This window comes from Silurus aristotelis (assembly GCF_946808225.1).
Source record: "Silurus aristotelis genome assembly, chromosome: 4".
Taxonomy (NCBI): Eukaryota; Metazoa; Chordata; class Actinopteri; order Siluriformes; family Siluridae; genus Silurus; species Silurus aristotelis.
This window is the reverse complement of record NC_139577.1, coordinates 24,389,361-24,511,605: the sequence shown is the minus strand read 5'-3', so window position 1 is coordinate 24,511,605 and position 122,245 is coordinate 24,389,361. Positions and strand designations below refer to the sequence as shown.

Here is a 122,245-nt window from a genome sequence, read left to right as displayed (position 1 = left end):
TCTGCATGCTTTTACCTGAGGTCATTTGAAACCTAGCATTTTTACTTGACAAATTTTGCACTGATAAGGTATTGCATCTGGAATATACAGTAACTCTCTACCAAAGTTTGGATTTTGTCATAAATGGTTAGTAACTCTGATATCTGGTTACTTAAATCTGTATCATCCCAGTATTTGTAGTTTTTGACTTTTTCACTCAAGATTTTATATCAACAAACATACAACAGAATACTATAATAATATTAGGTTTACTTACAAGCCTAGTCTCTCAGGTTTTCATTTAAAGAAAACACGCAGATGCTAATTTATGCTCTGTAGAAGTATGTAAGGATATTGATAAGTGGTGAGCAAGCAAAATCTATTGGTGTGAAAAAGCTCAAGGGACAATGAATGGCCCTTCATGAACTCTGACCTCTTTGGCTCCTGTTTGTTCAAATGTCTTAAAGCCAGTGGCCTGTAAACAGACACTTTTTTCTGGAGGTTTTGTTTCTTTCCTCCGTCTCTCGGACCAAGTATTATAAATCATTCCGCCATAGTATTTATTTCAAGCTTCGTTAAAGAAGCTTGACCAAGCATTTTCACACAGACTTGGGCCTCACCTATTCAAGTGCACACAAGTGAAACAAACAGAAGTTGTCTTGTGTTTCCTCTTTTGTTCAGAGTGAGTCTCTATACCTAGGTATTTCAGTTCCTTCTTCATCCTTTAGCCATGATCTAGCATACAGGGATTGCTTGATCGTTTCCGGACCTTGAGATTTTTAATTATTGTTAGTTATGGATTGTAATAGTAAACTATATGGGCATAGCTTACAGTAAATTGTTACCTATTAGAGCCAACAAATATGGCACTAATTAAAAACAACCTGAATTCGCAACCCTGTTTGGATCCAATTTATAAGTTATTTGCAACTCCAGTTATAATTACCAGTGCAAAAACATTTTAAACACTCTTCCACTGTTAGATTAGCAATAACTTTTCATTATCACCTTTCGTCTCTGATTTGCTTAGTTAGATTTAACTCTTAAGCTTTAGCTTAAGCTAGTCACTCAGAACTGTTAGAAGGCACCACAGTTCTTATTTAATGGATCACATATATCGCATACACACAGCAGGCACAGGGACTAAAAGACGACCTCATAGCTTTGTAAGTCGACACTCTTAAGTGTGTAACACACTAACCAAACAATATACACAAACCTGTCCCTTCAAAAACCCAAGAATACAATAGTCCTCTGTAATTTGTGTAGTTAGGTTTAATGATATAGTATTTAGTCAAAAGCATAAGCAGCAGTTGTGTATGAGCCAAAGGTTAACAGTGCATTGACTACAGTACCACAGTAAGGTAAGTGACTGACACACAGGATGACACTTGTGGTATGTTAGCTCAGACTAATCAATGCTTGACAACAGCAAAAGGATACTATGTTAAATAAAACCTTTAAATAATTATTTGGCTTTATTAAGTCAATGCAGTTGACAAAACTTATTTTACAGCGACTATGTGAGAAAATCAAGTCAAAAACATAAAATCCTCATGTCGTCAAAGTGACGAATTACCATGCAGGAAAAAAAAGAATAAATGAACTAGGGGACAAATATTGCACATGAAAAATGTATATGGAAAATATCACATTCGAAAAAAATGAAATTAACAAGCATGTGAAAATTCTGAGAACGTGTGAATGTCTGAAAACCACATGTAAAGTTCATTTGACTTTTCTGCAAGGAAGTTCACTGACCAGACTGACTGGAGTACAGTTTAATAACATCCTGGATTTCATTAGCAAGATCTTCACTAAAGTCTTTGTTGTTTTTATAGCCTTTATTCCTTTCAACTAGCACCACATAATACATCTTCTAATAAAGCTCTCTAGAGTGTTAAATATTCACTTTTTAGGCCTAATTATAACACAAATTCAGTTTCCATGACAGGGACACTGCTGAGGGACAGGGATTCCCAGGGAGATGGTTGATGAATATTTAATGAAAGAGGTTTTTTTAGTCTGCATAGGAATAGTGAATGGCTGCTTTAGTCTGCATACGAAGCAGAAACTCCCTTCTTCTCTCTCTCTCTCTCTCTCTCTCTCTCTCTCTCTCTCTCTCTCTCTCTCTCTCTCTCTCTCTCTCGCTCTCTCTCTCTCTCTCCTCTCATTGTTCTGCTGCCTGCTGACTCCAAATGTCAACTGCAGGAAGAAATCCCAGAAGGATTAGTTTACAGACAACACGCGCGCGCACACACACACACACACACACACACACACACACACACACACACACACACACACACACACACACACACGTGCACACACATTTAGGATAAATGTTATAGTGCTTGATATATTTTATATATTACACCTGAACCACTGATTTGACTGTGGAAAGCACATGCTGAAATATGTCACATAATGTGGCATACATTTTAAGAATATTTAAATAATCTTTATTTAAAGATTTTAATGTATTATTTTACAGTATTTATTGCCATCTATGTCCATTGATAAACAGTTTTTGTTTATTTATGATTAATTAAATTTTATCTTAGAAATAAAGACCATATCTAAATTAATATAAAACTAATTTAACTCTGAACTATTAATTTTATTGAGAGATTAGATTAAGCAACTCGATAACGAACAAAACTATGAAAAAAATCACAATATTTTAGAAATGCACTCTTAACTTGGAATGTCTCCTTTTTCATACTTCACTGTCATGAAAATCATAACAGTGCTCATGCTGTGTGATCATTAGAAAGCAGATTAGGGTTTTTTGTGTCTCTAATATCCCACTGTCACAATAAATTGGTGTCATCGGATAATGTCAAAGTTTAAAAAAGAAAGAAAATCATGTGTTTGCCCCGAGGAAACAAAACAATATGGGGAATAAAGCTGGAAAGAAGGAGAGAAGGTCGTAAGGGGCCGTCCAAGCCTAAGGACTGCTGTCTGGAATTGTGAATTGATTAATGCAGGCTGAATCCATTAGCTAATGAATTCTGTCTGGACAAAAGTGCATTTCATGGTGAAATTGCCTTACCTCTTTGTCCCATATCATTTGATGACGGTCCTTCAGAGAACTGCATGGCTTTTCTGCATGGTGTTTCCTAGGATCTGTCAGTAATATGTTTTTCTATTTACGGTATGTCTCTTTGGTTGCAGAGAGGCAAAATTTCTTAGAAGAGCCACATCTAGTGTTCTTCCTAATAATAAACTAATTGACTCATTTCCATGTCAACAGATATTCCCATGGCACACAGAATCCTGCAAAGAAATGGTTCACCTGAGCCTAAGAGAGCTCAACATAAGGTTGTGACAACGGCTCACTCTTTGTCCTTCCCACATAATTGAATAGTTTTAACTGCATTTTCCAAGAATGAATTCTGCTCACTAAGTGAGTTACTTGGTACCCTGAGTGTTTGGTGTCATGTTAAGACATTAAGACAAACGGTAAAAAGCTTCCTCTGTCCTTTTGATACCAAAGTTTAATGCTTTTTAAAATTATTTTAAAAGATTCAAAGATTAATTGTTGCAGAGACTAAATGTACGAGTTCTAATGAATTTATGAAAGTAGACATGCTCAGATACTATTAATGAGTAGGACAATTGAAAAAGAAACCCAGAGAGAACTGATGGATTCAGATTTTTGTAATTACAGGAAACGCTAATGCATTAATCTGCTGCATGTCTGTGTGGCTGTATTTAGTAGAAATGCCTCTGCAAAATGGACTAAAGGATCAGTAGAGGTTAAATTATTTTCTTATTACAATCTTTGTCTAGCGTAGTGGTGTTTGAAAGAAGGTCTAAGATTGATGTTAAAGCACCCCCCCTTACACACACACACACACACACACACACACACACACACACACACACACACACACACACACACACACACACACACACAGCATACAAGAGCATGTTGCTTTGATACTGATTGTACATGCTACTGAATATAGACAGAATTTTGTTGACCATATGATTTTTATAAGATTTCACACTCCACATTTAGTTCCCATTTGCTGTTATAATAATTTTCACTCTCTCGGGAAGATGTCCTACTAAATTTTGGATTGCGCTTGTGGAGATTTGTGCTCATTCAGCCTCAAGGGCGTTAGTAAAGTAAGATATTGATGTAGGGTGAGGACGCCTGTGGTGAAGTCAACTTTAGGTCAGAGCTCTATAGCAGGCCACTAAAGGTCATCCATTTCAACCCAAATAAAGCACGTTTTAATGGAGCTGGCTTTGTGCACAGGGGCTTGCCATGCTGGACCAGGTTTGGGTCTTCTAGTTTAAGTGAAGGGAAAATATAATGCTACCACATCAAAAGACATCCTATACAATTGTGTGCATAAAATTTTTTTTTAAGTTTTTTCTTACTGGGGTGGAGATTTATATATTATTAGCAATCATGATATGTATTTGGCAGATGCTAAAGCAAACATAAAATACAGTAGTATACAGTAATAAATATTTTTGGTTTGAAAGTAATGGGAGACCCCGGAAGAAGAAGACAGTAATAAAGATTTTCTGGTCATTTTTGCAGATTTTTAAAAATGTCCAGAGTTTGACAGTGTTGTCAGTTTCGTAAAAGCAAAAAATAATGTCACACTGCCACCTGCTGATCTGCTTGTGCTTTAGTCCCCCCCCTCAAACTCTTCAGCTGAATTACTGAACTCTTGTCTATGTCTATGTTTACCTCTGTTCCTTAATTTTTTTTTTACATCGTGACTATGGGGTACGGTGACTAGATGTAATCCTTCCTTCCTTCCCGCTTAGAAAAATAAAATCCCAAACCAAACCAAACATCCAAATAAACAGCTTGCCTTTTAAATTAAAAAAAAAAAAATCAATAAAGAATGTATCTGCCACCTACTGGACGATTAGTTCCGAGGCCCAACATAAAGCCAACATGGATGCCAGAGCATTTTCCTTGTAATAATTGCAATGGATTCAGATAATTTGTTCTTTGACTGCTTTCTGTTATGAAAAAACAAATTCATCAGTGCATGTAAAAGTATAATAACCGATCTAAGAGATTATAATACAGCGTAGTGTGTTTGCTATGTTAAAATATGCATTATTTAAGATTCATATATTTTTTCCCCCAATATTTGGCCACTAGTTTGCACCCTGCTATTGCTGCTAAATTTACACTACGCACCACCCCCACAAACTAGAGAAGAAAGCCCATCTGAACACAAACAACCATTTCTGTGTTCTGAAGTCGCTTAGCCTCTTATTACCACTGAGGTCATGGCCCAAATATTATTGTTTGAAAAATTGTTCTACATATCTTTTTAGGTTTGTGCAAGTTAGAAATATTAAATAAAACATTTCACCTTAAAAAATAAGGTAAAATGGTAATATAATGTTTAAATTAGGCGCCATTTATATTAACAAAATTGAAGAAATATTTTTGTGGTGGCTCCAGCGGTTGAGGCGCTGGGTTGCCGATCGGAAGGTCTGGGGTTCAAGCCCCGGTATCGCCAGGCTGCCACTCTTGGGCCCTTGAGCAAGGCCCTTAACCCTCTATGCTCCGGGGGTCCCTTACGAGGGAAAATATCAAGGTCCGTGACGTGGGGCCGCCTTCCCGTGGGCTCACCACCTGCAGGAGGGCCCGTAAGGGACGGTGCTGTGAGGATTGGGCAGCAGTCGAAGGCGGGGGCCTGCTTAGACTGCTGCCCCCGCGACCCGAATTACGGATAAGCGGGAGAAAATGAATGAATGAAAAATGAATGAATGAATGAAGAAATGTTTTACCATAATTGTTTTTTTTATTGCTAATTTAACACCCACACAAAGATGTAGGAAGAGGACCACTGACTTTCGACATTTATTTATTTGTTTATATACAGCTGCAATTGGAGTAAGATGCAAAAGATAATAATATAGAGGTATAATACCAGTATGCCCAATTTAATATTAAATAATGACATTACTCTATATTTGTCTGGATTTCCTTTACGCAACACATGTGCAATAACAATAATTAAAAACAATATTATATATTATAATTATGTCTAATTATATATTATATAATATAATATTATAATAAAACAATATTACAAAACAATATTGCAATATGTTTTATAGTGTAACCACTTACTCGTGGTCTCTTTTTTCTTCTTTTTTAATTATACATTGTGTTGTGTATATACTATATACTGTATTATGTTTCTATTCTTTTTTACATGTTTGCACACTGTACTGTAACTCAGTTTCAGGGTGTTATAGATCTTCTTATAGACTCTGCATCTTTGTGGAGAGCAACACTTCTAATTCTCAAATCCTCAGAGAGTTCTTTGCCATGAGGTTCCATGTTGAACATCCAGTGGTCAGTATGAGAGAATTCTACTTAAAGCACCACATTTTACCTGCTCTAATACAAGATACACAAATTTGTAGTAGGGTGTACTCACTTTTGTTGGCAGCTATTTTGACAATAATGGCTGTATGTTGAGTTTTTTCAGAGGACAGTAAACCTGTACTGTTATACAAGCTGCACATTGACGACTTTAAAATATATCCAAGTTTCGTTTCTATATTATTGTCCCTTCAGAAGATACTAAAATGGTTGCTGAAATGTGGGGGTGTACTCACTTTTGTGAGATACTGTCCATCCAGGGAAGTGGTAGTTCAGTAGTTGAGTCTCTGAGTTACTGATTGCAAGGTTGGGGGTTCAGCCCCAGTATCGCCACTCTTGGGACCTTGAGCAAGTCCATTAACCCTCTGTGGTCCAGGGGTGCTGTATTATAGCTGATCGCAGCTTCCTAACCTGCTGGGATCTGTGAAAAAAGAATTTATCTGTGCTGTAATAAACATGTAAAAAGCACTAGCACTAGCACTAGCAATTCAGCTACATCACAATATATTCATTATATTCATTGTTAGAATATAAAATGGTCCTGGAAAAATTGTTAGCAAAACCAAAATAGCACATTTCCCCCCTTTTTTATGATAATAAAAACTTTGTTAAGAAAACATAAATACATTTTACAAGAAGAAACGTCTTTTGCAGTCAAGGCAAGTGTAGAAATCAGTCTGATTTTATTTTATTTTTTTAAGTTTTTCAATTATTAAGAACATTTTCTCCATTTTTCTTTTTTAGTTTTTTATACGTTATAATGTTATATTATAAGTCAGCCTTACAATGTACCCTCTACTGATTTTTACAATTCTAAGACAATTAAGAGTTTTCTCTGGGATGCATTAACTGTGTTAACCTTGCAGGTGCTTTAACTGTGTTTCGTTTTTTGCAAGAGAGAAACTACGCAGGAAAATGAATAATGATGAGGATCACTGCCAAGAGTGTAAAGGCTGGGGTCTCAGATCCAGCGTCACCCGCAGGCTAATTGTCAGCTGATGAGCTTTGGGCAGCTTTAGGATTTAGAGCGTATCATGAGCACGAGAGGGTGGGAGAGCCTGTCTTCGAATGAGAGAACAAGAGTGGAGGGGGAGGGATTGCACAGGGTGAAGAGAGAGAGAGAGAGAGAGAGAGAGAGAGAGAGAGAGAGAGAGAGAGAGAGAGTGTGTGTGTATGCAGACGATGAACACTGAATAAAAAATGCTATAAAAGCATGGAAAGGGGGAGAGATGTAGGCAAAGAGTGTGCGATATGACGTAAGAATGCGCATTTATTTATTAATGGAATGGACCAGTGAGGATGTCCAGACCCAGGTGCTGACTCAAGACGTTCTCAAGGCTGGAGTCTGCTGTCCTGCCTGAAGGAGGGGTACCTCTGTCGTCACACACACACACACACACACACACACACACACACACACACACACACACACACACACACACACACACACACACACACACACACACAATCCACACAGAGCTGCGGCTAGAGGATAGAGACAGGGAGATACTGAGGAACACCCTGACTACCATAAACAATGGCAGATATTGGTAAGTACCGAAAACTCCTCAGTTGTATAATGTTTCATTCATCTGCTCTGACATGATATAGAGCTTATGTGCCTCAAGATGTTGCTATAATTCTTGTGTTTTAAGAAAGGAGAGCTGCATCTCAGTGATGCTTGTGTTTATTTTCTGCCTCACCTGACCATATTTAAACCTGGACTCTGAGAGGTGATGAGCTCCACAAGTGGACGTGATGAAGTCCTAAGCACCACACCCCAGAGTGAATTAGGACCTCTGTGTGACTGTTTAAGGTGTTTCACTCTGCCATGCAAGCTGCCTAAGCTAATGAGAACCCCAGGGCATCTCTATCACTCAGAGATTTACTCAATGTTTTTAAGGTTCTCCTAGTTTACAGATACATGTTTGTGTCCAACCAAGGCGTATTAATATATATTTATACTAAGAACCCACAGCTATTTTCATGGTATCCAAATAGCCTAGCACTCTGTATTTCTATTTTCACTCTTCTTACCAGGGATTATAAGGGTGATTACTCTCCCTGTTGCAGATCTCTCTCTCTCCCTTTCTCTCTCTCTCTCTCTCTCTCTCTCTCTCTCTCTCTCTCTCTCTCTCTCTCTCTCTCTCTCTCTCTCTCTCTTTCTCTTTTTTTTTCTCTCTCTCTTTCTCTCTCTCTCTCTCTCTCTCTCTCTCTCTCTCTCTCTCTCTCTCTCTCTCTCTCTCTCTCTGTCCTCTCCTCTCCTCTCTCTCTGAATTATATGCTAGGTTTGCCTTGAGGAGAGATGTGAGCAAAAAAGGCTTTAGTGTTTAGAAATTCAACCATTTTCTCCCTTCCCCTTTCTTGCATTTAATTTGAGTTTTATTTTTAGTGATTTTTGGAAACACAAAAGGTGCATTGATTGGTATTTTAGGGAAAAAAAAATTGAAGGCAGATAACTGAAAATGCACTGTATTCTATACAAGGGAACAGAGAAATTGGCTTATTAATTTATATCAATTCAATGTTCTTGCTTGAATAAACCATGTAAGTAAAATTCACATAAATCCTGCCAAATAGATAGTCTTATGTTTTGCATAACTAAAGGTCCAACATAAAAAAGGACTTAAGTGGGCCATATTTTATGTAAAGTTTGACTGTTACTCATTGCCTGTGATGAAATAAAAATAGATTATGGATATGTCGCAGTTTGATAGTACTACTAAACGTATCAGAAATTATATATACACACTCACTCTCTCTCTCTCTTTCTCTCTCTCTCTCTCTCTCTCTCTCTCTCTCTCTCTCTCTCTCTCTCTCTCTCTCTCTCTCTTTGTAAATGTCTCAGTATAGAATAATTAAAATAATTATGTTATGTCACAACAATAACCTTCAATAATAATGTAAAGACTATTCCTTACCCAAATATAACTGAATAGGTTTTCTTTTCTGATGAAACACGTGTTCATGTTTCAGATGATCTGGCTGGGGCTCTGAATGCCATGAGTGTGAGCACTGAACTTGTAGAAGAAGAACTAAAGCCTCACATAGACACCATGCTGAATGTTTTATTGAAGAGGAGTAAGTCAGTATATTCATATCTATCTGTCCATTCTACCATAAATCCATCCAAATATCCATATACTGTACCATCCATCCTAAAGCCTGCTGTTCATATATATTTATAGGTCTGCATTCATGCATCAACCATTATTACTCAAACATGTTTATTTTAATCCATAAATCATTTCATTATCTATATCTCCTTGAATACATCCACTTATCATAAACTCTGTTGACCATTTAGTCACCAATCAGTCTATCAATCAATCCTATCTATCAAATGTAAACTGCTGTTAATATTTCCATTCTTTCAATTAACAATCCATCCAATGATCCATCTATTCTTACATTTATCTATTTATCATCCATTCTAAATGGCTAGCCATCCATCAACCATCCATCCACAATGACACCATAAATCCAGCTTCTTCTTATAATACTGAGTAGTTCTGATTATATGTTGCTATTTAGCACCACACCTGCTGTATTATAATATTCTTATTATGTTTGAAAGGTTGCAGTTAATGCAACCCACCACTGCTATTTAGAGTAGATGCAATACTATTGTAGGTAGTAAAAGGCCAGCTATAATGTTCTAAACAAATAATCCACTTGTCCATGTGTGTGTTTGTGTGTGTGTGAAAGAGAAAGTGAAAAACAATGATGAAATACTCAATATGTACAGAAATCATTCGAAATATAAATATGAAAATGATAGGAAAGAAATTGGAGAAAATAATGCCTAATCTCACCTGTAAACGCTCTTGTTTGCTCTCACCACTTCTCCTTTTACTCTCCTTTGGTGAAAATTAATTTGTTGTTACTGGCTGTCAGATTCTTAGTAATTTAAGTTGGCAACTGCATCTAAAAATGGAAAATAACAGACTCCTCCAAAGAACACAATGCAGATGTTGCTATGGCAGCACAGTCTGATCTGACAGCGTGACCTGCCTCCTCGGCTGGATAGAGTTTTTCACTTGGGATGCCCACTCTAATGAAATATTCCCTTCATCTTGAAGCTTGAAGTTGAAGAAATTTCTTTCATCATTAGAAAATCAGGCCATAGCCTGCTGAGAAACTACTAACAGAGTCAGGGGAGTCTTGTGGAGCAAGGATTAGTGCAGATAAAAGAAATAGTATAAGCACAGGACATTTTAAGGAAAGGAAAGTTATCAATTTAATTAGGGAGGAGAAGACATGCAGAACCCCCTAAGGCCACTTACAAGGCTTTTTTTTTAGCCTCAGCGAATACACATTTAAAACACACAGCCATTCAGAAGACCATGTATCAAATAATTGATGTCAACCTTTACTCACACACAGCATACACATGTATCGAAACAAACAATATATTCAACTCTCTTCTTAGAAACAGGTGCTGCAGAGCAGATAGCCTCCAGTGGAATACTACCCACGCTGGCCCAGACTCTGAGACAGAAAGGCTCCCTCACATCACAGGTGACGCTGTTGGTGGGTGAAATGGCCAGAGAAGGTAACAGGAACAACTAGCAACATTAACTGTTAATAATTAAATAATACATTTCCCTCTTTGGCTTGTTGCAGACTGAATTTTTCCTGTCCTGCTGCAATATTAAGTTAAAAAAAACTGCTTATACATCTGTAAAATGTCAATAAAAGAAACATTGAAGCTGCATCACAGTAAGTAGGAAATTCAAGAATTTCCGAAAAGCTCATTTTCCTTGCTTGCACAGCAAAAGAGACAAAAGCTCCAAACATCTTTAAATTTGTGATATCTAGAGATCAGTCCTTGAAATGTCTAAATAAATTATATTGCATTAGGTGGAGCTGGAGGTAGCAAAGCTGAAGATGTTGAGGTTGTTGTTGGGAGTGACGAGGATGGACAGGATTAGAAATTAGTTTATTAGAGGGACTGCGCATGTAGGACTTTTTGGAGACAAGGTGAGGGAGGCCTGATTGAGATGGTTTGGACATGTGCATAGGAGGGACATTGGGTACATCGGTAGAAGAATACTGAGGATGAAGCTGCCAGGAAAGTGGAAAAGAGGAAGACCAAGGATGAGGTGTAAGGATGTGTTGAGGGAAGACATGTAGTTGGTTTGAAAGAGGCAGATGTAGAGGAGAGGGTAGTGTGGAGTTGGATGATCCACTGTGGAGACCCCTAATGGGGGAAGCCGAAAAAAAGAAGTAGAAACTTTAGATTAGATTAGATTAGATTAGATTAGATTTAACTTTATTGCTATTGTGCAAGGTATATGTACAGAGCCAATGGAATGCAGTTAGAATCTAACCAGAAGTGCATACATGGCCTATTTACAATAAATAGCAGTATTATAAATATGGGTCCATATATAAAGAGGTGAGAGTGATTCGTGTACAGAAGGTAAATATATGAATAAGGATATATATATATATGCAGTATAACTGTGCAAAATAATGACATGATCTGGATATGTACAAGTATGAATTTATGCATGATACAGAATATACTGAATAAATATGAGTGAAATATACAGTAGTGCAATGATAAACATAGTTAAGGATGGTGCAAAAATGCGTGGTGGGCAAGCAGTGCAAGATACACAGAAAGTATTTTGACATTATATGATGAAAAATCAGCTGTTCACTGCAGTAACAGACACAGGAAAAAGCTATTATTCAGTCTGTTTGTGTGGGCTTTGAGGCACCTGTAGCGTCTGCTCGATAAGAGAAGTGTGAATAGTCCATGGTTTGGGTCGGGGATCTTTAATAATGCCCTTCACCCTTTGCAGACAGCATTTGTTGTGAATGTCCTCCAAGGTGGGAGGCTTATTCCCGATCGCTTTTATGGTCCAAAGCAGCGCAGCTGCTGTACCACACTGAGATACATATTGTGAGAGAACTCTTAATGGAACAGTGGTAAAAGTTCTCCAATATCCTGTAGCACAGACAGGATTTTTAAGTCTCCTCAGAAAATACAGGCGCTGTTGTGCCATTTTGATCAGCATAGAAGAGTTCAGAAACCAGGTGAGATCCTTGGAGATGTGGACTTCAAGGAACTTCAAGTTGGGTACACCCTCAACAGCAGCTCTGTTGAGGTGAATGGGAGCATGATTGAGATTGCTTGTCTAAAATCCATAATGACCTATTTCGTTTTCTTGGTGTTGAATTCCAGGTTATTGTCCTCACACCATGCTACTAGGTGCTGGATCTCCTCCCTGTAAGCCGTCTCATTGTTACCTCTGATTAGGCCTACCACCGTGGTGTCATCTGCGAACTTAACAGTGCTGTTTGAGGCGTAGGCAGGTATACAGACATGGGTGAAAAAGGAGTATAGGAGAGGGGACAATACGAATCCCTGAGGAACCCCAGTGCTGAAAAATTATAATAAAGGAGGTGATGGTGTTCCATGGAAATGGCATCCTCGGTTGACCTATTTGGGCGATAGATTTTTAGATATTTGGGCGTCCAGAGTGGGTGGCAGACAGGCTTTAAGGTGGGTAAGGATCATTATAACGTGACTCCATTTGAACCTTCTTTAATAGCTGATGTATGTTTTGGCATTATAGCTGCGGTCAGAGAGAGCTGTATCCAGGCAGGCCTGGTCACTGCTCTGTTGCCTTTACTGAACAGCCAAGATCAGGAGTTGCTGCTACACACCGGCCGTGCCATCGGACGCATCTGCTTTGACAACAGTGAGCACAGCTGTTCCTGAGCCAACAGCCTTTTGTTTAAGCGTAGACAAAGACAAGCATTCACTGTAAACAAACGAATACCCAACATATTTTACATTGCTAATGTCATTGGTTCAATCCTGTCATTACTGTACTTGACTTTCTTGTTTTTTTTATTTTTGCCCCACATTTTCTTCCATTCTGTTTCCTCAAATATTTTGTTTTATTTCTGTCTCTGTATCCCACACTCAGCTGGGCAGCAGACTCAGTTGGTGAAGAGTGGTGTTATCCCCAGACTGGTGGCCATTATGCACCAGTACCCAGAAAACGATCCACTTGTCAACGTTTGCCTTCTGGCCCTGTGTAACCTTGCTGATATGGGTGAGAAAGAGAGCACAGGCCCTGCTCTCAGTTAACCAACATGGTTTTGCCTTTCTCTGTACTACTCTTTTGGTTCACAAGATGGGCTATAAATGGAATGTGATGTGAAGCTAATTAAGGCTGATTCTCTGCTCATATTCAGATGCAGCAAGAGAAGCTTTGGCAGAAGTTGTTCTGGCAGATGTTCTGACTTCCCAGCTGAAGCGTGCGCCAGATGCAGAGCGCCGCCATCTTATTCTGGAGGTGCTGGGATCACTCGGAGAGAGTGGTGAGCGAGATCTGCAGTTCAGCAAATGTGAAAACAGATGTGCCTTTATTTATGGTGTTAACGGGTTCTTAACACCACAAAAAAGGTGAGATTAAAATAATGCATGCAACATTTTATTTTTGGATGAACTGCAGGAGAACAAACTAGAAAGAAGTGAGGAAATAAAATGAATTCTAAATGAATACAAATAATCATTATCTTCATCATTGTCATCGTCATCATTATCCAAACTATTGCTCAGAAACCACTGTAAATATGTTCATATGTTCATGCCTTAGATGCCCTGAAGCTCCAATTTGTAGAGGGTGGTGTGCCTGAAGCTCTTTCTCAAATGATTCGAGCATTGCAGGGTGACTCCGACCCTCATGACCTGTGTAGTATAAAAATAGCATCTAACCTCATAGTGACACTGCTACTGGGGGGTAAGTCGCACCTGAAAGGTCTGTTGTTTTCACATTATTTTATTACAAAACCTATTTGAGTTGAACCAGTATTACATTGGGCCTGATACTTTACATTTAAAAGTAAACATCTCATACATATTGCTATGTTCTTTAATTTGAGCATCAATATCCATATCTTTAGGTTACAGTTTCATAGTTTATGCTTGTTACAATAATTGTAATATGTCATGTTCACCTGTAGGCATTAAAGCATGATATACAGTATATTACCTTGTGATTTGCATAATCACATGGTAATAATAAAACAAATACTGTAGTATTTAATTAATATTTTAAAAACCTTCTTCTAGATGAATCCATGCAGAAATGTTTTGGAGAAGGAACAGGGGTTGTGTATCAGGATGTTTTGTCCTGGCTACAGTCGTCTAACATCCAACTTCAACTATCTGGAGCTCTGGCAATTGCCAACTTTGCCAGAAATGGTGAGTACTTCCTGTGCTATAAAAAAACCTACTTGTATGTACTTTGTCCACAATATTTGAACTTTTGCATGATAAGAATTATGTACCATATGTAGATTCACATTCATATTGCAGGCCATTTTTATACTTATTCACAAAAAGGTCCATTTATTTATTGCATGCGAGCTAAATGTCATACAGCTATAATTTCGGGGTGGAAGTTGTAAAAATATGCCATTGCCTAACATTGCATAGATTCCAATCTCGTATAATGCTTGTAGTGTACTCATCTCTATTACAGTTGCAAAATGCCTCCTTTCAGTCTCTGCACCTCTTGACAGTGTGCCTTTCGTTATGTCCTTATTGCTGCTTTATACTTTACAGACAGTAATTGTGTAAAGATGATGGAACTGGGGGTTGTTCCATATATCCTGGATCTGCTGGAGCATCATGTAGATGAGGGCGATGTGTCAGTGCAGCATGCAGGCCTTAGTGCTCTCAGAAATCTTGCTATACCAGGTATTAAACTATTTACTATCTAGACACATTTTTCTCAGTCCACTTGTCCAGGACTGAAAGGGCAGTGAGTTTATACAGTTAACTAATAACTTTTACAGCATTTTGCTACATAGACTCACCTTTATTGTACCTCTCATAAAACTGTTTCCCTGCTGTCAATATTCATAATAATAAAACAGTATTTTCCTCTAGCCACACTATGCAAGCACCACATCTTCTTTAATTTGAGAACACTTTAATTACTGGAAAGACTGATTAGCTGATTTTCAAACTGCACTCTTCTCAACCTAATCAATCTAATCTCACTCACCCTGAGATCTGACCACAGACTAAAATACTCACTCTTCACTCTAATGCTGTTGTAGCATCTAATAAAGTGCGCATGCTGGAGGATGGAGTGATTCAGAGGATCAGGACTCTGCTGCGCTCAGACATGCCTCCCGTCCAGTTCAAGCTGCTTGGGACTCTGCGGATGATGGTGGATGGCCAAGGTTAGGACACCAAATGAATACAAATTGCAGTGTACACTAAATCTAAAACATGACTGCATTTTTCCTAATGTCTATAAGCTATTGGGATGAAACATATAAAAAATGGGTATAAATACATATTAAAGGTATGACATGGGCTCACAACATGAACAGTGATGCTGTACTAATACTGTAGATCAATCAACATACAATGAAATCAAGTGGTAAATTCTGACTTATCACTTGCCTAGAACAAAGGTCAATACTGTAATCCAATTTTTTCAAACACTGAATTTTTTTTTAGTAAAATGTAAAAGTAAATGAAAAAGGAATAATACAGTATAATAATGTAGAGCACAAAAAAAAAGAAAATCCGAAAACTAATTTTGACCTTTAGCAGACTTACTTTTGTTATTATATTTCTGTATTTATTGTTAAGACTAATATAAATGTATGTTGTTGACATTTAAGCCACATAAATGTATATATAAAAAAACATAGTTAATAATGTATTTACAAAAGCACATTAAAGCTTGTAAATGATCTTTTCTCATCCTAGAGACAGGCTTTGTGGTAAAAGTGTTATTTTACAGGCTATAATTAGGTTCTTTTCAAAGTCTATCATTACCTTCAGAAGCGTGAAACAGCCTCCAGAGGCACAATAACAGACAATGGAATGCATTCCGTACACACAGACTCCATGTCTTGCAAATGACTAATTACATTCAAATAACCAATGCACTTTGCAAAGGTCATAAATACAGAGGGAGAAGAAAACCCCTTTCAAGTACAACACTTAATCATATGTACTTTTTCTCAATCTTTTTCTATGCGTGTGCATTTGTGCGTGAGTGTGTGTGTGTGTGTGTGTGTGTGTGTGTGTGTGTGTGTGTGTGTGTTTGTGTGTAAGATGAAGCAGCCACAGTTTTGGGCAAAGATGAGATATTATTGGCACGGGTTATGGAGTGGTGTGAAGCAAAAGACCATGCGGGTGTCAGAGGAGAGGCCAATCGACTTTTAGCAGCATTTATCAGACACAGTCGATCTTCAGTGAGTTACTCATAAACACTCTCACAAACACACATGCACAGTCATTACAAATTAATTACTATACATTTCAAATTACTATGCCACCAAGAACAGCAGAAGTCCACACAATGGTATATCCAAATGCTTCATGCATAGGATTCTTAGACACCCAATATAATGTAACTTTTACAATATTGAGTTGGTGCTCATCTTGTCCTGACAGGAAGTCATTCATGCTGTCATCAAGGCAGATGGGGTCCAACACCTCATCTCTATGGCAACCAGTGAACACGTCATTATGCAGAATGAGGCACTGGTTGCCCTAGCCATTGCCTCTGCAATAGACATTGGTATGATCCAACAATTATGAAACATTTGATCATAGTAATACTGCATGTACTGGTTTAAAATTGAACGAATGATTATTAATAAGAAATATTATATGTATTTTATTGTACTAAATTATATGTTTTTTTATACATGCATTTCTTTGTTTAGTTCAGTGTGTCCTGTTTGTTTCAAGCGTGTCAAAATGAGTTGTCATCTTCCCATAGCCCATACTTGCTCTCATTTTGTGTGTGTGTGTGTGTGTGTGTGTGTGTGTGTGTGTTTACCCAGAGGTGGTGGAAGAGTCGTTCAGTCATGCTGATCTGCTCTCCACCCTAAAGAAGATGTTGGATGACCCTGTAGGCGCAGTGGAAGTCAAATTTAGCACATTAGGGCTTATTTGCAGTCTAGCCAACTCCGGTGAGTCCTTCTACTATAAATAACGTACAAAATTGTGCATTAGATCAGGCTGAGGGGGATTTTGAGATTTAAAGATTCAGGGAGTAAGCTGTTTGCTTAGGGCTAGTTAACATTGTCAGATGAAATGAAGTTCTATTAAAGGTTTTCAGGACTTGATGTACTGACATTTGTGTGCCCTGTTGCTATAAATTCCTAAATACTTTTGCTAAATGTATGTTAAGACATATCTTTTAATGTAAAACATAAATGTGAAGCATTTGCTGGCTTCGTAGAAATTCAGTTTTAAAGTCATCATCTTTTAAGCTGTTAAAGGTTAAATGTTTATTTAAAGAAAATGTCTTTCAGTGGTTCTAAAACAATATCTCAAGACCCATTCAAATCCCAGCTCTCATTTACATCTCACTTAGCCTGAAAATGCTATTTGTCTTTTTCTTAGGCAAGCTGAAGGAGCAGATGGATGCTCTGAACCTGAAGGACAGCCTGTCCAAGCTCTCCAATCACACCAGCACCAAGCTGGCCTCACAAGCAGTCACTGTAATGGGCATACTCTCTGAGACTATCTAGACCACCTGTCCAAACTCTCTGATTGATGGGACTACTGACTCGAAACACACAGAGTGTCTACTTTATACATTTCTCATCAACCCAGTCTTTTAATCTGCAAGACTAAAGCAATCTAAAGCAATCTGTCTGTGAGCTCAGTAGGAAGCAGGGTGATGACATTCTGGCAGAGGAGGTTAATTGGCTCATAAATAATGTATCATTACATGGTTCATTTCCTATTAACCAACCTGCGATAACCTTGAGGACATATTAAAAGTAAGAAGTTGTGTCAATGTGCTTACTGTCTTCTGAATAAAAGCACAATTTGCTCTAAAACCCATTTCATTATCTGAACACCCTGAAGTGGAAATAGCTATAAAAAAAAATTACAGATGCTGTAATATAACTACATATAGAATCATACTGTACTGCCCAATTATACGCTCCTTAGATTTGGTACAGGCTATTTTTTTCTGACTGGTAATTAGTCTTACCCAGGGTGTGGAATACATTGTTTTTTGTTTGAGCAGGTGCTAAATTTGTGTAAATATGACACTCTATCACTACACATCATTAACCAAACTCTTCATCAAGAAAAGCACATGGACTTACTGATTCCTACATTTACATACTGTGAAATGTGATTACAGCTCTTGCTTTAGAAAAGGATTTCATTCTGCAATAATTATTTAGTCATTATACTTTATTATAATTATGACAGATGGTTGTACTAGTACTTAATAAAATTGTTTTTAAATGCAAATACTTTGATCATGTTGATCATTCTATTAGCTAACCATGAATACAAGGAACGTCTATGTGTGTATTTGTAATTCCAAGAAATATATCGAGAGCTGTGTTTGAGATTCTAATATAAAAATAGCAAATATTCAGTTTTTGATGTGTTTTCAAGTGTGACTGTGCTGTGGGTTATTACAAATCTCGAAACTGCATATGTGTCTTTTCTGTGTCACTAATGAATTCTTCATTCTTTACAAGAAAAATCACAGCTGGAAAGATTTACAAGGTTTGCTATTCCAGGGAGATGATATGTGAAGTAGAACTATCTGATAAAACAAGATCAACTGAAGGAGATGAATCTCAGGGACTGGGATTAGGAATGCCTTTGTGTAACCACTGCATCACCTGCTTAACAGCAATTCAGTACAGGCAATTGATCAAAATCTTCACCTTTAGATAACTTTGACTGCACAATCCCTGTACATTATTGATACTGCCACTGTAGCATTTCAAGTAGACTTATAAGTGGACTGTTTTTGGTCTTGACAAGTGCAGCAGATCATCATCGTTCTGACAATAAAAGTAAAACAGATAAACTGGCATGCTGCTCTAGTGTAGTAAAATAAAGCCATAATAAGTGAAATAAAAAATTGAAGGTTTAAACAGTGGTTATTAGAAATGGTGACGCAGCAGATAATGAGTTAAACTCCTTGTTTTTGTGTTTGTGCTTTCTGGTATCAGTACTTTACTTCACTATTTACTTTTCAACAAACTTTTTACTTTCACTCATTACATTTTTAAAACAAATATCTGTACTTTCTACTTTTTACATTTTCAAACCAGGCTTGTTACGTTAAGTTTTAACCTATTCAACCTACCACTGACATAGGCTAGCTTACAAAGCTAACAACAAGCGAGGACGAAAGCAACAAGAAGTATGGGGCTAATGTGGATGAGACAGAGGGAGTCTGTCTGTGAGCTCAGTAGGAAGCAGGGTGATGCCATTCTTGCAGAGGAGGTTAATTGGCTCATAAATAACGCATTATTATATGGTTAATTTCTTATTCATCAACCTGCGATTACCTTAAGGACATACTAATAATTTTAAGTTGCATCAATGTGCTTACTGTCTTCTGAATAAAAGCACTTTTCATTATCTGTACAACCTGAAGTGGAAATAGCTATAAAAAAAAAAAAAAAACAGATGCTGTAATATAACTTCATATAGAATCATATCATCTAATCAAAATCAGATCACCATTTGTTTTGCCCAATTATAAACTCCTTAAATTTGGTACAGGCAATTTTTTTTTTGACTGGTAATTAGTCTTACCCAGGGTGTGAAATACATTGTTTTTGTTTGAAATGTACAGAGATATGATATGAGGTGAGGTCCAGTTACAAACGTGACACTAAAACAGGTAATAACTACTTTTTACTGAAGTACATGTCAGAGTTCAAACCTCTTTACTTCAACTTAAATGAAAAAGTGTAGTCGGTACTTCAGCTTCTACCAGTGTATTTTAAAACATGAGTATCTGCACTTCTTCTTAAGTAAAGGATGTGTGTACTTTTGCTATCTCTGATTACATTATTATAGAAATCACTGGTTGTTTCTATACAACACTTCAGTAATCAATTACTTTACATTTCACATTCAAGCTTGCCACTAGATGGAGACAGCAGAGACATTTGATGTCCAACATTGTCTCCATGCACAACAACAAAACAATATTGTGCATTTTATATTGCCGTTCTAGTGTAAATGTGTAAAAGTGTGCTTTAAGGTTTCATGACATACATTAAATCAATTATGATTTGGACTACATGCATGTGTACAGGCAAAATAAACATACAAAAATACAAAAGGATTGTACCACCCCATCAGCAGAGAAAGGAGAAGTGTCAAGTGCTATTTTTTTCTGAGCATGTATTGCATTAACTAGTTACAGTTTTAAAGATGGCTTTAATTGGAAGCTGTTTAGATCTAAATAGGCTGCACACTCTTCTTACATAATCCCTGTATTTCCATGGATGAGCAATTGGACAGATTGCTGTTCAACTTTTTTTCTTTCATAGCATCACTGAACAACATGTGAAGGCTCGTGGCTGAGCTATATTTAATTCAATTTAACATACTATATTATAGAGCATATTGTGTGCACTCATTATCTCACAATGTACAGGACAAATTAGGTAGCATAGCAGGTACAGGAAACATATATGCTCTGGTTTCTAGGAACCTTTGCAGACACAGAATTATTCAAGGACAAGCTGGAGCTATTATTGCTATTGTGTAGACTTTATTCCAGGACACAAAGTCATAAAATCTACAATCTACAACACTTCAGTAATCAAAGACTTTACATTTCACATTCAAGCTTGTCACTAGAAGTATGTTTTTGGGCTTTCTGGTATCAGTACTTAAAGAAACCCAAGAAAAAAAATTAACAGAGGTCACATTTAATGTGGTTCTTACTTGAAAAGTTATACTTAATCACAACAAAGTATAAATATGTTCACAATTATTGTCTGACACAATATGCATTATCACATTCATACAATGTAATGGGTTTATTTTTAGTCACATTGTGATATAAACCTTCACAAAGCTTTAATGCAGCATGTGATATATATGAAGATGATTTACAAGTGGAACTTTCCCAAATAACTATATACTCAAGACAAATAATAGAGAAATGTTCATACTGGTGACTGTGCACTGTGTGTATTATGTGGCTATGGAGCATGATTCTGTTGACAGTGGGCCGAATGTAACATATGGACACTCTCTGTGGGATGAAGAGAAAATTGGCCACAGGCCCAGAGTGCTTTTATTATACACAAACCTGTAAAGCACAACCTGTACCAGATTTAAAACATAATTTGCTATTAGTTATTATTAGTAAAGGTGTGAGAATTTACAGTAAAGAGTGCAATGCTACTGTTTGTGTAAGGGATGTATTAGGTGTTGTCATTTCTCACTTTCTTAAGGCAGCTGAACTGGTTATTCCCTGCCATCTAATAAAGTTTTATTGATTAAACAAATAAAATCATATAGTCCCCAAATAATTATCACATGCACAAATTCACTAACATGCTATAGTGTAATTGATAAAATGAATGATCCGGATTTTGCCTGCATATAATTGCATAAGCTCAGGAGTCTAAAGATTTAAAATTCAAACCAAAAAATAATAATAATAATAAAATGTAATAAAAAAAATCATTATACTTTTACTTTAAGTAAAATATAAATTGTATTTTATTTATTGTAAATTGCATATGTATTAGAAACTACAGCTAAAAAGAGACAGTAAATTAAAATGTTCCCATTATCAGCAAAGCCTCATTAAACCCTTGTTACAAAAACGATAGAAAAGCCGCCTGTACAGGTAAGATTGTGAACACACTCACATGGCTCTGTGGGTGTGGCTGCAATATGTCATGTGAAAAAGGCCCTGAAAAAATTCTTGCTGGAGGTGAAAGAGAGAGAAAGGAACATTACCCTTTGGAACGGCCGAGACTCACCTGTTGGAAGGAGTGCCCTTTACACTCAAAGCTGCAGTAATTTTAAAATAGGCAACACACTACAGAAAGACTGGGAACCTCTTTCAACAAAGGGTAAGGACATTTTTTTTTGCCTATTTAATATAGAAACTCAATGACATTGCTCTAAGTACACACTTAACAGCATGCTGATATTGCTTTCTAGATATAAAAAATGGCACAGGGACTGTAAATGGTTAGTATGCTACATGCTTGTTCTGTCCGGACTGAATTATGTCAGTGAAAGTGTGAAATACTTTTTAAGACGGGGCATTTGTTTGCCATAAGTGTGAACGAATCTAATGAGCATTTCAAGTGTACAAGATTGTATAATATTCTGTTTGGAATTCATTTCTATATTTTTCAAATACCTCTGCTCTGCAGTTATTTACAGTTTTAAAACACAAATAACCTATATACATTGGTATATTACAGTACAAATAAAGTATTGTCTCATACAGCAGATCATAAATTGCTTTAAGTAGATATAGTGTGAGGCAATAATTGATAACACAGTTTATTATATTTATCGTATCATTTAGTTTATAGGTGAACAGTACCAAGGGCATTTGTTTTGGACTGTATATGTACTGACAATACAACTAGAAATTCCAGAAAGAATTGTAAGCTCAAACACTGTTGTTTGTAAAACAGTAGGAAGTGGTGAGAATACGGTCCTCTTCAAATATATAAACCTACTGACACAGAAGAGCCTGAGGGCACACCTACATTTGCATTTGTTCCAAATAAGTCACTTTAAACTCTGTTTAAGCAATTAGTTTTACATATCTTGCTTATTTATGTCCGTAGCGTTCTAGGGACTCACTCTTAAGCAGATGTAAGAATCACAGAGTAGGTTCCTGACCTCAAGAACAATGTTATAGGTTTTATGCTTTTTTCTTGCAACACAATGTTGTATATGTTTGCCATTTATTATCTTTTTACACATAACATTTAGCTGCATTCAAATACATACATGAAGTTTAGTGATAGTGATTTTGCCACAGGCTGACATATTTCTGTGATGACAAACACAGCAAGTCAGATTAAACTCCCTAATTCAAAGAAGGAACAGATACTAAACAGATGCTTGTTGTCTTGCTATATGAGATTAGATGCACTTCCTCTTTACTATGCAAAATCTAAAATCACATGTCAACTTTTGCCTTTAGATTTCAAACTCTGGTCATAAAATTCAAGAAGTCATTGGAAAAGAAAAATTAAAGCCTGCTCATTTTAGCCATAAATGAAACATTTTAAAACATTGCATGGTTCTATCATATTTTACATTAAAACATAATTTATATTATGTGATGCAATCAATTACATTTTAAAATAGAAGTGTTTGTATTATAATTACTCTAATTTTCTTCTTACTATTATATAAAAAAATTTAATAATACATTTAAAATGATTTGTATTAATCTCTTTTTTATTATTATTAATTATTCACTCATGACTCCAATAATATACCAAAGCTATACAGTCTTTGTTCATTTGGTATGTGCGTATAATAACAAACATTGTGTTTTGCCACAGTCACCTTCTCATTCAGGACTCCTCTGTTACTAATGCTTTAAAATATCTGTGATTACATGTGAGTGTGAGTGGATACTCATGTATTTTTTTTCAGCTGTGTCTTGCAGAGTGGCAAAAAAAAGACAAAACAGGAATCATCAGTCCCATTGAGCCCAAAATGTTGCCATAGCAACAGCTAGAGAGTGATGGTGAAAAGCTTAGTGAACAGCTAGAGGTTGCGAGAGGAGATACAGTAGGTGTAAGAATCCTGCAGTGTCTTTGTTTTCTAGCACGTAATGTGTATGCAAAGAGGGCAAAGCGATAACAAAGTGGATGCAAAATAAAACACTGCATTCACTTTATCCCTCACCTCTTTTTCAGGTGGATACAGGCACACTGACTGCCTGAGCATTCTGTCATTATATCACTGTATGTCCTCTTCATCTCAATGTCCAGCCCCACCCTCACCCCCATATAAACACCACTCCCTCACTCTCCTCCCTCTACCTCTCCCTCACTCGATTTTTCTCTCACATAGAAACACACCATTTTAAACCCCCATGTAGGCTGGGGATTTAAAGATCTCAACTGAGGCAGGCTTGTAATCAGATGAAAGACGATATTATCCCAACGATCCCTTCATCTTTTCCACTGCTGGAAAGGAGCTAAAGAGAAGGAGAAGGAGGAGACTCTGGGCCAGGAGGGGTGGGGTCTGACAGAGTGACTGAGTGAAAGAGGAAAGGAGGGGTTCACCTGTGGATGTGTATGGGGGAAAAGAGGCAAGACTGTAGCTGCCTGCCCCTTTTCAAGGTCCCACATAGACACTGAGATGTCTGCACACCGACATTAGGGGAAGGAAGAAAAGACAGGAGGACAAGAGAAGCCTGGGAGGAACTGGGGAATTGGCATTGCAGACAGAAAGATCAAGAAGAGAACATAAAAAACACTTGCAATTCCCATCAAAGGGTAAGGTTTATTTATTATATGTGTGATTTGAAATAAAAATCTGAAAAGGGCTTACTGGTAAACTGGCGGGTACCTCTGTGTTTGTTGTTTGTCTGTGTGTGTGTGTGTGTGTGTGTGTGTGTGTGGGGGGGGTCTATTTTTATATCATTCAGATGAATAATGTGAGCACAGGTCCTGAGTGAATATATTCTACAGACCTTGACCTGCCCTTTAGAAATTAATTATACAATTATTGTCAGCAGGTGTTGTTTGTATATTGTGTGCAAAAGAGGATTTGTAGGAACAGTTAAGGCAATCAAACTGGCAGGCATGTAAAAATCAACTACAAAATCAATCTAAAACACTTTGCTACTTTTGTCAGTTGATTTTCATTGAGTAACCGTTCTACTTGGGCCACCCAGGCAGTTAATCACAGAGAGCATGACAGTGAATTGTTGTTAGCTGTGTATTGTTGTTGACATTTACATTTACATTACATTACATTTATTGCATTTAGCAGACGCCCTCATATAGGGCGATGTACAAAAGTGCATTGTGTCTCTATCAAATAATAAATCGACACTGGATTGCTAGATTACAAACTATATGACTATATGATGACTATTGCGATTAATGATGTAAAATGAATGAATGAAATGAACAAGTAAATAACCTCTTTATAATAATAGTTTTTTTAGTTTCTTTTGTTTTATTTTTTACTATGCTTATTCAGCTTAGACAATAGAACCTTTTAAATTTGCCATATGCATTACAACTTTAATGTTTGGTTTTTGATTGTTTCTTGATATAGTATTGAAATAGATGTAATGCTTTCCACTTTGGGGAACATTCTTAAAGGTTCTATACAGCACCCTACAACCATTCTGTTTAGAAATGGGGCCAAGTACAACCCCTATAGAAAGCTAAATATATTACATGTCAAAAGTGATTTTGCACTGCCTGGTTGTACATTGGTCAATTTCTTCAAGCATATGGTATGAGCTTTGCATGAGAAAGTTTAAGATAATATCTGAAATATATGAATAACTTGTAACATATACTATTATTTTAACTTGTTTCAGTATTTAATGGCAAAGACTGGGTGCCCTGTGTCCGACCTGTTTCCACTGGGGTGCACCATCTCACCAAACCCTACTGTCACTAATAGCATTATTAATCCACTTTCTGCTGAACTGAAGGACATCAAGCCAGATGAGCTCCAGAGGAGTTCTAGTCAAAAACATGAAAATATATTAAAAGATGGAGGGCATACAAAAGAAAAAGACAACAGTCCTCCCAATGCCGCTCTTCCGCAGAGTATTTCCGAGGTTCACATATCTGATCAAGCGGATGCCCAGATGGCATTGGGTGTGATTTATCCAAATGAACAGGTATCAGTGGCTCTTACACTTTCCTCATCACACAAAGACCTAGTAGAAGAAAACCTTCCCCCAAACAAGAATTATTTTCATTGGAGTCACTCAGATATCAATCAAGTACAGCAAAAAGACCATCTTGATACTTTTCAAGGTGAAACAATTGAGCCTACATCGTTAAATAAGAACCAGGAAGCACCCACTCTGTCCTTAGTTTGTAAGGAGTCCATGCATACACAGCAAAGCAATAGTGTCACCACTTTCTGTAGAACAGCAAGCAGCCCAATCAGGCCAAACTTTGTTCAGGTTTGCTCCTCTGGCTGTGCTCATGTATCAGGACAGTTTGCCAGGGACATAACACCAGCTAGGTTTGAAGCAGCTCCTTGCTGCAGCCCATACAAACATGGAGCTGTTGAGGACACATTTGCTGCCTACTGCCATCCCCAGCCCATACCTGCTCCTGCCCAACTTGTACCACGACTAATGAACTTGGAAGGAGATTGCAAGGGGCAGAAAACAGGACCAACCTTGTTATCTCTTCCCCCACTTGTTTCCTCAATCAGTGAAACAAGACTGGATTCCAAAAGACTGGCCCACTGCTGCAGCCTGGACTGTAAGTGGCCTAGTCCTTTGTGCCAACCTGGGAGTCAACAGCAATCGGTAAAACAAGTTAGAATCACGAGAGATGCAGGGACCATGACCACCTACAGGGAGCTAAGGGACATAGGGGTGCAGGTTGGTCAGGACTCCAGGGAAGACAGGTCTCCTCAACATGTCTTCCCAAAAGTGTGTCTGGTGGAAGAGAATGAGAATGGACACAACAAGGCTGCAGAGCAGCAGAAAACTCCAGTAAAGGATGTAAAGTGGGACTCGGAAGGAATGACATGGGAGGTCTATGGTGCCTCAGTTGATCCTGAGGAACTGGGCTTGGCTATTCAGAAGCACTTGGAGTTGCAGATCAAGGAGACAGCAGGAAAAGCAGCAAGAATCTCACAGTGGAACACAACCACCTCACAACTGCCACATGAGAAAAGAGAGAGTAAGAGGAGGAGAGGAATAATGGCAGCTCTTCGTCCTTCAGTTTGCTGTAGCCGCACCTCTACTGCAGTGGACTAACCTGAGTTTTGTATTATTTTTCAAGCATCATGGATTTCTCAGATATTGTAAATGATGTATGAAGAAGGTTATATTTGAAGTACAACACTGGACAAGTGAGAACATGTGCCTAAGTCTTCCTTTTAGTTTCATAACCTCATGCATTGATTTAAAAAAAATTTTGATTGAAAATTTGAAAATGATTGACCTTAAGTGCTAATTGTTTTGTATATAATTCCACATGTTTGCCAGTCCATCAGTGGAGCACCTTATTTCTTATTGCAGTGCATATTTGGTCTTTTACCCTTAAACAGCCGGGGTATAGATTTTGAGGGTATTATGTAGTAAGCTTACAACAGATAAACTAATAATACTCAAGTAAGATCACAAGGCCAAGTTAACTAATAAGTCCCAGAACCGGCAGAGATTAGCCTTTTAATTGGGGGTAACAATTCTACAAACCTGTCAAAACATGGGTACTCCCAAATATTTTTTTCTTAATTCATTTTAGTTCAAGAGGTACAAAAAAACTGATACTGACTTACAATTTGCCAAGGAGCAAATTACAAAAAAAAAAAAATCTATATAGCAATAAAGTGGACAATAAAGAATCTTTGCTATTTAAGAGTGTTCTAAAAATGTTTAAAGCTTTAAACAGTAAATATTAAAAACATCATGTTCATGAGAATCCAGAGATCAAAACAAGAGCTATGTATCTCTGTAGCACCCTCTGGGTTGAGTGAAACAGCACTGAAACCTATCAAAACCATTTTTATGACCACTCTTTCTTTTTTTTTTTACATTGCATCAGTTCTCGTAGATATTCTGTCATGCTGGAAATATGTTGCTTGGTTTTTCTAAGCATTTTGTGCTTGGAGAACCTGCTTTATCTTTAAATTATGTTTTTAAAAAACTCAGAAATGCAGAATATACATAATAGAAAGGTTATACCTAAATCATAGCATACAATACAATAGATGCTAGGTTTGGGGAAACCCTCAGTGGAATGAATAATTCTTTAATATTTTTTATTAAGTGAGATAATACTAATATACAGGGAAAACATCTCAAGGCAGAGTATTTTGTCATTTAAATAGAGAAATCCTAATCTACAATATATGAACTCTCTGTCAATACATAACAGACCATTTTTACTTTTGCATGTTGCTCATTAAGGTTGCATCATTTACAGTGACCTCAGTCTGGTTAATTGCTTTTGTCAGGCAATTACAGTTTAAGCATATCAAACGTGCATATAAAACTTAAAATATTCCATCTCATCAGAGGAAGATGAACATATGAACCACATTCTCATCCATGTGTCAAAAATATTAGCAAACTGTACTAATATTTACAGCAAGCATTTGATTGTGTAACTTGCAGATTGTGAGACTGGTATTAAAAAAAAGAAAAAATTCCTTAAAACTTCTTTCATAACAAATGGGAGAAGTTAATGTGTTGTATTTTGCAGCACTGTGAAGAGAGGCAAAACTATTAAGAGCTGAATTGTTGCACCATCTGTTGGTTTAAACATTTCTCTGCCTTTAATTTTGCCTGTGATTATTATAACGATAGTACAAGAAAGAAGTATCAGGATAACCTTAACATTCAATCCTTGATTTGTGGGAAAAGAGGAAGCATAAATTTGTGTTTATATTTTGGATGTGTGTATATTATATATATATATATATATATATATATATATATATATATATATATATATATATATATATATATATATATATATATATATATATAACATATAATATAATATGAATAAAAATGCAAATAAAATAGAAATAGTAAAAAACTAACACAACTAATACATTACAAATGTAATTCATGGACATCATTTCAACACATATGATGAACATTTTTAATGGTAATATTCATGGTGAAAAAAAATGTGAAAATTAATTCTACATAATATATATTCAATTGATATAAATTGGTAATTATTTCAGCAGCAAAAACACTAAGTGTAAGAGTGAGACAGTGTATTTTGTTGCCAAGAAGTGTTTCTACCATTTATTACTAGAGCTGAACTAATACTGAACACTGATCCATAGAGTCACACCATAATCTTGATAGGATGTCCTAATCTTAATGTCTATGACTTCACATTTTGAGATGCACAGATATAGTTGTGATGCTTTGTAATTGTGTAATGATTGTGTTTAGAAAAAATAAATACTCTTTATTGATTTTGTAGTGAAAAATAGAAGGCTGCAATCCACTTTTTATATATGCTACCAGTCAGAACTTTAAACACACACTCATTTTTTTTAATATGTATTAGACAAAATTTACTTTGGCATGTAAATTTTCTTGTTGATTATGGTTGCATCTTTTACAGTGACCACAGACAGGTTAATTGCTTTTGTAAATCAAATACACTATGCACATATGTGTATATCAAATGTAGAATATTAAATCTAATCAGAAGCAGTTCTACCTATGGCGTTAACCACATCTTTGACATTAACACACACACACACACACACACACACACACACACACACACACACACACACACACACACACACACACATACATATACAAAAAAAGTCCAGTTCTTCTGGTTGTTGATTGCAGTCATTTCTGCGCATGTTGTGTTTTATTCTACTTCCCTACTCTAGTTTATTGTAACATGTTATAGCTATAACACTCCATCTCTTCACCTGAACACCGTTAAATACACTAATGACACTGACGTCAATAACCAAAATGAAAAATGTGGCTCTGTGCACTGAAACACCTTGTTTATAACAGATCAGGGGAACGAGACCAGACAAAGAATGACAAGCAGACAAGTGAAGACTGGAAAAAAGAGCAGGTGATTTTTTCCCCCTAATAATTTTCAGTTGTCCAGTTCAGGTGAGTCTCTGCCCATGATAGCCTTAGATCCCTGTACCACCAAAAAAAAAAAAAAAAAAGGGACAGATTTTTTTTTTTTTTTTTTACAAGCTGCAGTTGTCCTCATGAGGACCAGCCCATCAGTTCTAAAGTATCAGATACTGTATTCAAATCCTTGTGAACACACACACACACACACACACACACACACACACACACACACACACACACACACACACACACACGACATTCAGTTTTCCTCTAGCCCTTTACTGTATGATCACGAGCACCGAAGCTCTGCTTCTCCTTTTCATAAACCGCCATCATTTCCACCGGTTACTGTCATGTATTAACATCCTTACATAACACCTGCATCGGATTTCAGCTGCCATATGAGAACAGAGGAGGGAAATTGCAGAGATTTGGGATTGCACCCGAAGCAAAAATCTGAGGTAAGTCCGAATAACGTTCTGATTACGAGCTTTTATTTAATGATGCTGCGGATGAGGGAAGAGCAGAATGAATGGGGCGGAATGGCGACTCTGTAAATCCGAGTCATGCATGGAAGATGTTTCAAAACTCGCATATTTAACGACATGTTTCAGCATATGAATGAATGTCATTCAGGAAGGACTGTCTAAATGACTTCTGGAGACATCAGTGTCCATAAAGGAGACCACATCCGCATATTAGTGTAATGTTACTAAACTGGCTCTTATAATAACAACACCTGTGACATAGACTTCCATTCAGTTAGATAGTGTGTATCAGCAGTAAAAGCATCACCATGGTTTAAACAGTTAATCCAAGGTAGGATACGGATTTGGGTGTAATCCGAGAATTTTATATATATATATATATATATATATATATATATATATATATATATATATATATATATATATATATATATATATATAATTTTTTTATTTTTTTTTTAAAGCTGTTATTCCCACCCCTATCTCGGTTCATATTAACTCAGAAAGATTTTGGTGAACCTATAATGTGTGCTTAAGCCAATATAGAAGCTGTAACTGCAAAAAGCCCACAGCCTATTAAATAGCTACTTATACATATATAAATACCTGTGTTTTTTGCAAACTTGATCTATTACTCATATGAATTCTGGTGGGATAAATTGGATTAAACAATGCAAAAACTGCTATTTTATGCCACGTTATTTAGTATTTGGGTCTTCACGTTATTGGTTTATACGTTATTAGCTATAAAAGAAACCACAGTGTTTTTGTATTATACATTCTGGCTGCCATTTCGTTTGACCTATTTTCAGGACAACAGCCTAGATCTTAAACAAACAAAAGGCTATGCAGTCCACTGCAGAATTATTGACACCCTTAGAATCTGTGTATGTGACCAGTAATTTATAGAATTTTATAAAGACTAGTTACTATCTTTTTTTTTCCATCAATTATTATACAAATATTTTAAGTCATGTATATATGATAGAATAAACACAGGTTTTCACAATACCACTAGTATTTTTATTTTTTTTATATCTATTTTTATATTTAGTTTGAGTCCAGCTTGATTTGTGGTTTTTGTTACCCAGTTTCTTTTTTTCCCACAGTATCACTGAAAAACTCATTATGCATTATTGAATTGGATAAACTGCACCGACAATACAAGACTAACCAGAGGAACATACATGCAAAAACATTATGCAAATTTATGTTTTTTTTTGTGAAACCATACTCAAGATAGAGCATGAAACTAGACATGTTTTAAAAGAAATTTTGCTATGTTTCCACAAGGAAGGTTTTAATTGAAGGATGTGTGCATCATGGTGGATTGTGTCGCCTGAATTAATTAAACATTTTTAAGGTGGAGTTTTTAAAAAAACATATATCTAAGTAAAGAAAGGATGTTGTGAATAAAAGTGTGTTGTGTTGAAGGTTTTAATTTAGCCTCTTTTATATTTATTTATGTATATATTTTTATAAAAATGCTCAAACGCTATAATAATTGCACATTAATAAAATTAGGGCAGTTAAAATTTGCGTTAACACGTTTTTACATGTTCATTTTGACATCCCTTATACAGTATACACACACACACACACACACACACACACACACACACACACACACACACACATATATATATACACACACACACTTATATATATATATATATATATGTGTGTGTGTGTGTATATATATATATGTGTGTGTGTGTGTGTGTGTGTGTGTGTATATATATATACACACATATCGTGATATATATACGCACACACACACACATATGTGTGTGTGTGTGTGCGTATATATATATATATATATATATATATATATATATATATATATATACATACACACACACACACACACACACACACACACACACACACACACACACACACACACATGACATTATTTAAACAAGCTTAATCAGTATTGAGTCAGTATTGCTATTCTTAAAAAGTACCTGGCTGTACAATCCAACCAGACATTAAATATTTAAAGCCATTCTGTATAACATTACACTGTCACTTTACACTCACCATTCATGCAGTTTTCTGATCAGCCAATCATGTAACAGCAGAGCAATGCAAGGGGAAAAAAATGATTTATAGAATATTTGTTGCTGTCAGAGGGGCTGGTTTGAATATTTCAGAAAGTGCTAATTGTCTGGGATTTTTAAATATTATTGTCTAAAATGTACATAGAATGGAGTGGAAAAACAAAAAACATCCTGTGAGAAGATTGTCTGTTTGTTAAAAAGTTTTGTTACGTAAAGAAATCAGAGGAAAATGACCAGGCAAAGAATGATGCCAAAACCAGACAACTGAAGATTGGAAGAGAAGCTGCAGGGTTGGACAGAGATGTATCAAAATGTATTTTAAAATAAATTACCAAATACCTTAACTTTAAGTGTTTTAAAATAAACTACAAAATACAGCAGCAACACTATGTATGAAATAAATTACTGGCTGATTCGTGTAATAAATCTCACATGCATCCAGTTAATAGATTAAATATTCACATAAATTTGCCTGTGCTCTCCCAGATGAAGATTAGTTTTAATGTAACCAACAGTGTAATGTTTAACAGTTTGCGAAAGACTCAGAATTGTAACCTAATTTAGTTACTTTGTGTTTGGTATTGAAGAGCTTTTTTGCATCACCAACAGACACAATAACAAATAACACAATAAAAAGACAACGCACGTACGCTTTCTTTAAATCCACAAACACACAATGCAACTCCTTCTGACCTTCTCTTTACTTTTCCAGCAACATTCTCAAAGCAAATAATGCATCTGTGGTGCTCTTCCTCGGCATAAAACCATACTGTTGCTCTCAGATGGTCACCTCTTCTCTCAGCCTGGCTTCCACTACTCTTTCCCATAACTTCATGGTGTGACTGATCAACTTAATTCCCCTGTAGTTACTGCAGGTCTGCACATCTCCCTTGTTCTTAAAGATCGGTACCAGCACACTCCTTCTCCATTCCTCAGGCATCCTCTCACCTTCCAAAATCCTGTTCAACAATCTTGTTAAAAACTCCACTGCCATCTCTCCTAAACATCTCCACGCTTCTACCGGTATGTCATCTGGTCCAACTGACTTTCCACTCTGCATCCTCTTAATCGCTGCTCTCACTTCCTCCTTACTAATCCTATTTACTTCCACAATATGCACAATCCAATCTTCTCTCGCTCTCATTTTCCTTATTCATCAGCTGCTCAAAATACTCCCTCCACCTTCTCAACACACTCTCCTCACTAGTCAACACATTTCCATCTCCATCCTTTATTGCTCTAACTTTCAGCACATCCTTCCCAGCTCGGTCCCTCTGCCTGGCCAATCGGTACAAATCCTTTTATCTTTTAATTGTTAATCATGAATATAATAATATATTATATGCCGGGAGTGAAAGGTGTAGTATTGTATTGATCTTGAACAAACACACGAGAATCAAAAGCTAGATTGCAGGAAAAAACAAGAGAAGCGTAGCGAGAAGAACAGGAAACTCAGGAGAACGCAGGCGCAGTAGGTAGTCCAAATGATCTAAGGTAGATTTATGGTAGATCGGACGATGAGTGAAGGGGGAGAGGGATTTTTTTTAAAGAGGATGGATTAAGGGGAAACAGGTGCAGGTGATTAATAGGAGGGAGAGGCTGCGCGAGAGGCATGACTGGTGGTTCTCTGACAATTATGTGCCATTCATGCAATGGTATGCAAAATCATGATCCTGCTAAACAGCTACTTCAATTACCTCAAATATGGATCAGTTTTCTGTTCTGATCTCAAACAGTCTGGGTAAACTACTGAGTATGCATCAATCAGAGGCTGTATTTTTATGGTATTTTACAGTATTTAAAAACTACAGAAATACAAAACACAAAAGTGTTTTGATACAAAATATGAATCCATTTTTATTAACCCTATCAAATGCAAATTACAAAATCCTAATTTATTTGAAATACGTTTTTGAAATACATGTTTCATAAATATTGCCCATCCCTTGACCAAGTGAATGTGGTTTTCTGCAGTTGTAGCTCATCCACCTCAAGGTCTGATGTTTTGTGCATGCAAGGATGCTTTTCTGCTCACCGCAGTTGTGATCATTTCAGTTAATAAAGCAGTTTAAACCAAGCTGGCCATTTTTTTCTGACCTTTCTTATTAACAAGCTTTTTCCACTCACAGAACTATTTCTCTGTCAATGTTTTTTGTTTTCCACAACCACAGTCACCACATTGTTGTGTTTAGAAGATAATTTTATGAAACACTCAAACTAGCTAATGCACTACCAGAAACCAACAATTAACAATACTGAAATCACTTTTGTCTAATAAAGTGGACAATGAAAGTTAGCTTGTGAAGTTTACTATTGCAATTTTAAACAACAAACCTGCTACAACAAAAAGATCCAATGTTATATTCAGTATTTTAAAGAAGTAAAAAATAAAAATAAAGAAAGTTAGATAGATCTGAAATTCAAATGCATTTTTCTTAAGAACAGCAAATGTATTTCTTCTCTGTATCAGTAACTGAACAGCAACAAACAATCCTGTTTATTCATAAAACATCTGCTCCCTTTTATTTCAGGTTGCAGAATGAACCGAACTATAGCCACCTGCTGCATATTCCTGCTTCTCTCTGCGTTCCTGTGTGACCAGGTGATGTCCAAAGGTGGAAGAGGAGGTGCCAGGGGTTCGGCTCGTGGTTCTGCCAGAGGTTCGGCTCGTGGTTCTTTCCGAAGCACTGCACATGGTGGACGCTCATCCCGTATCGGTGGCTCATCCGCTGTAAGGGTAGCAAGTGCGGCTGCAGCTGGTGCTGCAGTGGCCTTGGGGGCTGGAGGATGGTATGCTTCAGCTCAACGCAAACCAGATGACAGCTCAGAGCATAGGGATGATTATTACAGCAACAGGACAGACTGGGAACTTTACCTTGCCCAAACATCTAGTGCAGTAACTCATAATTTTAAATATAGTGGACTGTTCTCATTACTACTGCCAGTAAACATTTTGCTTACTTGAGGGTGAAATCAGAGGCATTGATAAATTCAAAAAATGAAGTTTACTGTGCTGTATAAATTCCTAGAATTTTTTTATACAATGCAGCAGTGTTTCAATTCATAACGAAAATTCCTTTTAGAAATCAAGCCACAACACCTAAACAAGCATTTAAAATGATTTATATATAATATTTATATATATGTTTCAGCAGGAACAGTAGAAAATAAACATAAGAATCTAAAAAAAAAATATATGAGCAAATAATATACAAATCTATAAATACTGTGGATAATTTCACATTGTTGTTATGAGTTTAACATGCACAATACCTTTTTTTCTGCAAGCAACCAAAAGAGGCTCATATTTGAATGTTGAGAAGCCATTTAATTATTACTAATGAAATTTGGTACATGTGAAATGTAAAAGGAACTGATGAACCACGTAATCCATCAGTGGCTTCATCAAACTTTCTGGCTTTAGTCTTTAGTCTTCACACTGCCCTGTAGTAAACTGTAGTTTAAATCACATCAGTTGTGCACATTTCTCCAGAGTAGAGGTTTCTTTAAAAAAGACAATAAAATTCACTTTTACTTTTAGGTTAGAATGGTTAGATTGGAAAAATTGTGCAGATTATGGCCTTGTTCATATTTTTGCCATTGTTCCGTAGTGGGCGAAGTACACAAACCATTAAAAGTAGAGATACACTAGGTAAAATATTAAACGAGTAAAAGTGCTCCTTTTAAACTTTCACTTGAGCTAAAGTGCAAAAGTATTGCCTTCAAATGTACTTAAGAATCTAAAGAACTCTGATTTATTATAGCTTCTATAATGTTAATGTTCCTATTATCATTTTTGTCACAAGACTCTCAACTTAATCAACTCGGTTTATGTGAAAAGACTCTAATGTTACTCCTAGCACACCAATTTATTCTAAAATATTAATGATTCAAAAAGTGATTGATATCTATTTAAATTATTATGAGCCCCAAATCATCTCTTCAACTACTTAAAAAAAAATCCATAATTTATTTCTTTAAAAATATTTTGCGTGCTGTTGAACTGAGGCTGAACTGTATGTAGATACCACCAAGTGGTAAACAAGTTCAGAACAGAGCACACGCTCTACCCTGATTGGTGGATTGCTTCGTGATTGACCACTTAAGTTTTCATCCAGTTATTAGTTAAAAAAAAAAAAAAAAAAAAAAAAAAAAAAAAAAAAAAAAAAAAAAAAAAAAAAAAGCACTTGACACAACTGATTTTGTAAAATTTGGTTGAGTATAAAAGATATTTGACTTTGAAATGTAGTGAAGTTGAAGTAAAAGTCTCCCCGAATGGAAATAATTCAGTGAAGTACAGATGAAAAACCTACTTTAGTACAGTAACGAATTATATTTTCTTCATTACTGTCCACCACTGGTTTTGCAAGATTTTGATTTATGTGTACTTCGTAACAATAAAAAGCAGTTTTCATTATTTTCCGCTTTCATTATTTTGAATCAAAAATCGAACGCAGGCATTGCTGTCATTTGTATTTATTTTATTTTTTTTATTGCAAAACCCCAAAATAAATAAGAATGCAACATACATGAACCCAAACAAATTCAGTTTTTGCATATTTAACAAATTAAAGTTCACTTAGTAAAAATACATGTTACAAATTGGGGTTACCCAGAGATGAGCAAAGACAATAGATTTTTGGTATGACTTGAAACAACAGGATATCCTGTCAGTCAGAACTTTGGCCTCTTATTCCATGATGTATTTATTTTTTTATCAGAATTTTTTAACACCTACAACCTATTTGAATATAGATGAACTGATACAGATGTGCAGCTTTTAAGTGAATTAAAGTAATTCGTAATACAAAAATTGTAATGGCTTTCAACATTCAAATCAATGTCTCTATTTTGTTTCCATACTCTAGGCTTTAGGTTTTTCTTTTTAAGAGACATGTACCAATATAAAATATTACTGTATTAAACATTTACCACATTATTAGAACCGAAATGTTAACTTGCAAAAATTCACTCAATTCTCAGCCAAATACACAACTAAGTCTTCATTTTTGGGTTGCTCCTGAAATTTGAAGAGCAAGATAAATAAGAAACTCTAGCTAGCATATTACATACACTACCTCTCAAGGTACAATATAATAGCAAGACTAATTTATAAGTGCATATAAGGCAGTTAACAAACAAGCTACTGTTTTTTTTTTTTTTGTGTGTTTTTTTTAATTATTAAATATTTGCTGTAACGGATTTTGTCTCCCTTGTTTGCCAGACAAATTATTGCAAATCATGTAGTGTATTGTATAACCAATTAACAAAACAGGTTTAGTTTATACACTCTCTAAATTTATACTAGTTTGCAATTGTTTACATCTGTAAGAGTTTATTATTGTATTTATATGTAAGATTTTTAGGGGCTGATGATACAAAAAATACTAAAATTCTGTATCATTTTATGTAACTTTAATAGTCATGCAATTACAGATTAAACAATGTGACAAGTCGAACTTGTCTTTAACTGTTAGATTAGAATGTTACAATTACATATAAATAGTTGTGTTCTATATTGTCCAAGCAGTGTTACAGTTTATCTGCCATCACCTGTCACTAAGACTGTGAAATGATTATATTCCCAGAGTTGAAAATATCATTGTGTGTTTATACATGTAGACTGGACTGGGGAAATTAGCTTTTTTGTAAATGATGTTTAAATGAAAGTATCCACTGTATAACTTATTTATAGGTGCTGTTTTAATATTATATAGGAAAATCAGTTTTTTATATCAGTATATAATTTATTGTTTGCACAGCTTTCCATTTGTATTGCATCAAAGAACTGTAAGAAAGAGCACTAACGCATCATTGTGCAATAGAATTTAGTCACAATATTAAAACAAGATTATCACAGTTGCCATTACCAGGAATATCATGAATTGCTCATCAGCATAAGCAAAAGGTTTCAGTTTAAATAGTCAAGTGTGACTTTGCCCAGCTCTCCTTTACGGAAAGCTCTGATGAAGTCATAGGCTGCAGCGGTGTAGTTAGGCACTCTGACAGTAATGTCGCCTATGGAATTAAAAGGAAAATAAATTTCTTGCAGACTATGACTTGAATTCTCATTTCTGTGTTGAAAAGTATTTTCGAATTATATAGTATGCTGGGTGATGCAGTGATATCAGTCACTCACCGACTCCTGTGATGGCTTTCACTCGCTGAGTCTTGCCTAACTTTACAGCGATACACTTCAGCACATGTTGAATATCATCTGATGGTGCTTCTAGGTCATACCTCTCTACATAGCTGAAAAGACAATGTTAAAAACAATTGTTTTTAATAAATAACAAGTAGTTATTAAACTGAATGTCTGATGTCTCCTCTGTGATAAAATAAAATTTTTAACTGTATTTGTATGGTCCATGTTAAAAAAGTTTACAGAGGTGTGTTGCCAAGAAGCCATCTGTCAAGCATGTATATTTTGTACCTACCCAAACCTTTGGAGTCGGTTAAGTGAAAAAAGCAGATAATCAGCTATGATATCTTCACCAACCAAGTGGTCCAGTATAGTACCTTTTGGAAAACAAAACAATAATGTCCTTAAAGCTTACATCCAATGAATAGCAATGTTATGCTTACAAGTCAGTCACAACTGGTGTATACAGTGGTCCCCTGGAACCTGGGAGGACCACTGAACTACATAATCTTACCACATAAAGCGAGTTTCATCCCAGTCTCTACATTGTCGATCTTAGGAGGCAGCACGCCCGGTGTGTCAAGCAAATGTATGATGGGTCTTTCACACACCTGATAAAACAAACAGTTTTTCATTTTCTGAGAAAGGCAGAGATTTCCAGGCAATTTCACACACACACAAACAAGAAAGCGTGTGATAGAGCAACACATTCTAGGAATCTTCTTGTAATTCATAGAAGATAAACAAACAGGCACATTTTTTAACTGAACTCGTAAAAAATCTGGAAAAAGCTGGTCTCATTTAAGCACTGGTCTGCTAGGCCCCTCTGACAACTGTCAATCAAAATACCTGTATTTTGGTCAGGACAGCTTTAGTAATTCCAGGTTCACCTCCAACTCTTGAGGCTTTTCCTAAATTCAAAAAGAGTATGCCCATTTAATATTATTTTAAAGAGATAATTTTCACAGACCAAATAGACAGTTGCAAATGTCTTAGAAGTATGTTACCTTTTTTCATGTTTGTTCTTCGTAAAGCGTTAATCATTGAGGATTTACCAACATTTGGCACTCCAATCACCATTATGCAATAACTTCTATTCTGTGCAATGAAGGAAATGTAGTTAATTAATTAGCAACCTCCATATAAGTTCCCCTTGGATAACTGGAAATAACCAAATATAGGCAAATAATTGTAAGTGATTAAACTTGAAAATTAATGCTTCTGGTGAGTAATATTAACTGATGGAAAAAATAAGGCAAATTGTACCTGAAAGTAATTTGGCAAGCTATTTCAACACATCCAGCAATGTTTTATTCCTCCTATACCACAGCAACTTGCTATGAATTATTAAGTTATTAAAGTTAATTATTGTTATTTTTGGTAACTGACTACATATCAAATATAGAAACAATATTAAAGAATATAAGTAACTGCACATCTAAATCTGTCCCTGTGTAAGAGAATGTCTGGGACACACACATTAATATTAACCTTGCCGTTGGAACTATTCAATAACTTTATTCAACACCTTCTGACAAATCTCTATTAAGAACAGTGTTGTGGAATAAATAATTGTAATTAATCTACAAAAAAAAAGAAAAAATGATGAGGAAAAAAAAAAAATTGTACTGCTCACCTCCTCCCTATGGAAACGTGGTGTTGTCTCTGTCAGAATTGGAGCTATCTACAAAAAACAAGCAAAGTTAATAAAGTAAAATATACCAAATTCTACAGATACCTGCTGTTCTGCTCACCTTTGTAATGCTCACATCACTTTGCTTTAGACAGTTAGTAAACAAAACATTCTTAACTCCATCTCTCTCAAGCTGTTTCAGGATACTCTGAAGAAATAAAGATGATTGTATTTATCTGGTCTAAATGATATAAGAATAAGTTAATTTGTTTTATGCAGGTTGCAATACCAATTTGTTTGATGTGTCTGCCAGGTCCATCTTATTTAATATAAGTAAATGTGGACGGACATCGAGGCTCTCTTGAAACAAAGGATTTCTTCCAGAAAATGGTATGTTTGCCAGTTAAGGAAACATTCAGTGTTGTGCGCATTGTAAACATCACACTTTGCCAATGTTAAAATATTATTTCAAATCAGAACAATTAACTGAAAACAATTTTTAGTGAAAAAAAAAAAACACCATCAAAGGCATGGACGAGTTACTGGCTGGAAGATTTGAACCCTTGAAAAGGATATTCTAGCATCATGGATTTCAATGATGCAGTCAATGTTCCTCAGGCTAGCTCTCATCTGCTTGAGTCCTAACAGAGGGAACAGAAACTGATTAGAGAAGAAAAAGACAAACTTCAAGAATTAAAATGTATCAAAAGTTACAGTAGTTGTAGAAATAATACAGGGGTGACTGAAGGGTGTGCAATGAGAAAAATATCATATTACAATACTTTCCTGCATTTCTACAATACATAATGTCCATCATGACATATGTATTATATACATATACAACAATTATACAATATATAATATAATATTACATATTATACTATTGTATTCTATAATATTAATATTGGATTATATGCACACTATATGAACAAAAGTATCGTAACACCTGACTTTCCAAGCGATATGTGTTTCTTTCTCAAACTGTTATCGCAAAGCTGAAGGCTCACATTTGTATAGGATGTTTTTGGATGCAGCAGCATGAAATTTCCCCTTCACTTAAAATAGGAGACCCAAACCTGTTCCAGCATGACAAAGAATATATGCTTCGCATGGGTCGAAGTGGAAGTTCCCCTGTTATAGAGCTCTGACTTTAACCCCACTTCATGGTATAATGAGGGAATAACACACACCTGGCCATGGAACAGCTGAGAAGCCAATTGGCCCATTACTTTTGGTCCCTTAACAAGTGGGAGGCACATATGCAAACTGTTGTAATTCCTACACCGGTTACCTGATTTGGATGTAACTGCCCTCACAATAACGCTGACAGTCTGCAGTTAAAGGACACCTTGTTCGTTTCATTTCAAATCCATTGTGGTGATGTATAGAGCCAAAAATGTTAGAATTGTGTCGATGTCCCAATATTTATGGACCTGACGACTGTAAGTACCTGAATTTACTAACACCCTTGTGTCTGGATGAGCACAAATCTCAACAAGCACACTCCAAAATCTAGTGAAACATCTTCCCAGAAGAGTGGAGGGATTATAAAAGCAAATTAGGACTAAATGTGGAATGGGATGCTGAAAAAGCACATAACATACTTATGACCAGGTGTCCAAACTTTTGCCAATATAGTGTATGTTACATATACAATAACAACAAGTGATATATATATTATTATATTATAATATATAGAATAATCATAGAATATAGAATAATCATGATTGCCAACTTAATCTTCAATTTAAAACTTTTGACAACATATTGCTATTACATATTAACATTTTGCCAAGGCCATGAGATTGGATACAGATACAAAAGATACAATAATGTCTATAGATACAACAATGTCTATAATGTCCCCCCCACCCCAGTGATGGATGAGGGTGATCTTTAGTCAAGAAGCCACGGAGGGTATGGTGATGACCTGTGTATAGTAACAGGCGAGGAAAATCAGTCCTTGAAAAGGATAATATACTTATACCTGAACTTTCAACACAAACCTTTAGCCATATGTCCAGGAAACCAGTGTGCGACCTGTCTCTCTCCGAAATCAAACACAGTCCTGAACTTGGCAGCATTGAGTACAGTAGAAGAGATCCTCATCTTCAAAAGTCAAAAAACTGCTCATACCTCAGTTAGTTATCCTGGGTTAATGAAGCTTACATGCACTGAATAAATGATCCAGTCATAAAACTTAACATTTATTCGTTATAATATGTGCTAAAATACTGCACAGTAAACTAATACTCTGACATTTAAACAGACTGAGCAGAACTGAACATAAACATGCGCTCGGGTGATTTTTGTTCTTCTGTTGTTCTCTCAGGTTATCTGACTGTAATGTGCGCTACCGCCACCTACAGTTTATAGAAAAAACAGGAGTACTTTAATGACAAGAAATTAGACAATGAACCACTACGTTGGACTGTATTTACATTTTACATGAACATTTACGGTATTTAGTGGACGCCCTAATCCAGAGTGACGTCCAAAACATAAATTCATAAAACAAACAGACAATAAGTGCTAGAAAAGTCCGCTCTATAACATTTACAATACTCTAATTTAAAGGAGTGCAATATAACTCATGTATGTACAATATTACCTCTGTGCAATATGTTTAAAAGCGTATCTACTTATTGAAAGTTTTAAAATAGCATTTATGTAAATTATATATATATATATATATATATATATATATATATATATATATATATATATATATATATATATATGTATATATATATATATATATATATATATATATATATATATATATATATATATATATATATAGTGAGGAAAATAAGTATTTGAACACACTGCTATTTTGCAAGTTCTCCCACTTAGAAATCATGGAGGGGTCTGAAATTGTCATCGTAGATGCATTTTTCACTGTGAGAGACATAATCTAAAAAAAAAAAATCCAGAAATCACAATATATGATTTTTTAACTATTTATTTGTATGATACAGCTGCAAATAAGTATTTGAACACCTGTCTATCAGCTAGAATTCTGAGCCTCAAAGACCTGTTAGTCTGCCTTTAAAATGTCCACCTCCACTACATTTATTATCCTAAATTAGATGCACCTGTTTGAGGTCGTTAGCTGCATAAAGACACCTGTCCACCCCATACAATCAGTAAGAATCCAACTACTAACATGGCCAAGACCAAAGAGCTGTCCAAAGACACTAAAGACAAAATTGTACACCTCCACAAGGCTGGAAAGGGCTACGGGGAAATTGCCAAGCAGCTTGGTGACAAAAGGTCCACTGTTGGAGCAATCATTAGAAAATGAAAGAAGCTAAACATGACTGTCAATCTCCCTCGGACTGGGGCTCCATGCAAGATCTCACCTCGTGGGGTCTCAATGATCCTAAGGAAGGTGAGAAATCAATCCAGAACTACACAGGATGACCTGAAAAGAGCTGGGACCACCGTTTCCAAGGTTACTGTTGGTAATACACTAAGACGTCATGGTTTTAAATCATGCATGGCACGGAAGGTTCCCCTGCTTAAACCAGCACATGTCCAGGCACGTCTTAAGTTTGCCAATGACCATTTGGATGATCCAGAGGAGTCATGGAGAAAAGTCATGTGGTCAGATGAGACCAAAATAGAACTTTTGGGTCATAATTCCACTAAACGTGTTTGGAGGAAGAAGAATGATGAGTACCATCCCAAGAACACCATCCCTACTGTGAAGCTTGGGGGTGGTAGCATCATGCTTTGGGGGTGTTTTTCTGCACATGGGACAGGGCGACTGCACTGTATTAAGGAGAGGATGACCGGGGCCATGTATTGCGAGATTTTGGGGAACAACCTCCTTCCTTCAGTTAGAGCATTGAAGATGGGTCGAGGCTGAGTCTTCCAACATGACAATGACCCGAAGCACACAGCCAGGATAACCAAGGAGTGGCTCTGTAAGAAGCATATCAAGGTTCTGGCGTGGCCTAGCCAGTCTCCAGACCTAAACCCAATAGAGAATCTTTGGAGGAAGCTCAAACTCCGTGTTTCTCAGCAACAGGCCAGAAACCTGACTGATCTAGAGAAGATCTGTGTGGAGGAGTGGGCCAAAATCCCTCCTGCAGTGTGTGCAAACCTGGTGAAAAACTACAAGAAACGTTTGACCTCTGTAATTGCAAACAAAGGCTCCTGTACCAAATATTAACATTGACTTTCTCAGGTGTTTAAATACTTATTTGCAGCTGTATCATACAAATAAATAGTTTAAAAATCATACATTGTGATTTCTGGATTTTTTTTTTAGATTATGTCTCTCACAGTGGACATGCACCTACGATGACAATTTCAGACCCCTCCATGATTTCTAAGTGGGAGAACTTGCAAAATAGCAGGGTGTTCAAATACTTATTTTCCTCAGTGTGTGTGTGTGTGTATATATATATATATATATATATATATATATATATATATATATATATATATATATATATATATATATATATATTGTAAGGAAGTGTTTTATCCTCTGTCCCCTTGACAGAATACCCTGAATTCAGCCTTTCCTCTCGATCTCTGCTCTCCTACGTATACGGGGAAGTCTCAATGAAACACACGAGTCAGCTTTCAGAGAGATAAAGATGGTTTTGGCTTGGCTTCGATTCTGGGCAGACACTTAAGTTCCCTTTTTAAGTTCGATATAGAGTGATATTCATCCCAGATTGGTTTCATTTCCACCTATTTTTGATAACTATCACCCATGTAAGAATAACCCCAGCTAGGATCGCCAAAACCTTCATAAATTTGGGAATGTGTAGATTTCAGGTATTCGGACTTAAAGATACCACCACGAGGATAAGTCAGAAATTGAGGTTGTGATTTAGTCCACCCTAAATTGTCTAGCCAGGGGGTAGTATAAAAGGTGAGACCACAACGATTCATCCAGTCCCAAGGGCTTCCTCAGGATCTGGATTAGGATATTTTGTTCCAGAATTACCCATGATCCATTATGGTTACAACTGTCTGACAATGTTAGATACAAAGGTTGGAGGCCAGAGATCGAGACAGATAAGACGGTTTAATAAAATTTATGATGTTTTAAGTTACTGTGACTGCAGAGACGGTTCAGCGCGCGCTACACGACGGTACAACGTCGACAACAAGTTCGCTTACAAATACAAGGTGCGTGCCTACCCATTGAACGGTATGACAAGATACCAAATCAGCACTTACCCGAACGCTGACATCCCGGACGAGCGCCCAAGAAACTGTAAGGAAGTGTTTTATCCTCTGCCGCTTGGGCAGGATTGCCTTTTGTCCCCTGGACAGGATACCCCTTAACTCAGCCTTCCCTTTCGATCTCTGCTCTCGTATGTATTCGGGAAAGTCTCAATGAAACACACAAGTCAGCTTTCAAAGAGAAGTTCCGAAGTTTATTGTCTATTGAGAAAAAGGGAGGGCATGCCATGTGTGTGTGTGTGTGTGTGTGTGTGTGTGTGTGTGTGTGTGTGTGTGTGAACAGAAGAGAAAGTTAGGAGAGACAACTCCACAAGGTTATGTTGAGCCTGCAAAAAAATAGCCTAAAACAGAAATACAGGCACCACTGTGTGTGAACGAGCAAAGTAACACATGCCACAATAAAGAATAGTGGCATTTGGTCATGTTATTCGTTTAGCAGAAGCAACAAAGCGTGGATTAGCCATACCAAAAGGCAACAGTTTGACTTTTCTCACAGCATAAGCGTATAAAGAGAGAATATAGACAAGAACTGAGTGTTCTGGGACTAATCTAGGACTAGTGATCAAGGATATCTTACATATACAGTGAGGAAAATAAGTATTTGAACACCCTGCTATTCTGCAAGTTCTCCCACTTAGAAATCATGGAGGGGTCTGAAATTGTCATCGTAGGTGCATGTCCACTGTGAGAGACATAATCTAAAAAAAAAATCCAGAAATCACAATGTATTATTTTTTAACTATTTATTTGTATGATACAGCTGCAAATAGGTATTTGAACACCTGAGAAAGTCAATGTTAATATTTGGTACAGTAGCCTTTGTTTGCAATTACAGAGGTCAAACGTTTCCTGTAGTTTTTCACCAGGTTTGCACACACTGCAGGAGGGATTTTGGCCCACTCCTCCACACAGATCTTCTCTAGATCAGTCAGGTTTCTGGCCTGTCGCTGAGAAACACGGAGTTTGAGCTCCCTCCAAAGATTCTCTATTGGGTTTAGATCTGGAGACTGGCTAGGCCACGCCAGAACCTTGATATGCTTCTTACAGAGCCACTCCTTGGTTATCCTGGCTGTGTGCTTCGGGTCATTGTCATGTTGGAAGACCCAGCCTCGACCCATCTTCAATGCTCTAACTGAAGGAAGGAGGTTGTTCCCCAAAATCTCGCAATACATGGCCCCGGTCATCCTCTCCTTAATACAGTGCAGTCGCCCTGTCCCATGTGCAGAAAAACACCCCCAAAGCATGATGCTACCACCCCCATGCTTCACAGTAGGGTTGGTGTTTTTGGGATGGTACTCATCATTCTTCTTCCTCCAAACACGTTTAGTGGAATTATGACCCAAAAGTTCTATTTTGGTCTCATCTGACCACATGACTTTCTCCCATGACTCCTCTGGATCATCCAAATGGTCATTAGCAAACTTAAGACGTGCCTGGACATGTGCTGGTTTAAGCAGGGGAACCTTTCGTGCCATGCATGATTTCAAACCATGACGTCTTAGTGTATTACCAACAGTAACCTTGGAAACGGTGGTCCCAGCTCTTTTCAGGTCATTGACCAGCTCCTCCCGTGTAGTTCTGGGCTGATTTCTCACCTTCCTTAGGATCATTGAGACCCCACGAGGTGAGATCTTGCATGGAGCCCCAGACCGAGGGAGATTGACAGTCATGTTTAGCTTCTTCCATTTTCTAATGAATGCTCCAACAGTGGACCTTTTTTCACCAAGCTGCTTGGCAATTTCCCCGTAGCCCTTTCCAGCCTTGTGGAGGTGTACAATTTTGTCTCTAGTGTCTTTGGACAGCTCTTTGGTCTTGGCCATGTTAGTAGTTGGATTCTTACTGATTGTATGGGGTGGACAGGTGTCTTTATGCAGCTAACGACCTCAAACAGGTGCATCTAATTTAGGATAATAAATGTAATGGAGGTGGACATTTTAAAGGCAGACTAACAGGTCTTTGAGGGTCAGATTTCTAGCTGATAGACAGGTGTTCAAATACTTATTTGCAACTGTATCAAACAAATAAATAGTTAAAAAAATCATATATTGTGATTTCTGGATTTTTGTTTTTAGATTATGTCTCTCACAGTGGACATGCACCTACGATGACAATTTCAGACCCCTTCATGATTTCTAAGTGGGAGAACTTGCAAAATAGCAGGGTGTTCAAATACTTATTTTTTTCACTGTATATATATTTGCAGATGCCCTTTTCCAGAGCAACTTACATTAATCTCATTTATAAAAGGGGTGCACGAGAAACCCTTGTGTCTCGGTTTTTATAATTACAAAACACTTCGATATAATAGCACCCTTCACTGTCTCTCTCTAGCTTCTCTTTCTGCTTTTCCAACAGCACGTTCATTTCGGAAGCCACGCCTCTCCCATATCGCTGATATGGTGCATATCGCTGATTGGTGCATCAATTTTATGAAACACCTATGAAAAATCACCTGTTACGGAGTGGGTCTTGTACGTGTTGCTGAGGTGTCCAGACATTTTTTTGGTAAGTAAAAAAACCCCCTAAAAAATCCAGGTGAATTGATGTGCAAATACAGCATGTTACGGAAGCGCATTGCATTCACAAAGAGAGAAAAAATCACAGAAAAGATCTCATAATTATGACTTAATATCTCATAATAATGTGCTCCTGATCTCATAATTATGACTTAGTATCTCATAATTATGACTTAGAATCTCAAAATTTATTCACAAATCAGGATCTCAAACTTATGAGATCCTGAATAAAAAAAAAAAAAACCTTAAAAGAGTTGTAGGCTGATTTATCTTAAGTTTGTAATCTAGCGTACCAGTGTAAATGTATTCATTGCTAGAGACTCAAAGCACTTTTGTATGTCGCTCTGGACAAGGACGTCTGCTAAATGGCGTAAATGTAAATGTAAGGTGGGTCCCCCCACATACATTTGTCAGATACTACCGGCTTGATGTTATCCAGACCCCAGTAACTGAGGCATTTTAGTCCTGATTGGCCAACCCAGTTTATTCATGTTATTAAGCATGTTAGTTTGTACCCTCACTATTCACCAAAATTACTTCAATAAATAAACATCAATATGTATACTTCTACATGCTGCCTGCATGTTGTGGGTTATCAGGGTTCTAGCAAGCATGTTAACACATGTCCTGCTTTCATGGCTAGATTTTCTTTCTCACTTTGTATGGGGTCTGCTACTGTGTGATGTGCCAAGCATCACCTTTTTGGGTCCTCTGTCTTGCAGGGCCTCGCTGTGAGTGTATTGGTCAACCGGATAGCTGTCCATATCTCCCAAAGTTGGATCTCGAACACAAGATGATGAAAGAGAACGATACGCTACTGTTCGTAACCCTGGTTCTCTGAAAAATCGAGTGGAGAGATCCACTAAGTTTGCCCTGCTTGCTGCACGAGAAACGAATATGCTCACCGAGGAAAGGTAGTGCGTGCCATTGGATGCTTCTGCAGAGGTCAGGTACGGATGCTCTTCCCATAGTTGGATTTTCCACTCTATGTTTTAGAGAACCGGGGTAATAAAACAGTAATCTATTGTTTCGTGACAACACATATTACTAGTGTACAAAAGGCACTATTTCGTTCTCTTATTTTTTTCTTTTAATTTACAGTATTTATAGGAATGCATTACTTAGAATAAATGATAAGTAAATGACTTAGAATAATAATCTATCTATCTATCTATCTATCTATCTATCTATCTATCTATCTATCTATCTATCTATCTATCTATCTATCTATCGATCTATCTATCGATCTATCTATCTATCTATCTATCTATCTATCTATCTATCTATCTATCTATCTATCTATCTATCTATCATCATTTTACTACACTATAAATTGTAGCAACTCAAAGCTGCAGCAGGCTCCCTGTAATTTGCAAGTTATATCCCAGTTTAATGTACTTAAATATGATGTTCTAGTACAATGAAAAGATAACTAATAATAATAACAATAATAATAATAATAATAAAAATATAACAATAATAATAATAATAATTAATAACAACAATAACATCAACAGCAACAATAATTTAAATCATACAACCATATCACATCTATTTTTTAACAAATAAATAAAAGGTGCTGTACAAATAAATTAATAAATAAAAAAATAAAAAAATAAAATAAAATAAAACACAATTGCAATTCTATATTTTACCAGCCCATACATCAAATTAACACATCCTTTAGTTTGTATTATGTCTTTATGGCTTACATATTTTGCCGAAAGAACATGCAATTTCTTATTACAATGTTAAATGCAGGATGGAGAATAAGAATTGTGTCATTTTCATAGCAGTATTTTTTGGCAACATTATTAATATTAAATGATTGGTTGGATGGATGATTTAATAATGAAAATGATAATTCCTGCCAGCACTGCTTCTACTTCTGGCTGGTGTCCACTCAAAATGCAAGAATATGCCATTAACAGTTTAATTGTATAGATCTCATTCCTTATCCACCTCTGTTCAATTACGCATGTTAGAATTAAATTATGTTAAATTTATACAAATTAAATTAATACTACAAACACATCTTACATGTATTGATGTCTGCAAGCTTTTATACTTATATGACTTTTATGACCTCCTTCATGCCTTTTCTGTTTAATAAGATGAGAGCTTGTGCATTTTGTTTGTTCAAACAAAGGCAAGGGTTAAATAAAGGTCTTACGGGAGACAGATATTCTATTGCAAACAAATGGAGCAATTTCATTGTGTCTGCATCATAAAAAGATACTGTTCCTTTCTCAATTTCCACATTGACTCCAACTTTCTGAATCTCCTTTTCCACTTCTAACATAATGTCTTTATTGCCATTACATACAAGATATCTTCCATTACCATTATAGATGTAGCAGATCTTGTTCAAAATGTTTCTCTCAGGAGTTGCATTCTTTTTTCCTGTTTGTGTACCTGACCCATATGATAGACCAATTAGCCAGTACGGTTTCTCCCAGACTGCCGTCTCCCAGTAATGAGAGCCAGTGAGAAATGATTCCTTGGCAAGAATACTATAGTCAGTGCTGAAATGTTCTTTGTCTTTGCTTTCCTGTGTGTTTAGTTTGCTCCATTGAACCTCCAGCAGGTCTGAGGAAACTTTCAAATTAGGGTGTGCTGTATCTACATCTAAATGTATGGCCCTCATGTCTGGAAAAAAGAAATCATAGTATGCTCATATATCATCATTAAAGAGGTTAGGAATGTTTTTTTAATATGTAATAGCACATACTTGCCCATAGTCGCTTAGTTATTTGGAACACAGTTTCATAAAAGGTTTCAACCAGCTGTTGTACTGTTTCCATCTTGCATGTGTGTATATTCACTAATGGCAGTGGTGTTGGTTTCAAATTTGCACTGCTACATGAATTAAAAAAAAAGAATTGTCTTTGTATTTATGATTTTTTTTAACAATATGCAAAGATTTTACTTTAAATAACAAAATAAGGTTTAGCCAATATATTTTACTCACCTGAATGTGTGCCTTTTAAAATGCTGCAAAAGGAAAATATTTGCATCATCTCCAAATAATAATAATTTAAAAAATCAAATTATTCATATAAAAAGCATATTCAGTAGAAAGTTTGTCATAGTACCTTCAGGAATTTTAGCTGATCATTTTCTTGCAGAAGTGCTTTGCTTTCACTTAATATTGAATTCAGGTCTTTTATTTGCTGCTCTAAAAACTCTCTTTTAGACAACAACCACTTCTGAGTGTAATCTTTTTCCATTTCTATAATATCAATCATCAGCTGTTGATCCTTTACAATCAAGGCTTTCATTTGGCTGTATATTTCTGCTATCTTGACTCTGCATTCTTTAGCAGATGACTGGAAAACACAGAAAAAAAATCTTATGTATCAGGAAAAAGAAAGATATGGTTGAAAGCTTATTGTGATTGAATTAAACAGCATGGAGACACAAGACTCAAAGTTACATTGATATAAAAAATAGTGACTTAAAACAAATAGAAAGAAATTCTACAGCATCTTTATATGTTAGATGAACATTTACAGATGTCTCTGAAACTAGACGCTGCAGGTCCTCTAAAGCACACTCAGTCAGGTGTCTGGTATGCAGCAGCTCTGCATCTCTTTCCTCCAGCGCTTTCTAAAGAGACTCTCAGAGAGCCAGAAAAGATAAGAATACATAATTAGGCTCCTGATTATGATCTGTAAATCTTTTTTCATTTTTTTATTTTAGGGTAAAAGAGGAAGTGCTGATACAAATCAGTGTGTACAAACACAGTTCAATGTGTGTCCTCCATACAAAAAATAAATATTTTTTCTGGAACTTTTAAAATTGATAAATAAAACTGTTGAAAGATGAAACCTAATAGAAACCGACAATTTAATGTTGTAATGTTGTAGTTTATAGTTATAGTACAGTATACCCATAGTAACACATTGTCTTCTACCTTGAAACCCAAGCATGCATCTTTCAGCTGTAAGATCCTGTGGCCCTTATGTGTCCCGAACAACACACAGAGAGAGCATACAGCAGTCTGGTCATCCTGGCAAAACAGCCTCTTCTCCTCTTTATGCTCCTGACACTTATAAGTAAGCAGATCTTCGGTCAGATCAATAAGTGTGTGTCCTCTCAGCGGCTCCCTGTTCTGATGACAGAGAGTATGAGCTGAACACAGCAAAGCATCACAGTTCAGACAGTTTTTCACAGCCACTGAAGATCTCTCAATGCACTGATCACACATGATGTTTGATGCAGATGCGGTATGTTCTTCCACATGTCCATAAGTGCTAGTGGGCTGTACTTGTTGCTCCACTTTTGTGTTAAAGTTGAGCTTCAGATCAGATGGAAGGAAGATCTGGCATTCAGGACAGAATCGTGGTCCTGCCTCTGTGTCATCGTCCAAGTCCCAAACGATAAGGATGCAGGACCGACAGAAGTTGTGTCCACAGGGAAGACATATGGGTTTTGTAAAAACATCCACACAGATTGGACATTTTAGTGCTCGTTCTGTAACCTCCATGTCCACTCTTGCTGAAGACCCTCTACTGAATGAACTGTGCCGAATTTCCATAAATGTTTTAGAGCTGATGCTCAGGTTTCAGTACTATTGTGTGATGCATGGATCAGTTTCCCACCTGCATTTTTGTAAGATAATTTCAAATACAGTTATTTTTGCAATCACTTTGGTATTAATTTCAGAAACCTTTATGCCATTTTTCAAAACTCTGAACACAAACTAAAAAGCTAAATCTTTTTTAATACAATGTACATAAACCAAAGATCATTTGTTCATTGAGCTGAAGTCATCTTTTCAAAATGACACAATTTTGTATAAAACTTTTGTCCATTAAAAATGCAGTTCACACATTACCTTTAAAATGACTTTCTATACTGTACATTTCATTTTAATAATAAAATTATAAATTGATTCAACTACTCACAATGGTACAATTGGGTGCTGTGTAACGTGAATTTAAAAGAGAATGCAATGATTTGCAAATCTTATAAACCCATATCTTATTCACAGTAGAACATAAAAAACACAGTTTAAACTGAAGAAATGTACAATTTTAAAGAATAAATAGGATCATATTACATTTACTGCATCTGACAGATGCCCTTATCCAGAGTGACTTACACTTATCTTATTTATATAACTGAGCAGTTAAGGGTTAAGGGTCTTGCTCAAGGGTCCAGCAGTGGCAGATTGCTGGTGGTTACATTTTAAGTCACAACCTTTCGGAAAGAAAAAAAATCATTTGATGGTAAAAATATGTCCCAGAAAAAGTTGGGATGGGGCAACAAAAGGCTGGAAAAGTAAATGTTGCTGAAAAGAAACAGGAACATTTTCCAACTAATTAGATTAATTGGCAACAGGTAGGTAATAAGATTAGGTATGAAAAGAGTATTCAATATAAACACTGGAAAAAGTCTTTTGGAACAGATGAAACTGTGGGACATTTTCAGAATACTGGACCTCAACATAATATTCAGAAATAATTGTCTGTGTACACAGTTTACCTTCCATCCACAAAGGCAGGTTAAAGTTCTATCATGCAAATAAACCATTTGTGAAAATGATCCATAAACACTTCCAAAGTCTGTTTAAAATGGACTGAGGCTGAATAGAAAATTGGTCAGACGGATGGAAATTATTTTTGGATGCTGCATCTTCTGGGCTATAGTGCTTGTTGAACACTGAGTTCAAAATCTTGCATCTCTGATGGTATGGATGCAAATGAATGCCTCCAAAAAATTCCACTAACTGGTTTCCTCAGTTCTCGGATGTATACAGGTTGTTTCCAGACGTATAGGGGATTCTACATGGTAAACATGGCCCTGTGCCGACTTTTTTGAGAAGTGTTGCAGCCATTAAATTCCTAATTAACTTACTTTCTCCTTAAAATGGTACATTTTAAACATTTTAAATATCTTCTATGATCTATTGTAAATAAAATATGGTCTAAGGAGATTTGCAAATTGTTGCATTCTGTTTTTATTAACATTTTACCCAGCGTCTCAACTTTTTTGGAACTGGAGTTGTAAATAACTGTTGCATTAATCTTAATGCATAGTTTATGGAAACAATGGGAACGAACAATATTTAATGCTTAAATCATGAAGGTTTCAGGAGAACTAATTAGACTGCAACGTTAATGGATGTAATATTTTATCATCATTCTTTATTAGACACTATTTCCATTGTTTATGTCGAGCTTATCACAGGGCCTTGTAATTGCTTTTCCAAAAGCGGCAAAGCTTTACTTATGATTGATTTCACATAGTGGTATGAGTACAGGTGCATCTCAATAAATTAGAATATCATTAAAAAGTTGATTAATTGTAGTAATTTTAGTAAAAAGAATTTTTTTAATTTCTTTTCTCATTCTGTAATACTTCTTCTTCTTCTTTCAGCTGCTCCCATTAGGGGTCGCCACAGCGGATCATCCGTCTCCATACCACCCTGTCCTCTACATCTGCCTCTTTCACACCAACTACCTGCATGTCTTCCCTCACCACATCCATGAACCTCCTCCTTGGCCTTCCCTTTTTTTCCTTCTACCTGGTGGCTCCATCTTCAGCATTTTTCTACCAATATAATTCATGTCCCTTCTCTGCACATGTCCAAACCATCTCAATCTCGCCTCCCTCACCTTGTCACCAAAACATCCTACATGTGCTGTCCCTCTAATAAACTAATTTCTAATCTTGTCCATCCTCGTCACTCCCAACGAAAACCTTAACATCTTCAGCTCTGCTACCTCCAGCTCCACCTCCTGTCTTTTACTCAATGCCACTGTCTCTAATCCATACAACATCGCAGGTCTCACCACAGTCCTATAAACTTTCCCTTTCATTCTTGCAGATACCCTACTATCACAAATCACTTCTGTCACTCTTCTCCACCCACTCCACCCTGCTTGCACTCTTTTCTTTACTTCTCTAACACACTCTCCATTACTTTGCACTGTTGACCCCAGGTACCTGAACTCCTCCACCTTCTCCACCTCTTCTCCCTGCAACCGCATCACTCCACTGCCCTCCCTCTCATTCACACACATGTACTCTGTCTTGCTCCTACTGACTTTCATTCCCCTTCTCTCCAGCGCATATCTCCACCTCTCCAGGCTCTTCTCAACCTGCTCTCTACTCTCACCACAAATCACAATATCATCTGCAAACATCATAGTCCAGGGAGACTCCTGTCTGACCTCGTCCGTCAACCTGTCCATCACCACTGCAAACAGGAAAGGGCTCAGGGCCGATCCTTGATGCAGTCCAACCTTCACCCTGAACCAGTCTGTCGTACCTACTGCACACTTCACTGCCGTCACACTGTCCTAATACATGTCCTGCACCACCCTCACATACTTCTCTGACACACCTGACTTCCTCATACAATACCACAACTCCTCTCTCGGCACTCTGTCGTACGCTTTCTCTAAATCCACAAATACACAATGCAGCTCCTTCTGTCCTTCTCTATACTTCTCCATCAACATCCTCAAAGCAAATAAGGCATCTGTGGTGCTCTTCCTCGGCATGAAACCATACTGTTGCTCACAGATGGTCACCTCTTCTCTCAGCCTGGCTTCCACTACTCTTTCCCATAACTTCATGGTGTGACTGATCAACTTAATTCCCCTGTAGTTACTGCAGGTCTGCACATCTCCCTTATGCTTAAAGATCGGTACCAGCACACTTCTTCTCCATTCCTCAGGCATCCTCTTCCCTTCCAGAATCCTGTTAAACAATCTGGTTAAAAACTCCACTGCCAACTCTCCTAAACATCTCCACGCTTCTACCGGTATGTCATCTGGTCCAACCGACTTTCCACTCTTCATCCTCTTAATCGCTGCTCTCACTTCCTCCTTACTAATCCTATCTACATCCTGCTTCACCAACTCCACATCCTCCAACCTTCTCTCTTTCTGATTTTCCTCATTCATCAGCTGCTCAAAATACTCCCTCCATCTTCTCAACACACTCTCCTCATTAGTCAACACATTTCCCTCTCCATCCTTTATTGCTCTAACTTGCAGTACATCCTTCCCAGCTCAGTCCCTCTGCCTGGCCCATCGGTATAAATCCTTTTCTCCTTCCTTAGTGTCCAACCTCTTATACAGCTCATCATATGCCTTTTCCTTGGCTTTCGCCACATCCCTTTTTACCTGCTGCCGCATCTCCTTGTACTCCTGCCTACTTTTCTCATCACTCTGTCGATCCCACTTCTGTTTTGCCAACCTCTTTCCCCTAATGCTCTCCTGCACTTCCTCATTGCACCACCACGTCTCCTTGTCTTGCTTTCTATTTCCAGATGTCACACCAAGTACTTTTCTAGCTGCCTCCCTCATCACTCCTGCAGTAGTTGCCCAATCATCCGGCACCTCTTCACCACCACCAAGCCCCTGTCTGACCTCTTCCCTGAACCTCACACTACACTCTTCCTCCTTCAGTTTCCACCATCTTATTTTTCTTTCAATCCTTACTTTCCTCTTCTTCTTCTTCGCCTCCAAAACCATCCTACAGACCACCATCCGATGCTGTCTAGCTACACTGTCCCCCGCCAACACCTTACAGTCTCCAATCTCCTTCAGGTTGCATCTCCTACACAGAACATAATCCACCTGTGTGCACCTTCCTCCACTCTTATACGTCACCCTATGATCCTCCTTCTTCTTAAAATACGTGTTCACCACTGCCATTTCCATCCTTTTAGCAAAATCTACCACCATCTGCCCTTCCACATTCCTCTCCTTAAAACCATACCTACCCATCACCTCCTCATCACCTCTGTTACCTTCACCTACATGCCCATTAAAGTCTGCCCCAATCACCAATCGTTCTTTCCTAGGTACACCATCTACCACTTCATCTAATTCACTCCAGAATCTTTCCTTCTCCTCCATCTCACAGCCAACTTGTGGAGCATAGGCACTGATGACATTTATCATCATCCCTTCAACCTCCACCTTCACGATCATCACCCTATCAGAAACTCTCTTCACCTCCACTACACTCTTACTGTACTCTTCCTTCAGAATCACCCCTACACCATTTCTCTTTCCATCCACACCATGATAAAACAGTTTAAACCCACCTCCAATGTTCCTGGCCTTACACCCTTTCCACTTGGTCTCCTGAACACACAGCATATCTACCTTTCTCCTCTCCATCATATCAGCTACCTCTCTCCCTTTACCAGTCATAGTACCAACATTTAAAGTACCAACCCGAACCTCTACTCTCCTACACTGCTCCTTTTCCTGCCGTCTCTGTAGACGTCTTCCTCCTCTCCTTCTCCTCCTTCGGCCAACAGTAGCCCAATTTCCACCGGTACCCTGTCGGCTAACGATACCTGTGGCGGTCGTTGTTAACCCGGGCCTCGACCGATCCGGTATGAAATTCTCATTTGTGATCCGCATATTTGATTTGGCACATGTTTTACGCTGGATGCCCTTCCTAACGCAACCCTCCCCATTTACCCGGGCTTGGGACCGGCACTAAGAGTGCACTGGCTTGTGCCCCCCTAATGGCTGGGTTCTCATTCTGTAATACAGTATATGTATTTTATTTGTATTACTTTTTAGATGTTTAATTGAGAAATGTAGTACTCTTTATGTAACACTAGGGGCGCCGTACAGCTTAGCAGCCTTTAAATCGGTGTAGACAAAAACCAGAAGAAATGCAGCTTATGTTTATACTATTGGCGCGAATCTGTGATACCAATGGATGTGAACATACTTTAAACGTGTCTGTGTGGATACAATAGTGTTTCTGTCGGATGGAATAAAAGATCAAAGTTTGTTTTTGTTCGCGGTTTGGACGATTGATTTTTTTACTGCGTGACACTCGTGATATTTGTGCTTAAAACCCGAACAAGATGAGAAGGAGCTGAGCTGAGCTGATCTGATCTGATCTGCCTCATGCTGACTTGAGACCGCTTGTCCTTTATAAGCTCTAATATTGAAACCTCCTGAATAACTATTCTCCTACATGTCAACCATGTCGAAAATTAAGTGCAGGAAAAGCACGGTGAGTGCCGATTTACCCGCTCAGTTTGATTGTAAACACGTGCTTGAGTTTGCACACGCTGGGAATAACAAGCTAAAACGACGATGGGGATAAACTAGGGAAACTTTCTTTTTTTTCTATTGCAGATGAGCAGTGGACTGCATTCAGACATTTCCGCATTTTTCTCCAAGGTAAATAATTTCCTCACTCACTAGCCCATTGCTTTATTTTGGCCATCGTGGCATCGGGTCCTGTCCCAGAAACGCTAAGCATGAGGTGGGCATACACCCGGTATGGGTCACAAGGCAGGGCACCAAACACACTAGAAATGAGGAGTCAGCTCACTTTTGACTTAATTTTGTGAGGCGCTAGGATTCCTGAGGAAACCCACACAGACAGAGAATGAGAACATGAGAGACACACTGATTGAACTATTTCCAGATACATTCCTAAATAAATATCAGCTGCAAAGGTGATTAATTATGGGCCTTTTGTAATGATCTTTTATTTATTCTGACCAGCATCTGACTGACAAGCAGCATGATGGTGTGATCCAAGTCTCTAAACTCTCTTCAAACTCATTTTCAGTTTTGTGTGTGTCAGTCTGAATGTTGAAACATTTTAAATCTATGGGCCACAGGACTTTTGTTATAGTCAAATTGGGGGAGTGTTAAATCATCGTAAATCACGTGTCATTTGAATACATCTACTGCATGGCAGTGTGTAACAATGCAGAGTATTTACTTTAAAATTTGTCCTTGAGCTTAATAAGCATGTGTATATAAGCAATGTGGAATCACTTTAATGTCTTTTATAACTGCCTTTTGTAAACATCGATAAGGAATGTTTTAATCCTCTTTTCTATTTATAAAAAAAAAAAATCTGGTAATTAAACTTCAAGAGAGTGTGATTTCATATTTTTAAATTGTACCCTTTAATATTTTCACAGGTACTCCCCAAATCCTCAAATCCTGGTACAACCATTCGGGTGAAAGAAGAGGTCACAGATATTATGCAGACCTGTGATAGGCAGGACACAAGGTTTCCTCTCTCCCCCCTCACCATCCCTGAGACCCCTGAAAGTGAAAAAAAGCATCACTGCCTAAAACAGCCCTTTTCTGTGGGTCCGTGCTCCCCTGTGTCCCGTAGTCCACATTCCCGAGGCCTTGCCTGCAAGACCAAACTCTTGTATAGCAGATTACTGCAGCCACAGAATGAAACAAGCCCAAAATCAGGTGGTACATTCGAAGCAGAGAACTGTATTGGTCAATTTGGTTCAGTGAAGCGGCTGATTCATGGTTTGGAGTCACAGCCGAAAGCCAAGCGCCCCAGAACAGGGCAAGTACTGAAAAGTGTTAAACAAGAATCTTTCTCTGAGGGAGATGAAATAAGCAAATTTCTTCTAAATATTCATGAATCTGCAAATTTGAAAGATAAGACATTAATGAAAGGCTTCTCAAAGAACATTGAGAAAAAGTTGGACAAAGCTGTCAAGACACTATCTGTAAAGAACTGTTTAATAACAACTGTACCTGGTAAGATTCTGGGAAATATGACTTCAGAGAAAAAGAATGGTGCCCCAGAATCAGTCACAAATTTACCACCAATCAGCCATCGTAAAATAAGCTCCAGTGAGGATGAAAAAGAGAACACCCCTCTTATTACTGAGCCAAGCACAGACTACACTGAAATATCCAGTGATAATCAGTCAGATCTTGTGGTGTCTTACACTTCATGGGTGTGCAACAATGATGGTGAAAAGGAGAAATCGAAACAAGTTAACAACCTTGATGATAAAGAAAAAGCCATCACATCTGCTGAAGAGAACCTCAATATACTGGATGACAGCTGGTTTAATGACCAAATGGAGCAAAGTTTCCAAGAGCCAGAGCATAAAAAATCCAAAATTGAGTATGTTATGTTGTGTGTGTGTGTTCCATGTGTGTGTTTATGGATTAATGAAGATGAATCTTTGATCTCGTTAGGTTGGTAATGCATTACCTAAAAATTGCATTAATTAAATGTTATTTACTGAATTGGTTACTGATAAGTCATAAACCATAGTACTATTGACATTGTTGAACATGACATTCATTCCTTATAATGTAAATTACTGGATTATACTAATATGCTTGTTTTTTAAATGCTAACCCACTACACAGCCCAAATTTTGGTAGTAACAAATGTTAATTAAGGCATTATTTAGGTTTGAAAATTAGACATGATTTTATTCTGTATATTGGTTAATGCAGACGTAAATGATTTGGGTTCTTAATAGAAAAAAAAAGCTCACTTTTTCACTCACTAGCTATCAGCTCACTGACTATCTTGGTAAATTATAGTTACATACTGAAGATGATGTTCATGAATATTAATTCAGCAAATCGTTTCACATTAGAGAATCTTAATGTTAATTAAGGTTTAGCCGTTCAAACAGAAGCATGACCTATCTTTCTCTGCCTTGTAGAAAGAAAGAAAGCATTCCTGAGCATGTCATTCTTTCTTCTGGACTCCATAACCGGTACTGGGTTCTTGATGTGCAAGAAGCCACTGGAGCCCAAGGCTACATTGAGAAGCATTTAACCATCACGTGTTCCAAATCATCGCACCCTACAGAGACCTGCGTTCTAAAGGATGGCTGGTAGAAAAATTCTCACTGTAAAGAAAGATATTATCTAAAAACCTGTACTTTTTTGTTTAATAGGCTAATTTTTTTATTTTATTATTTCTTACTTAAGGGAGAATACTCCAGTTGCTGTTGGGGACATTGTTCATCTGGAAGGGGAGTGTGTTTCTGGCTATTGGGTGATTGATAGGAACTCTGGTTATCTAGTGCTTCTTCCTGATGTGCTCATCTCCGGGACCAGCGTAGCTAACAGTGTCCGCTGTATGAGACGTGCTGTACTTGGAGAGATGTTTAAGGTGAGAGTGTTTTGCATTGTAAAGAACCTGGAATATTTGATGCATTAAAAAATTTGCATGCATTTCCTTTGGACCAAATCTCCTCTTGCTTTAGTGGGTTTTCAACTTTTCAGTTGCAGATCCAGTTTTCCTGAACCCAGATTGCTTAAATGCACGCAAAAGATAGATTTGTTGCAGATTAATTCATACATGTAAAAATGATCAATATTTTACTTCTAGAGTTTGGACGGTGGAAGCAAGCAGATGCTGAATGGGACTATAGTTCATGATATCTTTCAAAAAGCTGCAATGTCTTTAGACTTTTCTGCTGGAAATCTAGAGAAGTTTGCCAGTGAAGCCCTGCTCAACCCAAACTACCTCGGACAAATGTAAAAGGCATTAAGCGATATAATATTATTTAAAGCACCTTATGAGCTGTATTCAGGTAAATGTAGGTGTTTGTTTATGCACATGTGTCTATATATTCTTTGACTAGGTATAGTCTAAAACTGACTCAAGCAGATATGAAGCAGGAGGTGGATGAATACCTTCCAGCAATTGCTGAATGGGCCAAAGACTATCTCCATACCTCTGCACAGGCCAGACAGAAACAACTGACTTTCAGGCTGTAAGCATTATTCTCCATTTTTATTCAATAAAGTTTTATCAGAATGGAAAATAAAGATTAAATGGAACTTAATCAGGGACTGTCTTGCTGTAATTGTCTATGAAATAAAAACAAAATGACCAAATACTTTTTCTTTGAAGGTTTCTTCCTAGGTAGTAATTATTATTCTCATAGTTTGTGTTATGTGTACATATGTTTGTGTCCTCAGCCCCAGTGATGGCGCTTTAAGCAGGCAGGACTCAGCCTGCAGCATCACGGTCACTGATTTTGTGGACATTGAAGAGAACATCTGGTCTCCAAGGTTTGGATTGAAGGGAAAAATTGATTTGACAGCCGGCGTACGGATCCAACGGCGAGGCAGGAGGCATGTAGACAAAATTGTGCCACTGGAGCTAAAGACCGGAAAGGAATCTAACTCCATTGAACATCGTAGTCAGGTAAAAGACTTGAAAACCTAGCTGAACATGTTCCCCTTTTGAAACATGTATTAAGTCAGACTAGACAGTTTGGGAGTTTATTTATTTTTTTGTTTGTTTGTTTTTTTCTTTCTTATTTTCTTAATTTTTTTAATTAAAATAATTACATACCTATGTATCCACATTAGCATCACTTTTTAAAGCAAAAAAAATATCAGTTTAGAAGGTGTTTTTTTTTTTTTTTTTTTTTTTTTTTCTCACGTGGATAGCGATCCCCACACATTCATATAATGAAAAGGTCATACAACATCTAAGAGAATGCAATAAACAGCTAGGGTCACATTCATTCATTAAAGCAAATGAACATTAATTCTAAAATACCTATATTGTATATATGTCCATGTTCAGATATGTCCAAAAATATTTATCATTTTAGGTTATCTTATATACTCTTATGAGCACTGAGAGACGGACAGATGCTGAGGCTGGCTTTCTTGTTTACTTGAAGACTGGCAATCTACACCCTATAGTGGGCAACCACATGGACAGAAGAGGTTTGTATCATCTATACAGAATACACAAGAGAGTAATCAATTGTTTAAAGGTGAGGAGGTGATTGTCATGGCTCTCTTGTAATGGTTTGGCCTTCAATGCTGACAGCTATGATTCATCTGATCAGAGAAACATTTGGTCAGTGAGGCACTTCATGCTCTGTAAATCAGAGGGAAATTTAATGAGAACTCTGAGATGAGACCCAATTACAAGAAATGAATGGTCTCCACATGCGTGTCAGTTTTTTCTGCATGTCAGTTCTGATATTGATGTTTTTTTCTTGGTCTTTACAGAGCTGATCAAACTGAGGAACTCACTGGTTCAACATCTTAGCAACAGTCTCATCAAGAAGGAGGGCAAAAGCCGAATGGCATGTTTACCTGAAGTCATCTCTGACCAGCAAGCCTGCAAGTATTGCCCACAGAGAAGAAATTGTGCACTTTATAGCAGGTACTGCACACCTCCATAATGCAGTTTGTACAATATGCAGTATTGCAAGTTACTTGCAAACATGTTATGCTGGACAGTTCTCATACATTTGCTTATTTTTTTTTTACATCATGACTAATAATATTTTTAATAATATTTTTTTAATAACCTGGGTTTGAGAAAGGCACTATATAAATTAAACTTTGCTTTACAAATATCACATTTATTTCCTTGGGCTTATTTGAATAGCAAGAGACTATTTCTCACCTGCTATGATACAAAAAAAACTATTAACCATTAGTGTCTATTCCTAGACACTAGTTTTGAGTTATTACAGAATAACTTTTTGGAATATACTCTGAATTGTAATGGACTGTTCTCCCAGCCTTGGTTTATTTTGATGTTTTAGGGGTAGGCGCTGGTTCCCTTGTGACACTGCCCAGAATAAAACAGTTACTTAAGTTGAATAAATGAATTAAAGATTTAAAAATCAAAGTTTATTTCAAATGTACATTCATAGAAGGTATAAAAGTGCATTGAAATGAGATGCAGCATCTCCATATAAAATATGTAGGCTATATAAAAATGCACATGGTGTATTGCGAAATGCAGCAAGTATGTCTATATCTGTATATACATCTGTATGTACATGTGTATATAAACAATATGCACATCTTCTGGACTGTGTGCTTGTTTTGTGTTTAGAGCTGTGGAGAAGGCTTCCGTTGCATGTCCTTCTGAAGATCCTCAGGCTTTCTTACAGCATGAGAGTGAACATCTAAATCAGCTTCACCTACAGTACTTTAGTCACTGGTTGTTGCTCTGCAGCTTGGAAGCACTCACCATCGAGAGCAAGAGAGGACGTCGTAACATCTGGCTCCAGTCTGCTCAGGAGAGGTTGGCATAGAGATGAAGAGAATACTGTTATTTATTTATTTGTTTTATTATTTGCATTTGGCAGTAAGAGCCTGATGGCTTACTTGGCGTTTTCGTGGCAGTTTATTTTTACGGGGTCGGGTTGATGGCTCAACGCCCACTCTCCTCCTTTCGCAGCCAGAGTTGAGACCTTTCATTGCAGAGTACTTTAATACTGATCTTTAGGGATATATCTTCTTCTTCTTCTTTCGGCTTCTCCCATTAGGGGTCACCACAGTGGATCATCCGTCTTCATACCCCCAATGCCACTGTCTCTAAACCATACAACATCGCAGGTCTCGCCACAGTCCTATAAACTTTCCCTTTCACTCTTGCAGATACTCTTCTATCACAAATCACTCCTTCCACTCTTTTCCACCCACTCCACCCTGCCTGCACTCTTTTCTTCACTTCTCTAACACACTCTCCATTACTTTCGCCATGGCTGCTCATTAGGCATAAATATACATTGTTCACCTTAACTGTTAAATTCTGTAAAGCTGCTTTGAGACAATGTCTGTTGTGAAAAGCACAATAGAAATAAACTTGACTTGAATTTGCACTGTTGACCCCAGGTACCTAAACTCATCCACTTTTACCACCTCTTCTCCCTGCAACCGCACCACTCCACTGCCCTCACTGTCATTTGCATTTGCATTTGCTGCATTTAGCAGACGCCCTTATTCAGAGCGACGTACAAAATGTACACACATGTACTATGTCTTACCCCTATTAACTGTCATTTCTCCAGCGTCTACCTCCACCTCTCCAGGCTCTTCTCAACCTACTTTTATCACAAATAACATCTTCCGCAAACATCATAGTCCATGGAGACTCCTGTCTGACCTCGTCTATCAACCTGTCCATCACCTCTGCAAACAGGAAAGGGCTCAGAGCCGATCCTTGATGCAGTCCAACCTCCACCTTGAACCAGTCTGTCGTTCCTACTGCACACTGCTGTCACACTGTCCTCATGCATGTCCTGCATCACCCTCACATACTTCTGACACACCTGACTTCCTCACACAATACCACAATTCCTCTCTCAGCCACTACTCTTTCCCATAACTTCATGGAGTGACCGATCAACTTAATTCCCCTGTAGTTAAAAACCGGTACCGGCACACTGCTTCTCCATTCCTTAGGCATCTGCTCACCTTTCAGAATCTTGTTAAGCAATCTTGTTAAAAACTCCACTGCCATCTCTCCTAAACATCTCCACGCTACTACCAGTACATCACCTTTACCTACCGACTTTTTACTCTTCATCCTTTTAAATGCTGCTTTCACTTCCTTCTTACTAATCCTATCCATACAACCTTCTCTCTCTTTCATTTTCCTCATTCATTAGCTGCTCAAAATACTCCTTCCACCTTCTCAACACACTCTCCTCACTAGTCAACACATTTCCATCTCCACCCTTTATTGCTCTAACTTGCAGCACATCTATCTCAGCTCGGTCAATCTGCCTGGCCAATCTTTACAAATCCCTTTACCAGTTATAGTACCAACATTTAAAGTACCAACCCAAACCTCCACTCTCCTTCACTTTTCCTTTCCCTGCCGTCTCTGTGGACGTCTTCCTCCTCTACTTCTGCTCCTTTGGCCAACAGTAGCCCGATTTCCACCGGTACCCTGTTGGCTAATGATACTTGTGGTGGTCGTTGGTAACCCAGGCCTCGACCAATCCGGTATGAAATTCTGATCCATGATCAGCATATTTGATTTGGCACATGTTTTATGCTGAATGCCATTCCTAACGCAACCCTCCCCATTTATTCAGGCTTTGGACCGACACTAATGTTTATTTTATATTATTTATATTTATATTTTTAAAAGTGACCCCTTCTGCCAATGCAAATTCCTGCACGTTTAAGTCGCAGTTTATATCTCAGCTTGGATAAATTAAGCCACCTCTGATTATGCATTATTATTAGTTGAGTAATATTTTCATTCTATATTTAATAATTAAACTAATATTTTATTCATATAATCTGTAAAGTAATAATATAATGTGCATGTTAACGTGTTTAGTTATGCATGTTACGTCCGGGTCCATGAAAAAAGGGTTTCGTGTGAAACCAGTTTGTAGAGCAAAAAGGTTGGGGACTGCTGCATTAAACGATAATGTTGTTCCTCAGGGAGAAGAATGGTGGCTGTGTTGGGAACATGATATTGGAAGGCAGGGTGACTGCTCTGTCAGACAGTGTGTATGTGCACCACTTTAAGCGGAGGCAAGGAGCACATGCACTCATCACACTGATTGTTGGGGACAGGGTGGTGATCAGTGACCAGGACTCCAGGTTCATCGCTATAGCCAGTGGATACGTCAATGAGATCACAAGCACAGGAGTGACGTGCTATTTGGATAAGTAAGTCACATTCTATTTTACTTTGTCTGGTTTTATCCTCAAGGGTGGAGGTGGAGACTTGTATTAAACCAGTCATATCTGTTTAGTATTTTCTTTAACTCATAACTTACTTTCTTCAATCCTGAACCTAGAAATATTGTCTTACATGCATTTGTTGATATAAAGGATTTCTTTGCAGATAATGTGATTTTGAGAAACATGCTGTTTTCCTCACTGTTTTAGAAATCTTTCTAAAAATTCATCGGATATGATATTCCGTCTGGATCAGGATGAGGGCGCTGGAGGCTTGAGCACTCATCTTGGAAACCTCTGTATGCTGATGGAGAACTCCCCAAACAGGTCTGCATATGTACATGCTGATTACTCTGTTATTTCTATTGTTTTTTTTTTTTTTGTTTTTTTTTTTTTTGTTTGTTAATAACAATAATTCCTGAGTTAATATTTTTTCTATACTCATTAGTGGTTCTGACTCACTCTTGATCTGTTTCGCAGTGAAAGACTAAGGCAGCTCATTGTGGAGTTTAAGCCTCCTCAGTTCATCGACAGCCTCAGCAGTGTGTTGCCCAGAGAGGCCAAAGATGCTGTTGCCAACATCTTGAAAGGTGTTTCTTCTATTTTTTGTTTCATGACTGGCCTTGGTCCTTAAACTTGCTACTATTTTACTATTTAAAACAATCTCTGTTCCTAACTGTAGATTGTATCATTTTTGCAAAATCCGGCTGCTTTATTTCTAATGTTCCTGTATGTCAGTTTTTTAAATCCATCATATTCTACTTCTTAGGGCTCAACAAACCTCAAAAACAGGCAATGAAAAAGGTACTACTTTCCAAAGACTACACACTTATTGTTGGAATGCCTGGAACTGGGAAAACTACTACCATTTGTACACTGGTAAGAATAAGAACTATTTAAAATTAAAGGCATATCTGAAATTTATGTGAACGTGTGTTATTATATTTAGCTTATGAAAATAGTTCCTCTGCAACTAACGATTATTTTGATTAAAAAAAGCGCATACTTAAATAAAAAAAAAAAAAAGCAAAAGCCACTTAGTGAGTTGTTTACTTTTGACATTTTAAAGCTTATAGTGGCTGCTTAATGAGGAGTGCATGGGGGATTTCTACTTCTAGCAAACATCTACTAACAAATTCACTCATGCTGTTTTTTTTTTTTTCTTCTTCAACAGAGAAAGCTTTTGAGCATGCAAGCGTAAATGGTGTAAATCAACATTTGTATTGTTTTTAATGATAATTGCAAATTAACAACCATGCTTAAAAAAATACACATTTCGTTCAGTTGTAAAGATATACGCATCTAGAATATATAATTAATAACATTTTGTATAATAATTAAATGATGTATGCATAAATTATTGAAAACACGTAGTACGTACACGTTGCACGTAGTAAAGCCGCAGTACATCACGTTTACTACTGTCGTAGTAGACAAACGCTATATAAAGGGAATGGAATGGAGAAATGCCTCAAGCTAACAGACATTATTAAAAAAACAAAAAGAAAAAAAAAAAAAGGAAAAAATGCATTGGTGTACAAATACATAAGCACTGGCTGAAAACCACAACAGTGACTAAAAATGTTGTTGTTTACTGCTGCTGTTATTTGCTGCAATCTGATGCTCGTGAGTCATGACAGAACAGATCCCGTGTGACTGTCTCGAAGTTACAAACAAACTGTTTACACAATAGCACTTCATTAAACAGTACCCTTTTTACATGATATACAGTTTTTGCTCACTGTGCTGATGTTTTGCTGATCATCCGTGACACCTAGTGTCTTTTCTTTTCCTGCTGCCGGTCGACTTGTTGAAATGTCTTCGCTATTTTCATGCGGCTGTGTTATCTTGCCGTCACGCTAACCCGTAACCTGAGCAGCCCAACTATTAGCGATTTGACTCATTTAGTGTCTTTCACATATCTATTTGTTCTTCAGGTGCGTATTCTGCACGCCTGTGGCTTCAGTGTACTTTTGACCAGCTACACACATTCTGCTGTAGACAACATTTTGCTGAAGCTGAAGAAGTTTAAGGTCAGCTTCCTTCGCCTGGGTAGAGCACAGAAAGTGCACCGTGACATCATGCCCTTCACAGAGGAGCAGAATCGGTCCAGGGGAATCAACACCCTTGAACAGCTAGAGGATCTCTATAATAAAGAGGTACATGTAATTCAGGATTAAAAAATAGGCTACCCAAGGAGTGTGGAAAATTACAGCAAAAGAAAATCTGAAAGGCCTGTATATGCTAATGCCTGTTTAGAAAAACACATCCCTGTGCTTCTTGAAGAATGATTCAGCATACACACATACACACACACATACACACACATGTATAGATGTATGTATAGCACAATATGTGTAGAGAATGAGGAGTATAAAAAATACAAAAACTGATGGGTGACCTAAAAGCATCCTTCTCTCTTCAGCTTGTTGTAGCCACTACTTGTATGGGTGTGAAGCATCCAATCTTCAGCAGACGCCGATTCGATTTCTGTATTGTGGATGAGGCGTCTCAGATCAGCCAGCCCGTGTGCTTGGGACCGCTCTTCTATGCTCATCGTTTTGTTCTTGTTGGAGATCACCAACAGCTGCCTCCAATTGTCCAAAATGCTGAGGCCAGGTACTGTTTTTATGATATTCCATATTGAAAAAAGATTTGTATGAAGGCAATGTTCCATTTAGATGGTCTAGTTGAAAATTAAAAAAAAAAAAGCTTTATTGGCTAAATGTGCTGTCACTGATTAGTAATATGTTTCTGGCCTTAAAGAGAAAAGAAAAATACATTTAATAAACAAATATAAAAAAAAGTAAAGGACCAGCAATATGTCACAGATGTGTGAATCAGTATCCAATTTCGGTTACTCAGTAGCGCTAATATATAGCCTTATAGATCAAAAACAGCATTAAAAGAAGATTATTGTATATATGACCTGTTAATGAGGGAGATTTCCGTCTGGGGGAGAAAGAACATTTTGTTTTAGTGCCCAATTGTGTAGTGCCTACAAAATTTTATATATATTTTTTTAATACCCACTATATTTTGTAAATTCTTCCAAGGGCTTTGGGGATGGATGAGAGCTTATTCAAACGTCTCGAGCACCACAGTCAGGCTGTAGTTCAGCTAAATGTCCAGTACAGGATGAACAGGTAAGGCCCGTCATAGTTTTTTGCCATTAGACAATCTTTTGTTTATTGTAAAGATCAAACTGACATTTACTCTTTTTAAAAGGTACAGTGTAAAGCATTGCTATTCACATCTGTTTTAGTTTCCACACAAACCAAGATTATGTGGAAATACAATGTTAATTGCATGTGAAATGAAAAAAAAAACTAAGACAAATGAATGTCATTTATTGTTTGTGCCGCAGCATGATTATGTCCCTTAGCAATGCCCTGATGTATGAGGGCAGACTGGAGTGTGGCTCAGAGCGGACTGCCAATGCTCAGCTACAGCTTCCCTCTAGGGCCACAATAGAGAACGAGCTGTGCATGTGTCAGCCTCAGTATACTGTCTGGGTCCATGCTGCCATCGAGCCTCAAAAATCTGTCTGCTTTCTGGACACGTCACAGGTATGTTAGACTTTCTCTGTTGTTACACTGCTAACCTCCTGATGTATTAAACAGTTTGACAAGATCATTTGTGCTGCATTTACAGTAAGATGGTGTATTTTTATATAAATAAACACCAAAGTCATTTGAAAGTCTCACACTCTTTCTGTCACTGTAGGTTCCAGCTTTAGAGACTGTGGAGAAAGGTGGAGTCAGTAATGGCACAGAGGCCATCTTGGTGCATACTCTTATTTGCCTGCTGCTTAAGGTAATCTTGTATTATAAATATGAATGTAATATGCCAGAATGTCATTTAACATTTTTCAGCCTTCTTTTTGTAGATGCTCAAATCTGTCTTACCTGATCTATATATTTTGTAACTTATAAAATCCTAATAAGCTGAATCCAACGTGCTTGGCTGTGTTTAAAATGCCATACTTGTAATGCTGCATAGCAATGTTTTACCCTTCAAGAATTTGTTTAATGTAATGCGGTAAATTCGGTGAACATCTACATGGTCTTGAACGCTTTTCTTTTAGCTTAAACTACAACATTTTGTGTAGCTGCTAAATGGCCATAAAGAAGTTGTTTTGTTTGTTTATTTTATTTTTTCTAACACATTAGTTGAAAAAATGGCGTCTCCACGATGAGACTAGAGTCAATGTGGGGTACATTTATACAGAAACTGATTAACAGTGTAATAGTTGTGAATGTGCATGCTCTATGAACAGATCTTCTTTCTCAGCACAATAGGCTCTTGTTTTGTGTTCATTAAAACAAATAAAAATGCAAAAATATAAAAAACGGGTTAAGCAGTCTTGTTAGCAGTTACCTACAGCATTTACTGAGACTATAAACAATTTTATAATGAGTTTGACATCAAAACATGCCATTTTGAACATGGTCTTATTCTGGATACTATATGACAACTGTTTTAGTTTAAAGGCTTGTACATTATAGTTCTTCTGAAGCAAACGTTACACCTAACCTGCATAACATAAACATTACGGAAAATATTAGATTTTGTACTGGGTGCTTGAAAGTTTGACAGAATTTATTTATTTTAATTTTTTTTGTGTGTGTTTTAGGCCGGCTGCAGGGCAAGCGACATTGGTGTCATCGCTCCATACCGGCAGCAGCTCAAAGCAATTTCCAGTCTGCTAGAAGAAGACTCCTTCAGAGCTGTGGAGGTGAACACGGTCGACAAGTATCAGGGCCGAGACAAGAGCATCATCATTGTGTCCTTTGTTAGGAGCCACACAGAGGGCAATGTAAGTAGCAATTCCACATTATGTGAGCCTACAGCACAGACGGGTTTATTTTTTAACCGAATATTAATTTTATTTCTGATATTACTGATTTTTGGACAGACATGTTGGAGACTAACAATCATATGAAAAATAGTTAGATCCCATCCACTGCATCTCACTACAGTTGATTTTTTTTTGATGAAGGCAGTTCCAGCACAGTCTGCACTTGAGTTTATATAGTTTCAAATCTTATTTAGTGACCCTAAAATAAGGTAAAATACAATTTAAACAAATTCTCCACAAAATGGTGACTTGGAGCTGAAATAAATGGTGACCACCTGCAAGATGAAAAAAATATGGAATTCAAATGCACTGGTTACAGGCAGATGGTCTCCTAGGATAGACAGTCCTAGGTGGACTCCTGAAAACTGGAATTTGGGAAAATGGAAATCAGTACTCCGAGTTATTACGTGAAATGAAAATTTGTACTATGTAAACTTGGCCCTGCATTTACACACAGTAAGGGCACTGGTATTAGTTTCTCTTACCACTCCAGCACAATACACATAATACACTTAAAACAACTTGTTTTTAGAGCCTGGTGTGAAGCAAGTGTGACTTACCAGCTAGATAAAGAGGATAGAGTTACTAGGTCATAGGTATACCCAAGTTCTTCACGTTTATTTTAGGTCCAGAATTTTAAAGCATTTCCATATAGCAAGACAGAAGAAAAGAAGCCAAGAAGCAAAACACATACGATGTAAAGTTCATGAACCGTTTTTTTTTTTTTTTTGTATGCTAAAAAACTGGAATTACATTTAACTGTTGCTTCATTTTTGTAAAGTTAAAATAAAAATATTTATTAGAGAGAAAGTTGAGTCTTTGTATGCGGTCGTCTCCCATATGCTACAGACACTGTATAAGAAAATGCTTTGATTCAAAAATACTTTTCATATGGCTCCTCCTTATATTACCTGCAGCACATCTGGATTAATTAGATAATTAGCCTAGGCTATCGCATTGTGAAAAAACATACCCATGCCTGGAGTATCCAATCGCAGAGCAGACTTACCGCAGGCTATGTACTGACACACTTGCTGGTCAATTTCTTCAAGCGGCCGCTTTTAGGGCTGCAGTAAGGTTTTCTTTCTAAGACTTTCGGACTCGCCATCTCCTGACATTGCATTCTGACATGCTGTATTTCTTAGATAATAACAATCTTAATAATCTTAATATAATATTCTTAGATAACCCTAACAGATAAATAAGCATTTATCACCATGAGTTGAAAATTTGCATCATAAGCTCGCCTCAGATGCTAGTTTACTTGGCCGAATTTTGAACCGATATGTTATTTTGACCGTAATTTATAAGTTTGCTTCAGGTCAAGGAACTCGTTTAACCGTATTTGGCAGCACATATTTTCAGGGGTGTACGGTATTATTGACAATAGTCTAGAGCTTGAACATAAGACATCATTTATTGAGACACTTTTCCATAAAAAAAAAAAAAAGAAAGAAAACACAATGTCTTATATCAGGGACAATACGTTACATATATTGATGCTTACTGGATGCTGTAGTTTCTCTCTCTCTTACACTGTGTGTGTGTGTGTGTGTGTGTGTTAGCTGGGAGAGCTGCTGAAAGACTGGCGAAGGCTGAATGTGGCCATCACCAGAGCCAAACATAAGCTGCTGATGCTGGGCTCAGCTCCTACACTACGTCTTTACGCTCCACTGGAGAAACTTCTCACTCACATGCAGCAGGAGAACATGATATCCTTTACACAAACTCTGCTTTAGTAGTAGTTAACAGTTATTCCAACTTAAGTAACTTCTGCTTATTTTAATTTAATTAAACGATTTGATCATTTTCATTTAAACTTTACAAAAGTTCAACTACCATACAACAGATTGAGTAAATCAGGGTCTTTAGCATTTACAAGACGATACTGTATATATTAAAGTTATAATTAAAAAGTGCTAGTTACTGTTTTATATTGGCTGTTTTATATTGCCTGGCTGTTGTAACTGGTTAGCAGTTGGTTGTGTATTAATGTCAATCTTTTTTAAGGTTTCTTTGAAATTGCATTATTATTATTGTAGGTCAAGAAGCACAGTAAAACAGTTCAGAAACGTATTAATAACCTTGTTCTCCTTAACTTGGACTACGTCTACCAGCTGCCACCTGCTGCTCATGAGGCACTACCTCGTTTCAAGATCTGACCATTAGCAGAACAAATTCTACCTCACACTGAGTTTTATAAACTGCCGTTTTTATTGAATCTGAATAACAGTTCTCACAATAAGAAGATGGTACAAGTAAATTGTAATACCTCATCATTAATGACTGTTTTTTGTGTGTTTGTGCTGTATTTAATTTTTAACTAATTTTACAATGTGTTTTCATTTTTATTTATAAATCATTTTGTATGTAAATAGTCTTGAGAGTTTTAACATTTTCTAGTAATAAAGATATTTAAGTATTTCTTTTCTAGCTTTGTCATTACTAAAGAATTACACCACTTAAAAAAAAAAAGTTATAGCACTACAGACATTATGATCAAAACACCATATTAGGTTGCTTAAAAAAATTATCGAAAAAATCCACACTAAGCAAAATTTGTTCTTCATTCCTAATGATCATCAGTCCACTGATTGTAGTGAGCACCGCATCACCACTCACTTTAGAGTTTAAGGATTCCTTGAAGGAGGATCACTGCTCGGCCAGCGATGTCAAGTCTTTTGTCTCCTCTCAATTCCAACTCAAGCTCACCACCACGATTAGAGCACTGGTAGGCTGCCACACAAACAAAAACCCATTCATGTAGATATGTAAATATTTAACATTGGATCTCTGAAATGAGCTGTAAATGAATTCTGTATCATGGATTTCTGGACATAACTTGGCATAACTGTAATCTGAAATTTTCTCGAATGGTTTATTCTTCCCCTTTGAATTTTCATTGCCCAGGGCAGATAAGCACATAATATAACATCATTACCTAACATTTTCTTCTTTCCCAGTTGCTCAGACCAGTAAGCAGCAAGAACTGTATGTGCAGAGCCTTCAGAAATAAAAGGAATGTCAGGTAGCCTTGTTAACCACAGTCAGTCAAAACTAGAACAGAGGCAATATGTAGCACTATAAAAGTTTTCATTATGTATTTATAAGTTTCAGAAAATGTTAAATGTTGCATAAGCATATTATAAAGCATTTCTTTATTTAGAGTGGTTTGTTTAAGGGTCTGAATTTACCAGTTACTGGATCTTCAGGGACTCCGACCCATGGTGCAAAGTTACGGGAGTAGAAGTCATATCCTGGTTGTGAGGTTGGTGCTCCTTTTACTGTGATAATAAGACTCTTAACCCTTCCGCTATCTTCACTTTTTAGCAGAGATTCAGCGACTGGACTCAGGGAACTAAGCACAGACCTTCAGCCAAAAGTCAGATAATATTCTCATTCAAGGTGAAGCCTTTACAAGTTACAAATGTCCAAATTGTGAAGTCTGGACAATACAGTAGCTATTTTTTTTCCATTATTTAATAGACTCTTCTGTACCTGTCACATGTATCAGCCAAACGTACTAACAGTTTCTTTGTTGTTTTACAGTGGCACACCTCATGAATAGGCAGATCTCCCACAGCAGCCTGAAAGGAAAATAGCTATAAGAATGGCTCCAGAAAAGCGTTTGAACAAAACTATACTTTGAATTTGATAGTTCTATTAAAAGTTATTACCAGGTAAACTTACCTTAAGAATTTCATTAAATTTTCTTCTGTCCTACATGTAAAACATAGACACAGGGATAATAAACATTATATTTTAGGACTGTTAACTAATTGGATAATGTTAAGTGTATGCATGTACGCTTGTATATATGTAAATAGATAAACATTTGTAGTTAGCTGATCTCTGTACAATGCTCAGTATGTGCTAGTATTTTTCATTTGCTTTTATGTAGAGTTTTCAGCTTACTGGTTAAGACCTAAATGTCTAATTACTTTTAAATTCCCAATGCAGTAAATGTTTTATTTTTTCTTTTCCCCCTCCCCCATGTTTAAATCATATTAATTAAATCTGATATTGTGCATGAAAAATATTTATTTCTCGAAATATGAAAAATGTTGTAAAGTTTGTCAGTGGGTAAAAGTATATTTTTGGGGGCTCTATATATGAGTGTCTGTACCTGGACTTCTGGTTTATTGAGCGGGAAGTCCATCACTAATGTTTCACCTCGCTGTTGCACTAGCAGCTCTCCACTCAGGGTCTCGAAGGCCACAACAGAGTTGATGTTTCCTTAGAAATAATGTAGCTTTGCTTTAGTTGCATTTAACATTGCTGAGTGGTGTTTGCAAAATGTTACAAATAAAATATTTTGTACCTTTCTTGTAAAAGAGAACTGCTGCTGAAGCTTGTGTAGCATGGCCACAAAGGTTGATCTCGTGTGTAGGGCTGAACCAGCGTAAGCCAAACCTTGCTCCTGTGGAAAATCATTTAATGATACATATTATTAGACCTGCCTACACAATATAAATGTAATGTATTATAGACTTTGCACATTAATATTGACAACCATTGTACATCACATTTTATTTCAATAGAATTAGATTATTGCTCAGATAAAGCACAAAGGAGACAAAATTATAAAAGCATGTATGTATAATTCGTGTCCAAGAACACGAATTTTCTTCTTTTTTCATGTCACTCACTATGACATAGCAATGAAGGCACAGGATCTTGGATAATGCTGACAGAAATGCCAAAGGTAATCATTTTTCTAATTTACGCATTTTTTTAATTTTTTCAATTTTTCTCCTTAATTAACCGGGAAAAAATATTTTGTGTGTTTTGACTTGACACACACACACACACACACACGCACCTCATATATAGTTTATGTATAAGGTGAATAAACTCGAAGTAAAACAACCCATACCCAATCCTAAAAGGATGTAAAACTCTGACAGCTTTAATACAAATTATTATGTTCAGTCTTGTTGAGTACCTGAAGTAAAATCTTCTGTTGGTTTGAGATTTGTGAGGAATGCAGTCTCAGACAAATTCATTTCACCTGCTATTTTCTGATAAAGCTCCTCGCTCAGTTCCTGGATACATTATAAACAATGGATGGTAAATCCAACTGGCTATGCATGATAGTCTAGTTTGTGTTTTATTTAATACAAAATGATGGATGACTTACATTTTCTAACAAACAAACAGCAGCAGGATTTCCTTTAAATGGTAAATTAGTAAATGCATCAACAGTATATATTGGAATCTCCATTAGTAATCCTGAGATGTCTCTGATAGTCCTGTATTAGGATTGTAGAAAGATTGTTTAAATAAACCAGTAGAACTTGGATTTTGTACTAGCAGAAAATTTATTTAGCTTGGACTTTGAACTTGGTATGTTGCACCATTTTAAAGAGACAGCTTCATGTTTCTATATGGATAGTCTTAAATGAGCTTTTATTGTAAACTTCCATCCTTCCATCCTCATTCTGCTTGCAGAAAATGCGGCTCATGTGCGCTCTACTTTCTTCACTCCCACTGGTGTTCTGCACTATGTCGCTCTGCACACATTAATACATCTGAGTTAGACTTTTTGTATGCCTACGGAGGAAGAGAAATTGATTTGGTCTCGGATATACTTTAAAATCACTTTTCAAGAAAAGCTAGACATTGTGAAAAGAGGTCGGCCAACCCCGAAGCTAGCTAGCTTGCCTCAGCCCGGGAAAGGGTTTGTTCTTTACGTCCACACCAGTGAATACAAGCAATACCACTGGACTACAGCCTTTTGAGGAGCGGTGGATATTATAAGTCTGTTGTAATTTATTTACATGTTTATGTTTTTGTCATGTTATTAGACAAATATTGATTCTGAACTGTTCCAGATGATGTAGGTGCACAGTTGTGGTTGTAGTGTAGAGGTTTGGAGTTGTCTTAACTGGGTTTCTTAATTATATTTACCCTCCATATGTGAAATGCCTCTCTCTCTCTGTAATGCCACGTGTCATTATATTGCATTTTTGTATAGTATTGATGGCTTGTATAATCATGACGTGATAGTGGAGGTATTAAAAGGTGGATTAAAGTCGGGTAAATCCCCACTTAAGGCCCAGGTACCAAATGCACGTCCCGCCACTGGTTAACAGTCATGTGTTCCTCATGCGAGCTTTGAACCCATGTCTCTATTTGTTTTCATCTACCTGAACACACACAGCTTGCAGGGAGCTAGCATTTTTCTTATGTTTATTTTTTTACTTGCTATTATTTGTTTTCTCCAATAGGTCTTTTCTGAGCTAAAGCTAGTCTGCACCAACATGGACTTCTCCAGTAAGAAGATTAAATTGACCAACAAGAAAAAAGTTGCTGTTGTAGGAGGAGGCTTGGTAAGCTATCTTTAAGACCTCCTTCAATATACAGTTCAATGATTTTCTGTTTAACCTAAAACCGATATTGTTTCCTGATTGACTTTACTAGATTTTAATTTTCAAATTTAATAAGAGTATTGATTATTTTGAGAGATACATAAGCATAAGTAAAATAGGTTAGATATTTTAAAATATTCTGAAATAAAAATGTAATAAATAATAATAATAATAAATGTGTCATATTGCTGTAATTATTGACCAAAAAAGACACAATAACTAACGTGTACTTAAACTGTGGGAAATCATGAACAATGGAGAAATGTACAAAACAAAGTTCTTTAAATTGTATTAATACAGATTTTCTTTTACAGAAAATATATTTTATGTACATTGTATAGTGTATATTTGTTTACTATCATTTAATAATGTATTTCTTTTTAAACATATGACAGAATGGGTTTTGTCTTTATTTAGGTCGGTGGCTTAAATGCATGCTTTCTTGCAAAAAGAGGATTTGAGGTCACAGTCTTTGAAAGTCGAGAAGGTATGTAGGTATTAAAGGCTGGGAGTGTTTAAGTGCATTTAATATATATATATATATATATATATATATATATATATATATATATATATATATATATATATATATATATATATATACCTTTATAAACAGCTGGGATCTACCTCTTAAATACAATATTATAGAGGTGAAATATGGAACAGAAATATCTACTACTATGATGATTATAATAAAGATGATGATGATGATTATTATCATTATTATTATTAGTGTGTTGAATGTTAGTGTTTGACTCACTTTAATTCCTCAACAGATATCCGTTGTGCCAAAACAGTAAAGGGCAAGAGTATAAATCTAGCCCTCTCCCATAGAGGGCGCCAAGCTTTAAAACATGTTGGAATGGAGGACAAAGTATTTTTTATTAATGCCTTTTTTTAACTTATATATGTTATATTGAAATTCTAATTTAATTATAAAAAAAAATTTATTTGCCACATGCATAATCATAGACAGTATAAGATGCAGTGAAATGCTACATATACACTATATGGACAAAAGTTTGTGGAAACCTGCCCATAAGATTCATATGTGATTTTTGAACATCCCATTCCACATTTAGTTCCCATTTACTGTTCTCATAGACTTAAGATGCTCCACTAGATATTGTAGTGTGTTTGTGGAGATTTGTGCTCAATCAGCCACAAGGGCGTGGGCATTACTGATGTAGGGATAGGAGGCCTGGGTTGCATTCAGTGGGTCAAAATCATCTTATCCAGCATTGTAATGCTGGAACAGGTTTGGGTCTTATGGTTCACATGAAGGGAAAATATAATGCTACTGCATCCTAATACATTTTATAGAATTGTGTGCCTTCAATTTTTGGCAACAATTTGTGGAAGAACCACAAATAGCTGAAAAAAATCAGGTGTCCCAATACTTTTGTCCATATAATGTGTGTGTGTGTGTGTGTGTGTGTGTGTGTGTGTGTGTGTGTGTGTGTGTGTGTGTGTGTGTGTGTGTGTGTGTGTGTGTCCATTGGAGTAAAATTAGACACCCACCATGTTTTATAAAATTTTAGCATTTGTTAGTCATTGTTTAGGTACCATTCTCTGATTTAACTTTAGACAAAAAAATTTAATTTAGTTTACATGAGGTAAGATGAAATAGTTTAAACCCATGTTTGAATTTAAAACCTTGTGATTTAAATATATATCATGTTTAATGTTTTGCTGTCTGTCAAATGCAGATTGTGTCCAATGGCATCCCAATGCATGCTCGTATGATCCACAGTGTGAATGGAAAATGTTCTCCTATACCATATGGAAGAAAAGGTCAGGTATGCCAGGATCAGTATTATTTTGTTTCAAAACAGAAGTTTGGGTCTGTTTTGATTATGGTATGGTTGTTTGTAATAGAAATTATTTCAGCCTAGACTGTGAATGGTTAAAGTGTGCACATCTCTTTTTTCAAGGCCAGAGTCCAGTAAAGTTTAGTGATTTTCCCGCTTTCACATACTGTACTTTTAACCCGTGGTAATTAACTGCTGCCTTAGTTCAGGTGAATCAGGTGTTTTTGAGAAGACAACTCATAACTGCCTCTGGTTTAAATAGTTTTTTGTATTAATAAGAAGCACATAATAGTCATAAAATTTATTTAAATAAACAGGATAAAGTGCACTCTATGTAAAAGCACAGGAATAAGAGAAACTATATATAACATTTGACATATATTATATATGACATATAACAGACCTCTTTCAATTGGGAATATCATAAACACATGATATGTTTAGGTGGAAATCTGGTCATTTTTTTGTTAAATAATGTTTTTAATGTAAAAAAAAAAATGTGCAGTGGATACTAATATGTATAAAGTTATGTCATTATTCTCCAGTATGTTTTAATTCGATATTTACATTTGATAAGTTAATTGTTATTACAGGAAAGTGACAAGCAACAGCTGGAACATGAAAATAGAATTTAAACTGATTTAGTCTTTACTGCATTAAATTGCCATACCATCTCCACTTAATAATTTTCTTCAATGTCATGTTTTCTTTCAGTACATTCTGTCTGTAGGCAGAGCCAACCTCAATAAGGAGCTGCTAACAGGTATGCATATGTATTTTTATGGATACCAGTACTTATCATAACTATTAATAATCCACTCAGGTGATGGACATTCAGTGGTCTTGTGAAAATCTTTTAGACATGTACACAATGATGCAAGTGTGTACTACTGAGCTGTTTATTAAATTCTACTATCATGTAAAACGTGTAAAATGTGCTTTGACATATCTTCCCACTCCAGCGGCTGAGGCATATCCAAACACACAATTGAACTTTAACCATAAACTGCTTGACTGGAAGCCAGAAACAGGGACTATGACCTTTCTTGGGTAAACAGTGTATTTACCTGTTTTATGATTTGCTAATTTCACATAATGTTGTTAAAAAAAAAAAAAAAAAAAAGAATAGTTCCCCAAAACATTGCATTCATTCAGTAATGTTGATGTAATAAAATAAAATAAAGGAAAAAACTAAATAAATCTGTAAGTTCATATACATTAGTGTATCTTCTGAAACGATGCTGATATTGATATGTTGTCTGTTTTTTGTAGGCCTGATGGCACTGAAAAAGATTTCCAAGCAGATCTCATAGTCGGCTGCGATGGTGCCTTTTCTGCCACAAGGAAGCAGTTTTTGCGTCGCAGTCGCTTTGATTATAGCCAGACCTACATCCCCCATGGATACCTTGAGCTCACTATGCCACCAAGAAATGGTGATGTAAGTTATGGCAGCCATCTCAGACCTGCAATATTTACAGTTATAGGAAAAAGAAAGTACATCCTTTTTTATTTCTATTTTACTTATCAAGGACTAAATAAATTTTTTGTGATTCTCAACAACTTTTCTAACCAAACTACCTTGTGTAGCAACAAAAAACACAACAGGCTTTAATATGTAAACCAACATTCAAAGACCAGGTGGGGAAAAATAGTACATCATATAATTCCGTAATGTGTAAAACCAGCTTAAGGAACAATGATTTTCTTTAGAATGTTGCTTCACTTTATCAAAGTTTGAGGGTGTTTGTTCAGGCACAGCTCTCCTATGATCCGCCCACAGCATCTCAATGAGTGTGAGGTCTGGACTTGTCCATTCCAAAACCTTGGTTTGTTTTCCTTCTTTTTTTTTTTCTTTAGATATTATTGTTTTTTCTGATGTGCCTGATATCATTGTCCTGTTACATAACCCAATTTTCCTAATTTTATTTATTAGTGTTTATTGTACATAATGATCAAACATATTCTTATCAGTACAATATATTATTCCAGAAGTGATACTATTCTCTTTTTAAAGAAAAGCTTGCCACCAGTACATAAACGCCATGCCTGTTCACTCCTTGTGCAAAAATGAATTTAGCAGATTAATGTGAGTACAGAGGCCTGTAGATCACTTAATATAGCTATTAGGTTATTTTTTTATCTCATTATTAAATGGTCTGACCCTTTTTTAATAAATATCCCGAGCTTCTCAGTTTTTCAGGAAGATATTTAAGAATATCAAATATTCTCTTATTTTATTTGATTTTATTTGATTTTATTTCATTCTATTTTTTTACCTAAATATTAGTGATGACATGATATAACTTTATTCCAATTTAATATCTTATGACTTCACCTTAATAGGTTATTTAATTAATATAGTAGGCATAAAGGATACTGTGTAATTTTATACAGTAATTAAGTAAGTTATTTATTCAAATTAACTGCTATAATCTGTTGATTAGGTTTACATTTCTCCATTTTTAATTACAAATAAAAAGAACCTTTAAGTAAAGTACACAGTATTGTGCAATGTCTTATATTTTTTATATACAGTTTATTCTGCTTGTTTCTTATGTTCAGTTTGCCATGAAGCCCAATTTTCTTCATATCTGGCCCAGGAACACATTTATGATGATTGCTCTCCCAAACAGGGTAGGTTTTAATTAGATGCATGACATGCATTTAAGAAGTATATACACTTTTGATTTTACAATTTTTTATAACTCTATAGTTATAGAGACTTCTACCTCATTTGATCAGATATACTTAATCAACACATACTGTATTTGTAAATGGGTAGCCAAATGTATAGGGCTACACTTTGCCCCTGAATTGAAGATCTCATGATTGATGCAAATACCAAAAATCTACTTCCTAAATATTCCTCTATTTCAAATTAATTCAGTAAGTATTGTATCAAAGATGTCAGCTAGATAATGCTTCAAACTAACATTTAGGGATAGGATTTTCTTGGTTTTAGCTGATGCTGCACTTAATTTCTAAAGCCTGCAAGAAGGTACAGAATAAAATGCTGTTTCATCTTCTTGTCTCTATATGATCTAGTTTATATTTTTGAAAGGCCTCTTTTTTTCCAGTTATTTTAAAACAGCAGTCACTAGAAAGTTGCTTTTAAATTTGAGTAAAGATGATACCAGAATCCCAATGATATATAATGTATAATGCATACAGTAAGTATGTTCTTGTGCATGACAGTTACTGTGGAAACCATAGTGCATTAGAAGGAGTGCATTTATAATGACCCTTTTATTTGTTACAGCCAGAACCCCCTGTGCTGTTGTACAAAAATAACATACTGGCATTTATATCATAATACAGTTTGAGAATAATACCATGATGTGGTATACATTTGGAATAGAACATACTGTTGTATTTTGATAAAAGACATTTAATCATGTGTTTCAAAGGACAAGACCTTCACCTGCACGCTCTTCATGCCGTTTGAGGAATTTGAGAAGATTACCACAGGCGATGAGCTAATGGCACACTTTCAGAAATATTTTCAAGATTCCATCCCACTCTTTGGAGTGTAAGAAATGTTTACTCCTTTCTTTCTTTCTTTCTTTCTTTCTTTCTTTCTTTCTTTCTTTCTTTCTTTCTTTCTTTCTTTCTTTCTTTCTTTCTTTCTTTCTTTCTCTCTCTCTCTCTCTCTCTCTCTCTCTCTCTCTCTCTCTCTCTCTCTCTCTCTCTCTCTCTCTCATTTATTTCTGTCTGACTAGTGATCCTGTAGTGTGCATCACATAGGTACTATGTAAAAGCACAACTGTAAAATTGCAGGTCAGTTGATGCACTGCCCACAGTTATGAGGTATTAATTTAAAAAGAATAGGAGCTCAGATGACTTTAAAGAAATGGAAGCTGCCGAGCTGTGCAACACTTTTTAATGTAAACAACAATCACACTTTCAGCTCTGCAAAGTGCGGTGCTGTGCTCTTTGATTTTCAATTTTCTCTGCAGTGCTGTGTTTAGGTTAAGCCTGTTGTTAAAATATAACCATAATTTTGTAAAACTATTACACAAATACCCTATTTTTCAAATAGGAAATAATCAGATAATTTATTACACTATGATTGAATATTGTTTATTTATAAATAAATGTATTATAAATGTTTTTTTCCTGTTATTGAAAATAAGATTTTAGAACAATTATGAATAATAAGAATATAATTTGTGGTTTTGAATCAATTGCTAATTTGAAGTTGGGCTTCAATTATCAAAATCATATTAGACTTTATGACTTTTTTTTTTTTTTTTACAATCAACAATTTTCTAACAATGTATGGCTATAGTGTGTAGTGGCTTTGACAGTGTTTATGAAAAGCTGTGTATTAAAATCAGCTAGATCTAGGAACGTAGGTTTACAATCCTTACCATGTTTTGTGTTTTTCAGTGATGTTCTAAAGAGGGACTTTTTCCAACTGCCTCCCCAGGCCATGGTATCAGTGAAGTGCTCTCCTCATCATTTAAATGAGAAATGTATTTTAATGGGGGATGCTGCTCATGCAGTGGTACCATTTTATGGTCAGGGAATGAATGCAGTAAGTATATATAAGATGTTATGAACCAGTATTGATTTTTTTTCATCCTATATCTTTACCTGAAGTTATTAAATGTGTTATTCAATTATTTAAACATATGTTTATGTACTGTCTAATATATTTTTAATTTTACATGGTCAAATGGCAAGCACACATATCTACAGTCAGAAACAGTATAAAAGTTAGTTAAGTGTAATAAGTGATTTATTTTTAAATATTTACCTTTATTTACCTGTTTTTTAGGGCTTTGAGGACTGTCTTGTTTTTGATGAGATCCTGGACCAGTTTAATGAAGACTTGTGTAAGCCTATTTCACTATGTATTTTGTCGCCTGCCGTTTGTGTAAAAAAATCTTCATTTATTGAGACGACTTTGATTATACATTAATCATTATTAAAAAGGTAGGTTTCCAAGTTGTTGCCAAGAAGAGTGGTCAGTAATTCTGTTTGACGGAGAAGCAGTAAGCTATCATGAATGTATTCATATTTTTTTGTTTTGTTTTGTTTGGCAGCGGCTGTTCTCCCGGAGTACTCACGTGTTCGTGTACCTGATGATCATGCCATATGTGATTTGGCTATGTATAATTACATAGAGGTGACTGATTTTCTTATAAATTTTCCCCCAAAAAATATTAATAATAGAATTTAGGAAAGTGAACATATAAGCAGTCCAGAAAGCCTTTACAATACAACGTTTCAGCAAATTTTTATGTAAAAAAAAAAACCCCAAAACAAATCATTAAACCTTAAAACATTAAAAGTTAAATCAAGTCAGATTATATTCCGACTAGATATAGCTGCCCAATATATCTAAAGTAAAAAAACAGAAAACTGACTGTGCTTAGATTTAGCCAACCACAAACACATGTTTAGAATTCATTTCGATTGAATCAATTCGATTTTCTTGACATCTTCATGATTTTATTACACTGTTAAAGCCATGGCCCACAAAGAAATTGCCAAGCAAGAACAGAATCTCATTGTCATAATCAAGGGATCAATCCTTTTGTTTTTCCACATGATTTTAGTTTGTAACAAGTAGTGGAAAAAAACGTGACATGATTATCTGGGTGTTATTTTTGCTTTACAAAAAGTGTGCAATTTGTAATATCTGTGTGACTTTGCCCTCTTAGTTATGCGTTGTCTAAAACATCTGACATTTTTGTGTATTGAATTAACAACGATATTGTTTTATGTCCTAGATGCGGGCGCATGTGAATTCCAGGTACTTTCTGTTCCGTAAATATCTGGACAATGTACTCCATTTTTTCATGCCAAGAACAATAATCCCATTGTACACAATGGTAAGACATTTTATGGTGCATGTAAAAAAAAAAAAAAAAAAATCATATATATATATGTTTGTGTGTGTGTGTGTACATTAGGGCTATCAGTTGATTAAAAAGAGAGAGAGAGAGAGTACTGTGAAAACATTTAGGCACCTGTATAACAAAATGCTCTACAGTAAGAAAATTTTTTTATTTTGAAGTGTTTTTAAATTTGGTGTGACCATCTTTTGCCAGAAGAACAACATAAATTCTTCTCAATATACTTGCATTTCTAGGAACAGTTTTTCAAAGCATGTAGGTTTTTCCAAATATCTTGGAAAACTAATCACAAATCTTCTTTGGCTGTAGGCCACATCAAATCTTCATGTAATCCCAGACAGACTTGATGATGATCAGGACTCTGTGGGGGCCAAAACTATTACCTTCAGGACCCCTGAATGACACTGGCTTTATGTTTGTTATTGTTGTGCTGCACAATAGATTTGTGGCCGAACAGACACCTCCCTGGTGGTATGGCATGATGTATAAGTAGCTGCCTATATTTCTTAGCTTTGAGGACACCATCCTGACCAAATCTCAAATGCTATTCACAGAAATGCAGCTGTATACTTGCAGGGAACGTCCACCATGCTTCATTGTTACCTGCAGACACTCATTATTGTACAGTGTACCACTTTCTAGTCCTTTGGAAAACAACTTGCCTCCTGCTACAGCCAAATATTTCAGATTCTGCCATTTTTTTGCTCCCCAGTTTCTATGTTTTCATGCATAGTTGAGTCCCTTTGCCTTGTTTTCATGTCAGATGTGTGGCCTTTTGGTCACTATTCTTAGATGAAGATCACTTTTTGGAGTGTATCTGGGTCCCACTGGTATCAATTACTTCTTTGCTGATGGCACTTCTGGACATTATCTGATGTGGAAGGGAAGTAAACATGATGTGTTTTTCATCTAGAACATTAAGTTTTCTATGCGACCACTGAATTTACAGTTATCATCATGATGGGTTCTTTGTGCTTTTTCAAAAGAGCTTGAACACATCTTGAAACCCTGGAAAGATGTCTGCTTCGAAATCTTTGCCTGGGCAAAACCTTGATGCTGCAGTATAGATATGTTGTGTCTTATTGCTGTGCTCTTGGCATGATGTAGGACCTATGACGTTGTTTCAGCTTGCAATTAGCACCCGCTCTGTATAATTGGTTAATCACACACCTGACTCTGTTCCTACAAATTCCCTGACTTTGTGCACGTTTAAAGTAAGTATTAAAAGCCAAATAGAAGTCACATCACAACTGCCTAAAATTTTAGCACAGGTGTGTATGTATTGTATATATCTCAAATAAATAAAACAGAAATAACCTCGGAGTGTTTTTGCTTTCAGGTCACTTTTACTCGTACACGCTATCATGAAGCAGTGATTCGCTGGAAATGGCAAAACAAGGTAATCTTCAAAGCACTTAGAGTGTGTGAGTGTCTGAGTACATGTGTGTGTATTTGTTAGGGTTGTGTTGGGTGGGCTGGGGTGTTTTGTCGAGCATACTGTTTACTGCAATGCTGCCAAGCCTCATTATAATGCACTTTTGTGGCATTCCTGAAAACCCTTTGACGTGTAGACTAATGGTTAGTGGAAGCTGGAAGCAGTGTCCAAGCAACCAGAAAGACTGAGAGCTGGAGACATCCTTTTTAACATGCAGAACAAACTGCCAGTGTCTGGCAGATACCATTTGCATTAAATGCCCAGATGTATCAGTTCCCTTTACTAAGCCCAAGTATGATATTTTTTTTTTAAAGGTTGATTATCCAAAACTAACAAAAAAATAAAATAAAATACCACTGGCATAAAAATATCTGCCAGCTGAACAATGTTTTTGTCTTAATTTTGATTTTATTGTAATCGTATAGTGCAATAATATACTAAATACATTACACAATACTAAATACAAATACATTTCTGGCATAATTTTTTATGTTAATATTGTCCTTGTACTTTGCAGGTGATTACTCAAGGACTACTGCTTTTGGGAACAATGTCTACAGCAGGTGCAACTTATCTGTTAGTCAAATACATTCCCCAAAAGTCCACTGGTAGTGTGGAGCAGCTATGGAACAAACTTCTCACTCTAAAGTGGTTCCAAAAGTAGGATTCCCCAAAAGAACATGGAAGATATTTCAGGACACCCTGGTCATTCTTCATACTTTTTTTGGCCACCCTTGTTTCAGCAAATACTTTAATATCCTGTGATATTCTTAATCTCTTTACAATTTAATTAAATAAAGCTTATAAAGGAGTGCTGATTCGGGTTAATCTTACTGAATTAAAGTAATTCTTATTAGATCGATTAATTATAAATCAAAGATCATAATTATAATCATTTATTATATCATTAATTATAAATCAAAACATCATTTGAAAATTGATGTTAGGATATTTAGGATATTTAGTTTTTGTTGTATTTTAAATTGAAATGCAATAAAAAATAATGTGGGAATAGAGTTAGATATGATGGTCAGACTTAAAGTTTTTTCTTTGTGAAAGCTGTTGAGGTCAAATACAGAGCTGAGAGACACTTAGGGCTTTGATCAAAACTTGAGCAAAACCTTCAATATTGTATACACCTGCTCAGCTATATGTATAGACACCTTTACATAAAAGCTGTTTGCAGAGTAAATATGTATAATTTTTATTCAAAATGTTTAATGTTTATAGCATTAATTTTTATCTAAACAATAAATTCCGGCATTTCCCTAAACTTGCAGGAGTAGGTCTGTTCTTTTATATTGTCTAAAATTCAGCAATACTCCTCAGCTTGCTTATTCCTTACCACATACTATTCAAGTTGATTCTTCATGGTTGTTCAGGTTTATATAAGATAAAAACCCAGCAAACTGAGCTTAATATTTGTTAACAGTTATCAGTCATTAGACTAATTTTTAATATAGTTTTCCATAATCATCTTGGTTAATTGCACCATGAATGTGAGCCTTTGTGTCAACGGTGTGTATGCAGTCTGCTATTTAAGATGCTACCCTATAAAACTATCATTCCTTTTCAATGTAAAGCTGCACTGGTGAGCATGGCCATAGGTGAGATTGGCCTATTTGATATGAAATGTACTTGCATCTGAATGTAGAAAATATCTAGGGATAGGCAACTGGGAGGTAATTTTATGGTGCTTGTACATCACAAGAGCTCAGTAAACCAAAATTAGAAGTGAAAAATTGTTTATAAGCTTTTTATTATTTTGTGAATAAAAAAGGTGCTTTTTCCTTTGGAAAGTAATTCTCACCATTTTTACATCAAATATATTCCGCTGATGTATTGTGCTGGTGAAGAAGCCTTTGACCTCATTGAATTATTATTATTTTTTTTTTTATAACTTGTACAGAGTCTGTCAAAGATACTCCCTCTTTCAGAATCTTTTTTACAGTACACAGTGAAGAACCTGATCCATGGTCGATATAGCCAGATATAGACATATAAGAACAACCTTCTTAATACAATACTCAAAAGTTGCATGAATAGTGATGCTGTAATTATGTTCAATGTAAACTCTTTTGACCATATTGTTTACATGAAAGTGGCCCTTTGTACCAGTGGCAAAATTCTTTACTGTGAACATTAAGCAAAATAAGAAAACAAGATGGTACGGTAGAAATCTGAATTTACTTCTTAAGAGCAGCAATTTTTTATTATTATTTGTTTGTGCCATACACTAAAGGCATTTCATTTTGAGTTCAAGTGATTATGAGGCAATAAATCAGAATTTCAGCATTGATTTGCTAATATTCTCATCTAGATATGTTAAAAAAAACAAACAAAAAAAACATCACTATAAAGACCAGTGACTGTGAATGACCAGAACTTGAGCAGCATTTCAACTCCTGAAGAGGAGACAAGAGGCAGAACCACCCCAAACTAACCAAATCTGAGGTTGTGGTAACTGCTGTACAAGCCTGTAAATCTATACCAAAAAATACAATGCAACAATTTCATGGTCACTGGGTAGCTCAATGCAGTTATTCAAAAGCAAAAAAACTGCTTATATCCAACCAGTTATTGATTCTAAAGAAAGATATCTGTTAACCTAAACATCGGTTGGTCTACTTCCAAAGGTGCCAAATTCTGTGTTGTTTAACACATCTAGATGTAACAATCTCGAAATGTCTTTTTTTTTCAATCCCAAATCCAAATTTCCTCAGTGTTTAGCAAAAACAAAAGAATTAGCTTGTAGTTCCAATGCTTTAAAAGTCCTTACAGTAAGGTCAAAGGGGTCGGACTTGAATCATGTTGATCTCTGATGACTCTTTACATTTGTAGCTGACATCCAGTGGGTCTGTATCATTGCTGGCAATAATGAAAACAATGGAAGAGGGGTTGAAAGTCACCCTTTTTTTAGGTTTTTCTTTACGGCTCTGAGACATCACAATGGTTCGTACTGGTTGTCTGGAGCAGGTCAGGGGGTGGTCCTTAATACAGCACTTCAGGCATCCCAGACGGGAGCACAATTGCAGCATGCAACGCCGGAACTAGTGAAATAGAATACACACACACGGAAAGAGATAAAGAGATATGACTCATGGAAAGCATGCCTTGTGTCGTACTTGATATACAATATGTATTGTGTTTTCCTGCATATCCTATGCCATAATTACTTGCTACAAGTTTAGAGTGTACTTTCTTTACCTTCCTGCTCATAAAGCCATATATAATTGGGTTATAAACTGTGCTGGATTTGGCGAAGAATGAGGGAATGATGGCAACAGTGGGAGAGATGACATTCTGCTTGCCAAAAGCTACCAGCATGGAGACCACAGCATAGGGTGTCCAGCACAGCAGATAACAGAAAATCATCAGCAGGAACATGGCAGCCAACTTCTTCTCATAACGTAGAACCTTAATGATTTGCACGGTCTGCAGATCCTCAATGGAGCGCAACTACAATAAGAAATGGAGAGAAGTGTAAAAAAGATTCAATGTTAAAATAAAAATAAAAAAAAGTTACTTTTTGTTATACTATACTTTTTTATTTTTTCTGCAGAGTAAATGTGTGTTTGTTAGTGTACAGCAAGAGGCTTTTTTTCTGTGCACAGGTGTCTTTAACTGGTACAGGCTGCTTCTGTTCATTCAAGTTTAATGGTAATTTTTATTCACAAACGTCCTTCTTTCATTGGGCCTGATTTAACTACAGAGACAGAGATTTGCCTCCTGACCTTTTCAATATGCCATGAAGACATCACGGCAGATAAACTCTTCAGCACAGTAAGAATAATTTGAATATATATTTAATTCTCTGGAAAGTGCATCAGAGTAACTGAAACAATGAATGGCGTGATAAACAAGGAGCCCTGCTGAGTATGAGTGCTATTGCATTTTCATGTGTACATAACAGCATGTGTATAAAATATTTCTCTGTGCTGGTGCAAGGTCTGCAGTGACCTAAATACAACTGCAAAGGGGCTTAGACTCAATGAAAAATTCCCAGTCTCTAAGCTTCAAGATATGTCCGAGTGAGTAGATTCAGATCTGAACAAAATATTCTGCCTCTAAAATACATACTTAGAATGCAAAAGGGGGGATTCTTTTAATAGGCAGAATAAATTTTTTTTTATTTTCATTAGAATAGCAGACAGATTATATTTTCTAAAAGGTCTATCTCGTCCTGTTTAGTATTTATTAAGGATTTTAGATATTCCAGATGGCCAAAAGTATGTAGACACCAGCAGACCGATATGTGAACTGTTCCCAAACTGCTGCCACAGAGATGATAACTCATGATTGTCATAAACATCCATGTATACTGTGACTTTAAGATTTTCCTTTATTGGAACTGAGAGACCTAAATTTGTCCCAGCATGACAATACCCCTTTGCTCAATGTGAGACCCATAAAGACATTTGACATTTTTACCAAGTTGTGGCAGAACAAACATAATTGACACGCATTAATAGATTTAACAGTATGTGCCCATTAGGTGTCAAAGAATATAATTAGATATATAATAATTCAAAAGTTTTTTTTTTTCCTTACCATGTGGACAGCGTACAAAATATTTCCATAGCAGTAGGCCATGATCCCCACTGGAACGAAGAAGCAGGCAAGGAGGAAGAGAAGTATGAAGGAGGCATTATTGGGGTCTTTAGAGGCCCAGTCCAAAGAACAGCCCAGCCGGTGGATCTCCAGGGTGTACCTGTTCCAGCCGAGAAGAGGAGCTCCGGTCCATGCAAGTGAGTAGAGCCAGATGTGGGTGATGGCTCGCCAGGCCCAGGGGAAGTCAATGACCTTGGCATGTACCACTCGAATGTACCGTTCATATGCAAGGGAACATAGAGTCATGATGGACACAATACCTGAGTGTGGCAGAGAGAAGAAACAATTTATTTAGCACAAAATCTGATGGATATATCAAACACTTAAGTGGATTTACAGTTTTTTGCTACCTGTTATGTTAAAGCTGTTGTTTTTAGGATTCATGGTTTATAGCTTCAGGATTCAATTTATTATGACCGCTTGATATAACGTATTTTGGAAAACCATTGCAAACTATTCCTATTATTGTAGGATTTTTGGAAGGAAGCATTTTAAAGGTTCAATAAAAGGTAAAGGCATAGTTTTTGCATTTAAAGATATGGAAAACAACCAGCCCAAAAATCAGTTTGAGAGATGATCGATGTACTAGGATGAGGACATTCTGGTACAAAAGCCTAGTTTCTGACTTTCCCTTTTAACCAAAGCTAGACTAATCTTGCCTTTTTATAAAAATAAAATAAAATATGTACAATCTTAAACCACTGTATTTTAATGTAGACACATACCCTCTCATTGCCTCTGGCTTCATAATTGTGATCTAAATTTACATCCAAATTTTTACGTACCTGCTTTGTAACAACATGAATTGTTAAAACCTATATACAAATGAAACTGAGCTCAAATAAACTAAGCTTTCTACAAAAAGCTTATGGTTGACACTGGGTTAAGTTTGCTTTTCTGTTTAAACCAGTGCATTGAATGGATTATTTTTGTGGAAAGCTACCGGTTGATCTGTGAGATTTCTATTATTAACATTCTCTAAGCGATTGGTGTAAGGGCATGTGCAAAGCTGATACAGTTCAAAGCCAAACTCCTTTATGTAACCTTGAAAGCTTCTAGAGATCTGGCAGTGCAATGTTTACAAGTGCTGCTGCTAGTATGCTAAGTGCAAATCCCTGTTTTCCTTTAACATAGTGGTGACCAAAATCTAGGTCATACACACACACATTTTCTCCCTACCTCCTTCCACAGTTATTAGAATGATATGCTGGTGTCTGTCTGTCACCTACGCAGCTGCTCTTTGTCGAACTCATCTGAGAGGCAGTGCAGTTTAGATTGTAGGATGTTTTACTAAACACATCATAGTTACATTGACCCAACCACCCAGATATGTATAAATGAAGCGACTATGATGAAACGTGTGTTGTGCATGTCCATGTTGTACATGAGTGATCTCTATTTTATATAAGTCTTATAATGATATAAGTATTTTAATGGGGGGGGGGGGGTCTTGTCTTGATGATGGGAGAGTTGCAGTCTTCTCCAGCACATCACAAGGATTCTTAATGGACTCTGTGGTGACCAATCCATGTGTGAAAATTATGTCTCATGCTCCCTAACCCACTCTTTCACAATTTAAGCCTGAAGAATCCTGGCTTTGTCATGTTGGAATATGCTCGTACCATCATGGAAGAAAAAATACATTGATTGAATGATCTGGTCATTCAGTATATTCAGGTAGTCAGCTGACCTCATTCTTTGGGCACATAATGTTGCTGAACCTAGACCTGACCAACTGCAGCAACCCCAGATCATAGCACTGCCCCCACAGGCTTGTACTGTAGGCACTAGGCATGATGGGTGCATCAGTTCATCCGCCTCTCTTCTTACCCTGAAGCACCCATCAATCTGGAACAGGGTAAATCTGTACTCATTAGACCACATGACTGCCTTCCATTGCTCCAGAGTCCAATCTTTATGCTCCCTAGCAAATTAAAGCCTTTTTTCCGATTAGCCTCACTTATAAGTGGCTTTCCCACACAATCCCTTGAGTTTCCTATGCATTATACGTGTGAAAATGCTCTTAACTTTCACTATTAAACATAGCCGTGAGTTCTACTGTTGTTTTTTTACAATTTGATTCCACCAAACATTTAAGAGATCACCGATTATGATCATTCAAGATTTATTTACGACCACATTTCTTCCTCGAAGATGATGGCTCCCCACCATCCTTCCAGTTTTTTATAATGCGTTGGACAGTTCTTAACCCAATTTTAGAAGTTTCAGCAATCTCCTTAGATGTTTTCTTTGCTTGATACATGCCAATATTTTGAATGTTCTGAGACAGATTCACATCTTTTTCACAACCGCAGGATCTTTCTTCCGACATGGTTGTTTAAGAAATGAGAAGCTACTCACTGCAGTAGTTGGGATTAAATAACTTGTTGCCGGCTGAAACATAATCATCCATGTAGTAATTATTCAATGGGAGGCTCTTACTTATTTGCTTAGTTAAATCCAGGTGGTGACTATTATTTGGACAGGCAGTGTATAACCTTATGATGTGTAATTTCAGTAATGAAAGTAAAAAGCATGTCAGTAGACAAAACATATTAAACCTTGGAGGATGGTCTACAACAGTCATTGGGTTTCACTTTTGTCGTGTCAAGAACAGGAATTTGAGGCACAAGTGAGCACAGACTCATGAAAAAAGTCGATTCTGTAACATGTTTGCATTTTTGCAATCTTTAACTGTCCAACTTATTTGGTGAGTCAGTGCAGACAGGAGTGGGAACTGATCTGGTTGGATTCTGGTTCTGGTGTTTTATATGAACAGTGAAGTGATGTGAACAGTGATACGACAGTACAAGACAATGGAACAGACAGTAACTCAAGCACTGGATCAAATCAAACCGAATACTCACAAAGATATAAAGATACACTGCCATGTCTGGGTGATATAACACTGAACATTGCATGCATGCTCTCTTGGATTGATGATGAGTCAAAAAAGCTGACACATACTAGACTGAAATACTAAAGCTGACCATATACTAAAGTCATTAATTGTAGGTGATAATTGGGGTGATAACATCAAACGTATACTTTGTGTACCTTTGGTGTATATCTCATTTAAAGCTCAGATTGATGATATATAATATAGTTTATCATACTGGCATATTGGAAACAGCGTATATTCTAAACAGATCTTTCTGTATCTGACAAAAAGAAGAACTAACCGAACAGACTGTTGCTGAATCCGTCCCACACACACGTGCTGGTGTCCCACACCCATCCTCGCTCCAAACACGAGACCAAGGTGAAATAAGTCCCGAACACCGACACCAGCAGGTCGCTTACACTGATGTTCACTAGCAGTAAGTTGGTGGGCGTCCGCAGCCTCTTAAACTTGAAGTAAAGTGCGAGGACGAGCAGATTGTTGCAAAAACCCAGCACGCCGATGGTTCCGATAGTAAACGCGAAAAGTTTGTACGTTCCGACGTGGAACATCCGAGTCCCAGTGCCGTTCACAGGAGTCATCGCAGGAGCAATCTGGAGTCTGCCATAGCGTCTGATGCGCCACTGATGGCTGGATTGGTGGTCGCTCGGAGAAACCTACTGTAGCATAGACTAAGCGTCGAACTCCTCGCTCGGGTGTCCTTCATCATCGACATCCTCTGGCTGCAGAGCTCACTCTACTCAGCATGTGCACGAGCTGATGTGCGGACGCGCGCGCTCTCTCCGGTTACAGGCTCTCCATAATGAATGGCATTGACCACAATATCACTATTTACTTCACTATTGTACAATGATGCAGTTTATATTTATATTTAGCTTCACACATGATCTAATGAAATACAAATATAAATTAATGCATTATTATTATTATTATTATTATTATTATTATTATTATTATTATTATTATTATTATTATCATCACTCCATTGAACAGGTTCTGAACTTTAAAGTGGCTGCCCCTCAACTGTCTAAACCACTAAAGTTATATAGTAAAAAAGTGTAATGATTATTTATTGTAGTGTTTTAGCTACGTGCTCTAACACACCCAGCTCAGGGATCAATAACTAGTTGATTATTTGAGTCAGGTGTGAGAGAACAACAGTGGAATTTAATTACTTTTTATGGCTCGCTGACCTCCATCCCTCCTACAGTCATGTCCTTTTTTTTTTAAGATCGACCACCTAACCCATTAACGTGGAGGAACATTTAAAATTATGATGTGTGGATAAATCTTAGCTGTGCCACTTAATTGCATCTCATTGGGTGTTATGCAGGCCGGATTACATGTTAACCCAAATCGTCAAGACAGAGACACTCTCATTTATGCATTATATATAATTTCTGTTAATATTTCTTAAAAATTTATTATTTATTGCTTTAAGCATGAACATTTTGATTCTCAAATTATGTTCAACCATAGCAGTGTCAGTAAGCTGTTTAAAAATCACCATCATACCACTACAATGTCAATTCACCACCTGAATAAGTAATGTTTTGGCACCCAAGTAATATCTTGTTAAAATGTTTCTGCCATTTGATGGCTCTGATAAAATATAGAAATGCATTTTAGAAAGCTTTATTGAAACACTGACACTTTCTGTGGCTGCAAAATAGCTTTCTATTTTCTCATGACTTTCTGATGTCACAGGGTGTCATTTTTCTCAGAGCATTTATATTGCATATTATTTATAGGAAATATTTACTCTTTGTTTAAAATAGATTGAAGAGTCATAAAATGGTGATAGGAATAAGATTTATGATGGACTCAGGAAGTGTTTATAACTGATTCTTTGTCAAATATTTTAAATGGCATAATTATTGCAGTTGACCCTAACTCCCTAGCATATTCAATTATTTATTCTAAATAATATTATAAATATTATATATATATATATATATATATATATATATATATATATATATATATATATATATATATATATACACACACACACACACACACATAATATTATAAATATTATATATATATATATATATATATATATATATATATATATATATATATATATATATATATATATATATATACACACACACACACACACACCACACACACACACACACAAACACACACATATATGACATTGGTGATGTAAGCCTTAAGAGTATAAATGATCAAATTAATCCTGTTTAATAAACGTTGAATTCCCTCTCCATAGCCACAATTCTTATACTAATATATACACACAGTTTTAGAGTCAACAAAAGTCTATGCTTGCATCTGATTTACATCACAGAGCTAAAAAATATATTGCGTGCAAAAAAAGAACGTTGTAATTAGCATTTTAAAGTTTTAATACAGCTTCTAGATGCTGCTCAGATGTTCCTCAGTTCCATTTTGTTGGAGGTTTTACATGGTTGTTTGTTTTTAGTAATATTTGGGTATTAACATATTAAAATGAATGTTTATGTAATTTACTAAGACCAATATACTTCAGTGAAGTCACAGAATGTGGAAACAAACTGGAACGTGTAAATTCACTGTATGGTGTCATGTGGATATATTGGTTTAGGTTAACTGTAATCAGTCACTTTCGACCTGTCAGGCAACGTTGCTGTCTTTGATAATTGCCTCGAATTGCATTCATTTCTTGTTGCTTTTAAATAAAACTAAGCAGATTTACCATAGCAGCAAAACATATCATGCCTGAATATAGCTAATTCTGACATTTTCTATCTATAATGCAATGAATACACTTAGCATTCAGGATGTCAGGGGCACAAGAGACAGTATTTAAAGAGCATTTCCACAATTCACACAATTCCACAATGAATATGCACATGCATTTCTTTGCCTTAAGATGGAAATATGCAAAAATAAATGTCGACTACTGCAATTTATCAGCGTCCTTAAAGACTAATTAAGGTGCAGTTACACCATGAGTGAGAACTCTTTTCATGACAGGGCACCAGCCACACATTCACTCACTATTTCACATTTTTCTATTTACACAAATGAAATAAACAATCCTAAATAATCACAATACGGTAATGCTTTGCCATATCTAAATTGGGCAAAAATATTTTACATCTACAAGAAATTAAAGTAAATTAATTAATTGTGTAATTATTTCCAAAATACCAGCAGTGTAAACTTTCAGGGTTCTGTGTCCATTCTTCATATTCTGACTAGACTAGCTGGGTGCCCTCTCTTGGTGTATTTCTTTGTCACCCTCCACCTCCCCACCAACACCTGTTTAGATCTTAGTATACTATACTCTTACTCCACCTTCTGTTAAAGCATAATTGTTTTTAACATGTCTGTTTAAACATTTAAAACATGTTTAACAGAGCAGTCTTTGGACTCAGCATCAACAGCAGTTTAGCAGATTTAGTCAGGCCAAGCTGCCACTCTGCATTTGTGAGGGCAGATTTTTACATTTACATTTACATTTGCGGCATTAAGCAGACGCCCTTATCCAGAGCGACATACAAAAGAAATAAGCCAAATTTAATAAATCAAGGCTATCAGACAATTTATATTTTCACTTTTATCACAGCATGCCTGTAATCCACATTTTTATCATTGTCAAATAGTGGACAGTGAAAATGTTATTTTTGGTACTGGAAACGCTGTCTCACAAGAATGCATTATTTGGTGAATAGGGAACCAACTATTGGTATTCTCAAATTGTTATAAAGTGTACAATAAGAATGAGACATTAATTGCACCATGTAAAAAGTAAAGCTGTATTGTAACAACATGAGAAAAACATCTTGTTAGTATTCTTATTCTGTCTACTGAACCTACGAAGAAAATCTTTAACAGCTTCTCCTTTAGTACACCTGCAGAACAATTTCCTGCTTTATGCTATGAAGTTAATAATTATTTAATTTGATTGTTAGTCATTGCATTTGCTGATCAGTCTTACCCTCCCATGATGCCAAAGTCTGTACACTTAGTTCTCCCAAAATGTCATTGAAAAATGTTTGCCTGGCACATATTTGCCCTGGAAGTCATAAAAAACACAGGTCTTATAATGTTAAACAAATAATAATAATTTTATGAAACGTATATTTAACATTTCTGAAGACGTCTCAGGTATACGCACTTCATAACAGTCAGTTACTTATAGGAAAGTCTGGGTTTTTTTAGTTTTTTTGTTTTTTTGTTTTTTTTCTGGTGGTCTAGTGCAGGGGTCGGCAACCCGCGGCTCCGGAGCCGCATGCGGCTCTTTCATCCCTCTTCTGCGGCTCCCTGTGGCTTTGGAAAATAAATAATGAGTATTTAATTAAAATGTATTTTATTTTAGTTCGTTAGTTTTTTAAATGTAATTCTAAATATGAAGATTTTGGTGATCTTGTAAAATCTAAATAAAACGTGTTAAAGTTTTTTGTCGCTCTTCATATGCGTCACAACCGCTAATGTGCGACACCAACCGGCACGCGACTTCTTAAACTTTGGTTGACGGCACACAGAAGAGGACGGCATTTTTGGTTTGCTGCCGGTGGATAATTCATGTTCGGCGTTCTTTTCATAAATACAAGAAGGACTCAAATAGACATTGAGTATTTTACTTGAAAGTAACCTTCAACCCAATGTCTTTTTTTAAGGAGTTCAACATTTTTTTGTTGCATGCAGAAATGTAATTTCATTCTCTCTGCAGTTCATTGATTTCATAAATGCAACACATTATGGTTTGATAATACATAGCAAAAAGACAAAAAAAAAAAAAAAAAAACGTTACATGTAGTGTTATTTCAATTTAAATGTCAAAAGGGTTTTGTGGCTCCCAGTGTTTTCTTTTCTGTGGGAAACAGGTCCAAATGGCTCTTTGTGTGGTGACGGTTGCCGAACCCGAATAGTGGTTAAGATGCAGCGCTCTCACCGCTGCGACCCGGGTTCGATCCCCGGTCAGGGAACTATCCCCAGCCACTGTCAGTGCCGGTCCCAAACCCGGATAAATTGGGGAGGGTTGCATTAGGAAGCGTAAAACATCTGCCAAATCAAACGTGCGGAGGATCTGCTGTGGCAACCCCTAATGGGAGAAGCCGAAGTAAAGTTTTCTGTAAATTGACAAGCTGTGACTTCTTTTTTTTTAGATAGAGAGAATTGTGAGTAATTAGCAGGAACTAAGTCATACACATACATGCATAATTTTCATAGTGTGTTATTCCATACTTATCAGTCTTGTGCCACAGGGTTGCTCTTTGCTCGATAGCGCTGAAAGCCTTCAGCATTTCATTACTAATCACTAATTAAACACTCATTAAATATTTAAGCATCATAATGACAGATGTGTGAAGCATCAATTGTGTAGGAGTCAGTTGAGGTTCAGTCTTTTCAATTAACTGTAATGGAGGTTTGAAGGCCATGGAATGTTCACTGGGTATATTTGCAGGGGGTCAGGCAGGAGGTCAGGCAGGGGGTGAGAAGTGAAACTGAAACACATTGCTACATTGACCTGTGTCCTGCGTTTGAACTATAATAATAGTCTAAGGGGTGTTTGCTCCTGCTGTGGCACCTTTTCCTACTCTGACTACACAACCAAACAAAGAATGTACTATTATGCCACTTAGTACTAATAAAATATTTCATAAATATCTCTTTGTTTGTTGAATGACTAGAGCATAGAAGGCTTGTAACAAATGAGTATAAATAAATGCGTTATAAGAAATATGTTATGGTAATTATCTAGGGTTATAGCGGAGGGAAATATAATGTAAAATAATTAAAGCAGGATACATTTGTAATCTTACACAGAGTAAGAAATAGTTTCATTGCACCGCTCCCTTTAATTTACAGAGTATGAAATTGATGTATTATAAAAGAAATGGATTGAAATTGGAGAAATGTTTTAGTTTTGATTTATAATTGTCAGCCTGGCCTGATTGTTGCAATGTCTGCATTGTGTCATATTTACCCTACTTTTCATTAATGTTTAATACAGTGTCCAATATATTATAGTTCATCATATGTTCCATTCTGATCTTTATGCATCAGTTGTTGCACTTTTTCTTGACAGGAACTGCTGATCTGATTTAAGAGCACTAACTGTATAAATCCACACCTCAGCCAGTACTTTAAGCATTTATCAAAGCTTGCTAATGGAATTAATAAACTGATAAGTCTTTCAAATCCTCATGCTAATAATGACATTGGAAATGTAAAAGCCTTTTTTGTCTGAAGTTGCCTTAGCCATGTTTATTTTCTTACAATTAGGGTTCGCTTTTTTTCTGACTTCAAAGAGAAGCTTCTGTATAATGCACTCAGTGACTCACATTTCTATGTATACAGGAATGATGTAAGAAAAATTATCTGTTACTCAATTACTCAGTGCAACCCTGTTTCTTTATCCAAGCTTTTTCATATACTTCCATGTTGTATTTCTGGTAAATCCAGGTTTACAAGCACATTATTACATTTAAATATGCTAAATAGTTTACAAAACTATTGTACACAACACTAAAATAATGTAAAAACATAGCGAACAAGCCTTCTTTTACACATCTCCAAATCAATTGTGGCCATTGTGACCATTAAAATGTCAATTTCAAAATGTACATATGTGTAAAGACACACCAGGGAGTTTGATTTCTCACATTTGATGAGAACTTTGAGGAATCTTTGGAAAATGCTATGTATTATTTCAAGATGTCGTGTTCAAAGGAGAATACAATTGCTTGCTGGCATTTTGCTTAGTAATGTGTGCAGCAGCCACATCTCCTAATTATAAAAAGTGCCCAAGACACTATCCATTTGATGATATCACAACATGATGTTCTAATTACGTGGGTAATTGTAATAGAGAACAGGCCAACCACTTTCTATAGAAGTCCAAACTAATATGGTTAAACATTTTCATATAATGTTAAATACATTAAATTGTTTTACATGATCATATTTATAATATGGAATTAGATATTTTTCAGGAAATTTATTTAGATGTCATTAAGCCATCCACGGAAGCACAAACCCAACACTACTTTCCCCATTATAAACATCTATTTTTTGTTTGCTCTGAAAATCCTGGACAGCATTTATAGATTATGTTTGTTTGCTCCACTACCTTTCTTAGGTGCTGCTTTATTGTGTTCTTCTTTCCTCTGTTCCTCATCATTAGAGCTGTCAGATGGTCTTCAGGTTTACGTAATGAATACTTCTTTTCTCATAAGATGTTTGCGAGTTTAAGGAATCAAACAGTCAGTGTTTCTCTTTTCACAAACATCCTGCTGGGTTTATTGCAAGAGTATGAAAAGCATTAGAGCACTATTTATTTATGTTTGTTTATTTATTGGGTTCCAGATGGGATTCAAAGTTATGTAGTATGGTTAAGGGGTTGTATACTGGAGCAAGATACAGGCTAATGTCTGTTTTTTTCCACACCACACTGCTCACCACCTGTGTGTTTCTAATTACCAAAGTTTTTCCAAGAGCCTGTATCGTGCTCTCAAGTCTCCAGCACTCAATCTATTTGTGACCCTAGGTTTTCTGTGTCAAGTCAAGAAGTCAAGAAGCTTTTATTGTCATTTCAACCATACGTATATAGCTGACACAGTACACAGTAAAATTAGAACTAAAAGCCATGACTCCAAGGTTGTCACATGGGAAGTGTTCAGATGAAGTAAAAAGTCTTAAGAGATTAAGTCTGTCTTGTATGAAGCCATATACAATATATTAGCTAAGTCAAAAAATATTTTGTAAACAGTAAACAGCAAGTAACAAAACTGAAAATTCATTATTGAAAATAAAGAAGCTCAATAAACAGGGTTTTATGAAATTGTATGATTTATTTTAACTGGGCTGTGAGCATATTTCAGAGTAGTGAATTATCAAAAATTGTGACTATGTAGATGATACAATTACATTGTAGCATACAAAGCAATTTGCCCAAAGGAAAATTTTTGCTAGCTTGTTGAATTTACATTTGTGGCATTTAGCAGATGCCCTTGTCCAGAGCGACATACAAAAGTGTTTTGAGTCTCTAGCAATGAATAAATCTACATTAGTACACTAGATTACAAAGTCAAGATAAATCAGCCTACAACTCTGTTAAGACTTTTTTTTAAACAAAGCCAACTTGGAAAGTGTTAGTGTCTTCACTCGCTGCTTGTAGATAGCCAGGTACTCCACTGTTCGGACATCTAGGGGAAGTGCATTCCGCCTCGGTGCTAGAACAGAAAAGAGCTTTGAAGTATAATTACCTTTTATCCTGAGAGAAGGTGCTGGAGAGCAGTGCTGGAGAATCACAGGCAGCATGGTGCAGTGCGAGGTGTGATGGGGTCTCTGAGGTAAGAGGGACCTGGCTTATTTTTGGCATTGTAAGCAAGCATCAGTGTTTTAAATCTGATACATGCAGCTACTGGAAGCCAGTGGAGGGAGCGCAGCAGTGGGGTGGTGTGGGAGAACTTGGGCAGGTTGAACCCAGGTCACACAGCTGCGTTTTGGATTATTCGCAGTGGACGAATAGAGTTTAGAGGTAGACCTGCCAGCAGAGAGTTGCAGTAGTCCAGTCTTGAAATGACAAGAGACTGAACAAGCACCTGGGCAGCCAGGAGGTCCTTGGTTGAGGAGAGAGAAGAGAGGAAATAAGTCAGTGGCAAAGTCCAAGCGTAGAGAGGAAAAGGAGTCAGGGTTGGGAAGAGATGAAAGAGTACAGGTAGCTAAAGAGGAGGGAAAGATTAAGTGGAGGTTATGACGGATAAGAAAGAGATGTTAGAAATTGTTTTTAGGTAGAACTAGAAGAGTGATTGTAAAGGACACCAGGTGATGATCAGAAATTTGAAGTGGGGTAGCAGTCGTGTAGGGCGAGTGAAAACTAGATCCAGGACATTTTCTCCCTTGTGTGTGGGAGGGCAGCTGTTAAATGTCACGGAGAAGGTATTTAGAAAAGTCCGGAGGCAAGATGACTGAAGTTTGTCCGATGGGAAGTATTCCAATTTGGCCTTTAATATTTGAAAAATATATTATTTACTTATTGTAAAAAGAAAACTATTTGGTCTGCTCTAAGAATATTTTTTCTGTATTTTGTTCATCATGGTTATTGTTTTATTCAACAAATTAAATACTGATTTTTATGAAAAATGATTTCATAATGAGGGATCTATATTAGTTAAAATTTGTATTGAATAACTGGTCGCTAGTTGCCTTAAACCCATTCATATCAAAACTGGTACGTGCATTTTAGCCATCAATCTGTAACTTTAAATGACAAAAAGACATGTTTGTAATCTAAACTGTATAATTTCTGGCTAGTTGATATTTGGGAAAAGATCCTATAAATTCACACAATATTCTGAGACTGAAAATCCTGCTGTGAGATGATGGCAAAGCAACTCTTTTTCTTTAAACTGAATCGTGCTTTCTTTTGTTCCAGGGAAGTTTTTTCATATTTAATTTCTGAGTGCCAGCTGCAGTTTGTGATCATAACAAAGACTGTAAAAGGTCTCAGAAATTGTGCACAAAAGCTTTACACTGTAACCTGAAAACCCTGGAGCTGTGAGAATGCAATACAACCTACAGTACTTAATATCCCACTTACACTGAAGTCCTGAAAAATTAATTTAATTAACTGTGTCCAAGTTTGATGAGTAAGCAAATCAATTGTCATAAAATACTTGAAAACATAAAAAACATAAAGTCCTCAAAATGCAAGATGCAAGTCCTGAAATGCAAGAACTAAACAGTCACCAGTTTTCTAATTAGTTGTTTTAGGTCAAGATGTAGCATTACAATCATGGTATTCTTTCATACATTTACAATCTTAAAAAATTCAATGCATAGACAGTGAATGGAACTGGAAACGTCTCTAGGTTACGTATGTAACCCTTGAAGTTGAGGTCATTAAAAAAAAAGGTCAAAGGGGTGGACCAGCCCGCAGCGTTACATATGTCCTGTAGGGGAACCCCCAGGCTTTAGAGGCTGCCATACTCTGGGTTGAATGAGCCTTGACTCCGAAAGGAGTGACAAGACCAAAGGACTCATAACATGTGACATCCACTATTCATCTACTGAGAGTCTGCTTATTGGCAGAAAAACTTTCCTTTGAGGGCCATAGCAGACAAGCAGCTGTTCCGACCTTCTCCACGGACTCGTCCTGTGGAGGTACATATCCAGTGCTTGCAATAGACACAGTCGATTTTGCTTTTCCTGGTCTGGAGCTAGGAAAGGAGGAGGGCAGAATGTCTGCAAACCAACAGATCGTGAGGGAGCCGTACCAGTATTAGGGTACTGTGGTCTTTACCAACAGGTACCTAAGGGCCACCTCAGCAAAAGGTTTGAAGGGGGGCTCAGATAGAGCCGCCAACACGACGGCCAAATCCCACACAGACACTCACACTATCCCGGGCCTCAGCCTCTGGGTGCCACATAAAGGGTGTTTCCCCAGTGACTGCCCCGTAGGTGGGGTACAATAAGCCGCGATAGCGGACACGTAAACTTTCAGGGTGGACGGGGCCAACCCTGTGGCAAACTGTTCCTGCAAGAACTCAAGAACTGAACCAACTGGGCAGTTGACTGGGTCTAACTGTTGCTGCTTACACCACATGGAAAACAGCTCTGGAATGGAGGATGGTCTTAACTACCTCAGTAGGAGACCAGCTGCTAGAAACTGTGGCCCCTGCCATAGCTTTCATAACTCTGGGCGGGGGGGAACTAGGGAGAGGAGATCCCTCCTGGGAGAAATTTCCCAAGGGGGTTCCTCGCGGAGGGACAGCAGGTCCGTAAACCACGGTCTGCCCGGCCAACGAGGTTCCATCAGGAGGAAAAATAGTCCATCCTGGGCGGATTCTCTCCAGAACTCCTGGGAGCAGCGCACTAGGACGGAAGGCGTACAGATGTAGCCTCGGCCACGTCTGCACCATGGCGTTCAGCCCCAGTGGGGTTGAGTGAGAGAGAGAAAACCAGAGGGGACAGTGCGAGGTCTTCCAAGTCGCAAACAGATCTACCTGGGCTTTGTAACATCTCTGCCATATCTGCTGCACCACCAGTCCGGGATGTAAACAGCTCTCAGTGAGAGGAGTTTATCCTGGGACCATAGGAGGATCTGCCACGCCAGCCTGTACAGGGGGCAAGATCGGAGACCCCCCTGCCGGTTAATGTAAGAGACCATCGACTGGTTTTTCAATTCAGACTAGCACATGGTGATCTCTCAGGTCTCAGAGGAAGTGTTTGAGTGCTATAAGCACAGCCATTATGTCCAGGCAGTTTATGTGCCATGAACGATGTAGCTTGTTCCACTGACCTTGGGTGGAGCGTCCTCTTATGACCGCTCCCCACCCTTTGAGGGATGCGCCCGCCGTTAGCGATATGCAATGACAAGGCGCTCCCAGGACGGGGCCTTGAGACAGGAATGTGTGTTCTCTCCATATAACTAAGGTTCGAAGGGCCCGCCTAGAGACCTTGATAGTACGGAGTGGGCTGCCCCCTTGAAAGAACCCTTTGTCTCTGAGCCACCACTGGAGGGGTCTCATACGGAGGAGGCCAAGTGGAATCACGCCCTGAGACCCAGCAGCCTCTGGAACTGCTTCACTGTGAGTGGTTGTCCTTCTCTTACTTTGCCAACTGCTGTGAGAATGGTTGCGATCCAGGCAGGAGACAATTGTGCCCGCAACATGGTCATATCCCACACTACGCCTAAGAGGTGGTTCTCTGCAAAGGAGAAAGCACACTCTTCCCTGCATTCAGTCTTAACCCCAGCTCCTTCATGAACGCGAGAACAACATCTCGATGCCGTACTGCCTGAAGCTCTGATCAAGCTAATATCAACCAGTCTTCAATATAGTTCAGAATGCAGATGCCCTGAAGCCGTAGCGGGGCTTGAGCCGCATTCATGTACTTTGTGAAGGTGTGGAGTGATTGTGCTAAGCCGAAGGGGAGGACCCTTATTGGTAAGCTTTGCCCTCGAAAGCAAACCTCAGGGACCTCCTGTGCGCAGGAAAGATGGCTATGTGAAAATAGAAGTCCCTTAGATCTATCGTGACAAACCAGTCCTCAGACTTGATCTAAGACACGACCTCTTTGAGGGTAAGCATCCTGAACCTGAGCCTCATGAGTGAGCGGTTCAAGGAGCGTAGATCTAGAATCGGCTGCAATCTGCCGTCCTTCTTCGGAACAACGAAGTACTGGCAGTATTAGCCTGACTCTCTGACTGAGGGAGGAACCAATTTGATGGCCCCTTTCCTCGGGAGGGTGCATACTTCTTGCTCCAGGACCAGAGCCTGCTTGGGTCCCACCAGGGTGGGACACAACCCGTTGAACCGGGGAGGAGAGGACCCAAATTGAATCGAGTAGCCCCTCTCTATTGTATGCAGGGCCCACCGAGATACGTCTGGCAGCTCTTCCCAAGCTGCCAGGAAATCTCTCAGGGGAACCAGCCTCTCCAGGTTGGCCTCTGACCCTTCCAGAGTGGCTGGAGCGGTGCCCTGCAGCAGTTGAGGCCTCCTAAAAGGCGGGGGGGTCTCCTCCATCCGCAGCAATCTCTCAGGCAGAGATGGAGGGAGACACCCGCTGGAGGGAGGCTGCGCTCCAAGGCACATCCTGTGGCGGAGCAAACAGCCTGGCCTCCTGGTGGTGACGAGGAGGTATGGGCAACGCGCAAGGTGTAGACCGCATTCCTCGATGTAGGGTGCTCTGATTGTCATTTACCACCATTTGTTTGTTTCGAGGAGAGGACTTAAAAACAGTAGGCCCCGGGGCGGAGGCTGTGGTGGGGACGCAGAAAACGCTCATCCAGCTTGCTGGGAACGCGTGGCCCCCGCTTCTCATCAGGCCAAGCTATCTCTAGGTTAGCAACACCCCGTGTCACCACCTCTAGGAACTCCTCTAACAGCACAGGATGTGAGGAGTCCGTGGGCTTGCTAGCATCCGAAGAATTCTCCCTCCTCAGAGGACAAAATACAGAGCTCCGCGTTACACGCGCCAGAAGAAGAAACCGCCGAAGCGAGTGCTTTCCCCGGGGAATGGCCTTCTGCGCCGCTTCACCTCGGCGAGAACGGGACCTGAGCTACGTGAGAGAGCGCTCTCCTCGGAGAGGAAATGCTAACAGTTGACTCTCTCAAGAGCCGACTAAGGATGTTCCTAAGCTAAGCAAACAACAATTCGGCTGTGTTAAACTCAGTTATGAAGAGAGGATTTGACATTGAATAACTTTCTCAGTAGAATGAATATATGCTGGTCTGGAATAACCAAAGTATGAATGCACATACTCATGTTGTCCAGACTATTGTTACTTTTTTATTTTGCATTAGGAGGAAAAGCATGAGGGTCATTTAATTCTTTTTTTTACTTTTTTTTCTTTTGAGTGATTTTACACCACTCTCTTTAAATGTATTCATTACCATTCAAAAATCTGGTGTAACCATACCATATTAAGCTCCCATCCCCAAATTGCTATTGCATTTTTGTCAGGTAAAATCAAAAAGTTCCTTATAACAGGAGAAATATCACTTGATTCCTGCACTACTTTAAAACTCTGAAATATATTATAAATATTATTAAATGTAACTTAAGCAATAACAGTGTCATTCTAGCTTGCCTGAATAAATACTAAACTCTAAACTCTCTAAACTCCAGGTTAAGCTTTCCACCTTCCAGATACTCTCATAACTTCATAGCTTTACACTTATTTATTGTTACTGAAAAATTCATAGTACTATATCTCAGGAAAAGTAACAAGTTAAGACTTTTAAAGTAGTGGTTTAAGCTGCATTTTTGTATTATTATGTTTATTTCAAAAAGTGTTCTATGGTGAAGACATTCAGACATTTCACCTCTTCTCCAATTTTAACTGAGTTCTAAAATTGTCTTTTATCGAACACAGAGCATGGTGTTGCCATGGACATGCAGATACCTAAGGAGATAAATTGCTTAGGTTTTGCACTTGGTCAGAAGTAGCATAAAAGCATTGTGCACATTGCTTTTGAACAATTTGAACTATTTTTGTTCCTGTCACCAATTACCAGTGTTACCTGCTGGGAAATCTCTATACTACAATAGAAATGTGTACCATGTGAATCCACAATAATACAGTAGGTGGTTATATTAGTTTTAAAAAATGCATTATGCTTAGTAAACCCATTTATTGTTTTTTTTTTTTTTTGCTAAATGATGAAATCTGTGAAGACTGCCCACTAAACTAAACTACCAACCACATGTTATGTAAAAAAATATTTTTGATTTTTTACATTTAATCATGTTTCATTTAGTGACAAAGAACAGTAACTGCTTAATAGCATTAAAAAGTATTTAATGTAGATATAATAGGGAAAATTCAGCCTTTTATAAACTCTGCAATTTGTATTAACAAGCTACTGATTTTGAAGTTTTCATGGCATGGCTCATACTGCATATTGATGCCTATGAGTGTATGATAAAAATAAACACCAAAATCCATAAACACAACACAAATTGCATTTATATTTTGCACAATTTACAAAAAAGAACAGACTTTAACATTAAGTGAAATAAGTATAATGAAGTTCAACACCAGATGTGAATCGAGGAGTACCAGAATTCAATGGCCTCAGAGAGCATAATCGCCTATGTTTAACATCTGTATACCATGTTTCTAACTACACAGAAATATAATTTGTAGATGTTTGAGGATAAATGTGCCTAGCTTTTGCCACACTGATATGTTAGCAGAATCACCCCATATTAGATGTATTGATCCATATACATTTACAAATGCAGGCCATGTACTGGGACACAGGCAGCAAGGTCAGAGTTAATTACATAGTCAAGTAAATGCCCCTCTGTGATTCTAATAAAGACAGCCAGCAAGGGCAAAGAGATCAATACGGTTTACTGCATTAAAATGGCATTTAAAAATTGTGAATGAAAGCACTTTTCTGATGGGCACAGGTTTTCCTAATTTGAATACTTAGGGCATTTCCTATTATTAAACATTTTTAGAAAATTGAAAACGAGAAAGGCATAAACCTGAAATGGCAGTTTCCCTGTACTTCAAACAGCACTGTCTTTATAAGAATCTGATAGCTCTTTTTAAATGATGTGCAACATAAAGATCATACACTGCCCAAATCCATCATTAAACTATTGTACTGTCCTGTGCACACGTTTTGACAATTTTAAGACACTAAGATTTTAATGGGTTTTCTTTTGCCACACTCAAAAGGCTCCTTGGATTTAATTGTTGATTAGCAGGAGGGCAGCTAATTAATAGTTACTGGTGGTAGGACCTTGTTTGCAGCTTCAGTTATGTTTTAAAAGTTGAACAAACAGCGCATACCTTCTGTGTGTTTATTTCCATTTCTGTGTATATAATCCATGATCTAAATACGCAGTAAATAATGGAGTCTTCCTCATCATGTTTAGGTTTTCAAAGTGGCAGCTGATGGAGCTGTAGCCCACATGTTCACTGGAGTTTTACAACATGCACTCATTTCAAAACCCAGTATCAGTTGTAAAATCTATGGATTAATTGATCTACTGTGCTGCCGTGTAGTTTATGCAGAAAACTGATGTTTCCCGTGTTGTCACAGTGCTAAATGTGCTTCCTTTTTTTAATCCAATAATGCAAGTAGTTTGTATTTGTATATATATGATCACTATCAAATTCACTGGTACTGCACTGGAAGAAAGATGGACAGGCAAAAGTTCACCAAGCAGATCTTTCTTTATTTTCGTTTTCACCCTGGCAGTTTCCTTTCAAGTACTCACAACAGGGCTCACCCACACACTCGCGGTTCGGTAAGCCTTTTCTTCTCGACGTTCGTCGGCAGTATCTCCGGATCGGCGAGCGCTTATTTGGCGTCCGCCGGTCTCACTCGCGCTTCCTCAACTTCCCTTTAAAATCTAGACATGATCAGACCATATACACAAGATGCTGTATTGGGCACTCAAGTCTTACACATGCTTTCCTGCTAAAAGGTAAAGAACCCCAAAATGTAATCTCTGTAAAGCAATGCTCATTAAACATATAGTAATAGATTGTAATACTATTAACCACATAAGACAGTGCTTTTAATCATAACTTTATACTTACTTATATTTAGAATTGTTGTATTTAGGAATTTTCCAAAAATGTATCATTGCTGACTATTAAAATGAAGGACCTTGTATAATTTATTTTCGACACAGTCACAACACTGCAAGACCCTATTGCTGTAATGTCTTGTCTCACCTACTTTGGTCTTTGCTATGGAAATAGCCATTGATACTACCATGAAGTAAAGTAGTTTTTGCTCCTTTCATAAATTTCACTAAATTAATTCTGTTAAATCACCCACAGGAAAGGTGTTTTTAATATAATTGCCTTGCTCATTTCACTGTTAGTGGTGATATGAACTCAAGAGATGCAGTGCTCTTGCAACTCCTATAGCAGTACATGTTAAGGTAGTACCCATGAGGAATAAACCCTTAAATGGCATTTTATGCTAAGATTGGGCATCTAATCCATTTCTAGAATCTATTTCTGTTTTTTTTATTTTATTTATTTGGGGGGGCAACGTATGTCTTGGATCATGACCGATAAATAACTTATCTAATGAAAATATAGCAGCAGCTCATACTACAATATAACATGTACTAGACACATTGTACAGGCTTACCTTTGTGGAATATTGCAAGGTCAGTCACAAGGTCATATCTAACCTTAGGCACAAACCCTGGGATCAGCAAATTAACCCTCTGATTTCAGTCAGAAATTCTGCTATAATCTTGAGCTCTGTGTGCAAAAACCCTTGTGCTTGGCTTCTTCAAAGCTATTTCGTGAATTGCTATGACAAACTGACAGATGTACTGTAGCGTGGCCTAGAAATGTCCAGGTTGTCTCGAAAAAGACAGTCTTCCGCATATAATTAAAAATAGTTTGAAAGCTGGAACTTTCCATTTGGCCCTATATTGTGTGTGCACACTAAAACCACACCAGTAGGTGGCGTTAGAGTTTTACTGTAGCAACATTGATAGGTCCAAATATTGAAAAATAAGTTTTAAAAGGGAGATAAGAGGAAGATTTGCAAAACTTGCAGGAGCATAATGGTATATGTATCTGTTTATCTTTTTATAATCTTTTATAATTTAAATGTCTGTTGATATCTAATATATGGAAAGTGTTTTAAATGAAAACACCTAAAGAATCTCCAACCTGGCATGTCGGATGACGTTCATAGTTTCTCAAAAAAATATGCTGTATTTTGTTTTTTTCTTTTCTTTGTTTTATTTGAAGAGTTTCCTAAATGTAACATAAATGCTTTGGTAATACATCCACAAGCCACTCTAATCAGCTATGTCTGGCACACAAACTGATACATGAACAGTAGCAATTGCTTCTTTTGGCTCACTTCTCCTTCTTCTTTTTCTTTCTTCAGTTTTCTTACTGCTAATTTTGAATTATTTTATGATTGGCACCCTGTAGGACTAAATGATGTGCACCGGACATGTGACAACTCTCTGGAGGCTGCTGCTTTTGCTCCTCTGGTCTTTTTAATGAATGACTGGAATGCAATCTACTCATAAATGGCCTAAATAAGCAGCTTGCATGCAAAAGATTTGAAACTAGTCCAAAACTAGACATATACAGTAATGTGAAAAAGAAAGTTTAAATACTTTAAATACTATGGTTTGTCAGGACATAATACAAATCATCTGGTCTTGATCAGGTTTAAAAGTTGGGTAAATACAACCTTAGATGAACAACAGCACAGCATATAACACTATGTGATCATTTATTTGAACAAAAATAAAGCCATGTGTGAAAGTACAAAACTTACAGCTTCTTAATGCTAAATGTGAAAGTTAATGACAGTACAGTTAGAAAAAGACTGAACAAGTATGGTTTGTTTGGAAGGGTTACCAGGACGTTTAGCTGCAAAGTTACAAAGTTACAAACCACAAGACTTCTGGAACAATGTCTGTTTAGCTTGTTTTGCTGCCAGGGGGCACCTTGCAGTCATTGAGTGGACCAGGAAAGTATTCTAGAGTCAAATGTGAGGTCTTCTGTCCAACAGCTAAAGTTTGGCCAAAATAGGGTCACAATTAATCAAATCCACAGCAGAATGACTGAAAACAGAATTGAATCAAGGTGTTGCAATGGCTAATCAACATCCAGCCCTCAACCCGACTGAAATGCTGTGGTGGGACTTTAAGACAGCTATGCATAAACAAATGCCTGCAGACCTCAATAAACTGAAGCAACATTGTCAAGAAGAGTGAGCCAAAATTATTCCACAATGATGTGAGAGACTGATAGCTTTACAGAACATGATAACTTCAAGTTATTCCTGCCAAAGGTGGTTCTTCAAGCAAATAATAAGGTGTACTTTGATATTCACACATGGATTCTCCATTTCGGCATTATATAAAAAAAAAAAAATCTCAACTGTGCAACACTGAGCTTATATTTACCTAATTTTAAAACCTGCTAAAGACCAGATGAGTTTTATTATGTAGTGATATGTAAAACCATAGAATTCAAAGAGGGTGTCATTATTTATTTTCACATGACTGTATGTGTTTAAATATACTGTGTATTTTCTTTCAGTGGATTTTCTTTTCTATAAAAGAATATGTATTGAATATGTCATAAACAAAAAGATATCAAACGACCCAGAATATGTTTTATATTTTATGTTGTCCCAAACAGTTATATTTAGCTTGATGACAGCTTTGCATACTCTTCGCATTTTTTCAGTAAATTAATGTTTTGTAATTAAAGGTTTAAAAGTGTTTTTTTAACATTGTTCAACAAATCCAACACTTATATTTAAATTAACACCTTTTTTAGGTAATGCATAATTCTTATGCGTTAATTCGTAGTGATAATGCTTTAATTTTTTTTATTCTGTAGTAAAAATATAGTAGATGAGTGCAAAATTTTGATTTGAATGATCATCCTGAGACATGTTTACATTCATATTTATTCATATTGAAAATGCTTGGATCCAAAGTGACTTACATTTTACTTAGGAATTTTGCTTAACACAGGAATAATGCAATTAAAGATTAGAGCTAGGCTTATTTACAAGCACTGACCAGTCTACCTGGACTGAATACCAAACAGGCATATAAACTAAAAATTGCTGGTTTAATTTTAGACTTGTTTAAAATGTAGATTGACACCTCAGGTCAGGTGGTGGGAGTTGGTTGTTTAGTGGTTGTGACATTGGACTTCTGACTGGAAGGTCACAAGTTAAACTCCCAGCACAACCAAGTTTTTAAGCTAAGACCTTATCCCTCAAATGTAACCATTATAAACTTGGGCTATTAATCATAATACTCCCACATGTGGACTTTTACTGTAAGTTGATCCATTAGCACTTGTAAACGTCGCTCTGGCGTTTGCCAAATACCGCAAATGTAAATGTAAATAAGGTGAACATTCGATAGTTTAGCTACAATAAATTAGCACAGGTTTGAATGTTTGCATGGTGAAAGGTGTCTCATCAAGGGTGTATCCTGTGCCAATGTTTCTGGGATAAGCTCTAGACCCAGTGCAACCCTTAATATAACAACAAAAGTCATGCACACACCTGTAACTTTATTCTGTAAATGTTTTCCACCAGGAACAGATTGTTCACTCTGAAAGGGTATATGTCTAGTTTTACATTACTTTCAAGTGGTTTTTTTTTGCCTCTGTTTCCATTTGAATCGACATACCAAGCTGCATACGTTGCTAGATCTGAGGATTCGGGGTCAGGGTTGACCCATGACGTTAATGAGGTCAGGGTTTATTGACCCTACATTGGCAGAAAATGGCCAACTTGTGTTTTGAAGTACATGCATTCTTCATGCTGAAGATGGTCACATGCATTATGGTAATGCTTTCTGCTTGCATAAAAGCCAGATGGTTAAGGTTGCTAATGCTGCTAATGTGTGGAAAAATATGTTTAGCAGTTATGATGTTACGCAACATTTTACAATATTTTCAAACCATTTCATTAAAACCATAAAACCAGTTTACCATCTGCCCTGTCTGCAAAAAATGTTGACTGGTTATGGACCTAAAAAATTACAGATTTCTGCAAAGCTGCTTTGTGACTGTCTACTGCTATGTTCTAAGTGTTAGGCAAATAAAATTTAATTGCATAACAAAAAGTAGAGAAGTGTAGTATAGACGAACTTTCGAACAGAGGACAGATTTCTCAGGAACTGTTGCCTGCTGCATTGCATCTTACACTGTGCAAAATATTAAAATAAAACATTTAGAATTAAAGTCCACTACCTACATAATGCTGTATTAATTTATTTGTTAATTAATTAATTAATTAATTAATTAATTTTTAAATAATGTGTTTGTTTATTATTGTTTTTGTTGTTATTCAGCATTTGATCCATTTTTATAAACATATTGATGGCAAAAGCTGATAGGCTGTTGGCCCTATGTGATAAGAACATGTGTAAATGCTTCAGTATTATGCCTGTGATCTGAACTTCATGGGAAAAACTAAGACAGAAGCCAGCCTAATGGCATATTGCATAAACGACTTCCTTTCTAGTCAATCTTTGTGTCCATGGAGAGTAAACTGTGTAGATAAGTAAGCTTTGCAATTCTCAGGAAAAGGCCACAGGTAATGAGTAATGTAAACTGGAACTGGTAGATGTTCTGTAGTCATTTTAAATATTAATCTCTCTCTCTCTTTATTAATGTGCTCAAAACGAAGTGTACAATCATAGAAACTGAATGATCTAATAATTTTTAGATATCTACATGATCCACAACATAGCAAAATAAAACACTTGTGTAAACACTAAAGAAAACCTTCACTATAAAACATGTTTCATTATATTTTTATATTAAAATATTTGCAATGTGTTTAGTAATTCCACTGTGGATTTATTTTTTTCATTATTGTTGTGTAAAATGAATGGTTGAACGCAGTACTAAAGTCACATGGAGACATTATTAGCACATTCTTTATCACTCTTTTTGAGATTGGTTTTCAGCATAAAGTTAGATTTTGCTGTCTTCACCTAAAACAATAAAACTGGACCTTTTTTTCTTACTCACCGTTTTCTAGAGACTTTCATTCAGAAAAGTCCATCCCATGAACACTAAACATGAGGCAGAAATACACCCAGGAAAAGACACCAGTCAATCACAGGGTAACACACCCACATGCACATATTCACCTGTTCATTCACAGCTTGGGTGATTTATCATAACCAGGCATGGGAAGAACATGTTAGGAAACTTCACACAGACAGTAATCTGAGCTCAGGATCAAACCTTGGACCCTGGAGCTGTGGAGGCATTTTAATGAGAAATCCACTATAGTAGAGACAGCAAATGGTGAACTTATAGTTAAAGGATGTAACTCAGCTATATAATGCAATTGTGCTGAGTTAATGATAATATTGACAGTGAAATTAGCATGAAAGTTGACACGTTGGAAGCCATTGTGTTTGAGGTAGCGAATACAGATGAGGAGGTGAGAGAGTTGGACAGACTTGAAGAACGTCAGTATTACTGCACAGTGAGTACTGCATACTCACTGTGGCCAATTTAGGAAACTGTTGATGAAAAAATAAAGCTTAAGCTAAAATATCAACTTAGCACTGATAATACAAAAGACTGCCGAAGATCACAATTTGATTTAAAATACTGCTTTGCATGTCAGATGCATGTTAGAGTTCATTCTAATGTTACAGTAGATAATTCCAAACATAGTGAACATAGGTTTTTTTTTAACATATTGCAGTTAATTAAAATTAAACGACCAAACTTGAAACAGTTAAGAGGAGAACAATGGTGTTGTAACCTCAGCAAGGTTTTGCTGGTTACACACTTATAAGGTGAGAACAAAGCTCTATCTTTCCTTTATTGAATAAGAGAAATAAACCTTATGCAAACACACAGTATTATAAACAAATATTTACACCGGTGGTCTTTCTTCCTTTACTAGCTATAAGGGAATGAATAAATGTGTGAAAGTACACTATAAACAATCTAAAGGGAAACTCTGCCAGCTGCTGCAGCTCACTAAGAAAACACCAGGACCAGAGAAACCTGTGGAAACTTATTTAATATGTCATTCTCTGACTGCTTATAAAATGAAAGCCTGTGATAGTGGCAGAGACCCCCTGCCCTGTGATAAAAAGGCAAGAACAAAAGACAGACAAGGATAGAAAGCCTAAATGAAATAGAAAAAGAAAGACAAAAAACAGGATGTGATTTAGGTTTATAACTATAATAACTGCAAAGTAGTGTTGACCTTAACCGGAATATTTGCCATATCTTGTATCAATAGAGGTGAAAAAAATAAGCTTCTATATCTTTCTCACTGGTGTGTATAGTTCTTGGTGTGTCTGATTCTGACTAGCTTTAAAATGATTGTTGCTGTTTTTAATGTTCTATTTATCGTGCAATAATAAATAGAACATTAAAAACAGCAACAATCATTTTATGTTTTAAGCATAAATGTTTTAAGTATGGTGTGGGCAGCCAAAGGAAGCCAGTAAAGTGACTGTCACAATTGGGTGATGTGAGGGATTTTTCATGAAGTCATGCATGAGCGTCTTGAGGGGACAGGGAGAATGAGTTGAGTGTTATCCACATGGCAGTGGCAAGAAAACCCAGGGAAGGCGATGATTTTAGTGAGCAATTAAATATTTGAGTCAAATATGACAGAGCACCCATCTAAGGCACACTCTGCCTAATTTAACTTCTAGAGCCATCTAACTGCAATGAGCAGTGAGTCATCCTGATAACTTAAAGTTTGACCCTTATAAATTGGAGCATTGTTTCGTTGTGCATATTGTCTGATATGTTGTTGTTAAGTGCTTGTGTGGTTATAGTAAGGAAATGTGTGAAATGTATAACTGCTTATACAGTTACAGCTCAAAATTTGACTCATTAAATGTAGAAAATTTGCAATGAGACAAGACGCACAAGATATGACAGATAGGCCTTTCACCTAGCCTACCTCCTTATTTGCATAAATCTATATTCACTTAGTAAGCAGCTTTAGAAATTCTCAAGCCCCCACATGTTGGCTCTGTCTTGTTGGTTGATGACAGACTAATACAGTATAGACTTTGTACTCAGACTGCTGTAAAGTATAATTTATATCAGAAACACATGTTAAATCCTTAATTATTTAAAAAACACTGTATATTCTAATACACGTTTGATTGCAATAGTTTGACTTGCTGACCTGCAGATATAAAGGGGAAAATATGTAATTGAGAATCTTTTGTGCACTGAACAGTTTGCATTTTAGTTGTAGTTTGTTCACATGAGTGTTTCGTTATCTTGCAGCAAAATAGACTGATATAGATTCAAGGTTAAAAATTGACTATTTAGCCATGTTTAAATGTTACTGTGGAACTACCCTATTTAAATAATAAATTTGTTTCTATTTATTTAATGTTAATTTACTTGCAGTTTATTAAAAATTGTTGAAATCGTTAATCTTGAATTAACATCTGGGTGTATTACATGATCATTTCCTGTTTTCATTTAAAAATCTTACTGCATGACTTTTTTGGGAGCTAAAAAAGTTTGTATGTGTGTGTGTGTGTGAGTATGTTTGTCTTGGTTTCTACAATATCCAAATGCCGATTTATCCATTTCTTTTGCTTTTAATGTTACAAAGTGCACTACAAAAGCATTTTTTTTAATAGTTTGGGGTTCTAAGCCCCCTTACGGAGGTTTTACATGAAAGCATTTTTAAAAGAGACATGGAATCAACATAGACTGTTAAATTTAGGTCCCAATTTGAGATACAGTTAAGATTACAGTCAAAGTTATGCAGTTATGATAAGCTAATCACTTTTTATCCCATGGGATAGAAATGGAATGAATGTAAGCAAAAAAGTCTTTGTTATGACTGTGCCTTAAAAAAAAAAATTGTTTATCTGACGCTTTACTTACTGTATCTAAAAGTTACTTAGTTTGTTGCTCATGGAGACTATACAACAGAATGTTTCAATTTAAGAAAGAGGTAACAGAGCCAATATTCCAAACAAAGTAACATCTTTATAATGAACACATGACTCTTGAATGTACTCTCAGGAATGGAATTAAATCATCACTTTTTGGCTTGGCCTTTCTACTTATTAGTTTAGTACTGAGCTACTCCTTTCACTCCTGTTCTTTGTCACACTGTCTGTGATTTTACTGTTGTGAGAAAGCAGCTTGAGCCCTTTACAATGTCATCAGCTTTCAGAGAAACAGGGTGCATGGGAAAAACTAACAAACAGCAGTGAGTGTGGCACCACAGTGGCATGTATGTGCTCTATCAGTGTACAGTAATTCTTACTCTCATTAGCTCTATCAGTACAGCTTTTGTGTTTTGGTGTTTTGATGTTCCTCTCTTATATTATTAACAAACAAAACTGTTTTAAGGCAATTTTTCAGGCAGTTAAAAAAAACAAACATGAGTGTCTTGTCAACTTTTATTTTTATTGGAAAATCTGAAAGATTCTAGGCTCGAACAATTTACACAAGTGGGACTTGGTCTGCAGACTTGGCCCACTTAATATGTACACTTGATCCGGCAGCATTTAGTAAAAGCACCTCTCCTGCCAAAAGTCCTTTATCCACATGTTAACCAACACCACTGCCTTTTCAGAAATATCTCATTATAATTCTCTATATAGGAAATTACATTCATTCTTTCAAACATAGCTATGTATGCTGCACTTCCTCTTGTCCTCCCTTCTGGGCTGGGACATTTTTTTTTAGCAGGCTCCTCATAACCAACATGAAGAAAAATGAAAATGTGTCTACTCATTTGTACCATGAACCCTCTTCAGGGAACAAGAACATGTCTTAGTAAATCTTGCCTCCAGACTCCCATCCTGTTTGTGGGTGCTGCCTTAGATTGGTAAAAGCATAGTGTGTTGCAGCGCAGGGTCAGCAAGACACTGTTCACATTATTCTGAGCTCCGCTCTGGGACAGTTGGAGAAATTCCCCAGTCTGAGTTATGCTTTCTTTGGCAATCCTGGACTATGGGCCAAAGCATATTCATCAGGAACCTGACATTTTCACCTCATTCCAGAAAAAGAAAAGGGACTGGTCTCTTACTTTAGAATTTGCTGAAACATTCACAGGTTATCTATCTATCTATCTATCTATCTATCTATCTATCTATCTATCTATCTATCTATCTATCTATCTGTCTGTCTGTCTGTCTGTCTGTCTGTCTGTCTGTCTGTCTGTCTGTCTGTCTGTCTGTCTGTCTGTGTCTATCTATCTTACAGGAGGATTACAAAGACAGTGTAAATAAGTGTGAGGATGCAAGTAAACCACCAGCATCTAATTCATGGCCTGTTTTAAGTCACATACAGCCTGCCTTATTCCACTTGGCCAAATATTGAATTGGACTTGAACATTGTCCCACTAGAATTGTATTAAATGTCACTAGTAATTTTAATAATGTGCATGAATAAAACATGAAAGATACACACAGGGTTTGTGGATGGAAATGTTTTGTAAGTTCACCTTTGTGTCAGTAATACTTCAAAAAATGTATTTGTTATTAACAATCCTTGAATATAACGAGTCATTATCCACTGTCGAAACCTACATAATTATGAGCACATTGACAGATTGTGAAGACAACAACAGTGAGAGACTGGTGCAAGGATAAGTGCACTTATTTCCCAGAGTGTATCTGTTATGAATGAATAATTATTTGGTCATATGTACAAAAAACTTTGACTCATGTTTAGAGAAAATATTTGTTTCTAATGCAATAAAAACATCACAGTGAAGTCCTATGTCCTTTTTAGTGCATACAAAGTTTTGAGACCAACAAAAATAAAACCAACAAAAATAAATTATATCTCACCAGTTTCATTCTGAGGTAAAAATATTTTTCACTCACCACTGGGATCTGTACTACATAACTAATCCAGTCTCTTTAAAACATAGCACGTACCCTGTACAGAAATACAGGCCTTGAAGAAAAATAAATCTTTCATAGGAGTTTTATCCTGTTCACTTGTGCTTGTTTGGATTAATCTGGAGGAGATTTATATTAAAGAGAGCACAAATAAACCTTCTCCCACTGTCAAGCATGTCCACACCTCCTGACTGCTCAGTGTAGTCTGTAATAACAGCTCAGTCATGGGCATGGAAAAAGAGAGGCCCAACGTCAATGTTTAGTTGTTTCTGCTTTGCCTTGTGAAAGTTACATGGCAGTAAGAATTGCCAGACTGCTGCACCTTTCCCCCCTCAAACCACCACTTTTCAGAGTCTCATAGGTGTGAAATGAAGGATTGAAGACAAAAACATCTCAAGTCTGTGGGCAATTGAGATTTATTGCATGTGTTTATGAGTGCTCATGAGATTCTAGCATGGCGGGCCGTGCATTTGGTACCTGGGCCTTCAGTGGGGATTTACCAGACTTAATCCAATTTAATACCATCACTATCACGTTGCAATTATAAAAACCATCAATACTATACAAAAACGCAATATAACAACGCTAATTTATTTGATGCTAGCCACATGGCATAGCTACTCCATTTGAACTTGAATTTAAGGTACAATTTTTAACATCAATATCATAATATAAACCTTATATACAGTATTAAATATGTAGAGCCTTGGTCTGCATAATGGTTAAAGGCGAATAGTGATGGTTAAATGGTAGTCAGTAACTCATTTCATTTTTAAATCACATTAATGTTTTTGAGTCTGTCTAGTTTATGTTTATTACTAGCTAGTTTCAAATAGGTCAGTAGACACAATAGCTTTTCCTAGCTAATAAGTAATAGACATTTTCTAGGCAAGTCAGCTTGCTTGCCACATTTACTCCATCTATACTTAATTTTACTTTAGAGAGAGACTTGTGCCGATTCTGGCTAAAATAGCATACCTATTGACAAGTATCTACTATCTACAACTGTCTGTATAACATGGCTATTAACTCAAAAAACAGTACTTTTCATTCCTTGGACCATACTGGCATTCTCTGATTATACTGCCAGATTTATAAACATTAGAAAACAAAAACAAAAAACATTAGAAAGCGTCTAGAAGTGCATGGATTCCTCAAATTCCTGAAACGAGTTTATAGAGCAGCATTGTGTGGCCTTGGCATAAAATAAGTTTTATAACAGTACGAGGATTACTCCTAATTTTTATTTTTGGTAGGTGAAAGTAGATTTTATGACAGTCAAGTTGAGTAAACACAGGGATTTTTATTTTTTATTATTTTCTCCGGGGGGGGGGGGGGGTACAATTAGCTGTATGTAAAAGGAATAATAATGTAAATTGAGGAGAGCTAATGGTTAGTGTAACATTATATCAATTTTGATAAAATCATGAAATGATAAAAGAATGACATGTTTAGCTCAAATCAAAAAAAGATTTTGTAGCTCTTTTTTGTAGATTTTTTTATAGGTCTCAGAGCAGCATCTCACAAAATCTGCATAAACACATGGTAGCATAAATACTGTATGTAAATGTTTAACATTCACAATTAGGCATAGTTTCTGTTAATAAAATTTGCTGCCAGCTGCTTCTAAGTCTGAACCCAGGCCATAATGGTCATCTAAAGAAGAAAACATTTAAAAGCAATGAAAAAGAAAAGATAAATGAAGGCAGAATGAAATAAATGAGGGTGTGTGGCTTTTAAGATGGGTTTGTACTCTAATGGAAACAGTATGCTTATACATATCTAAAATGTACATAATGAGTGAAATCCCAAAGATCTGTGAAGGCCACATGCTCTGGAGAATAAGTCAGAACTGAAAAATGCTGTCATTAGCCTAATGCCACATCATTGTCGGCACAAACATTGTTATTACTTTTGTTACCAAGGTTCAAAAAGTCCTAGCTACATGTCCTTGTTTTTTGTATTTATTTTTTTTTTGTAATATGAATGGAAAAATATACATGTTCTGAAGTGTGAAAGTAAATACTCTTTACTAAGCCATACAACGCATGAAAGGTATATATTATTACACCACTTGTTTAGGTACATATTGGGGTTTTCTTTTTTCTTTTCTTTTGTTCACATCTGTTCTCTAGATCTGTTCAGTGCAATGTGGAAAACACACAAGTAATGGTTAGCATATGACTTCAGTTCTTGAACATCATGAGCAGTCAGATGAAATGTAACAAAAAGAATCATTGCCCACTATTTTTGTCCTAATTCACAGGATCACACCAAAACTAGCTAATTGCATTGCAGACAGAAGTCAGTGAGGCATTTGAGATCTACTTATTGCATTTTGTCACACTT

General features: G+C 36.7%; 8 protein-coding genes across 15 annotated transcripts; 4 read left to right on the top strand and 4 right to left on the bottom strand.

Moving 5' to 3' along the window:
- The first annotated feature begins 7,141 nt into the window (after positions 1 to 7,141).
- LOC310724404 (rap1 GTPase-GDP dissociation stimulator 1-B) lies at positions 7,142 to 18,827 on the top strand. Its single transcript, XM_083538402.1, has 14 exons — positions 7,142 to 7,911; positions 9,338 to 9,442; positions 10,794 to 10,916; positions 12,952 to 13,077; positions 13,309 to 13,437; positions 13,580 to 13,705; positions 13,984 to 14,127; positions 14,460 to 14,591; positions 14,955 to 15,089; positions 15,455 to 15,580; positions 16,470 to 16,609; positions 16,812 to 16,938; positions 17,207 to 17,335; positions 17,772 to 18,827. Exons 1-14 carry the CDS (start codon positions 7,899 to 7,901, stop codon positions 17,897 to 17,899), a joined length of 1,683 nt encoding a protein of 560 aa, XP_083394528.1. The 5' UTR covers positions 7,142 to 7,898; the 3' UTR covers positions 17,900 to 18,827.
- A 3,283-nt stretch (positions 18,828 to 22,110) lies between these two features.
- Positions 22,111 to 27,636, top strand: LOC310724411 (uncharacterized protein). 6 transcript variants are annotated; one of them, XM_083538426.1, is made up of 3 exons: positions 22,111 to 22,243; positions 24,068 to 24,652; positions 25,714 to 27,636. In XM_083538426.1, the coding sequence occupies exon 3, from the start codon at positions 25,720 to 25,722 to the stop codon at positions 27,121 to 27,123; it is 1,404 nt and encodes a 467-aa protein (XP_083394552.1). In that variant the 5' UTR covers positions 22,111 to 22,243; positions 24,068 to 24,652; positions 25,714 to 25,719; the 3' UTR covers positions 27,124 to 27,636. The 6 variants fall into 6 exon arrangements, with proteins under 6 accessions (XP_083394552.1, XP_083394551.1, XP_083394550.1 ...); XM_083538425.1 differs by having other exon boundaries at positions 23,815 to 24,652; XM_083538424.1 differs by having other exon boundaries at positions 23,802 to 24,652.
- A 9,337-nt stretch (positions 27,637 to 36,973) lies between these two features.
- On the bottom strand, positions 36,974 to 42,618 carry mtg1 (mitochondrial ribosome-associated GTPase 1). Of its 3 annotated transcripts, XR_014533058.1 has the most exons (12): positions 42,282 to 42,618; positions 40,852 to 40,916; positions 40,565 to 40,669; positions 40,397 to 40,483; positions 40,279 to 40,326; positions 39,650 to 39,740; positions 39,492 to 39,553; positions 39,157 to 39,253; positions 38,938 to 39,019; positions 38,640 to 38,752; positions 38,330 to 38,518; positions 36,974 to 38,290 (listed from the first exon to the last, which is right to left on the bottom strand). XR_014533058.1 is itself a non-coding variant. In XM_083538455.1 (11 exons), the coding sequence occupies exons 1-11, from the start codon at positions 42,382 to 42,384 to the stop codon at positions 38,412 to 38,414; spliced, it is 960 nt and encodes a 319-aa protein (XP_083394581.1). In that variant the 5' UTR covers positions 42,385 to 42,618; the 3' UTR covers positions 36,974 to 38,411. The 3 variants fall into 3 exon arrangements, 2 of the variants coding, with proteins under 2 accessions (XP_083394581.1, XP_083394582.1); XM_083538455.1 differs by having other exon boundaries at positions 36,974 to 38,518; XM_083538456.1 differs by lacking the exon at positions 42,282 to 42,618 and having other exon boundaries at positions 36,974 to 38,518; positions 40,565 to 40,665; positions 40,852 to 40,895.
- Positions 42,619 to 48,094: 5,476 nt separating this feature from the next.
- Positions 48,095 to 52,694, bottom strand: LOC310724769 (zinc-binding protein A33). Its single transcript, XM_083539043.1, has 3 exons — positions 51,818 to 52,694; positions 50,734 to 50,876; positions 48,095 to 50,651 (listed from the first exon to the last, which is right to left on the bottom strand). Exons 1-3 carry the CDS (start codon positions 52,540 to 52,542, stop codon positions 50,071 to 50,073), a joined length of 1,449 nt encoding a protein of 482 aa, XP_083395169.1. The 5' UTR covers positions 52,543 to 52,694; the 3' UTR covers positions 48,095 to 50,070.
- A 4,928-nt stretch (positions 52,695 to 57,622) lies between these two features.
- Positions 57,623 to 73,494, top strand: dna2 (DNA replication helicase/nuclease 2). The gene is made up of 23 exons (XM_083538294.1): positions 57,623 to 58,007; positions 58,133 to 58,177; positions 58,936 to 59,897; positions 60,454 to 60,627; positions 60,725 to 60,908; positions 61,128 to 61,276; positions 61,384 to 61,515; positions 61,724 to 61,952; positions 62,368 to 62,485; positions 62,777 to 62,933; positions 63,618 to 63,809; positions 65,969 to 66,199; positions 66,422 to 66,538; positions 66,692 to 66,801; positions 66,981 to 67,090; positions 68,149 to 68,370; positions 68,637 to 68,830; positions 69,268 to 69,357; positions 69,579 to 69,780; positions 69,938 to 70,027; positions 70,848 to 71,030; positions 72,638 to 72,786; positions 73,183 to 73,494. Exons 1-23 carry the CDS (start codon positions 57,969 to 57,971, stop codon positions 73,232 to 73,234), a joined length of 4,131 nt encoding a protein of 1,376 aa, XP_083394420.1. The 5' UTR covers positions 57,623 to 57,968; the 3' UTR covers positions 73,235 to 73,494.
- On the bottom strand, positions 73,268 to 76,411 carry LOC310724429 (phenazine biosynthesis-like domain-containing protein). Its single transcript, XM_083538461.1, has 9 exons — positions 76,213 to 76,411; positions 76,018 to 76,117; positions 75,394 to 75,492; positions 75,199 to 75,308; positions 74,763 to 74,792; positions 74,571 to 74,659; positions 74,267 to 74,442; positions 74,014 to 74,076; positions 73,268 to 73,808 (listed from the first exon to the last, which is right to left on the bottom strand). Exons 1-9 carry the CDS (start codon positions 76,294 to 76,296, stop codon positions 73,696 to 73,698), a joined length of 864 nt encoding a protein of 287 aa, XP_083394587.1. The 5' UTR covers positions 76,297 to 76,411; the 3' UTR covers positions 73,268 to 73,695.
- A 799-nt stretch (positions 76,412 to 77,210) lies between these two features.
- kmo (kynurenine 3-monooxygenase) lies at positions 77,211 to 88,411 on the top strand. Its single transcript, XM_083539531.1, has 15 exons — positions 77,211 to 77,404; positions 77,861 to 77,930; positions 78,220 to 78,317; positions 79,153 to 79,242; positions 79,969 to 80,017; positions 80,217 to 80,304; positions 80,527 to 80,692; positions 81,817 to 81,888; positions 82,662 to 82,783; positions 83,644 to 83,791; positions 84,035 to 84,092; positions 84,303 to 84,385; positions 84,993 to 85,094; positions 86,458 to 86,517; positions 87,071 to 88,411. The coding sequence occupies exons 1-15, from the start codon at positions 77,336 to 77,338 to the stop codon at positions 87,215 to 87,217; spliced, it is 1,422 nt and encodes a 473-aa protein (XP_083395657.1). The 5' UTR covers positions 77,211 to 77,335; the 3' UTR covers positions 87,218 to 88,411.
- Positions 88,412 to 88,429: 18 nt separating this feature from the next.
- opn3 (opsin 3) lies at positions 88,430 to 94,808 on the bottom strand. The gene is made up of 4 exons (XM_083539532.1): positions 94,347 to 94,808; positions 91,105 to 91,424; positions 89,761 to 90,012; positions 88,430 to 89,603 (listed from the first exon to the last, which is right to left on the bottom strand). Exons 1-4 carry the CDS (start codon positions 94,645 to 94,647, stop codon positions 89,340 to 89,342), a joined length of 1,137 nt encoding a protein of 378 aa, XP_083395658.1. The 5' UTR covers positions 94,648 to 94,808; the 3' UTR covers positions 88,430 to 89,339.
- Positions 94,809 to 122,245: the final 27,437 nt, after the last annotated feature.

Coding starts and splice junctions, on each gene's coding strand:
- LOC310724404 (XM_083538402.1), top strand. Junction 13,438..13,579: donor GTGTAACCTTGCTGATATGG/GTGAGAAAGAGA, acceptor GCTCATATTCAG/ATGCAGCAAGAGAAGCTTTG. Junction 15,090..15,454: donor CAGAAATCTTGCTATACCAG/GTATTAAACTAT, acceptor ATGCTGTTGTAG/CATCTAATAAAGTGCGCATG.
- kmo (XM_083539531.1), top strand. CDS start 77,336: ATGGACTTCTCCAGTAAGAAGATTAAATTGACCAACAAGAAAAAAGTT. Junction 78,318..79,152: donor ATGTTGGAATGGAGGACAAA/GTATTTTTTATT, acceptor TGTCAAATGCAG/ATTGTGTCCAATGGCATCCC. Junction 83,792..84,034: donor ATGGTCAGGGAATGAATGCA/GTAAGTATATAT, acceptor CCTGTTTTTTAG/GGCTTTGAGGACTGTCTTGT.
- opn3 (XM_083539532.1), bottom strand. CDS start 94,647: ATGACTCCTGTGAACGGCACTGGGACTCGGATGTTCCACGTCGGAACG. Junction 91,425..94,346: donor ATTCAGCAACAGTCTGTTCG/GTTAGTTCTTCT, acceptor TGCCACACTCAG/GTATTGTGTCCATCATGACT. Junction 90,013..91,104: donor TTTTGTACGCTGTCCACATG/GTAAGGAAAAAA, acceptor TTCTTATTGTAG/TTGCGCTCCATTGAGGATCT.
- LOC310724411 (XM_083538429.1), top strand. CDS start 25,720: ATGGCAAAGACTGGGTGCCCTGTGTCCGACCTGTTTCCACTGGGGTGC.
- mtg1 (XM_083538455.1), bottom strand. CDS start 42,384: ATGAGGATCTCTTCTACTGTACTCAATGCTGCCAAGTTCAGGACTGTG. Junction 40,327..40,396: donor GTGATGTGAGCATTACAAAG/GTGAGCAGAACA, acceptor TGTTTTTTGTAG/ATAGCTCCAATTCTGACAGA. Junction 39,020..39,156: donor GATGAAACTCGCTTTATGTG/GTAAGATTATGT, acceptor GTTTTCCAAAAG/GTACTATACTGGACCACTTG.
- LOC310724769 (XM_083539043.1), bottom strand. CDS start 52,542: ATGGAAATTCGGCACAGTTCATTCAGTAGAGGGTCTTCAGCAAGAGTG. Junction 50,877..51,817: donor TTAGGTTTCATCTTTCAACA/GTTTTATTTATC, acceptor ACAATTCTTTTT/TTTTAATTCATGTAGCAGTG. Junction 50,652..50,733: donor AACTAAGCGACTATGGGCAA/GTATGTGCTATT, acceptor TCTTTTTTCCAG/ACATGAGGGCCATACATTTA.
- dna2 (XM_083538294.1), top strand. CDS start 57,969: ATGTCAACCATGTCGAAAATTAAGTGCAGGAAAAGCACG. Junction 60,909..61,127: donor TACTTGGAGAGATGTTTAAG/GTGAGAGTGTTT, acceptor TTTTACTTCTAG/AGTTTGGACGGTGGAAGCAA. Junction 62,486..62,776: donor CAACCACATGGACAGAAGAG/GTTTGTATCATC, acceptor TGGTCTTTACAG/AGCTGATCAAACTGAGGAAC.
- LOC310724429 (XM_083538461.1), bottom strand. CDS start 76,296: ATGGAGATTCCAATATATACTGTTGATGCATTTACTAATTTACCATTT. Junction 76,118..76,212: donor CTGTTTGTTTGTTAGAAAAT/GTAAGTCATCCA, acceptor TAATGTATCCAG/GAACTGAGCGAGGAGCTTTA. Junction 75,309..75,393: donor AGTTCTCTTTTACAAGAAAG/GTACAAAATATT, acceptor ATTATTTCTAAG/GAAACATCAACTCTGTTGTG.